This window comes from Oryx dammah, unplaced genomic scaffold (assembly GCF_014754425.2).
Source record: "Oryx dammah isolate SB20612 unplaced genomic scaffold, SCBI_Odam_1.1 HiC_scaffold_17, whole genome shotgun sequence".
Taxonomy (NCBI): domain Eukaryota; kingdom Metazoa; phylum Chordata; class Mammalia; order Artiodactyla; family Bovidae; genus Oryx; species Oryx dammah.
In genome coordinates, this window is record NW_024070201.1 from 55,428,839 (window position 1) to 55,573,017 (window position 144,179).

The 144,179-nt window shown below is 39.7% G+C and overlaps 1 protein-coding gene across 4 annotated transcripts; it reads left to right on the plus strand.

Annotated features, from left to right (window-relative positions):
• Positions 1–22,261: 22,261 nt before the first annotated feature.
• Positions 22,262–91,918, plus strand: BBOX1 (gamma-butyrobetaine hydroxylase 1). 4 transcript variants are annotated; one of them, XM_040258902.1, is made up of 8 exons: positions 22,262–22,615; positions 29,753–30,009; positions 31,578–31,692; positions 53,583–53,781; positions 73,175–73,280; positions 79,816–80,012; positions 89,497–89,663; positions 91,376–91,918. In XM_040258902.1, the coding sequence occupies exons 2-8, from the start codon at positions 29,791–29,793 to the stop codon at positions 91,534–91,536; spliced, it is 1,164 nt and encodes a 387-aa protein (XP_040114836.1). In that variant the 5' UTR covers positions 22,262–22,615; positions 29,753–29,790; the 3' UTR covers positions 91,537–91,918. The 4 variants fall into 4 exon arrangements, with proteins under 4 accessions (XP_040114836.1, XP_040114833.1, XP_040114834.1 ...); XM_040258899.1 differs by having other exon boundaries at positions 29,756–30,009; XM_040258900.1 differs by lacking the exon at positions 22,262–22,615 and having other exon boundaries at positions 29,441–30,009.
• The last annotated feature ends 52,261 nt before the right edge of the window (positions 91,919–144,179 follow it).

Sequence of the window (144,179 nt, forward strand, 5' to 3'; positions counted from 1 at the left end):
TTCAAATTAGCTCTTACAGTTTATCATGGCCTAGATGAGTTGCTTTGTGTGCTTGGCTTACCAGAGTGGGCGCCAGCTCCTCCAATACCAATAATTTGCCACTTGGCAATTCCTACCATCCCTTTTCAGTCTTGATGGCCTCTTCTGCTTTGGCTAGTTGGTTTTGGGCTTCAGTGTATTTCAGAGAGTCTAGCAATGGCACCTCACTCCAGTACTCTTGCCTGGAAAATCCCATGGACAGAGGAGCCTCGTAGGCTGCAGTCCATGGGGTCGCTAGGAGTAGGACACGACTGAGCAACTTCGCTTTCACTTTTCACTTTCATGCATTGGAGAAGGAAATGGCAACCCACTCCAGTGTTCTTGCCTGGAGAATCCCAGGGACGGGGGAGCCTGGTGGGCTGCCATCTCTGGGGTCGCACAGAGTTGGACATGACTGAAGCAACTTAGCAGCAGCAGCAGCAGCAGCGTTAGCTCAGGTAGCTCCGCCAATATGAGAGCTTTAATAGGGGCTTCAGTGGTCACCCCCAAGCCCTCGTCTGCTTGTTTAGCAGTCTTATCTGCCAGTCTGTTCCCTGAGCCCAGGGGGTATCCTCTTTTTGACGTCCTCAGCAGTGTATGACTGCAACCCTTTCTGGTTCCCAGGCAGCATCTAATAGGGTCTTAATTTCTTCCTTATTTTTAATATCTTTTTCACTAGCTGTCAAAGGCCTCTCTCCTTATACAGAGCCCTGTAGTGTGGCAAAAGCATGCCTGGAGTCTGTGTAAATGTTTGTCTTCTTACCTTTTGACAGCTGGAGGGCCTGGGTTAGAGCCTATAGTTCGGCCTGTTGAGCAGACCAGTGTGATGGCAGAGAGCTAGCCTCCGCAATGGTTTCTTCCGTGACCACTGCGTATCCCGACAATCACTGTCCTTGTTTCACCAGGCTGGTGCCATTGGTGTTCACGACCAAATTTGGGTCCGGGATTGGCTGGTCTCTCGAGTCAGGTCTGCTGGCATATTTCCTTGCAATCATGTGAGGGCCCACCTTCTCCCACAAGAAAGAGAGTGGCCAGATTTAGGGCCTGACAAGGCTCAGCAGTAACATGGGGTTCTCACATAACAGTCCCTGGTATTGAGTAATCCGGGATGTCGACAGCCATTTATGGGGGTCCCCTCGCAGGAGAGTGTTGACCTCATTCAGGACTTTTACGAAAAAATCTTGGCCCAAAGTCAGCTTGGTTGCCTCCTGGACCAATAAGGCAACTGCAGCAACTGCCCATAAGCATCCCAGCCACCCAGCGGCAACACTGTCCAGCTGATTAGAGATAAGTCACTAGTCTATCCCACGTCCCCATAGTCTGGGACTACAGTCCCATAGCTACTTTGTCCTTTTCAATCACATAAAGAGTAAACAGCTAAGCAAGGTCTGGCAGGCCCAAGGCGGGTGCTGACATAATTGTACCAGGTTTGAGTTCTATTACCAGTGGGACTTGTTTTGCTAACCTGTGGGGGAGGGTAGGGAGGGAGGTTGTCTTCGGCCCAGACCTCAGGGAATTGTTGAGTTAACTCTCTCTCTTGACTGTTTAATCCATCTGGTTTCCTTGCCGGGAGATTGTGCAACCTCCATTCATCTTGAGGGGTTACTGAGAGGAAGAGTAAATAGGTGGTTGAGCCCACTTGAATAGTAGGTCTTCCGTGGGGAGGAAAGGTCACTTGTGCTCCCAATTTAGACAGCAAATCCTGACAAAGGTACTGGGCATTCAGAGATGTACAAAAATTCATAAATACATCTGGATGAGAAGGGAATGTGGGATTTTAGGAGTTAGTTTCAAGGGAACAAAAGACACGTAATATACTTCTCAAGTGCAAATTTGTCCACAATTGCACACATTGGACCAGGTTTTTTAGGACAGTTCAGTGTAGTATATATTTTCTTCCAGCCACACTCTAAATTCATCTTCCACAGTATATTTTCAAATTCTAAATCTGTTTTCCCACACATATGTTTAAGTCTTTTGTTAAGGTATCCAAACAGTCTGGAGAGTACTTCATTTGTTAAACAACAAATCAGAAAATAGAACTATCAATTACTTTGTCTAAGTATGCTGGCTTGAAGGAAAAGGTTTATGCAGGCATGCACTCACAAGACAATAGCAAGGCAAGTCCCCTGGGATCCCCCTGGGTCTCCTAGAATTTAGCCAAAAGATAAGAAACATATTCCATCTTTGAGATCACTTGCCTGGAGACTTCAAGAAACCCCCTAATTTCAAGGTAGATACGTAGGATTCAGATCCACAGTACAGAGTTAATCTGGGAACCACTGGAAAATCTTAGAGAGGTATATTTATCAGTTTATGTCCTCAGATCCACAGGTACCATTTACTTAGTCCCATTTTCAGCTGTGTGTTCACCTGAACCACCATCAGTGTGTTACACATCTTTCGAAATGCAAAACATTTAATTACAAACAGCCATTTGTAATATGCCTGTTTGACCTAACTGCACCCAAGGTTATAGACAGTCTTGTGTCTTGTGTTCAACAGAAGGAATGCAATGGTTTGCATAGCTAAAACCAAATCTGTAATACATATCACTGAATCTTGGGGGCGGGATACAAATTAAGAATCCCAGGAAGTAGGGTTGTCCTTGGAAAGAAATATTTCTATAAAACTCTGTCTCCCAAGACTCCTCAGTTTTTCCCTCTTGTTTCTTTCACTCTCATTCAAGAGCAGATGCTGCTCCTTGCCTCTCCTCTTCTGCCCTAAATGATTCCTGCCCATCTGCTTAACCTCGCTCCTTGCATTCTCTGCCTGATCAAGCGCATCTGCAGCGGCCTGGTTTTTCCTCAAGGGCACCACAATGACCCCTCTCTCAAACCATTTTGCTTTGCCCTTCTCCCTGCCTGAAACATTTTTTATATTCTCTCCCATTCTTCTGTTCTCTCTGCCAGTAATGTTTTTCATCCTCCCCCAAAGGCTGGCTGTCTCATCATTCTTGTCTCAGCTTGAGCATTTTCTGCAGAATTTTTTTTTAATAAAAGCTTTCCCTGACCAGCACAACTAATATGGTTTCACACAAATTTCTCTCCACGCTATTTCCCTCTTTAGTAAATTTTTTACAGCACTTACCACTAACTGAAATCATCTCACTAATTTATTTCCTTCTTGTCTGTGTTCCACAATAATAGCTCCCTGAGGAGCATCTCAAAGTGTTTATAGCGGGCTCTTAAACATGCTTGTTGAATAAGGGAGTAAATGATTATTGCAGTTGCTTTTGGTCTCTTCATTGCTACAAAGTGAGGGAAGGGAGCTCTGATTTTGAAATCAGAACTGCATTTCAATTCCAGCCTTGCTAATTACCTGCTGAATAAACTTGGACAAGTTACCAACCTTCTTTCTCTGAGCTCCAATTTCCTCACCTATAAAGTAAGAATAATAGTATCTACCTCATTCGGTTTTGTGAAGATGGAACAAAATAGAACAGAAAACAATGATTAAAGTGTCTGCTCCATAAGAAATTCTCAGTAAACATTAGTGACAAAGTAATGCTTCTCTGAAAGGACATTTGCATTTGCGAAGGTCTCAGGAAGAGGCTAAATTTTAATGAAGAGATGCTTGCCTTGCAATCAGTGGAATACCTGTTACTGGTGTAGATTCTTTTGGCCAAAAAGAGATCATATTAAGAAAGAAAGTTAACTAGCACCCTGCATATCATAGTTTGAAGACAACATTTCCAATGGAGAAGGCAAGACCTCTTTTAAAGGATGAGCAAGAAAGGAGCTTAGATATTGGTGAGGAGAAAGTCTTACTCAGCAGCATCTCCTGGGTGGATTTATCTTAAGTATTGGCCCTGGAGACACAGAAAATGTCAGTCTCTCAGTGTTGATAACACCAAGGGATACTGCCTTGCAAGGTCCACACTGATGCATGTAAATTAGAAGCTGCTGCTGCTGCTAAGTCACTTCAGTCATGTCCAACTCTGTGCGACCCCAGAGACGGCAGCCCACCAGGCTCCCTCGTCCCTGGGATTCTCCAGGCAAGAACACTGGAGTGGGTTGTCATTTCCTTCTCCAATGCATGAAAGTGAAAAGGGAAAGTGAAGTCTCTCAGTCATGCCTGACTCTTAGCAACTCCATGGACTGCAACCCACCAGGCTCCTCCGTCCATGGGATTTTCCAGGCAAGAGTAATGGAGTGGGGTGCCATTGCCTTCTCCAAAACTAGAAGCTAATTTGTTGAATTAGAACAAGAACTCTTAACTTTGAAATGGCAACTATTCATATTAGCCTAAGCTGTCCATTTTCTCTTTCTATGAAAAAAAAAATGTGGAAGACAAATTTCAATATAAAAATGGCTTGACGGCCAAGGAGAACTATCTGTGGGTCTCAAATATTTTTGGTTATATTCTATCCGACACTAAGGCATCCATCTTCACTGCCAAATCCTTGTGTGGTCTTAGAGGGGTGTTGGCAGCTTTCTTCTTCTAATTCCTATGTTTCAATATTTCCTCACCTTCCAACTGAGCCTTTCCTTAGATATCTTGATATCATTTATCCTGCAACTAGGGGCTTCCCTGGTAGCTCAGATGGTAAAGAATCTGCCTACAATGCAGGACACCCAGGTTCGATCCCTGGATCAGAAATAACCCCTGGAGAAGGGAATGGCAACCCAGTCCAATATTCTTGCCTGGAGAATTCCATGGACAGAGGAGCCTGGCGGGTTACAGTCTATGGCGGCCACAAAGAGTCAGACACAACTGAGTGACTAACACACACACACACACACATCCTACAACTGCTTGGGTCTTACTAATTCAGACAGGTGAGAGCTGGAAGAACTGTTTCAGGCACTCAGTTCCATGCCAGTTTCCTAGAATGAATTTCCTATAATTACATTCTCAAAACATTTTATTGTTAAGGACTTATTATGCCTTAGTATATTTTATGTTTGCTATCTGTGTCTATGAGTTCACACATCTGAAAATTGTCAGTGACTGTAGGAGTAATAAGGATTTCCAGACATTCAGACAGTTCAAAAATACCTCCAGTTTCATCCTCCCAATAACATGAATGGATTGCAGTTATCTGCCTCCTTGAAAGAATGTATGATGATTGACTTGCTTAACTAATGAAATGAGCAGGGATGATTTGTGACACTTACAGATGGGAGTCTTTAATTTCCAGGCATAATTAGCAATGTTTACTCTGTCACAGCATCTGGTGATATGCGAGGCAGTAGAGACTTCATCAGTATAAATCCCCAAGTTCAGTTTTGATTCTCAAATTCATTGAGCAGATCCCACTGCCCACAAAAAATGGACATGTCATATGTGTAAGAAATGCCCCTCAGTTGCTTTAAGCCATTTAGCTTTTGCAGTTATTTATTTATGCACCATAATTCAATCAATCCTCACTAATACTGAAATGAAAATCTCTAGAGTGGACATGTAGATGATATCACCTGGTTTTTCTTTCCTTTGAAAATATTCCAGATTCACCATCTATAAAATAAGATTTAAAATCAGAAGATGTCTAAGGTTCTTCCCAATTTCAATTATACTTGTACATTTACTGATGATTTTCCTGAGCCCTGTCTTTAGGTTCATGGGCATATGGATCAATCTGCATTTCTGTTCAGCCATTTGTTCAGAAGAGTTTTCAACACTTTGTGATCAGATCCTAGGTTACCCCTTTTTGGAGATCTTTTAGAGAAAGAACTGTGGGTTTTTGATAGTACAAAGGAAGATTCTCAGACACGAATTTTGCTATTAACAAGTGATTTCTTAGAATGTTGAATGTATAGAAACAGAGCTCTCTCAACTTTTTCATAGAAATTGAGAGGTAAAACAATGTTATTCGTGACATTGTGAAAAGAAAACATGGCTAAAAAAAAGAAAAGAAAGAAAAATTACACCTAAAAAAAAGAAATAAAACATAGCTAATGGTGAAAAAAATATTGAAGAGAGAACAAATGGCTCATTGAGAACACGGGAGCAAAACTGAAATATTTTGGGAGGAAGAAAACACCCTCATGAAAAGTAAAATATCTGCTAATTGGAATGACTGAGAAAAAACAATGCTTTAACTAAGTATATCAATAACCAGTCAATGGACTATGCTCACCAGTAACAACTCTCTCAGCAGAAATGATTACTAATCATTAAGCTTTATTCAATTAGCCAAGCAAATGAGAGGGAGAATGCCACTGCTGAATCGTTTACACTTTCTTATTGTTTGTGTTCATCTTTAATTCCTCACTGAGGATAACATATACAATGACTAAATCTTAGCTGTTAATTCAAAGTCCTTTTTCTTTTCACTACCCCAGTTTACAAAATACAGCTGAGAGCGAAGTAAAAGCATAAAACACAGACTTTCCTCCCTGAGGCTCAGATAACAGACTTGTAGCCAAATGGAATTTTACCAGACTTTCTAAAATGAGTAACATTGTGTGAGCACTGTTCCCTTGGGAACTGTATGAAAATGAGATGTCTTATCACAAAGGACTCTCCAAGAAAAATCCTCAAAGAAATGGGCAATTGTATTGATCTAGAGACAACTATAGAAAATTACAAACACCTAAGAACGGCTTAAACTAAAAAACTTGAATTTTTCCAAATATGATAATAAAAAGATATGAAAATTTATTGAAAGTCTATTACTCATTCTTTCAATGCCATTTATGGATTGTATCTAGGGTGCCAAGAACCATGTTCAATGTTTTCACATGAATTGTGTCATTTGGTCAAGAATTCTATAAAGTACAGATGAATTTATAGATAAATGGTTTATCTAAAGTCATGTAACCAAAAAGCCTCTTATCCAAGAGATGTTTATTAAGGTTTTCTGCATGCCAGCACTATTTTATGCACTAGGGTGCATCATAAATGTTTGAGGGGGAGGGTCCAAGAATGGGAATACAAATTGAGGATCCTATACCATATGGCTAAAGATTTAAAATATAAATGTTACCTAACACAAGTTTGTATGCCCGATGCACAGTGAGGCTAAAAAAGCCCAAAGTCAGAGTCTGGAGCAGAGAAAGTTTTATTGTAGGACCATTCAAGAAGACCAGGTGGTTCGTGCCTTATAAAATCCTGAACTTCTCAAAGGGTTTCAGCAAAGTGCTTTTAAAGGCAAGGTGAGAACGGAGGCACAGTTTGTTGTTGCAAACTTCTTGGTGTCACAATCCTTTGTTCTTGCAGCTGTTCATGTAGGTCGGGTCTGATGTTCCTATAAAACTCCAACAAAACAAATGCTGTTTTCCGTTCTGCAACTTTTTGCTCTATATGAATGGACACTTAATTATCATAAACCCAAGAGTAGTCTATTTGGTATATGTCAGGTTATAAGCAACATTCTTTTACAAAAGGTGCAAAACCAACATGACTAAGCACAGGCCACAAAGCACAAGGGTTAAAGTCAAAGGAACACATCTAATATGAAATCAGATTTCTTCTTTCCTATTACATAAATAATATCGTGCTTGATCCAGCTGTTAACAGCTCAGGAGAGCCAATGGTATGCATTTCTTTCCAAATTCACTTTCAGTAATGTTGCATTGGCAATTTGAATTTGGCCATGATTGGATCATCTCAGTTCAGTTCAGTTCAGTTGCTCAGTCGTGTCCAACTCTTTGTGACCCCATGAACCACAGCATGCCAGGCCTCCCTGTCCATCAACAAATGCTGGAATACACCCAAACCCATGTCCATTGAGTCAGTGATGCCATCCAACTATCTCATCCTCTGTCGTCCCCTTCTCCTCCTGCCCTTAATCTTTCCCAGCATCCGGGTCTTTTCCAATGAGTCAGTTCTTCGCATCAGGTGGCCAAAGTATTGGAGTTTCAGCTTTGGCATCAGTCAGGACTGATTTTCTTTTGGATGGACAGGTTGGATTTTCTTGCTGTCCAAGGGATTCTCAAGAGTCTTCTCCAACATCACAATTCAAAAGCATCAATTCTTCAGCACTCAGTTTTCTTTATAGTCCAACTCTCACATCCATACATGACTACTGGAAAAACCATAGCCTTGACTAGACAGACCTTGGTTGGCAAAGTAATGACTCTGCTTTTTAATATGCTGTCTAGGTTGGTCATAACTTTCTTTCCAAGGTATAAGCACCTTTTAATTTCAAGGCTGCAATCACCATCTGCAGTGATTTTGGAGCCCCAAAAAATAAAGTTTGACACTGTTTCCACTCTCTCCCCATTAATATGGCATGAAGTGATGGGACTGGATGACATGACCATAGTTTTCTGAATGTTGAGCTTTAAGCCAACTTTTTCACTCTCCTCTTTTACTTTCATCAAGAGGCTCTTTAGTTCTTCTTCACTTTCTGCCATAAGGGTGGTGTCATCTGTGTATCTGAGGTTATTGATATTTCTCCTGGCAATCTTGATTCCAGCTTGTGCTTCATCCAGCCTAGCGTTTCTCATAATGTACTCTGTACTCTTGCTAGGTGACAATATACAGCCTTGACATATTCCTTTTCCTATTTGGAACCAGTCTGTTGGTCCATGTCCAGTTCTAACTGTTGCTTCCTAACCTGAATACAGGTTTCTTAAGAGGAAAGTTAGGTGGTCTGGTATTCCCATCTCTTTCAGAATTTTCTATAGTTTATTGTGATCCACACAGTCAAAGGCTTTGGTATAGTCAATAAAGCAGAAACAGATGTTTTTCTGGAACTCTCTTGCATTCTCGATGATCCAGCAGATGTTGGCAATTTGATCTCTGGTTCCTCTGCCTTTTCTAAATCCAGCTTGAACATCTGGAAGTTCACGGTTCACATCTTGCTGAAGCCTGGCTTGGAGAATTTTGAACATTATTTTACTAGCATGTGAGACGAGTGCAATTGTGTGGTAGTTTGAGCATTCTTTGGCATTGTCTTTCTTTGGGATTGGAATGAAAACTGACCTTTTCCAGTCCTGTGGCCACTGCTGAGTTTTCCAAATTTGCTCACATATTGAATGCAGCACTTTCACAGCATCATCTTTCAGGATTTGAAATAGCTCAACTGGAATTCCATCACCTCCACTAGCTTTGCTCATAGTGATGCTTTCTAAGGCCCACTTGACTTCACATTCCAGGATGTCTGGCTCTAGGTGAGTGATCACACCATTGTGATTATCTGGGTCATGAAGATCTTTTTTGTACAGTTCTTCTGCATATTCTTGCCACCTCTTTTTAATATCTTCTGCTTCTGTTAGTCGTGGCCACCGCACTTCTGCGAGCATCTACACCATGGTGAATAGAAAACACTATAGATTGGGTCATTGTAATTTTTGTTGTTTCCAGAGAGCCTCTTGCCAAACTTTGTCCAGCTCACCACTGCTTACGACAAACTAACAGCTGAATAAAGTATGTTCTATTCCCCAACCTTGAATAATAACCTTTAAAATAAGCTAGGAGGCCAAGTTTGAATTTAAAATTCCCAGATTCCTTTTCTTCTGCACCATATCTTGACTGGGAAGGGAGAGTCAGTCTTGGACTCTAGTCTCCAGTTTGCAGCTTGAGCCCATGGCTCCATCCACTTCTTAATCATCTCATGTTTCATCCTTCTCTGGGAGAAAGATCATGTGGACACACTCCAGAAAACACATGTGAGCTTCTTTATACACCACACACAGATGTATAGCTGCCTAGGACCAACACTCAGGCCTAGGGTTTTATACCAAGGGAATTGTACAACCTCAGTGGCCTTGGGGTAGAGAAGAGAACAGTTATAGATCCTAGTAGCAGACACAAGTCTTTGCAGATCTTAAATGTCAGGTTCTGGGATCATATGGCATCATTTAGAATGGAGATGGCACAGGCTTTGGGTGGATCTCCTAGTTCCATACTAAATCACCTATGGGGAGTGATACAAATGGAATGGGGCCAGAATTGTTGCTCAGTCAATCAGTCATGTCTGACTCTGCGACAGCATGGACTGCAGCATGCCAGGCTTCCCCGTCCTTCACCATCTCCTGGAGCTTGCTGAAACTCATGTCCATTGAGTTGGTGATGCCATCCAGTCATTTCATCCTCTGCTGACCCTGTCTCCTCCTGCCTTCTATCTTTTCCAGAATCAGCATCTTTACCAATGAGTTGGCTCTTCACATCAGGTGGCTAAAGTATTGGAACGTCAACTTTAGCATCAGTCCTTCCAATGAGTATTCAGGGGTGATTCCCTCAGGATTGACTGATTGATCTCCTTACTGTGCAAGGGACTCTCAAGAGTCTTCTCCAACACCACAGTTACAAAAGCATCAATTCTTTGGTGCTCACCCTTCTTTATGGTCTAACCCTCACTTCCATACATGACTACTGGAAAAACCATAGCTTTGACTAGACAGACGTTTGTTGGCAAAGTAATGCCTCTGCTTTTTAGTATGCTACCTAGGTTTGTCATAGCTTCTTTTCCAAGGAGCAAGCATCTTTTAATTTCATGGCTATAGTCACTGTCCACAGTGATTTTGGAGCCCAAGAAAATAAAGTCTGTTACCATTTCCATTTTTTCCCCATTTATTTGCCATGAAGTGATGGAACTGGACACCATGATCTTCTTTTTTTTTTTAAAATGTTGAGTTTTAAACCAGGTTTTTCACTCTGCTCTTTCACTTTCATCAAGAGGCTGTTTAGTTACTCTTCACTTTCTGCCATAAGGGTGGTGTCATCTGCATATCTGAGGTTATTTATATTTCTCCTGGCAATCTTAATTCCAGCTTGTGCTTCATCCAGCCTGGCATTTCTCATGATGTACTCTGCATATAAGTTAAATAAACAGGGTGACAATATTTGGCCTTGATGTACTCCTTTCCCAATTTGGAACCAGTCCGTTGTTCCCTGTCCAGTTCTAACTGCTGTTTCTTGACCTTAATACAGATTTCTCAGAAGGCAGGTCAGGTGGTCTGGTATTCCCATCTCTTTAAGCATTTTCCATAGTTTTTTGTGACCCACACAGTCAAAAGCTTTAGCATAGTCAATGAAACAGAAGTAGATGCTTTTCTGGAATTCTCTTGCTTTTTCTATGATCCAGTGGATGTTGGCAATTTGAGCTCTGGTTCCTCTGCCTTTTCTGAATCCAGCTTGAACATCTGGAATTTGTTGGTTTACATACTGTTGAAGCCTAGCTTAGAGGGTTTGGGGCATTACCTTGCTAACATGGGAAAGGGCACAGTATAGAAGCCTTTACTGTTTGTTCTAAGACTGATACTAAATATAGAATTCCCAAAGCCCTGGTGGAACTTGTGTTTCACAAGAGAATATATAATAGTTTAAATATCAAATATTTAAAGCAAATTATTTTCAAGATCAAATTGGTTATATTATCACCACTCTCTAAGATTAATAGTGATATTTACCATCATAAGATTAAGCATGACTTATTTATTTGGAAATTACTTAGTTCTTGGAGAATAAGTGATTAAAAATTCAGAGCTGAGTTATTGATTTCAGCTTGCAAAATGATTACCAATATTTATTTTTCATCACAGTATTTGTTACGATGGCTGAGGACAGACTCAGAACAGCTTCCTACTCCATAAGTGTGTTCCTTCTACTTACCTGACTGAGTCCTTTTGTAGATTCTGGCTGGGCTTGCTCCTTGTTCACAGGTGTCTTGATCCTAGGTAATGAAAGCACTTTTGTTATTTGCCTGAGAATTAGAAACTTGTGGACACACAGAGCTGGTTGTTCAATGTTTACCAGCATACCACTGGGTTATACATATATGTAGTAGATCAGTGCAGACTAAAGATAAAATATTGTTAACAGCAATTACTTTTGGGAAAAAGAATTCAAAAGAACGAGAAGGAAGGCTTTTTATTATATTTCCATATTTTTCTAAGTAATATGAAGGCAATGGGATTATGAGCCATTTTGGTTTTCTTCTTTATAGAGAAGTATGTATATAGCCTTTTAATATCATTATATTTTGTTTTTTTAAAACCTTTATGAAATGACTAGAATTTAAATAAAAAGAATAAACTGTGTAGGATGTATCCTGTACAGATCCTGATATTTTTTTTCCTTAAACAAAATTGGAAATTATATAAGCAGCAGAATCTTCCGACAGGTACTAGATTTCACTGAAGCTAAATGGTCCTGCCACTTACAAAATTTTCTTAAGCCCAAGTCACCCCCCACCTCCAGCATCACCAGATGCTAAAAATGAGACAAGCGTGTTGCCACAAAAGTCTCCAGGCTCCAAGGCTTCCTCCTTTGGAAACACCACCCATCTTCATATCTTTGAGTTAGATCTTGCTCAATCTCATCAAATCTGACAACATCATAGAAGTCTTTCATGTAACCCAGATCATCCTCCATTCATGCAAGCTCACTGAAAGGAAAGAATTGTTCATTATATTTCTGTTTAGAATAAAAACTGAGTTTCAATATGTTTTTAATGTTTAACTCATTGACTTAAGTTCAATAATCTGTACTTAACAGGGAATTAACTTTTAAAACAAAATAAACTTTTCTTCAGTCTAAAGCTTAAAAAACACATGGGCAAAATGAAAACATTTCTGTCTCTGATACTGACGTCACCTCTTGCAAGTTTTGTGACCTTCTGTTGTTCATGAACTCTTCAGCCTCATTTTTTCCATCTGAAACCCATAATACTAGTACTGTTTGCTACTTCCTGGAGAGTACACTGAGAGACCAAATACAAAAGCCAATTAAGGCTATGCAGGGTTAACACTGACAGGAGAGAGCCCTCAGGGAACCACTGGTATTTATTTCACTCTTAAAGAGGCTTCTCACAGTCAAGAATAGAATTTATTACTCTGTTATTTGTTTTCAATGTAGGAATTAATTCTTTATGTGCAGGTTTTTAAACTTTAAGCATTAACATGTTTGTTTATTATTGTTTTCTTTCCTTTTTACTCTTCTATTAGAACCCATGTTCATGCAGCGTATTTTTTTAAACTACGTTCTGAGAGCTAAAACGGAATTCACGTAATTTATTCCAACAACTGTTAACTAAAGCACAAAGTGTGAAATAAAAGTTAGTGGAGTGTATTTCTATTATGTCCTCTAAATGTTTGTTTTTTATATAAATTTATTTATTTTAATTGGAGGATAATTACTTTACAATATTGTATTGGTTTTGCCATACATTGAAATGAATCCACCACGGGTGTACACATGTTCCACATCCTAACCCCCCTCCCACCTCCCTCCCCATATCATCCCTCTGTGTCATCCCAGTGCACCAGCCCCGAGCATCCTGTAACATGCGTCGAACCTGGACTGGCAATTCATTTCACATATGATAATATACATGTTTCAATGCCATTCTCCCAAATCATCCCACCTTCGCCCTCTCCCTCAGAGTCCGAAAGACTATTCTATACATCTGTGTCTCTTTTGCTGTCTCACATACAGGGTTATTGTTACCATCTTTCTAAATTCTATATATATGCATTAGTATGCCGTATTGGTGTTTTTCTTTCTGGCTTACTTCACTCTATATAATAGGCTCCAGTTTCATCCACCTCATTAGAACTGATTCAAATGTATTCTTTTTAATGGCTGAATAATACTCCATTGTGTATATGTACCACAGCTTTCTTATCCATTCATCTGCTGTTGGACATCTAGGTTGCTTCCATGTCCTGGCTATTATAAACAGTGCTGCGATGAACATTGGGGTACACGTGTCTCTTTCAATTCTGGTTTCCTTGGTGTGTATGCCCAGCAGTGGGATTACTGAGTCATATGGCAGTTCTATTTCCAGTTTTTTAAGGAATTTCCACACTATTCTCCATAGTGGCTGTACCAGTTTGCATTCCCACCAACAGTGTAAGAGGGTTCCCTTTTCTCCACACCCTCTCCAGCATTTATTGCTTGTAGACTTTTGGATAGCAGCCATTCTGACTGGCATGAAATACCTCATTGTGGTATTGATTTGCATTTCTCTGATAATGAGTGACATTGAGCATCTTTTCATGCGTTTGTTAGCCATTCATATGTCTTCTTTGGATAAATCTCTGTTTAGTTCTTTGGCTCATTTTTTGATTGGGTCATTTATTTTTCTGGAATTGAGCTGCAGGAGTTGCTTGTATATTTTTGAGATTAATTCTTTATCAGTTGCTTCATTTGCTATTATTTTCTCCCATTCTGAAAGCTGTCTTTTCACTGTGCTTATAGTTTCCTTTGTTGTGCAGAAGCTTTTAATTTTAATTAGGTCCCATTTGTTTATTTTGCTTTTATTTCCAATATTCTGGGAGGTGAGTCATAGAGGATCCTGCTGTGATTTATGTCAGAGAGTGTTTTGCCTACGTTTTCCTCTAGGAGTTTTATAGTTTCTGGTCCTACGTTTAGATCTTTAATCCATTTTGAGTTTTTTTTTTGGTATGGTGTTAGAAAGTGTTCTAGTTTCATTCTTTTACAAGTGGTTGACCAGTTTTACCAGCACCACTTGTTAAAGAGATTGTCTTTAATCCATTGTATATTCTTGCCTCCTTTGTCAAAGATAAGTTGTCCATGGATGTGTGGATTTATCTCTGGGCTTTCTATTTTGTTCCATTGATCTACATTTCTGTCTTTGTGCCAGTACCATACTGTCTTGATGACTGTGGCTTTGTAGTAGAGCCTGAAGTCAGGCAGATTGATTCCTCTAGTTCCATTCTTCTTTCTCAAGATTGCTTTGGCTATTCGAGGTTTTTTGTATTTCCATACAAATTGTAAAATTAATATTCTAGCTCTCTGAAAAATACCGTTGGTAGCTTGATAGGGATTGCATTGAATCTATAAATTGCTTTCGGTAGTATACTCATTTTCACTATATTGATTCTTCAGATCCATGAGCATGGTATATTTCTCCATCTCTTAGTGTCCTCTTTGATTTCTTTCACCAGTGTTTTATAGTTTTCTGTATATAGGTCTTTTGTTTCTTTAGGTAGATATATTCCTAAATATTTTATTCTTTTCATTGCAATGGTGAATGGAATTGTTTCCTTAATTTCTCTTTCTATTTTCTCATTATTAGTGTATAGGAATGCAAGGGATTTCTGTGTGTTGATTTTATATCCTGCAACTTTACTACATTCATTGACTAGCTCTAGTAATTTTCTGGTAGAGTCTTTAGGGTTTTCTATGTAGAGGATCATGTCATCTGCAAACAGTGAGAGTTTTACTTCTTCTTTTCCAATTTGGATTCCTTTTATTTCTTTTTCTGCTCTGATTGCTGATTGCTGTGGCTAAAATTTCCAAAACTATGTGAATAATAGTGGTGAGAGTGGGCACCCTTGTCTTGTTCCTGACTTTAGGGGAAATGCTTTCAATTTTTCACCATTGAGGATAATGTTTGCTGTGGGTTTGTCATATATAGCTTTTATTATGTTGAGGTATGTTCCTTCTATTCCTGCTTTCTGGAGGGTTTTTATCATAAATGGATGTTGAATTTTGTCAAAGGCTTTCTCTGCATCTATTGAGATAATCATATGGCTTTTATTTTTCAATTTGTTAATGTGGTGTATTACATTGATTGATTTGTGGATATTGAAGAATCTTTGCATCCCTGGGATAAAGCCCACTTGGTCATGATCTTTTTAATGTGTTGTTGGATTCCCTTTGCTAGAATTTTGTTAAGAATTTTTGCATCTATGTTCATCAGTGATATTGGCCTGTAGTTTTCTTTTTTTGTGGCATCTTTGTCAGGTTTTGGTATTAAGGTGATGGTGGCCTCAGAATGAGTTTGGAAGTTTACCTTCCTCTGCAATTTTCTGAAAGAGTTTGAGTAGAATAAGTGTTAGCTCTTCTCTAAATTTTTGGTAGAATTCAGCTGTGAAGCCATCTGGTGCTGGGCTCTTTTTTGCTGGAAGATTTCTGATTACAGTTTCAATTTCCATGCTTGTGATGGGTCTGTTAAGATTTTTCTATTTCATCCTGGTTCAGTTTTGGAAAGTTGTACTTTTCTAAGAATTTGTCCATTTCTTCCAAGTTGTCCATTTTATTGGCATATAATTGCTGATAGTAGTCTCTTATGATCCTTGGTATTTCTGTGTTGTCTGTTGTGATTTCTCCATTTTCATTTCTAATTTTATTGATTTGATTTTTCTCCCTTTGTTTCTTGATGAGTCTGGCTAATAGTTTGTCGATTTTATTTATCCTTTCAAAGAACCAGCTTTTGGCTTTGTTGATTTTTGCTATGGTCTCTTTTGTTTCTTTTGCATTTATTTCTGCCCTAATTTTTAAGATTTCTTTCCTTCTGCTAGCCCTGGGGTTCTTCATTTCTTCCTTTTCCAGTTGCTTTAGGTGTAGAGTTAGGTTATTTATTTGACTTTTTGTTTGTTTCTTGAGATAGGCCTGTATTGCTATGAACCTTCCCTTTAGCACTGCTTTTACCATGCCCCACAGGTTTTGGGTTGTTGTGTGTTAATTTTCATTCATTTATGCATATTTTTATTTCTTTTTTTAATTTCTTTTGTGATTTGTTGGTTATTCAGCAGCGTGTTGTTCGGCCTCCATATGTTGGAATTTTTAATAGTTTTTCTCCTGTAATTGAAATCTAATCTTACTGCATTGTGGTCAGAAAATATGCTTGGAATGATTTCAATTTTTTTGAATTTACCAAGGCTAGATTTATGGCCCAGGATATGATCTATCCTGGAGAAGGTTCCATGTGCGCTTGAGAAAAAGGTGAAATTCATTGTTTGGGGGCGAAATGTCCTATAGATATCAATTAGGTCTAACTGGTCTATTGTATCATTTAAAGTTTGTGTTTCCTTAATTTTCTGTTTAGTTGATCTATCCATAGGTGTGAGTGGGGTATGAAAGTCTCCCACTATTACTGTGTTATTGTTAATTTCCTCTTACATAGTTGTTAGCATTTGTCTTACATATTGCAATGCTCCTATGTTGCGTGCATATGTATTTATAATTGTTATATCTTCTTCTTGGATATATCCTTTGATCATTATGTAGTGGCCTTCTTTGTCTCTTTTCACACCCTTTGTTTTAAAGTTTATTTTATCTGATATGAGTATTGCTACTCCTGCTTTCTTTTGGTCTCTATTTGCGTGGAATATCTTTTTCCAGCCCTTCACTTTCAGTCTGTATGTGTCCCTTGTTTTGAGGTGGGTCTCTTTTAGACAACATATATAGGGGTCTTGTTTTTGTATCCATTCAGCCAGTCTTTGTCTTTTGGTTGGGGCATTCAACCCATTTACATTTAAGGTAATTATTGATAAGTATGATCCCATTACCATTTACTTTATTGTTTTGGGTTTGAGTTTATACACCCTTTCTGTGTTTGCTGTCTAGAGAAGATCCTTTAGCATTTGTTGGAGAGCTGGTTTGGTGGTGCTGAATTCTTTCAGCTTTTGCTTGTCTGTAAAGCTTTTGATTTCTCTTTCATATTTGAATGAGATCCTTGCTGGGTACAGTAATATGGGCTGTAGGTTATTTTCTTTCATCACTTTAGGTATGTCCTGTCATTCCCTCCTGGCCTGAAGAGTTTCTATTGAAAGATCAGCTGTTATCTTTATGGGAGTCCCCTTGGGTGTTATTTGTTGTTTTTCCCTTGCTGCTTTTAATATTTGTTCTTTGTGTTTGATCTTTGTTAATTTGATTAATATGTGTTTTGGGGTGTTTTGCCTTGGGTTTATCCTATTTGGGACTCTCTGGGCTTCTTGGACTTGGGTGATTATTTCCTTCCCCATTTTAGGGAAGTTTTCAATTATTATCTCTTCAAGTATTTTCTCATAGTCTTTCTTTTTGTCTTCTTCTTCTGGGACTCCTATGATTCGAATGTTGGGGTGTTTAACATTGTCCCAGAGGTCTCTGAGATTGTCCTCATTTCTTTTAATTTATTTTCCTTTTTTCCTCTCTGTTTCATTTATTTCTACCATTCTATCTTCTACCTCACTTATCCTATCTTCTGCCTCTGTTATTCTACTGTTGGTTCCCTCCAGAGTGTATTTTATCTCATTTATTGCATTATTCATTATATATTGACTCTTTTTTATTTCTTCTAGGTTCTTGTTAAACCTTTCTTGGATCTTCTCAATCCTTGTCTCCAGGCTATTTACCTGTAACTCCATTTTGTTTTCAAGATTTTGGATCATTTTCACTATCATTATTCAGAATTCTTTATCAGGTAGATTCCCTATCTCTTCCTCTTTTGTTTGGTTTGGTGGGCATTTATCCTGTTCCTTTACCTGCTGGGTATTTCTCTGCATCTTCATCTTGTTTATATTGCTGTGTTCAGGGTGGCCTTTCTGTATTTTGGCAGTTTGTGGAGTTCTCTTTATTTTGGAGGTTCCTCACTGTGGTTGGGGTTGGACAGGTGGCTTGTCAAGGTTTCCTGGTTAGGGAAGCTTGTGTTGGTGTTCTGGTGGGTGGAGCTGGATTTCTTGTCTCTGGAGTGCAATGAAGTGTCCAGTAATGAGTTATGAGATGTCAACGGGTTTGGAGTGACTTTGGGCAGCCTGTATATTGAAGCTCAGGGCTATGTTCCTGTGTTGCTGGAGAATTTGCATGATATGTCTTGCTCTGGAATTTGTTGGCCCTTGAGTGGTGCTTGGTTTCAATGTAAGTATGGAGGCGTTTGATGAGCTCCTGTCGATTAATGTTCCCTGGAGTCAGGAGTTCTCTGGTGTTCTCAGGATTTGGACTGAAGCCTCCTGCCTCTGGTTTTTAGTCTTATTCTTACAGTAGCCTCAAGACTTCTCCATCTGTCACTTCCAAGGTGGTTCCCTCTGTTTTAGCTTCTGTTTGCTGGTCTCTTCAGTGTTTAATTTCCACCCTGACACAAGGGGGCAATGGTGGACACTCTTTTAGGCTCACTTGTTCAGTCATGTTGTGAGGAGGGAGGAACACTGCAAACAAATAACACTGGCGTGTGCTCACAGTGTCTCAGCCACATTGGATTTGCCCCCACTCACAGCACGTGTGCTTTCCCTGTCTATGCTGCTTAGGCTCTAGGTTGCTCTGCCAGGAACTGTCTGAGGCCAGCCCTGGGTTGTATGCACTTCCCAGGTCTAAGCTGCACAGATTCAGGTACTTGGGTACTCCAAAAAGGCACAGACTTGGTTGGGCCTGCGTTTTGTGCCCTTCCCAGGTCTGAGCAGCTCAGGTGACCAGGTGTTTGGCAAGCACAGTCGCTGCAACTTATCGCCTCCCCCGTCCCTCCCACTCGGTTTTCTGGGTGTACAACTGGTGCACCTTCTCAGGCGGATGTTGACCATCCAGAATTCCAAGAAGTCTTGGGTAGCAAGGAAGCTTGCTTGCAGTTTGACAGATGATGCCTCTCTGGGGCTGCGATTGCCTCCTTCTGGCTCTGGCTGCCCTTGACTGCCTATCTCCTGCAGGGGATGACCCAGTCCGCAGCTGGCTAGCTCTAGTCAGCCCTTTGTTCTGTGAGAGGGCCTGGCAGTGTCTTCAGTTCAGTTCAGTTCAGTTCAGTTCAGTCATTCAGTCATGTCCAACTCCTTGAGACCCCGTGAATCACAGCACACAAGGCCTCCCTGTCCATCACCAACTCCCAGCGTTCACCCAAACTCATGTCCATCGAGTTGGTGATGCCATCTAGCCATCTCATTCTCTGTCGTCCCCTTCTCCTCCTGCCCCCAATCCCTCCCAACATCAGGGTCTTTTCAAATGAGTCAACTCTTCACATCAGGTGGCCAAAGTATTGGATTTTCAGCTTCAGCATCGGTCCTTCCAATGAACATTCAGGACTGATCTTCAGAATGGACTGGTTGGATCTCCTTGCAGTCCAAGGGACTCTCAAGAGTCTTCTCCAACACCACAGTTCAAAAGCATCAATTTTTCGGTGCTCAGCTTTCTTCACAGTCCAACTCTCACATCCATACATGACCACTGGAAAAACCATAGCCTTGACTAGACAGACCTTTGTTGGCAAAGTAATATCTCTGCTTTTCTATATGCTATCTAGGTTGCTCATAACTTTCCTTCCAAGGAGTAAGTGTCTTTTAATTTCATGGCTGCACTCACCATCTGCAGTGATTTTGGAGCCCCCCAAAATAAAGTCTGACACTGTTTCCACTGTTTCCCCATCTATTTGCCATGAAGTAATGGGAAAAGATGCCATGCTCTTCATTTTATGAATGTTGAGCTTTAAGCCAACCTTTTCACTCTCCTCTTTCACTTTCATCAAGAGGCTTTTTAGTTCTTCTTCACTTTCTGCCATCATGGTGGTATCATCTGCACATCTGAGGTAACTGATACTTCTCCTGGCAATCTTGATTCCAGCTTGTGCTTCTTCCAGCCCAGCGTTTCTCATGATGTACTCTGCATATAAGTTACATAAGCAGGGTGACAAGATACAGCCTTGACGTACTCCTTTTCCTATTTGGAACTAGTCTGTTGTTCCATGTCCAGTTCTAACTGTTGCTTCCTTACCTGCATACAGGTTTCTCAAGAGGCGGGTCAGGTGGTCTGGTATGCCCATCTCTTTCAGAATTTTCCACAGTTTATTGTGGTCCACACAGTCAAAGGCTTTGGCATAGTCAATAAAGCAGAAATAGATGTTTTTCTGAAACTCTCTTTCTTTCATGTAGCTATAGTCAGTCCTTTGTTCTGTGAGCAGGCCTGGCCATGTCTTAGGTTAGGGCTTTTCGAGGGGGAGCTATCCCACAGTCTGGTTTGCTATCTCAAGTTAGTTCCCTAAGATTACCCTTGAGGCATTCAGGCCTGGTCCTTACTCTAAGCAATGCAGCCTGTGCCTCTCTGCCCAGCCCCTGCTTGCTAGTGGCAGATGTGGGCATCTGTGCTGCTTCTTCGCTGGGGAGTTACTGCTGGGCACATAATCTGTGGGTTTTAATTATTTATTTATTTTTCCTCCCAGTTATTTTGCACTCTGAGGTTCCAAGGCTCACCACAGACTCACCAGTGAGAGTGTTTCCTGGTGTTTGGAAACCTCTCCTTTTTAAGACTCCCTTCCCAGGATGGAGCTCTGTCCCTACCTCTTTTGTATCTCTTTTTATTTTTTATATTTTTTTCCTACCTCCTTTTGAAGATAATGGCCTGCTTTTCTGGGTGCCTGATGTCCTCTGCCAGCATTCAGAAGTTGTTTTGTGGAATTTACTCAGCATTCAAATGTTCTTTTGATGAATTTGTGTGGGAGAAAGTGGTCTCCCTGCCCTATTCCTCTGCCATCTTAGGACCGCCTCCTAAATGTTTAAAGTATAATTAACTAATTGCTTCTGGCATGCTTATCACCTCAGTCACTGTGGCCTTAAAGTGCTGGCAACATTGATGAGTGCCCCCCACGTCCACACACCCTACTCCCATACATGGGAAACAAAACCTGCCTTATTTTCACTGGATGCTAGACGTCAGTCATTTGATCTGGAGACCTGGGAGAGCGAAGGAAGGGACCACAAATGACATGGTTTAAACTTTACTGTGAAAGAGCCCACAGGGCATCTTTAATGGAAGGGACATTGCAGTTCTGGAAGGAAGAGTTGTCCTGAGCAAAAAACCAAAGAGGAGACCACAGAGAGTGGATCTGCATTCTCTCTCCCTCTCTGTGTCTCTAGTTAGCTCTGTATTTCCTGCCTCTCTGAGTCTCTCAGGTGTGGATGTCCTTCGGGCAAGAATCAACAAGTTGTGGGCTGAGGCTGTTTGGGTGCCTTCCTGGGAAGGGTGGTGTTTGCTGGGAGGACGGCAGAGGGCATGTGTCTCTTTCCTGGACTTTACTTGCCACCTGCAGACTTGCTTTTAATGGAATCTGGGCCCCTGTTAAGAACTAGAACTTGAGACTTGCCCACTAGCCCTCCCTTTGCACTGTTTAGACCCATCTGAATGCCCAGCAGCCAGGCTCTGGGTCCCTGGCAGGCTGCTTATCCTGGCCTTTCCCTTTTGTTGCCCTAAGGGCTGTGTGTTGAGAGTCAAGTCACTGGGCAACCAGGTGCCTTCAGAAAAGCCCCACACTCTCTGGCCACTGCAGTTCACATCAGCCAAAGCTGCAGAGGAAGGAGGGCATCAGGCTCAGGGAGACCCATTCCAACCTTTCTACCAGCCCCCCAAAACTAGTCAGGCTCCCTCCAAAGAGACTCATAGGAAGATTCTATGGACACAGAGATACCATCTCCTCTCTGCTCAGGTGAGGAGCTGGTAGCCCCTCCCTAATTAAACATACATCTCAAAAATTTTTTCTCCAAGTGAGTGTTGCAACAATAAAGCTGTTGCGTGAACAGGTGGGACAAGAGTAAAGGAGCTCCTGCACTTGCTGCTGCCAGCTCGGTGGCAGGAGATAAAACGGGTGAGAACCTGAGAACTGCCCTCCATGTATCAGAAAGATTCTAACAAAGGCAATGTAAGTTGCACTGAGTCCTGGGGTTTCGTGGCTTCGGGAACTAGTAGGAGTTAAAAGATTTTCTCTTTCTAACTGCTTCTCCTCTAGGCCATAAAACCTCTTTACTTTTTTTTTTTTTTTTCCACCTCCAATCTCCCCTCAGGAGTTGCTACACCTTCAGATTGGGACATCCATCCTTCCTCATTTGCAAGCCTCAGCTGTGTCTGGGGGCAGGGCAGCAGTGGGAGCTGCCAGGAGCAGAAAGAAAGGCTTACAAGTCAGAGCACTACAGGGACACTGGAGGCAGATCCAACTGGGTGGTGACAGGCACTGAAGGTTCCCTGTGCAAAGGACATTGAATAGTAAAGCCTACATTTTCCTGCCTTGGTAAGTTTTGCATGGTTTGGGGCCTAATGCACATCTGAAAACAGGTATGGTTGAATTCAACTTTTTCTTATTTGGAAGAGCTTCTGGATCCAGGTCTATGGATTAGGGGTCGGGGGAGGGGGCATCCAATTGGAAATCCAGTCACATGAGTCTCACAACCATGTGGGCTGAGATGAGGATGGTCCATCAGGCATTTGCAATAGGCTTGATTTTGGAATGCAGTGGGTTTGATTGCTTCTTGGCAGCTTCCCTTCCCAATTATGTTTGGCTTAGTCTAGTAGTCAAATTACTTTGCAGTCCCTAAGCAGATCCAGAAAGCATTCAGAGGGGACAGAGGGGATACTGTCTAAAAAGTAGACTGGGTGATGGGGAGAGGGATGGTTCTGGCTGGAATCTGAAAATGTTCACTGACCAATCCACAGTCCAGCCCAAAGGAAATGACTGCATATTATATGATGGCCCTTTGTTAAGCTCCCAAACTGAATGTAGCATGGTTTTTTAGAATACTGGTCAATTAAGGCTATTGTATCCCTCTTCAATTATTTTGCTTCCTGAATATAGCTCAAGGGGAAGTATGATGGAAATTTTGAAATGCTTTTCTTTGCAAACAAAGGATTTCTCATAATGAATACATATTCTGATTCAAAGATTTAGAGACTTTCTTAAAATCTAGACCCAGCACTGTATAGACCAGTACTCTGCTTTACCTTGATAAACAAATGCATTGATAATTTGTTTCAATCTGAATGTAATAATGCCACCAGATTGAAGCTAAATTTTTCCTTTTTCTAGTTTAGGAAGAAAGTATTTGCATAAAACGTGATACTTTAAACAAGTGAGCAGGCAGAAGGGTAAACATAGTCAAGAGAACAGACCGGTTTTACTAAGGGTTTCATAGAATTCATTATTCCCCTGAGAGTACACTCATGAATTATTAAGTAACTGAGCCAGTTATTAAATCAAGTTAGCAAAAAAAGCAACAACTTCTAAAAGTTCAAACGACTTAGGTAGCAAAAGTAATGAGTAGAGTATGTATATACTCAACCATATTAAGGTTCATGTACTACAAATGTGGTCTGGTCAACCTCTACCTCACCAAGTGGAAATGAATTGAGTTTTATGACTTAAAGGTTGATATATAAAAGAATAATAATATTTTAAGCCTTTATGGTGTAATGTCTGGAAAACTTCTTCCTGTCCTCTCCTTTCAATGATGAAATGTCGGATGGTGAGGTCAACCAACAACCAACAATCTTGAGAGTTAGCTGCTATTTTAAAAGTACGTTTTTGCTAAATTGAAGTTATTGCCTGGAAAATTATTTGACCATAGATTCTCCATGAGGTAGTCAAGTGTAGTGGCCATGATTTCTGTTTCCTCTGCCTTCAAGTCAGTTTCTTTACCTCTTAAATCTCCAATCATCTGTAAAAGGGAATGATGGCAGGGATCTCACAATGTTTTCCAGAGGATTACATAAGGTTTATTCAATTGAAAGCATCAGTAGAGCAGCTACCACATAAAAAAGTGCTGAATACATGGTTTAGTACATACATCTCATATACTTACCCATGCAATTTGCCTGTTTCTTGCATTTTGATTTTTTCTTTTTTCTTTTTTGATCCTAAACCTAAAACCAGGAGGTCAAACACAGAAAATCCTGTTCTGTCACAGCAGGCCTGATGACTTACCTGAGGAAGAGGAAAAAGACATTAACAGATTCTGACATTTGATAACATGAGTCCTCTCTATCTAGTCTTCCATTACACAAAAACAGTTGAAAAATGACAGTTTTTATTTTGAAGGGTGAGTAATCTAGTAGATGAATCAGCCTTCTCTGGTGTATATTATTAACCTCCATCAATTTTAATTTTATATATAGTAACTATGCAGTGTATTTGTCAATTTCTTGAGAATCCTTTCTAAAACCTATTATTCAAATTAGTTGCAATTAGCATTTGAGGAGTTTTTGCTCTCCCTTGGATTAGAACTAGAAGGTGTTCACTTTTATATGTGTACAGTAGATTGGCCAATCCAGGTTTGGGGCAACCTCTGCCACCAGGCAGCAGTGTGTGCTTGGACAAATTACACCCAGCATTTCTGAGCTTCCATTTTCCTTGCTATCAGATGAAGACACTCAACCCAATGATAGCATAGATTTTTCTTTCAGACTTCAGTTCTAAGTTTATTTTATTCCCAAGACCAACACATAAAATGACTTTCAGAGCTATTTTCTTGATTTTCCAAGCAGCTGGGAAATTTTGAGTTTGTAAAACTTTAAAGAAGGTAAAAACTACACCCATGACTGAAGTAAGATAATCTCTAAAACAATTTATTGAGCAAAACAAGAGTCCCAAACAAAGGTCCATAACTCTGAAGGGGGAAAATATGGTGAGTTAGCAAGTAAAATGACAATGCATACAGAAATATCAAGTAATGGGATGAAATGAAAAGAAATCTGTCCCATTAGATAGTAAGCCCCCCTGACATCAATCTGAAGTCTGTTTCTCAGGACGTGAATATGACTTCCTCCCACCAAACTCAAGTGATATTTCATGAATTAAATCATAATTGTGAATAATAAGAAGCAAAATAGGTATAAAATAAATATTTTCATTTTATAGTACCATTTTAATTCAGCAAAAATGTCTCACTGAGAAATATATATATTTATAAATAAAAATATATTTATATATTTATATTTATATTTATAAATAAATAAATATATATATTTAGAGAGAGAGAGGAGAGCTTGCCATGGCACTGAGCTCTAAGGTCCCTAGAAGGAGAGCGTGAGTTCTTAGTCATTCAGTCGTGTCTGACTTTTTGCAACCTCAGGGACAGTAGCCTGCCTGTCTCCTCTGTCCATGGAATTTTCCAGGCAAGAATACTAGAATGGGTTGCCATTTCCTTCTCTAGGTTATCCTCCTGACCCAGGGATCCAACCTGGGTCTCCCTCATTTTGGGCAGATTCTTTACCATCTGAGCCTCCAGAGAAGCCTATATATATATATAGCTATGAGCATCAAATGTTTTGGTTTTTCTTTTTTCTTCAGAGAAACACAACAGCTTATCAAATAACTAAATGGTCGTTATGCTTCAACACAGCTCAGGGTGTTTTCTTTTTAATATTTATTTATTAATTGAAGGATAATTGCTTTACAGAATTATGTTGGTTTCTGCCAAACATTAAAATGAATCAGCCATAAGAACACAGCTCAGTTTTAACAAGTCAAATTGAAAATAGATTTTAACAAGCCACACACACGTACAAGCCTATACATTACAGGAGAAAATTTGTTTTCAAGTACAATGTCCATTGATTTTTGTTTTGTTTTGTTTTCCATTTCATCCCATTTATCCCAATAAAGCTTTAAATAAATCCCTCCCCTCCTTTTGTTTGGATTACCATTCACATTTGTCATAAAGTTCGGAAAGAGATTGTGAAGCATAGAAATAACCTGTCAAGTTCCTTCACAGATACCAAAACAATTTAATTTTAGCAACACCCAGGTCTTTCCAGTTCTGCCACTCTCTCACAGCTGCCTCAGGCAGCCTCCATCAGCCACCCTCTTGATGTGGCCTCCTCTCTCAAGATAACCTTCCCAGAACATCCATTTGGCCAAGAGAAGGGGGGTGGGGAAGAGTCTGTGTACACGTCTGTATTCAGCTGCTCAGTTGTGTCCAACTCTTTACAACACGCTGGACTGTAGGCCACCAGGCTCCTCTGTCCATGGAATTTTACAGGCAAGAATACTGGAGTGGGTTGTCATTTCCTCCTCCAGGAGATCTTTCCAACCCAGGGGTCGAACCTGAGTCTCTTGTGTCTCCTGCGTTGGCAGGCAGATTCTTTACCACTAGTGCCAACTGTCAAACCCTGTACCCCTAATACTTGAAAATGTACTTTCCCTCTCCAGTTCAAACTTGCTAGGTAGAAAAAGGGGAAAAAAAAAAAAGATTAAAAAAAAAAAAGAGGGAGAGAAAGAAAAAAGGTCAGGTTAGAATGGAACAAGTGTTTGTTGGTATAGCCATATCTGTAGATGTGATCACTTCAACAGTTAGTGGGACTTGGCACAGAGCCATGGGTGAGTACAGAACAGTGTTTATTATGGGAGAAGATGCACCCTTCAAACAATGTATCTATTAAGAATTAATGTGTGAAATTTCAAGTTTTATGAACATCCTTTCAAACAAAACATTTTCAAGCTCATTAGTGGTGGTTTAGTTGCTCAGACGTGTTCAACTCTTTGCAATCCCATGGATTACAGCCTGCCAGGCTTCTCTGTCCATGAGATTCTCCAGGCAAAGATACTGGAGTGGGTTGCTATTTCCTCCCCCAGGGGATCTTCCCAACTCAGGAATCAAAAACCCAGGTCTCCTGCATTGCAGGCAGATTCTTTACCAAATGAACTACAGGGAAGCCCTTCAAGCTTATTAATCAGCACTTTCTTGACAATGAGTTAAGTTTCAAATATATACCACTACACATGAAAGTTTGATGATTAAAAATTAATAAGAAGGATTTTTTCCCCTTAACTGTCTTACTTCTTAGGAGATCTTAAGATGACATCACCTGTATTCTGCTATTTCCCAGCCTCTTTCTCCTGCTGCTTACCTGGGTAATTGCTGTAGATATTTCACTGGACAGTGATGATTCCAGTTAATCTGGGATAATATAACCAGATCCTTAAATCATACTGGAAACTTAAGGAGAAAAAGAATAAATGTAGTCAATTTTTCTCTAGCTTACAGGTTGGCAAATGTATATATATATATATATATATATTTTTTTTTTTTTAAGGGAAGATAGTATATTTTCAGCTTTATATACTTTCCCTGTTTCATGTTTGTGCTTAATTTTTTCATACCTTTTGAGAATATAAAAAGTATTCTTTCCTCATGGACTGTATAAAAACATCTGACCCACAGGCAGCTGCCTGTCCTTGATCAATTTATGTAAGTTATGATTTTACTACAGTAAGTACAATCTTACTTAAATACAGAAAAGAGTCTTCTTTTTCCTCCTCATGTGTCAAGCTGAAGTTTTCATTCCAATATTAAATGTCTTCTATGTGCCTACTGCACTAGAGGATACAAAGATCACTTGGAAGTTCCAGACTTGAAAATAAAGAAGATAATTATGAAAGTAAAAAAAAAATAATAAGGAAGGCTGGGCATAAGTGACATTGATAGCTGTCTGAGAGGCCTCGGGATGGCCTGTTTAAAGAAGATATCTATATGAGCAAGTCTTAAAGGATGTGAGCAACGCTGCTGAATGCATGTTGATTCCATCTTATTTTCCATCTTCACTAATTAAACATTGATTTCTGCAGAGCAAGCATGTAACTAGTAAACAGTTATATTTCCCATCTTCCCTTGTAGCTAAAGTTGGATTGTGATATAATTCTGGCCAATGAAATATATCTGGAAGTTGCTAGATGGGGAAGAGTTGAAAATAAGGTAGACTTAAGTGCCACGTGATATTTTTCCTTTTTCCTCCCTGGAATGTAGATGTGGTATTGGTGATGGAGCAGTCATTTTGCAAACATGATGCAACAAGCAGAAGGATAAAATCTCTGAGTAGCCTGGGCTCCCCATGATTCTGTGAAATCACATTACCAGTAATGGACAGTCATGTTGGGACTTCTTTTTATACAAGAAAAACAAACTCTTTACTTATTTAAGCTTCTATTTGCCAGATCACCAGGATACAGATAGCTGGCTCATGAAAAGAAAAGTTTGTGAAAAGTCATCTGTTGAGGTCCTTTAATGGACCGGAACCTGGTGGTCCAAAGTCAAAGATAAAACAGTAGAAGAGAGAGAGAAAGAGGCTGATATTCCTTGGTTTACACAGAAAACCAATAAAGCCCTTTGACACAGGCCTTGCATTGCTCACGAAGGCACCCGGCACCCTTTCGAGGTGGGTGAAGGCAGAGTGCACCTTCTCAGGAGGGTCTTAGAAGCCTGGGCAGGAGAACGAACACGACGGGTCTCTGCGCTCCAAAGAATTAGCCTGAGAGAGAGAGAGAGAGAGAGAAAGCAAGACAAGGGGACCAAAGCTCTAATGGAGCAAAGGTGTTTTCATCAACATTGTGTGGGCATTTATACTGTCTTGCTGCTGCTGCTGCTAAGTCGCATCAGTCGTGTCCAACTCTGTACGACCCCGTAGACAGCAACCCACCAGGCTCCTCTGTCCCTGGGATTCTCCAGGCAAGAACACTGGAGTGGGTTGCCATTTCCTTCTCCAATGCATGAAAGTGAAAAGTGAAAGTGAAGTCGCTCAGTCGTGTCCAACTCTTAGCAACACCATGGACTGCAGCCCACCAGGCTCCTCCGTCCATGGGGTTCTCCAGGCAAGAATGGAATGGGTTGCCATTGAGGTAGTTATTCTCAGCAAGGATAAAGATTAAAATTCCAGACTTACAAAACATAGGTGATCCATATTAAAGAGAGAGAGAGTTGTAAACAATCACTTTTACCATATGGTTCATAAAAAGGAAAAGGGTACTTATCACTGTATTGAAAAACTAAAGAAGGAAATGCCTGGATTTCCTAGCCCTGGGAGAGGCTTGCCTCTCCTCTTAATTCCTGAATATTCAGGAATTAATAAGGAACAGAGGATTCCTGACAGATCCAAAACAGCACACAGGAAGCCTCCTGTTAAATGCTTCCTGACAGTCATCCCTAGCAATGGGGGCAGAATGAGTCTAGCAACTGAGATTTGAAAGTTCCTGATTTGGCTGGATCCAGCAAATTTGGGCATCTGTTAAAATAACACAGGTGTGACAGTTACACTTTCAATTTGTGGGGTATTTTTCTCCCTTAAAAAAAAATTCCAGAACTTTTATGCAAGCTTAAAAGTGACTGTGTCATTGGTTCTGAACTTATTTTTTTTAAGTGCTATGAGAAAACAAGGAATTCTTTCTGTCTGGATCATGACAGAGCATTTGTCTTGTTTACTTTTAGTTACTGTGTTTCTGTTTACAGCTTGTGAAATACTCTCATCAGAACAAAGGTCCCGGCACTGATAAGTGAAACCACAAACCCAAGCAAATAGCAGAAGCCAGAGTCCATTTGAACTGTTAGAAGTCAAGTTCAGGCCTGATCCTCCTGAGAGTCCTTTTAACACTGATTTGTCATAGCAGGTAGCTGACAAGGTTTACCCCCAAGGACCAGAAACATGGGCTGCGTCATCGAAAAGGCAGAAGTGCTGGATGGAGCTCACTTGATGCGAATCATCTGGCAGGATGGTACAGACTCCATCTACCCAGCTGTGTGGCTCCGGGACAACTGCCAGTGTTCCGACTGCTACCTTGATTCGGCAAAAGCACGGAAACTTCTGATCGAAGCTCTTGATGTGTACATTGGGATCAAAGATTTGATGTTTGACAGGAAAAAGGTAACTATCTCCAAATTATCTCTCCCTGCTCTCTCAACTTGAATAAAAGGTCTAGACTCAAATAATTCAAATAATGAATTATATTGTACTTAATGTATGTTTATATTAAATATCAGAGTCAGAAATGTGCTCAATTAGTCATGTCTTGGCAACCCCATGGACTATAGCCCACCAGGCTCCTCTGTCCATGGAATTTTCCAGGCAAGAATACTGGAGTAGGTTGCCATTTCCTACTCCAGGGTTCAGAAGGAAATGGCAATCCACTCCAGCACTATTGCCTGGAAAATCCCATGGACAGAGGAGCTTGGTAGGCTACAGTCCAAGGGGTCGCAAAGGGTCAGACACGACTGAGCGACTTCACTACTACTGCTACTACGCCAGGGTATCTTCCCAACCCAGGGATCAAATCCACATCTCTTGTGTCTCCTGCATTGGCAGGCAGATTCTTTAACACTGAGCCATGTATAAAAAAACAAGATTGCATAGTGCTTGGTGCCAAGTCAGCATGCTCACTAAGTGAAAGCTTCTGCTATTATTATTACCATTTTTATTACTACTGCTATTATCTTTAATAAAATATACAAAGTTCCTCATTATTCCTTCAGTGAGTGGCAGCCTTGAAGGTACAATCAAACTATTTCTCTAATATAAGGCATGCTCCCTACCTCAGTTTACTCATCTAGAAATGAAGGATACTAACAAGATTTGTTCCTAGAGATGATGTGAAGATTGAGTGAGATAATATGGGTAAAATGTTAGCATGTGGCTGGCATACAGTGAGCACTCAAAAACTTGCATTGATTACTATTTTTAGTCAAATTCGTGAGTAGATGTAAAAGACTTCGTATGGGATTCCTGACAGCTCAGCTCTCAGAACCACAAAGCAGACATAGCCCTAGCCTGTTTCTCTTCCAAATTTGCTAAGATGGTTATCAGAAAAGGAAGTGTGACCAGCAAGGTCATTCACCCCCACCTGTCTTCATCTTGAATCAAGGACTTTACAGCCAGAGTTCACTGCTTGCTGTGGGATTTTAATCATGTTATTTCCTCTTACTTGCCTCACCTGAAAATGTGAATATCAGTTATAGCTCCTCCCACAAGTTGTATGAGGACTAAGTGAGTTATGCTTATAGTGCTCCTTGTACAGTATGCCCTCAAAATGGTGCTATTCCTCCTATAATTATCTACCTCATTATCATCGTTACTATTCCTGATATTCTTGGCAGGAATCTTAATTGATCTCTGACCTCAAGTCATCACAGAAAGTTCAGGGACCACGGGTTTTAAGAATATAAAACAAGAACTTCAGATCTAGCCAGGTTTTGTTTCTTGTGTATTGAAGGGGTTTCAGACCTCAGCTGTATCTCCTTGGTGTTCAGTTTCTTCCTTTGCCAAAAGTTTATTCTATGCTTTTGAGTATATAAGTTAAAAAACAGAAGGAAAAAAAGCAAGAGCTAATTTGATTCTCCGATGACCTTAAATAACTTTCAGAAACAGCAATAACAGAGAACCAAAGTACATAAAAGCATGATATATGTTTATGTGATATTTGCTTTCTGTGTTATAAGGTTCATATCATGTGGCCAAATGACCATTACAGTGAATATGGAGCTGATTGGCTGAAGAAAAGATGCTTTTCACAGCAGGCCAGAGAAAGACTCCAGAAAGAATTGTTTTTGCCAGGTAACTTTGCTTCGGTTTTCAGATTTTAACCTTTAAACCTCATATGGTAAAAAATTTGCTCAGAAGCAAATTAAAGCCCTTGTACCCTGGTTAAAATATTATTGTAATTTATGTGGAATGTTTAATGATTTACCACACAGATCATGCAAGTAGAGATGGAAAGAAACATAGAGCAGTTCTAGACATTCTAGAACTTGGAATTTTCCACCTCAAAAGAAAAGAAATTTAGCATATTTGTATACTTGTCATCTAACACGAAAGCTTTCACTCCACAAATACTCCGTAAGTGTCCCTGCAAAGAAGCAGGATGAATCAAAGGCACACTTGTTCCTTAACAGTTTTATCTGAGGCCAGAAAAACACAAGATCAACAAGGCTGATATTTCTAAACTGGCATCCACACATAAAATTATGTGATCCGTGAACCTCATGAAATAGTATACCCAGCATTGAATGTGCATGTGAGTGTGTGTGTCAGGCTTGTGCCCAGCAAATTGCTTGGGGAGAGTTTATATGCGTCTCAAGGGAATCTGTGACCACAGAAATATTCAGAAAATCTCCACTAGACAGATTCAGTCAAAAAGGAAGACTTCATTCTTAAAAAAAAAAAAAAAAAGCCTTCCTTTCAGTCTTTTTTCTTTTTTATTGAAATATAGTTGATTTAAAAGATGTGTTAATTTCTGCTGTACAGCAAAGTGATTCAGTTATACATATAAATACACTTTTATTATATTCTTTTCCATTATTGTTTATCACAGGATGTTGATATAGTTCCCTGCGCTATACAATAGGCCCTTTTGCTTATCCATTCTACATATAATAGTTTGAATTTGTTAACCGCAAACTCCTACTCCATCGTTCCTCCAATCCCCTCTCCCTTTTAGCAACTATGAATCTGTTCTCTATGAAGAAGGTTTTAATCTTGACCTGAGATACAAAATAAGTACTTAATAAGATAGAAAGTTATTTTTTAAATACAACTTTTCAGAGATATACAATAATACAACTCAATCAGAAGTGCTGGGGAGAAGTGGGAAGTATTAATACTTTGTGCATGCTCAGGCATGCCCATCTTTTTGCAATCCCATGGGCTGTAGCCCACCAGGCTCCTCTGTCCCTGTGATTATCCCAGCAAGAATACTGGAGTGGGTTGCCATTTCTTGCTCCAGGGGATCTTCTTGAGCCAGGGATTGAACCCGCGTCTCCTGAGGCTCCTGCATTGGCAGGTGGATTCTTTACCACTGAGTCACCTGGGAAGCCATTACAACTTTATTCTCTGTGTATTTTGAAGATTTGTGTCATAAGATGATGTGGTCAAAGGCAATTTTCAGAACATGCTGATCCTTATGTATTTACTAGAATCTTGACCTGCACAAATACACTAACAAGGTAAGTTTCCTTGAACATTCTTTTCCACCGTTAACCAGATATATTGGACCACTGTCCCTTTGAGCAACTGATCGGCCTTATTGGATTTTGCAACACTTCTCTTCTTGGGATTCTGGGTCATATGCCAAGACACAGATTTTTACCTTACTGCTTTCAAATCTGAAATTCTCAAACTTGTATGGTGACTCTGCATGGTTTTCAGTGCTAGACTTACAACAGTGTCCTAGGTATGGAGATATTACTAATTTGCCCACTTGAACCCTACAGCTTCACCCTGACCCATGATTATCGATAGGGTGTGATGTGGTCCCCTTCCTGTTCAAGGATAGGTCTCCATCCCTTAATCTTACCCTTCTGACAACTGACAAAGTTTTGCTCTAGTGCTTTCTGTCTAAACCATCAGAAACCCCTTTTCCTCTTTATCTAGTCAAGCTAACTGGTGGAATCCAGATGGATATCCAAGGAAAGATGCTTTTCCTGCCTTCCCCCACTGAGTTCATGGCTAGATTCTTCAAAGAGTCTCCAATTACATAACTGAATGGAAACTGTCTGGGTCAAATAGCAATATCACAAGTATATTATTTTTTTATTATTTATTTTAGATTTCTTCTGGTACTCAAAATATTTTTCCTTAACTCTGCCTTAATTTTGTAATCCCATTGGATTTTACTTTCATTTCCTTCAAGTTCTTTTGATGATCTCAGGGAATAGAAGCCAACTTTCTATTATTACATCTTAAGCTTTTAAGCATTGTAAAAGTATACGGTCACCCCCTCCATTAATATTTCTTGACAAGCGCAGTTTTATAGCTTGCATTTCTCAGTACTATCAGGCAGTAGCAGGATGGAAATGACACTACTTTCAGTTCAACAGTGGAAAAAACAGGTCACACGGACAGGCCACAATCAGAAATAATATAAGGAGAACTGGCTGTTATTTAGACAATGGAAACTATTTTAATGGTTTAAAACAAGATCAGATTTTTAAAATATATTCTCAAGCTGTGTGGTTGGTAGGTAAAAGGAGAAATTAATGGACCATTTTTGAAATATTGCTTCTGTGTCTTTTTGCCTGTAGAATTTGGCACCTTATTTCCCTGCCATTGCATATTTTCAAACATTCATACTCAGAACAAGTAAACAGACTCAGTTACATTTGTGAAAGAACTTTGCTTTTAGTCCTCAGTGGCAGTGTTTCGTCTGTTGCTCTTTCCTTAGAGTGAAGAAAGATTTTTAAAATCTGGTGTCAAGATGCAGATTACTTTTTCTTGATTTTCCCTTGGCATTAGATGTTGCACTCAGAAATGGAAAGACCATCCACCAGAAAAAGCTCTTGTCATGGGACAGTCACAGCTGGGAAACATGGATAACAATCATTCTCTCATACATTTCTATTCAATTGCACCTATCTCGTGCTGAAAACTGTAAGGAAATACCAAGTTTTAAAAAGACGTATTGCAGGACAGCAATAGAGACTTTGGCCACCCGACGCGAAGAGCTGACTCATTAGAAAAGACCCTGATGCTGAGAAACACTGAAGGCAGAAAGACAAAGTAATGACAGAGGATGAGATGGCTGGATGGCATCACCAACTCAATGGACATGAGTTTGAGTAATCTCTGGGAGATGGTGAAGGACTGGGAAGCCTGGGGTGCTGCAGTCCATGGGGTCACAAAAGAGTCAAACACAACTGAGAAACTGAACAACAGTAGAGACGCAGACATAAAGAATGGACTTGTGGACTCAGTGGGGAAGTAGAGAGTGGGATGAATTGCAAGAATAGCATTGATACAGATACACTGCTGCTGCTGCTGCTAAGTCGCTTCGGTCGTGACCGACTCTGTGCAACCCCATAGATGGCAGCCCACCAGGCTCCCCTGTCTCTGGGATTCTCCAGGCAAGAACACTGGATTGGGTTGCCATTTCATTCTCCAATGCATGAAAGTGAAAAGTGAAAGTGAAGTCGTAAAATAGATAGCTAGTGGGAAGCTGCTGGATAGCCCAGGGAGCTCAACTAGGTGCTCTGTGATGACCTAGAGTGTTGGGAGGGAGGCCCAAGAGGGAGAGGGTATATATATGTATATATATATATATATATATATATATATATACTTATAGCTGATTCACACTGTTGTACAGGAGAAACTAGTTCAATATTATAAAGCAATTATATGCCAATTAAAAATTTTTTTAGAAAAACATGGATTCTGCCCTGGAGGATTTATCCCACCTAGGAGGGGACATCAGCCATGGAAACAAATAAGTATAGCACATTATTTTTAGTACATGAAGACGTGCATAGAAGATTTATTAGAACGCAGAAGGACTCTGAAGAGATAAGAAAATGTGACTCAAATAAGACCTACTACTTGAACTGGGTTTTGAAGAATCCATTTGTTAGACAAAGATAGAAAGTAAGTAAATGATCAACAGAGAAAAGAGCAAAGACGTATAATAGAGCAGGGTAGGTTTAGGAAACTGCAATTAGTTTAATATGGATAAAGTTACAATTGTTAGGCAACTAAGAAGGAAGTGGCTTAAGTGCCCTAGTAAGAGGCTCAATCCTAAACCCTAAGGCAAGGAAGTTTGCTTAGCACCAAGGTCAAGTATTTTTCCTTCTGTTAGTTTTTCAGGCTGATTCTCTTCTTATAAGGCCAGAGAAATGATTGTTTATAAATTTAAGAAGATGGCTTTATCTAGTTTTTTTTAGGATGCATTTTACATATTCATTTTTTAGGATGCGTTTACATTTAGGATGATTCTTACCAAACACATATAATTTCTCAAGTGCTTATGAGATTGTTAATGTCTCCTTAGCTTCCTTTTGTTCTTAATGCATTTTACCCTTCCCTCTTCCAGTGTACCCCTTTGGTTCTTGGTTTGTTTTTATCTTATTAAAGAGGGTGAAGAGATCAGATCTTGATGTAGAAAAATCTTGGTTATGGTCATCTGGGCTGGATGGATTGGTGTGGGGAATGCTCAGGAGCAGGGTAACCATAGCATGATCTAGAAATCATCCTGTAAGAAATATTAAGAACTTAAACTAGGGAAGTAGCAGAGAGCACAGGGATAGTATTTGTACTCAAGAAAAATAGATATTAACCTGGAGGACAGGAGGTTCTGGCCCTCTAATCTTTACCCATTTAAAACCAAGCCTAGCATGTGTGAATGTTTCCAAATAGATGGACGTAATTTGACAATTTTAATAAAACATTGGAAATATGAAGAATTTTTCTGAAATTGCTTTTTAGCTTTCATGAGAAATTAGCATAATTATACAGTCATTTTTGGTGACTAACTTTAAGATGCAAAATTCCCAAAATAAAACTGATAGGACTAAAATAGAAAAGAATCAGTGCACAATGTGATCTTTTGTATATGAACCTAAACATCTGTTCTTTTTATTAACACGTGGTGGCAGAATGAATGCTTGTTTTCCTAGCTATCTCCTTGAATTGGTACTGAAATGTTTGTGTATTACTCTCTGACATCAGTAATATTTGTTATCGCAAACTGAGATTTAAAAGGTGTTAATTTGAAGAAAATCTTTATTCCATAGAAGCAATCTGCTCAGTTTTGTCAGCAATCCAGAAACTAAGTACACAGTACAGTCAGAAAAGAATATTTCCCTTCATTTCCATATGTCCCTCTTCTATCAGAGCAAGCCTTCACCTATGTACTTTATCAGATTACAACCCTTCGGTCCATAGCTATGACTCCCTTCTTTGTTTCAAAAGGAATATGCCACAAAAGGAACTGAAAACTCTCAAGTAGCTATAAGGGCTCTCTAAGATCTCTGTGGTGATTTTACATATGGTTAAAAAGAAAAACAACAACACACAGAGCTCCCCTTTCTAATAGAGGGCCAAATGCGTCCTTGAAGATGAAGATTTTCATTACAGTGCAAAGAATAGTGTTTGTTTGGTACACAGCCTATTTTTATAGAAATTTGCCCAAAAAGCAAAAGTTATTATCTTTTTCAAAAAATGAGCAAGTAATGTACACAACAAATATGCCCAATTCCCACATAATAGTTTACCCATATCCCTAAACATTGCCCCATCCTTCATCCATTCTTAAACCCCCAGAGGTGGGAATTAGCTGGGCAAATCGGGGATGGAGTGAAGGTATCTGTTTCACTTATTACTTGGTGATTATAAAAAGGACTGGGAGGTTTTTTTTCCCCAAGCTATCTTAGAATGTTCCAACTGTATGAACTACCAGTCAGAATGGCTTCAGAAGAGCTCTGTTAAAACAGATGCATCAGAGCAATCAAGCCACTATGTCACATTGCCAAATATATTGCCTTCCCAAGAAAGACCTAAGAAAAGTCACTCAGGCCCATACTCTGATGCACAGATGGGAGAATGGCCCAAAGTCTTCGTATGTTTAGAAAGAAAGTCTCTATTTTGCCAGCCATATGTGAAATGAACCTATCAAGTTTCAGAGAAATGTGTTTGGGGCTTTGATGAAATGAATACAGATATCTTAAATGCTTATAAGTTTACAAATGCATATTTTGCTGCCCTTTTTCTCTGTGCCATAGTAATTTCTTTCAATATGTCCTGTTCTTTTCTGAATCACATATCATTTGTTATCACACTCAGTTTCTGCATTGCACTTGATAAACGAGGGCATAATATCTGAAGGGTCTAACACCCTTGTGGACTGTAAGTTAGTGAGTCCAAGATGGGAGATTCACAGTCTGAGAAGCACCCTGCGATGTTATGTAGCCAACAGAAGCCCCCAGGCTGGAGGTTGTTTCCACAGGCATCTGCCTAGCTTGGGGTTCTACTTGTAAACTCTAGGTCAGATCCTTTTTCTTTTATGTTTTTTTCATCTCCACCATACTTCCAGCTAGAAAACACATAATCATATACTCAGAGATATGTATTAGAGTATTAAAGATAAAGTCTGTTTTGAAGCTGGACACATTACAGAAATACAGGGTGGGGGAAGTCCTGTGTACTACATCTATTACTTTTTTAAAAATTTTTAGGTAAGAAACATTAATTATATATTTTAAAATCATTTTTATTATTTAACAACTTTATAAATTAAACTATCATATCATCATCCAATGTTAGTGTAAAATAGGACTTTGAAAAGCTCGTGTCTTCAAAAAGTTGATATCTTTAAAAGCCTTGAAAAAGTTTGAGGATATTTTTGAGAATCTAAAGTAAATCTATTTTGAGGAAGAATTATTATAGTCTATTCCCTTTTCATAATTTTTCAGTATACCTACCACATCAAAAGTTAAGGAAAATATACTAATTTCTTTATTCTTGGAAAAGTAATTATCTAGAGTTACACCAAAGTAAATTTATTTCTTTTATTTCCCTTCTCTTTCAAATAGGGAAAAAGTAAAGTGGGCTTTCTCCAATGAGTGAAAAACTTCCATTTCTCACAAATAAGACTTACTTTTTCCTGCAGCATGGGAAAAAGTTTTGTAACGCTGGCAATTGGATGGCAAATTTAGAATTTATAAATCAAGAAAATTCCAAAGTGTGGCAATTTCAAGTAAAGTTGGATTGCTTTGTATGCTGGCTTCACTTTTACCAAACCTACATATAGGCACATAATTTATAAATTTAACGTCATTTCTGTTAGTGCCTACACACTAGGAGATTCACCAACTGAAAAGAAAAAAAAAAAGGACAACTGATTCTGATTAAAAAACTATCACTTCTCACTTCTGGTTCTACTTTGTTCTTCAAGATGGCAGAACATAGTGCAACAAAGATAGTTTGGAGTAGTAGATATCATCATCATACTTAAATTTCTTAGATTTCAGTTCTGAACTTTCAATATGTCCATGGAAAAAAATTAGTTTTAATTTCTTCTTAAATTTTTCTATCCCCATAAGGAAAAAAAAAAAGATTTTTGAAAAGACTTTTGGTGTTGCTGTTCACCCATTCTGTTGATTTGCCTACTTTCTAGCTGAGCAAATTAGATAAATAGTTTTTAGTCTCTATTCCATTCAACGATTTCTCTAACTTTAACATTTTGCTCAGAATTCTGTATTTTTCCCAATCTGTAACTTTGCTTTGAATCAAAAGAACAGTACAACACTGATTTAAAAGTACTCTAGAACCTAAGTCTTGCTAGATCTGTGACCTTGAGCAATTTTCTTAACCTTTCTTGTTCCCAAATCTTTATCTGCACAATGGAGATGGGACCTACTTACAGCCTTGAATAGCACCATACTGAGTGAAAAACGATGTCTCACTTTACGTATGACCTCACTTCATCTTCAGAAGGTTCCCTTGAAAGCAGTTGTAAATATTGATAACTATAGAGAACAGCCTTGAGAGCTTCTTGACCTTCTTAAATAGTATATCAATTTACAGGAAAAGAAAAAAAAAAAGTACAATCCTATTTTCTTCATCAGCTATCAAGCTTCCATGTTCATTGCCTGTTTGCCCAGAAAAGATGGACATTCAAAAGGCTATAGGTGAAAAAGATTGTATAAGTTGTCCGTCAAAGCCTTTTGTTATCTCATACTTGAGTTACTGGAATAACATGGCCTCTGTCTTCACCCCCAGCTTGCACAACCCTGCAGGGTTATCCTCCGGATGCCCATAATTATCTTCCCTCCCCCAGCCCTGGTGATTCTCTGCAGCACAATACAGTCCAAAGTCTTCCCTGGGACTTTCTAATCATCCCGCAATCTAGAGCCCCATCCACAAGCATGTGGATTCTTACTTTTGTCCAAATTCTGCTTGTTTCCCCAGTCACTTACTCTATTCTTCTGCCTGGCTGAACTTCACCTCTCCATCCTGCAAGATCCAGCTCACATCCAGTGGACCCTTTTACCAACAGTTCCACCCTAGATTTATAATTATCCCTGGGACAAACTGGCTCAGTGATAAAGAACCCACCTGCCAATGCAGAAGATGTGCGTTCATTCCTCGGGTTGGGAAGATCCCCTGAAGAAAGAAATGCCAACCTACTCCACTATTCTTGCCTGGAGAATCCCAAAGACAGAGGAGCCTGGTGGGCTACCATCTATGGGGTCACAGAAGAGTCAGATAAGACTTAGCCACTAAACAACAGCAACAAAGTCAAACTACAAAATATGGACCAGAAAGTGAGCAAGTCCAGAACATGGACATAATTTCACTGGTAACACTAAAATGCAAGGCTGTGGCATAACAATGGAAGCTATACATTTTTCCAAAAGAATTTTGTTAGAATTTGTTAGGAAAGGAAGTGAAAGAGGGTGGTGTGCCAAGAACATGCTTCCCCTGTAAAACAGCACAGTGTTACAAAAGGAGAACAGCTTTGGAATCAGCAAAGGGGCTTTGACTTTCTGCTCTGTGAACCTGACGTGTCATAAATTATCTGACTCTCACTTTTTCCAAATGTAAAAGAGGCAATGCCTCTCAGCTGTGGGATGTGAAGAATAAGTGGAAAAAAGTAAGTGCTGTGCTTAGCTCAGTGCCTGGCACACTGTGGCTACTCAGATCCTGTTAGGTCCTTTCCCTCCCCTTATCCTTCTACATAAAGAGCCATGGACATAGCAGAGGTATAATAAAGAACATCTGAGCAAGGATAAAAGGAGAGAGTGAGATAGCATCATGATCATGCCTTATGCATGAGTTCCCCTTACTTGAAGAATAATCATATTATAATCCTGGTTAAACCCTTGAGAGTGACTCAGAAGTGAATTGTTGCCATGAAAAGAATTTTACTCATTCAGACATTGATTTTAAGTCTGGGCTAAACTTTTTCTACCTGACAGATAGTTTTCTTTAAATAAAACTAAGGAAGGCAGTGAAAAGACTGGTCAACTTTGACCCTAATTCCAATCAGGTCTGTAAAAATGTTTGCTGAAGCTAGGATGATCAGCAAACTTGGGGAAAAGTGATGTGTTATCTACTGCTTAGTTAAGTATCATTAGAGATGAAGACACTCAGCAGATATATTTCATGTACAAACCTCAATACTTGGATTAAAAAAATATATTCCAGACCCAAATTAGATACAGTCTCATGACCATATGAAAACAGATAATATTAATAAAGAAGATAGGGGGAAGGTATCTGAAGAGAACCACATATTCATAAAGGAGGAAGCAGAGTGTCTAAGCTCTAACTTCAAAAGGGCGTGTTGGAAGTGTCTGGGCTTCCCCAGTGGCACCAGTGGTAAAGAACCTGCCTGCCAGTGAAGAAGACATAAAAGATGTGGGTTCAGTCCCTGGGTCAGGAAGATGCCCTGGAACAGAAAATGGGAACCCACTCCAGAATTCATGCCTGGAAAATTCCATGGACAGAGAAGCCTGGTGGATTACGGTCCATGGGGTTGCAAAGAGTTGGACATGACTGAGCATGCATGCACACAGGAACAGAAGTATCTAGCCCAAAATAAACTGATCAATCATAATCATGATGGACAACCAAAAGGGGGATTTATAAAGTGATTTACTTGGAGAAATAAGAAAAAAGGAGGAAGATCAGAGGAAAGGTGAATTATCTGATGGGAGTAGATGGTCTTAGATAATCCTGCTTCACAGTCTTTCCTGACGGATGGCAACTCCATCTGACAGGCAGTGGGGTCAACCACTACTATTTGATATAGTTTTGTAAGTCCTAGGCACAGTGTCAGAGAAGAAAAAGAAATAAAAGAAATCCAGATTGGAAAAGAAGAAGTAAAATTCTCACTGTTTGCAGATGACATGATCCTCTTCCTAGAAAATCCTAAAGACACCACCAGAAATTTACTAGAGCTAATCAATGAACATAGTAAAGTTGTAGGATATAAAATTAATGCACAGAAACCTCTTGCATTCCTATATGCTAACAGTGAGAAAACAGAAAGATAAATTAAGGAAAAATCTCATTCACCATTGCAATGAAAAGAATAAAATACTCAGAAATAAATTTACCTAAAGAAACTAAAGACCTATATATATATAAAACTATAAAACACCGATGAAAGAAAGGTGACACAAACAGATGGAGAAATACACCATGTTTGTGGATTGGAAGAATCAATATAGTGAAAATGAGTATACTACCCAAAGTAATCTATAGTGAAAGTGAAGTTGCTTAGTCATGTCCAACCCTTAGAGACCCCATGGACTGCAGCCTACCAGGCTCCTGTGTCCATGGGATTCTCCAGGCAAGAGTACTGGAGTGGGCTGCCATTGCCTTCTTCATAATTCAATGCAATTCCTATCAAGCTACCAATGGTATTTTTCACAGAACTAGAACAAATAACTTCATAATTTATATGGAAACACACACAAAAAAAAACCTCAAATAGCCAAAGAGATCTTCAGAAAGAAGAATGGAACTGGAGGAATCAATCTGCCTGACTTCAGAATATACTACAAAGCTACAATCATCAAGACAGTATGGTACCAGCACAAGGACAGAAATATAGATCAATGGAACAAAATAGAAAGCCCAGAGATAAATCCACACACCTATGGACATCTTATCTTTGACAATTGAGGCAAAAATATACAATGGAGAAAACACAATTTCTTTAACAAGTGGTGCTGGGAAAACTGGTCAACTACCTGCAAAAGAATGAAACAAGAACACTTTATAACACCATACACAAAAATAAACTCAAAATGGATTAAAGATCTAAATGTAAGACCAGAAACTATAAAACTCTTAGAGGAAAACAGAGGCAAAACACTCTCTGACGTAAATCACAGCAAGATCCTCTATGACCCACCTTTTATTTAATGGAAATAAAAACAAAAATAAACAAATGGGACACAATTAAACTTAAAAGCTTTTGCACAAGGAAGAAAACTATAAGCCAGGTGAAAAGGCAGCCTTCAAAATGGGAGAAAATAATGACAAATGAAACAACTGACAAAGAATCAGTCTCCAAAATATACAAGCAGCTCATGTAGCTTAATACCAGAAAAATAAATGACCCAATCAAAAAGTGGGTCAAAGAACTAAACAGACATTTCTCCAAAGAAGAGATACAAATGGCTAACAAACACATGAAAAGATGCTCAACATCACTCATTAGCAGAGAAATGCAAATCAAAACCACAGTGAGGTGCCATCTTACACCAGTCAGGATGGCAGCCATCAAAAAGTCTACAAACAATAAATGCTGGAGAGGGTGTGCAGAAAAGGGAACCCTCTTACACTGTTGGTGGAAATGTAAACTAGTACGCTGTTCCATGGAGAACAGTGTGGAGACTCCTTAAAAACTGTAAATAGAACTGCTGTATGACCTAGCAATCCCACTGCTGGGCATACACACTGAGGAAACCAGAATTAAAAGAGTCACACGTACCCCAGTGTTCATTGCAGCACTGTTTACAATAGCCAGGGCATGGAAGCAGCCTGGATGTCCATCGGCTGATGAATGGATAAGAACGTTGTGGTACATATACACGATGCAGTATTACCAGCTGTAAAAAAGAATGCATTTGAGTCACTTCTAATGAGGTGGATAAAACTGGAGCCTATTATACAGAGTGAAGTAAGTCAGAAAGAGAAACACCAATACAGTATATTAAGGCATATATGTGGAATTTAGAAAAATGGTAATGACAAACCTATATGCAAGAGAGCAAAAGAGACACAGATGTAAAGAACAGACTTTTGGACTATGTGGGAGAAGGTGAGGGTGGGATGATTTGAGAGAATAGCATTGAAATATGTATATTACCATATGTAAAACAGATGACCAGTGCAAGTTCAATGAACAAAGCAGTACACTCGAAGTCAGTGCTCTGCTCTGGGGCAGCCCAGAGGGATACACCCATGGCTGATTCATGTTGATGTATGGCAAAAATCACCACAATATTGTAAAGTAATTAGCTTCCAATTAAAATAAATTAATAAAAATCTAGGCTTTTCATTATCTCTTATACCACGCACCCAAGGTGCCAAGAAAATCTCCTAGCTCTATTGCCAAAACAAACCAGAATCCATCAACATCTCACTATCTCCTACGCCAACGCTCCATCTGAATTACCAACATATGTATGCTCTTTCTCCCTTCTTTCCCCCTACTCCTTTGCCAACCTTCCTTCTTCATATTTTTAAGCATTGCTAGGCACTAAGCTCAGTGCTTAATATGTATTGCTGTGTTTAATCCTAGCAACAACTTTACAAAGGCAACATTATAACCTTTTTACGCCTGCGTGAGGAAAATGAGGTTGATAAAACTAAGTAGTCCAAAACAAAAGAGCTGAACAAGTGATGGAGCCAAGATTTTACTGAAGAGCATCTGCTTTATTAAATTCCTTTGTCATCCTCCTCCTCTTCTACGTGCTTCTAGCAATCTGTGCCAGCTTCTGTTTCCATGCTGGGCTTCCCTGGTGGCTCAATGGTAAAGAACCCACCTACAATGCAGAGACGCGATTTCAATCCCTGGGTGAGAAAGAGCCCCTGGAGGAGAGCATGGCAACGCACCCCAGTATTCTTGACTGGAGAATCCCACGGACAGAGGAGCCTGATGGGCTACAGTCCATAAGGTCGCAAAGAGTCAGACACAACTAAAGCACCTAAGGACTCACACATGCTCTTTCTGTGCCATTGCCATTATTGCACTCAAGGGTCAATGTCTGTGGATTTGACTGTCTGCCCCACTAGAAAATTGGAATCAGGAGAAAAAACTAATATTAATAACAGGTACCATTTTTCGAATATCTTCCATGCATTATAAAATTGTACCAGGAACTGTTCTCCGCGCTGGGGATACAGTGATGAACAAAACAGAAAAAGATTCTGTCCTTAAGGAATTTGCATTTTGGTAGAGAATGAGATCACAAAATTTACAAACTTATTTATACTACATCAAGAGACGATAAGGACACAGATACAGGCAGGGTGTTCGATGTGGTGATGGGGGTGAATGGAAGTCTCTTCTGAGTCCTTCTAATTTTTACTGAAACAGGAAGCAAAGCTGTCAGCTAAGCATGAGTAGAAGGAGGAAGTGTGGGAAGACTGAGGATAGAGAACATGATAAACAGTCAGCTAGGGGAGTATGAGATAGAGTTAACTATAGATTAAGTACGCAATAAAATCCATCATCATGGTATGTTTTCGTCCAGCCACATTCAACTGCTCTGGTTCAAGTGCAGTTAGGTGCACTATGTCAAGTTCTTTCAAGACAGCATCTCATTTAAATTTCCCCACAATCCAGCAGATTATTTCCACCCTGTATTTTCAGTAAAGAAATTGAACTGAGAGAATATATCCCTTTCTGAAGGTCACGCAGACAGAAAGTGTCAGAATTCCACCTCGAATCCAGATCTGTCGCCCTCAAACCTTTGACACAAAGTCCCTATCAAATTGGACCTGCATCTCATTTCTACTTAAGTACTTAGTACATTCTCAGTGAACTAGCTCCGGAAATGAGGACTTGGCTGAGGGGCAATTCTTACATGTTTTGGCTGACTGAAGAGTTTTAAGCTGAGTCAACAGACTTGAGACTGCCAAAACAAGGTTCATTAGATTTAGGCTGCATGAATAAAAATGTAGTAGCGAGCCCAAAATGTGTAGGTATAGCCAGAGTACACCTGTAGGAGTATGTCTGATTTGAGACACCCAGGCTGGTATAGAGCATCAGCAAACTTGAAAGCATCAACTTGAAAGCAGAGAGGATGGTAGGGAGCCATATGGAGCTTGGGAGCCATAAAATGTGAAAAATATGGGTGAGAAAGGGGCTATTTATTTAGCCTTGGAAAGAAAAACTCCGTTCAGTAACTGTCTTTATACCTTCTCCAAGACTTCCATATTCTGTGTGATTCTGGAGCACTGAGTTAGCGCCTCAAAGAAGGTGATAGAGGCAGACATGACTCCGTGTAAGGAAGAAGACTGTGTCATTTGGAGCCGACTAGAAGCAGAGTAGGTTGCTCCATAGGGAGATGTGTGCTGTGCAATGAAAAGCCATCAAGAGGGTGTTCTACAACCTTTTCAAGGACGTCACAGGGGATACTTAAAATAATGGCAGAGGGTAAAATTGAATTTTAGGTTTCCACTGCCAACTCAAAGGAAGTCTGAGCTAATAATCTTCCTTCTTGATATCCTTCAGTGCTTGTTATCCTTCAACAAGTTTTTTCTGAATATCCGGAGTTCAGTTCTTCATGTAGTATCCCAGCTCTGACTTACCATCAGCTGTGTGGTGTTGCTTCACTTACCTAAGATACTGATGCCCTGTCTCGTCTGTAAAATGGGAACAGTACTAGAACCCCTATTATGGGGTTGTTGTAAGGATTACATGCGTCACTCCATGTAAAGTGCTTAAAAGTACCTAGTAAGTGTGTTAGCTTCTGTTTTTGTAAATGTTTTTTACACTGTCCTTTAGTGCTCTTTCATAATTTCCAGTGTTTTTGTTTTTTCCAACTGGATGGTCACTCTTGTCATAGGGTTGCTGCTGCTGTGCTGCTAAGTCGCTTCAGTCATGTCCGACTCTGTGCCACCCCATAGATGGCAGCCCACCAGGCTCCCCCGTCCCTGGGACTCTCCAGGCAAGAACACTGGAGTGGGTTGCCATTTCCTTCTCCAATGCATGAAAGTGAAAATTGAAAATAAAGCCGCTCAGTCGTGTCCAGCTCCTAGCGACCCCATGGACTGCAGCCTACAAGGCCCCTCTGTCCATGGGATTTTCCAGGCAAGAGTACTGAAGTGGGGTGCCATTGCCTTCTCCTGGCATAGGGCTGAACGTATATAATATACCAGGTACCTAATAATCCAAAACAAAAATGAATTTCTCTTCTTTCAAGCAACTTATAAACTTGTTTATACATTCTTAAGGAGACTTTTCAAGTTTGGTGAGATTATCACCTACAGGAAAGGTTTTATGGATTTCTCTATCTTTTAAAATGCTAAACGGTGCTCAGTACCGTCTTCTTTTGGGTTGCTGCCAATTTCCATTCATCATTAGGAAATAAGCAAATATTTTATTTAGGATACAGAACATAGTAGTTTTCTGAAAATCTATTGAATGCCAGCCCTGCGCTGTGTACCAGGAGGAGAAAGAGTTAGGGGCAACAGCCAGGAGGAAATAAAGATAAATGACAGGATCCCTAAAGTTTGCAAGGACCTTGCAGTCTACTGAGAGAGAGAAAGATGAGGACCCACCTAACCCACCCTTGCTTACTTTTATACTTCATCTGTGACACCCACGTCTGTCTAGTGCATCCTAGCCTCAGTGACTTTGAGTTCCTCCAATAAGCTAAGAGATCACCCCTCTTCCTATTGTCTTTCCTATTTGGACACTTTCTCTGCCCTTTGCATGACTGACTTCTCTCACCCCTCAGGATGCAGCTTAAATAGCATCTTTTCAGTTAGACCTTTCTTATCTGCCATGTCTAAATAGGGTCTCCATCCCACTTCCAATGATTTTTTGTCAATATACCCTATTTGTTATGCTCATAGCACTTGCTACAATGTTTAGTTTTATGTATTTATTGCTTTGCTTCCTTATTTATTCACCTTTTCCCTCCCAAGGGCAGCGATTACATTTATTTTTATTCACTAACACGTTCTCTTTCACATAGCCAAGGCTTTCAACAAACACATACAGAGTAAATGAAAGATCCTTTCAGCACAGTGTGGTGAGCACTGGGACTGAGGTGTGTATGGTGCTAGGCACCACAGAAGACAGCCATCCTAGCCCAGTCTTGCCGATCCCAAAGGAGGGCATCGCAGAGGCTGTCACGGCCGCATCAGTGCTCCTCAGCGCTCTTCTCATACATGCCAACAGCTTCCTATCCCAAGCCTGCCATGCTTCTGGAGGGTCCTCTTGCCTAAGGGAGCCTATTTGGCCAACACACAGGGAAGGCCAGGAGACCCAGGAATGAATCCCCAGAAACAGCTCTCAACCAATAAGCGGTGGGTGTCGATAGCCTGTGCATCTCAGCTTCCTTGGCTCTGGGTAGGATAACTCTGAATCTGAAGTATAGTTTACAGCATTGCCATGAAGTCCAGCAGTGCTGAGTCCTGGCTGCAAAACCCTAATCTGTTCACCTGAAACTATCACAAAACTGTTATTTGGCTATACTCAAATATAAAATAAAAAGTTTTTTTTCAAAAACCCATCCAGAGGCCTGCTTCCCTGTCTTACTTCCCCACCTCCTATTGGTGCCTCCTTAGTAAATTGTTTATTTGCTCAGTCATGTCTGACTGTTTGCAACCCCATGTATTGAAGAATGCCAGGCTTCTCTATCCTTCACCATCTCCCAGAGGTTGCTCAAACTCATGTCCATTGAGTTCATGATGCCATCCAACCATCTCATCCTCTGTTGCCCCTTTTCCTCTAGCCCTCAATTTTTCCCAGCATCAGGGTCTTTTCTAATGAGTCAGCTCTTTGCATCAGGTGGCCAAAGTATTGGAGCTTCAGCATCAGTCCTTCCAATGAATATTCAGGACTGATTTCCTTTAGGATTGACTGGCTTGATCTCCTTGCTGTCCAAGAGACTCTCAAGAATCTTCTCCAACACCACAGTTCAAAAGCATTAGTTCTTTGGCACTTCATGGTCCAACTCTCACCTTAGTAAGTTGCTTGCATTCAAATCCTCATCTTAGGGTCAGCTTCTGGAAGATTTCAATCTAAAAGGGGACAAATGACCAAGATCTTGAAAGGCAGGTTGAGTTACTAGACAAGAGACAAGGATGCCCTTTCCAAAAAGGGCAGCAAGTCCTTGGTGCAGAAAAGAGAATTAAAGCCCTATTTCCACTCAGGGGCCTTTCCCCTCCTGGGGGTCAGATTTGGTTTATGGCTGAGGCCCTGCAAGATATCTACAGGAAAAGATAGTAAGCCATCAGCTGATCCTTAGCACATGAGATGAGCTGTTTCAGACAGTTGTTTCAGGCACAGTTCTATACAGGTGAACAGAAGGTCCTAAATTCATAAAATAACACACTGTAACCCTGCACACTGCATTCATGAATCTTCAACTGAAGAGCTTCTTTGTGTCTTTTTCTTTTTTGAAAAACAAGTCAGGATTCAGGAATGTGAGGTTTAACCCTGAAAAGCAAGCCTTATACAAATGGTTCCTTGAAAGCCAGCATGTAGCCTGTGCATAAATTTTATGATGTGTGAAGCACATGTTCAAGGAAGTATTTATTAGTAAGGCCATAAGTTAAATTAGAAAGCGTGGTTCATGCCTTAAAAATTCCGTCATTTTCCACACTGTTTATGTATCCAGACCCAAGTGTGAAATTTAAGTTTGCTTTCAATGTATTCGCCTGACAAATGATTTCTTCTAGGCCAATGTGTTTTCATATGGTCCCCGGTGGTGGGTTTTTGTGGTTGGGGGAGATTGGGAAAATGTTTCTAAATTAACTTTTCAGCGTCAGAGTTTCTGTTCAGATATCATCAGGTCTACACATAGATCATAGAATGATCCTATTGGTTGGATTTATTAAGATGAAGTTTATTTCTCCTGGAAAACTAGAGTATTTTATATTGAGGATGTTATGATGAATTTGGAAACTGGTTAGTCACAGTGCTGTCCCTGAAAATTACACTTGCCATTACCGAGTCTATCAGTGGCTCATATTAGGACACAGATTCTATGATGGGCTGTGGCCCTTGGTCACTGATTTTTGCAAAGTGGCTGCCTAGGCCCACCAAAATAGGAGCTATAGTTGGAGAACTATAAACTCTGTAGAACTTGAAAGGTACTGTGACCAACCCCTGATAGTAAAATCCTATGAATGTGAAATTATTTATAGTACAGATTGATGCTTATATTAACAGCCTTGCTTTATCTTTAGTTTTTATGTGAATATGGTTAGCTTTCCACATGTAAAGAGTAACATATTTATTGAAAGAATATAATTCATTTTCTATGAGTTAGATAAGAATATTGGCTATTGCGTTTGTATGTCCATGTGTGTTTGACAGCATGTGTGTGTTACTCTATAACAGGAAAATGACTCATGTAGAAACAAAAATTCATTAAAATATGCTATCAATATATTTCAATGTATATAGTGTGTACCCTAAGCAGTCCTTCTTGAATCCACAAAGTTTTCAAAATACAAAAGTTTTTAAAACATTTACATCTTGTGAAAGTGTTTTTTCCATCTCTATTTATTATATTTCCTTGTTACATAGTCACCAAACTCTCTGGAAAGTGATAATGGTCTTAAGTAAAACCACTGGCATGGATCACTGACTTATACTGGCATATATTTTTTAAAAAGAAGCTAGCTGATTTTTAAGCCTTGGTTCATTTCACAAAAGCAGTGAATAGCAATGCTGTTGTAGAGTTGTGCCATGAAACCTAGTTGTAAAGTTTTTTCTGCATTGAAAGTCCTGACTGGGAGCCAAGGTTTATCTTTAAACACTCATGCTTGAACATGTCCAGATGAAGTGTTTCTAATTGTAACTTGCCCTGCTTTACTTTTCATCCAAAAAGTAGATTTTCCGTGTAAAGGATAGAGTAAGCTGTGAACATTCAGACATAGGACTTAAAAATACATGTGACAACAGTATTTCAAGGCATCAAATGTTTATTTTCTGTGTATTTGCTAAAATTACAGACTTTGGAATTAGTCACCTGAATTTGCTTAACTAACTCTGCAAATCATTAGCTGCGAGACTCAGCTCTCTGTTCCCTTCTCTGTAGCATGGGAATACTAAAACCATTATAGCATTCCTATAAACCGTATGATGTATATTTATTATGGATTTTCAAAAAATAATGCATGGAGAGCACCTTGGACTGCAGCTAACTCTAGAAAGTATTCAGCAAATATCAATTGTTATATTATGTATTTTCTTAGTTTGCTATGCACTATTCACTATTCCAGACTCCATGCATAAACTCATTGCATAGTTAACATATGACCTTCAAGGCAAATATTAGTGTGGTTATTTTATAAATTAAGAGATGGAAGATCAGAGGAAAGACAAAGAAACAAGCTGGTAAGAGGCAATATGATGACTCAAGTCTCTTTCGCTCTATGTCCTTTATTCTATTCATGTGCTATTTCATATAGTATCAATTACATGTGGCTATTTAAATTAAAGGTTTTTTGTGTGTGCTCAGTTGTGTCCGACTCTCTGCTAGCCCATGGACTGTAGCCCACCAGTCTCCTCTGTCCATAGAATTTTCCAGGCAAGAATACTGGAGTGGGTTGAGATTTCCTACTCTAGGAGATCTTCCCAACCCAGGCACCAGACCCATGTCCTTTGTGTCTCCTGCACTGGCAGGTGGATACTTTACCACTGTGCCACCTAGGAAGCCCAAATCAAAGTTTAAGTCAGTTTAAATTAAATAAAAACTCAGTCTCTAGGTTCCACTATCCATATGCCAGCTCTCAATATCCACATATTGTTAGCAGCTACAGTACTGGATGGTACAGATAGAAAATAGTTCCAGCATCTCAGAAAGTTCTGCTTGACAATGCTGCAGTCTGGACCTTACTATCTCTCCAGGCTGGTTTTCTCTCAATAGGACATGAGATTTTTGTTTTAAATATTACAACAAGGCTCATCAATAAATCACTTAACCCTTTGTAATAAAGACATCACACATTGCTGTAGATGACCATGTAGACCACAGCTAATCCATCTAGCCGTCTATACAGGAATGAAAAATTTGCTCTTAGCCAGATTATTACAGTGCCCAAGATCTGAGAACTCCTCAGCCATAGTTTGGATGATCTTTCTATCCAATAATAAGAACCCATAGTGATGGGATACCCTAAAGCCAATATGAAAATCTCATCTACCTCTAATACTCTATGGACTTACAGTTTTCATTTGGAGCTCAATAAGCTTAAAGTTGTTTTCAATATTTTTTAAGATTCTAGATGTAGTCCACTTAGGTGTAAGGTTTGGAAAGAGGTGATAGTGATTTATCATTTTTGTCTTTAACACTGATATTTTGCCCAGGAAATTTTTCCCATTATGGGAAGCCAAATGACTTTTCTATCTAGGTAGCCAATAAGCAGTATTTATGACATTTATCACCTTCTTTTCACAGACCTTTATGATGGGTATCAAATACTACAATCTGGAGACTGTAAATGCAAAGGGCAAATAGGAGTGGCAAAGCAAAAAACCATAAAATCCAATATTCAAAAGTCAAGCAGATCTCCTCTTTGAATAGAAGCTCTTTCATATAAATCCAACTCTTGTTAGAGAGCAGAGTGGTACAGCTCAAGCATGCTGGGCCCATAAAAACCAGCTTTGTTTGATTTTAGCAGAAATACCTGAGGCATGAGGGACAGACATGGGGAACTTCACGTGTTTAAAAGAATCACTGGCATCATAGAAGGAGCATTAATAAGGGATCAGAAGATCTGTCATCTCCACAGTATCTTGAATGTACTTCAACTATAGCATCCAACAAATTGTGTGATTTTGTTTAGTTTGTCACCTATGAGTCTGTCTAATCCATACTGTTGCAGGTGGCTTATCTTCACTATTTTACTGCTTTTATTTATTTTTTATCAATTTTTGTTATATTTGCTTTACAACATATTGTGTTTTAATGGTCAGCGTCCACGTCCAAGTCTTCCATAAGCCACAAGTTCCTAAAGACTTCCTGCCTATCACAATGTCTCTCAATACAGTAAAATATTAGGCTTATTGAGGGCTTCCCTGGTGGCTAAGTCGGTAAAGAATCCCCCCGCAAAGCAGGAGACCCAGGTTCAGTCCCTGGGTCAGGAAGATCCCTTTGAGAAGGAAATGGCAACCTACTCTAGTATTCTTGCCTGAGAAATCCCATGGACAGAAGAGCTTGGTGGGCTATAGTCCATGGGGTTACAGAGTTAGATACAACTTAGCAACTAAACCACTACCACCAAACACCACCATCAGGCTTATTGAAAAAACAAACCAACAAAAAATTATTGAGTAGCTAATCGAATCAAGAAAGACCAATAATGTGTTTTACACCCTCCACCCCCCAAAAAAATTATGATTATATTCCGAGTCATTCTAATCTCATTATTACCACTTTAGCCAGCCTGCTCTGGAAAAACAACATGGCCCATCTTTTCCTCCCCATGGACAGTTTTTGCTGACTCCCATGAACAAGTTGACCCCAGAAAAAGCTTCTTATCAGTTGAAATAAGAGAAAGGAAGGGCAGTTCCTACCATGGCAAACACCCCTTTCCCCAACCTCCAGAGATAGGCATGGGCTGTTCTAACACATCATTCTCATTTTCTCTCTATTTGGAATTGAGTAATTTAACTTGGCTGTTAAAAATGCACAGTATTTCAAGGCTATTTCTAAGCAATGTCCAGACAGAGAAGCCCTAAGGACATATGTATCAAGAACCATCCACAAGCTAAACATTCTCTTGACAAAGTGCTATGATGAATACCAGTCATGGGTCTTGCACAGTGGCAGGCAGAAAGCCTGAGTACACTGGCCTGGCTCCAAGGAAGAAGAGCTGGTAATTTGGGTATTTCTAATATGATTGAACTTTAGTCCGTTCCATGATAGATCAAAGGTCAACTTCAATGAACTAGTTCCTTCTCTGAAGTTCTCATTGTATGTTAAAAACAGTGTTTTTAACACTGGTTTCTCCTTTTTCATAATTCACAGAGTGTCAGTACTGGGGCTCAGAGTTCCAGCTGCCTACTCTGGATTTTGAAGATGTTTTAAAAGATGATGAGCATGCATACAGGTGGCTCTCCAGCCTCAAGAAGGTTGGCATCGTGCGACTCACAGGAGCAGCTGACAAACGAGGAGAAGTTTTAAAACTCGGGAAAAGGATTGGTTTCCTTTATCTCACATTTTACGGGTGAGTTACCAAATAGTTGGTATTGCCATGACAGAGAGAGTTAGATATATTTCTCAGGCAGGGGACTCTTTTGGTTGATGATATAAAAGTGTCTACACTGTTTTGAACAGGAAGTAAAATGAGAGTCTAAAAAGTGGGATTTCCCTGAGCATGACTGGAACGACATCAGACACCAAAGATAGGATAGTTAAAGGTGGAGGATTCTTTTGCTAAGGCCACCACAACAGAATATCACAGATTGGGTGGCTTCAACAGCTGAAGTTTATTTCCTCCCAGTTCTGAAGGCTGAAGTCCAAGATCAAGGTCGTGGCGGCTATGGGCTTCCCAGGTGATGCAATGGTAAAAAGTCTACCTCCAGTGTAGGAGTTGCAGGAGATTTGGGTTTGATCCCTGGGTTGGGAAGGTCCCCTGGAGGAGGAAATGGCAACCCACTCCAGTATTCTTGCCTGGGAAATCCCATGGACAGAGGAGCCTAATGGGCTACACTCCACAGGGTCACAAAGAGTCAGACACAACTGAGTGGCTGAGCACACACTTACATTGGCAGGTGTGATTCTTGGTGAACGCTCTCCTCCTGACTTGCGGTTGGCCACTTTCTCACTGTATCTTCATATGGCCTTTCCTCTAGATATCTGCACTCTTGGTATCTCTTCCTTTATAAGGACATTAGTCCTATTGGACTAGGGCTCCACCCTTGAGATTTCATTTAACCTGGAGTTCCCTGTCAGTCCAGTGATTAGGACTTCACGTTCTCACTTCAGAGGGCCTGGACTCAATCCCTGGTCCAAAAATATATATATATATATACATTTCATTTAACCTTAATCACCTACTTAAAGGCTCTTACTCCAAATATAGTCACATTGAAGGTTAGCACTTCATCATATGAATTTGAGGAGGACATTATTCAGTCCATAACACGTGAGCTAGAAGACTATTTTTGCAACATGTTTTAAAAATATTCAGCTTTACAAAAGTGAAAGTTGATTAAGTTTTACCTCACAAAAGTTGGTGCAAAATTAAGCTGGGCCCTGAAGTGAAACCAGCCAGCAGATGTGTTAGATAAAACTAAGGAGCAGAAAATTAAGTCTATACACTTTAGCAAGTAACAGGAAATATTACAATTGATTTTAACTTTGGAACAAAAGGCCGTTTGCATAAGAACTGCCTGGAAGGTAACATTAATTATGGATAATAAAACACTAAAAACGGGAAACACTTATCTGGAAATGGGGGCATTCATTAGGGTAAGCCTGTCATTTGAGATGAATACACTTATTCCAGTGCTCAGAGTAGAGGGCACTAAAAGTGAAAAGGACCTTCAAAAGGCAAAGGTCGCAGGCTGGTAGCACACAGGCAGTATTCAGATGTGTTTTGTTTGGCCCACATAATGTTGAAAGAAAATGAAATTAGTCATCTCCCATCAAAAACTGGGAGAGTTTACATTAAATATGGGTCTGACTTTTCTTGAAAAATCAAATATAGCAACAACTGAGCTTAACCCCCTGCTTGCCAAGAACCTGCAGGATATATATATATATATATATACAAGGCTGAATCCTGAAGTGAGCACATTCTTACACTCCAGTTTTACACATTCTGTCCCCACTCCTGCCTCAGACCTGCAAGGCCTTGCCAGTCTTTGACTTTGCCCTAGGTCAGCTAACTGAGGGCAAGACCTCATCTGCAGGTAATCAGAAGTTCAAAAATCTCCAGTCAGACTTCTCTGGTGGTACGGGGATGAGAATCTGCCTGCCAATGCAGGGGACGCTTTTTTTGATCCCTGGCCCGGGAAGATCCCACATGCCATGAAGTAACTTAGCCCACGTGCCACAACTACTGAGCCTGCACTCTAGAACCCAGGAACTGAAACTATGGAGCCGCGTGCCTCATCTGCTGAAGCCTGTGTGCCCTAGGGCCCGTGCTCCACAACAGGAGAAGAAACCCCTGTGAGAAACTCACGCATCACAACAAACAGGAGCCCCCGCTCACTGTAACTACAGAAAAACAAGTGAACAGCAGTGAAAACCCAGAGCAGCCAAAAATAAAACAAATTTAAAAGTTTAAAAAATATTCAGTCCCCAGTGATTTGAACATGTTTATTCATGGCAGAAGACTATCACGTTTAAGCTTGAATTACCTAGTCTCCATTCCCACCCCTGGAAGTTACTTTTACTATCAGCAAATTTGTTGTACAAAATTTTTATCTACTCTACATCTGCAAGAATTGAAACTGACTTTAGAGATAACTAACCAGGCATTGGAAAAGACTCTGATGCTGGGAGGGATTGGGGGCAGGAGGAGAAGGGGATGACAGAGGATGGGATGGCTGGATGGCATCACCGACTCGATGGACATGAGTTTGGGTGAACTCTGGGAGTTGGTGATGGACAGGGAGGCCTGGTGTGCTGCGATTCATGGGGTCCCAAACAGTCGGACACGACTGAGTGACTGAACTGAACTGAACCAGGCCTGACCCTGCTTCTGAGATCAGATGAGATCGGGTGCATTCAGATGGTAAAGAGTCTGCCTGCAGTGTGAAAGACCTAAGTTCTATCCCTGGGTTGGGAACATCCCCTAGAGAAGGAAATATTCTTGCCTGGAATTGCACTCCAGTATTCTTACCTGGAAAATCCCATGGATGGCAGAGCCTGGCAGGCTACAGTCCATTGGGTCACAAAGAGTCAGACACAACAGAGTGACTTCACTTTAGAGGTTAACAGCAGTTAAAACAGACAAAGGAGAAAGAGTCTTGAAATTATTAACAGCTTCGACTGTATTATTTGTGCTTTATTTTTCACAACTTTTTGAAATAGATGTTATCTCTGAGTTCCTTTTGGAAGCTGGGGCCCAGAGAATTAAACTATTCCTGCAAGGTCCTACAGATAGTAAATAAGGAGCCAAAGCTAGAATCTGGGTCTGTTCAAGCACTGGGCTTCCTAATCTACCTCACTAGCAATAAAAATACGAAGGAAGAACATGGAATAGATGCTTTCAGGCACTGGAGGTAAACAGACCACTTCAAAACCAATCTTTTCTATGTTGTTTTACTTCATTTTTACTGGCTGACACCAGACTTTTGCACTGATGCCAACACATTTCATAATTTCATTACAGTGGCCAAATTGGGGGGCTCTGTTACGCTTGCCTAACTCCCTCCCCCATCCATCACACTAAGGGTCAGATTCGTGGTCCTGATTTACGGCTTGGGTTTTGTTTTGTTTGTCAAAGTCTTAATAACTCAGCCACTGATCTCATATTGAGCAATTTACTGGAATAAATACTAAAGGTTTGTTGTCCAAACAAATCAGACTTCCTACTACTATTCCACTTCCTTTGTCCAAGATCTTTGCATCTGACTAAATTGTGTGTATGCAAGGTCGTGTCCGACTCCATGCGAGTCCCCTGTAGACTGTAGACTGCCAGGCTTCTCTGTCCATGGAATTCTCCAGGCAAGAATATTGGAGTGGGTTGCTGCGCCCTCCTCCAGGGGATATTCCCAACCTAGGGATTGAACCTGCGTCTATTATATCCCCTGCATTGGCAGGCAGGTTTTTTACCACTAGCGCCACCTGGGACGCCCTGACCAAATAGGTTGCCTACTAAATCTCACCTTCAGCACATTTCTTCCCTAAGTCTCTCCAACTATACCACACTCCAGGACATGCCTTTCTTTCTACTTTACTTCTTCCACTAAAGATAACCAAAATCTCTTCTTTGTTGTTGTTTTTTATTTTTGGTAATTTCTAATCCCCAACTTCAAGAACTTACAGAAAACAGTTTTGCTGTTGCTGCTATTGTTCTTGTAGCTTAGATTTTGTTTGCTTATTTGCTTTTGGAGGGGGTTGTCAACAGAATGAGAAAACTAATGTTTTCCCCAAAGTTATTTGCCTTTTCTATATTTAAGTTAGGGTAACATGAGATTTTTAAAAAGAAGAGACATTTAGGACAATGTTTCTCAACCTAGGCTGCACAGTGGAATAGACAATTTAAAAAAAACAAACATCTGAGTCCCATCTCCAGAGATTTTTTTTTAAAAAAACAAGACTTGATTTGGCCTGGGTAGCAGGAATTTTAAAACACAGCAGGTGATACTCATTTGCATCAAAGGTCTTAAGCCTCTGGTTGAGAGGAAGGGCAGTTCAAGAGAAGGCAGGTCTCAGTTGATATAGAGCTTGGGTTCTTTACAACCTCTGAATTCTCACAATTATGTAACTAAACAGAACTTGTCATGTTCCTCTTGGTACTGTGGTAATGCCTGGACATGACTTAACTTTATAACATAATCAGTAGCTGCCTTATACAGCGTCTCTCCCTTTCATATCTTTATTTCTCTACTGGCCTTACTCTTGTTTGAAAAATAACTGGCTGGTGAGTGAATGGAAAGAATAAATGAAGGCAATAAATAATGGAGACGAGGCACTGCCAAAAGTATGACAGGGACAGAGAAAGGAAAATGGGGAATGTTCAAGGTAAACTTTGCTTTCTGGGTAGATTTTTCAAGGAGCCTCGTTTCTACTCTTACTCACATGCCAAAAACAATAATAGCTTGCTACTTCACACTTGCTTGCCTTGGGAAACTAATACCCACCTAGTACTTTTCCTTTCAAATAGGGTTACTAGTTCAGAAAATTTGAATTGCATGGGTCTAAACTGAGAATTATAGTATCTGATTTGGGGTTCTGACTGTCATTTCTATTCTTATATGATTGGCTGGATAAATAAAAACAGTAGATTCCAGAACTTTGTGTAGTCTTAGGATATAGCAGGCAAGGAATAAATATTTATTGAATAAATTCTCACTAGGTTTAAAAGGACTGTAAAACAGTAGATGAATTCAATAATTGTTAGAGGATTTCATAATTATAAAATTATATTCCCCTGAATCAAATGGCACCAGCTTTGAGGGTAAGGCTTACATCATGTTCCCCGTGTGTATTTTCTCAGATACTTGTCATTTTTTTAACCGTGCATCACCTAGATGACATTTTTTCATGCAACCGTGTGAAATGCTCAGTAACCTTCCTTCCTTAATGATGAAATCTTTCCTGGGAGAAAAGAATAAGATTTGGTAAAGAAACTCCCATTGTCAGTTTTGTCAAATATATACACATGTGGAGCAGTATGTACAAAGATAACATTTTCAGGAGGATTTAAACCTTTGACTTGGGGCAACATAGTTTTCACCAAGTTAAGGTCAGAAACCTCATCCCATGTTCCTGACCCCCACCCCAAAGGAATAAAAATAGCTTTCTGGATCTTTTCTTTATTGAAGAAATTATATGAATTTTATGACATAATTTAACCCAATGGGAAATAGTTATTGTAAATTACATTCCACTGCCACTGTCAAGGTAGAATAAAGCATTCAAGGAAGCATCCCATAGAGTAAATCTGAAAATAAGTATAATCAATGAAAGAGAATGTCTTGGTTGGTGGTATTGTCCTACACACCCATGCAACAATTGAATGCCATGTACAAAACACCACACCAGCATTTTGTTCTGAGCCAGATTTGGGTTTCTACTTATGCAGAATTATCTTTGGTGATTCTTGTATGTGGTGCTGGTGGTTTAGTCTCTCAGTCATGCCTAACTGTTACGATCCCACAGACTGACTGTAGCCTTGCCCGCCTCCTCTGTCCATGGGATCCCCCAGGCAAGAATACTGGAGTGGGTTGACATTTCCTTCTCCAGTTCTTGTATGTGGATGAATGTAAATAGTTGAGTTGACTTCATCTAGATAATGCAGAACAATAAGTGAAAGTCGCTCAGTCGTGTCTGACTCTTTGTGACCCCATGGACTATAGAGTCCATATAATTCTCCAGGCCAGAGTACTGGAGTGGTAGCTTTTCCCTTCTCCAGGAGATCTTTCCAACCCAGGGATTGAACCCAGGTCTCCCACACTGCAGGCGAATTCTTTACCAGCTGAGCCACAAGGGAAGCACATAGAACAATACATATCCCATAAAACCAAGGAACTATCAAGGAGTCCTCGACTTTGGGCATTACACATGAGGGAACAAGACAGGCAATATATGCCAACAGTAGTTAAAAGGTAGCACAGAGCTAAAGGATGGTGCTCTCCTGGTCTTCTGAAAGCATGGTGATGATGGGGTGATATTCAGCTATTAATACGCCAACTGGAGAGAAGGAAGCCAGGGCTCCTCAAACTTGCACAGGCTACCAGTGTATAAATAGGTGTGATATTAATACATACACATTTAATTACAATGGTATAATTGCGTACAGCTCCTTCTCCCCACCACAAGCTACCTCAACATATATGCAAACCATTTTATCCACCAAAGAAGCTGACAAGGGAACGACTACAGCCACGGTTCTTTGCTCACTTTGCTAGGATTGCTTTCCCACCTTCACGCTTCACCTTCTTTCTGGCACGCACCTCCCTCACTTTTCTATCTCTCTGCCTTAATCCTGTCTACAAACAACCTGTCCCAAGTCCTCCTCTGTTTTGGGCTCCTTTTCGGTCTTTTGTGCCCTTCTTGCTTGGCCTACTCATTTTTCTCTTCCTCTATTCTAACCACCACTCACACTACATTTTCCCTTGCTCTAGCAGCCTCTGCAACTCTAGAGGAGAGAACCCCTTTCCCAGTCTCAGCTCTACCAGCCCCTCACTCTCAATCCTGGGCATTAGAAGAGAACAAAATACTAATAAGTACTTTACTCCACTTTCTAGGAGCCAGGTTTGCATTCTGAATGGCTTATCCAGAAAAGAGAGTTGAAAAGTCTCCTCTCTCCCATATATTCATATCATCTAGTTAGGCATTTTTCTGTTTCCTGTAAGAGATTCCATTTTTATGGATAATGCATATAATGTGGAAAAAAATGAACTATTCTGTTGTAAAATATCACTACTGTTTGAAGGACTGTAGTAATGTTTGCTGGTCATTGTCTTTTGAAACTATAAAATATATGACAACACTGAGAAGTTCAGATGGTCTTCCCTAAAAAGACAAAAACATAACCTGAGAGTTCCTTCTCTAATGAGTTGGACAACTAATGTGTGTGTGTGTGTGACAGAGATGGGATAGGGGAGGAGGATTCAACATCATATTTTTTAAAGCGTTTACCATTAGCCTCATGTATTAACTAGTTATCTTGCTGTTACTACTAACCAGGACAACCTTTGACAATAAGTTTATCTCATTGCCATTGCTACTGTCATATTGAACTTTTTGCAGGTAGGAATGGTGGCCTGATCAGGCCACCACCTTTCTTTAGAACTAGCTTGGTGCCTCACACACATTTGTCTCTCAGGAAATGTTAATGAAAGGGAATATAAGCTATGATGTTAAGGAATTCCATTTGATCGAGACATCAAAAATACTTTTTTAGCATTATCGACATTTATCAGTCCTCAGTTAGAAAATTAACCTCATGAACAACTCACTAGAAAGTCAAGCAGAAGAAAACACAAATTTCAACCTTAGCTATCAAGATTCCTTTCTAGATCAGAGCCCAGAAGTTCAGTTCTTTCTTCTTTCCAAGAATGTTTTATTTTCTAGCACAAGCAAGATGCAATAACACATGCAACAAGGATTAGACTAATAAGAATAATAATACATTTTTCTGGAACAGTAACATCAGGAGTAAAATAAATATGGTAAGAAAGAAATTTAAAAAAAAAAGAAATTGATGGATTTTGGTGGTAGCCAAATTTTATCTTGTGGAGACAAGCATGAAAGTGAAATAAATATTGAGTAAAACTTATAAGGTCACAAACTGTAGTGGAAAAATATAAATATTTTGAAACACTTCATTTCAAAAAGTTCAGGAAAGAATTAAGGACTAAACACCCCAGACCATCTGTATTGCCTTACTGCCCCGAGAGCTGCCCACAGGACCAATAAGGAAACAGAGCTTAATCATGGCTTCACCACTGCCTATTTGTAGGTGAGAAGTTGGTCTAAACTTCTCATGTAATTTCCCAGAGTTCTGTCATTCTCTTTAGTGAGGATTTGTTTCTCTTTTCTAAGGGAGTGTTTTAATACCTATCAGGCTCTTCAAGGCCTTTGGATGAAAAGTTGCTGGAAAAAATGTAAAATGCTACTATTACTGCTGATATTTGCATCTGCATGAGTGCCTTGCATGCAGACTTCATCAGATGAATCAAAAAATATCAAACAGCAAATGTTTCTGTTGGGCTGTTTGTCAAATACACCAGCCAGGCCAGTTAAGAATTAGCAATACTGAAATGGCCTCTGGGGAAAACAAGTATATCTCCCATCCAGCATCCACTGGATTTCTGCTACCATTTCTGTAAGCCAGCCCAGCAGCATTTCACACATTAACTTGTTTTAGAGATTGAGGATGTATGAGTGAAAATATGATTATTCTTTGGCATCTGGCCCCTTAGAAATTACTCCTACTATTAGTACTCCCTCCAAATCTGACTTTGAAACAGCTACGTGCTTGATGTACATGTTACTAGAAAACATTTCTAAAGTGTGGGGACTGAGCAGGGAAAGGAAAAACAAGTTTACCCATTTTGCTGAATTTTCTAGCCAAGCAATTGCTTCAGAAAACCACACAGCCCTTCTTGAATAAAAATGGCTTCTGAGTTAGAAAAGACCAACCTAGAAGCAATTCAGACTTGAGAAGAAAACAAAGAAAACTTGTCTGAGTTCTGAATTGAGTTGTAATTTCATCCTACTTTGTGAAAAATTTGCACTGAGAATTCTTAGTGAGTTGTTTTAAATTTAGCACAGTATTTGAGGATGGGAGGGAGGGTATTTAAAATGTGTACTCTTCTGAGTATTAGGGTTTCCTAAGCAGGATAGCATGCTAAGTTGTTTCAGCCATTGTGAATCCCAGTTTATGTTATCAGCCAAGAGGCAGTCCCTGGAGTTCCTTCTGTAATATTAGGTTTTGCAGTTAATGCCAACAAAACCACTTGAGTATGAGGTCATCTCATGAATGAAAGGAAAAATAATTTCTCTGTCTCATGCTCCTCTAGAAATCACTTGAGGAAATTTATAAGCTACCCTAATAAAGCAGTTGCTTCTCCACAAGCCCTCTGATCCCCGTTACCTCCTTGGTAATACTCTATGATGTCAAGACTGGCAGCTGCTGTTACTGGCATGCAAGAAAATAATTTTCCATTAAGCACTTTTTATGTGCTAAGTATTGAACTCCACACTTTACATCATAATCTTGAATCTTGACAATTCTGATAAGTATCATTATCCGCATTTTAAAGGTAAACTGAAGCAGAACAATCAGTTGCTAACTCAGGTTTACTTGACTCAGCAGTCTGCAATCTTGCCTGTACACCATGCTACTATGGGTGGTTTGTTGTTATTAACATTTTCTCATAGTTCCTAGTGCCATAATAATCATTGACTATCAAATGTGGCTTCTACTCATATTGCAAGCCCAGAGGCAGGAAAGCAATTTGACAGGCCTATGTGGAAAAGTCCTCAAACTAAACCATAATGACAGCATCAGAATTTTCATTCCTTCCCTTCTTCTCTATTAAGCTCAAATTATAGCCAACTGTTTATGCAAAGGGAAAATGACAACTGACAAAGAATCAGATAACTTGTTATAAGAAAAGATGAAGTTTATATTTTAATCTTTCATATTATTAATTAAACTATCATCCAGTTCTTGCTCTGGTTAAATAAATTAAGCAGTTTTCCATCCCCCCAACACCCCAAAAAACCATTAAATATGCTTAATGTGGAATTCTCATAGATTTTTTTTTTGCAGTGGATGGTATTCTAGGTTTTTTCATAATGAAGGCCTTTTGAACTTTGAAGCAAATTGCTGTAAATGTTTATGTTTTTAAAGGTAGTTGTCGTCTTCCTATCATTTATGTGTGTTCAGTCCTCAGTCATGTCCGATTCTTCATGACCCCATGGACTGCAGCCTGTCAGGCTCCTCTGTCCATGGGCTTTTTTTCAGGCAAGAGTACTGGAGTAGGTTACCATTGCCTTCTCCGCTTAAATACCATCCAGGTCAGGTCGAGACAGCCACTCTACAACCCACCCACAAGTCCTAACCAATCACAAACCTTCCTTTTCTCCCCTCATGTAATAGCTCCCTTGAATTTTAAGGTATTCACTACCATATTCACTTACATATTTTTCTGGTTTAAAGTATGATCACCCCAGTGTGACTCCCTTATCACTAAAGTTTGGTTTCCCAACTTTTTACTTTTCTGATACTTTTTTCCTTACCTAACAATTGATTCTTTTTGTAAATATAAGTTTGTTCATCAGCACCAGTGCTACATCAATGTATTTCTATTCACTTTAGTTGCCTGAAACCCATTCTCTTGTAAATTTCTCTGGAAGAACTCATGGGAACAATATTCTCTGAATTCTTGCATGTTGAAAGCAGCTTAAGAACTTTATACTTGAAAATCAGCTTGGCTAAATATAAAATTCTTGGCTTATAGCATCTCTAATATGTCCGTATGATTTTATTAGTAATTTCTTTTCCTTATAAGTAATTTGGTATTTCTACCTAGATCCCCTCAGAAGATTTTTTTTTCAAGATTACTGATTTTACAGACTATGTCTTGGTGTTGGTTGCTCTGAGGCAACTTTTTCAGAGAGTGTTTCACGATCTTTCAATGCAAAGTGTCAAATATAACTTTTTTAATTTTAAGAATTTTTTAAATTGTAGTTTTTAGAACTTGCTGTTTTGGGTTTCTTCTTTTGAAGACATCTATTATGAATATATTAAATCTTCTTTGTCTATCCTCTTAATTTGTTACTTTCTCTCCAGTACTTCTTATCTCTTCCCTCTTTTTGACATTTAAATTCTTCTCCTCTAGCTATCTAAAGGCATTATTTGTTATGCTTATCTGATCTTGCATTTCTTCTAATTTAACCTTCCTTTTTAAAAAATTTTTTAATTTTTTTCTTTTCTGTGTATATCACCCCATTTTTAGTTTCTAATTCTTATGTAAGTTATTCTTTCATGTAGTGTATCAGAGATTTCTGGATTCATTAGAAGTAACTATATGTAGAAAACAAATTAGAAATAGGGATAATTATAATATTTTATGCTCATTGTTTGGGGTCATATCCTTCTGGTACATATTGTCTATGGGTGTGCTGTTTTGATTTATTCTTGCTCTTTATAAAATAAATATGAAACTAAAACTTAATCATTTCTATGTTGCTCATTTTTATAAAAAAATTGTTTTCTTAACTGTTAAAAGGATATATGATTCAGAAACATTTTGTAATTTATGGTTTTATGTCAGATATCACAGTGATGTCTGATAATATTCTTTTTCTCCTTTCCCCAGTCCTTCTCCTTTGCTTTCATCCAGATCTTTTTCATTTGTCCCTGTAATATTCAATTTAGGGTCTTTTTCTAGGAAGGGAGCTTTATCATGGAAGAGAGTTTGGTAAGTTTTTAGAGTTTATGGGGCCCACACTATTCCAACTCCTTACCATAGACCTCTTGTATTCAGCCATACTGAAATGTGAAAAACCTCTCCCAGACTTAATTGTCATTCTCAAATTGCCCCACTGCACTTGCCAGTGAATATGTTTGTGATTTGGGAATTTTCCAGATCCATCAGATATCTAGAACCTTCTTTCTGCTTCCTCCTACACAATTGCTGATACCATGTATTATGGCTTTGGAGGGTCCATCTCTATACCCTAATAGAATGAGATTTTTTTGTAAGACTTTGCAGGGCTATAAGAGAATCAGAAATGTGAAGGGAAGCCAAGAACAGCCATGGAGGAAATCCTCTTGGTCCAGCCCACTTGACATCCTCTCTCATCCTCTGATAGACCGTATTCTCTCCCTCCACTGGGCCTTCTCATAAGCTATTTTTTTCTGGCTGTGATGACCCTTATCAGTTCAGTTCAGTTCAGTTGCTCAGTCATGTCCGACTCTTTGCAACCCCATAAACTGCAGCACGTCAGGCCTCCCTGTCCATCACCAACTCTCAGAGTTTACTCAAACTCATCCATTGAGTCAGTGATGCCATCCAACCATCTCATCCTCTGTCATCCCCTTCTCCTCTTGCCTTCAGTCTTTCCCAGCATCAGGGTCTTTTCAAATGAGTCAGCTCTTCACATCAGGTAGCCAAAGTGTTGGAGTTTCAGCTTCAACATCAGTCCTTCCCGTGAACATTCAGGACTTATTTACTTTAGGATGGACTGTTTGGATCTCCTTGCCGTCCAAGGGACTCTCAAGAGTCTTCTCCAACACTACAGTTCAAAAGCATCAATTCTTTGGTGCTCAGCTTTCTTTAGAGTCCAACTCTCACATCCATACATGACTACTGGAAAAACCATAGCCTTGATGAGATGGGCCTTTGTTGGCAAAGTAATGTCTCTGCTTTTTAATATGCTGTCTAGGTTGGTCATAACTTTCCTTCCAAGGAGTAAACATCTTTCAATTTCATGGCTGCAGTCACCATCCACAGTGATTTTGGAGCTCCAAAAAATAAAGTCTGACACTGTTTCCACTGTTTCTCCATCTATTTGCTGTGAAGTAATGGGGCCGGATACCATGATCTTTGTTTTTTGAATGTTGAGCTTTAAGCCAACATTTTCACTCTCCTCTTTCACTTTCATCAAGAGGCTCTTTAGTTCCTCTTTACATTCTGCCATAAAGGTGGTGTCATCTGCATATCTGAGGTTATTGATATTTCTCCTGGAAGTCTTGATTCCAGCTTGTGCTTCATCCAGCCCAGCATTTCTCATGATGTACTCTACATAGAAGTTAAATAAGCAGGGTGACAATATACAGCCTTGACATACTCCTTTTCCTATTTAGAACCAGTCTGTTGGTCCATGTCCAGTTCTAACTGTTGCTTCCTGACCTGCATACAGATTTCTCAAGAGGCTGGTCAGGTGGTCTGGTATGCCCATCTCTTTCAGAATTTTCCACAGTTTATTGTGATCCACACAGTCGAAGGCTTTGGCATAGTCAATAAAGCAGACATAGATGTTTTCCTGGAACTCTCTTGCTTTTTCCATGATCCAGCAGATGTTGGCAATTTGACCTCTGGTTCCTCTGCCTTTTCTAAAACCAGCTTGAACATCAGGAATTTCATGGTTCACATATTGCTGAAGCCTGGCTTGGAGAATTTTGAGCATTACTTTACTAGCATATGAGATGAGTGCAATTGTGTGGTAGTGTGAGCATTCTTTGGCATTGCCTTTCTTAGGGATTGGAATGAAAACTGACCTTTTCCAGTCCTGTGGCCACTGCTGAGTTTTCCAGATTTGCTGGCATATTGAGTGCAGCACTTTCACAGCATCATCTTCCAGGATTTGAAATAGCTCCACTGGAATTCCATCACCTCCACTAGCTTTGTTCATAGATGACCCTTATGCTTCTAGGTAAATCCTATCCAATCTTCATGTCTCTACTTGATGGTCATTTCTTTACTTTCATAACATCTTGTAAGTTAACTTTGGAAGATAAATCACACTAACTTGTCTTCCCCATAGACTATCAGTTTCATGAGGTGCAAGTACCATGTCTATTCAATTCTACATCCTCAGTTCCTGGCCACTAGTATGTGCCTAATAAATAGTACTGGAAACATAAGTAACTAGAGGTCTAAAGAGTGCCTGCATCCGGGAAGTCACATGTGGAAATTTCACAAATATAGTTAGAAATAATAGGCAATAGGATATTCCTTTGGATGGTTAACTATACAACTTTTTAGTTTATTTTACTTAGAAGAACATTTTCCATGTTAAAATTTAAAAACAAAAACAAGACATGACCATTATATTTTTGACCCAATGGGATATATAATGATGTTTCAAAAAGGGCATTCTTTCTTAATCTGACCAGAAGAACTTGCAGTATCAGAGGTTGTGGCTGCTAGGGACAATAAATCTAGGTGGCAGGTTTAGAACATCCTTTCATATAAGTACTACTTCAAAAAAGAAAAAGATTATAAATGAATTCAGCTAGATTTTCCAAGTATGAGCCACTAACCAAAAGAGTATAAATTCATCACCAAGGGTATAAAGAAAAAAAATCTATCAAAAGCAAAATGTCAGCATTCCATACATATTGAAGGATTCAAATTCATCACAAAACACTATTAATATCATTAAATACCATAGTATCTATGAATGGTCATTTAAATTAGGGTAAATCTAGTAAATTAGCACTCAAACCAATTCCATGAAATACTGTCTTAAAATCATGATTTTAGTGTACAAAAGCTTTTAACAAACTCTTGAATAGATGAAAAATATAAGGGAAAGTTCTAATTATTAATAAATGTTTAGAATGACATGAACAGCTCAGTGAAAATACATAGGTTTATTTAATGTAGCCTTTGGCAAAAACTTACCCAGTGGCTCAGATGGTAAAGTGTCTGTCTACAATGCGGGAGACCTGGGTTCCCTCCCTGGTTCGGGAAGATCCCCTGGAGAAGGAAATGGCAATCCACTCCAGTACTATTGCCTGGAAAATCCCATGGACAGAGGAGCTTGGCAGGCTACAGTCCATGGGGTCGCAAAGAGTCGGACACGACTGAGCGACTTCACTTTCACTTTGGCAAAAACAGTATTATTCGTGCAGTGACAATTACCTGCCCCAGGGCAATGCCAAGCGAGTCTATACCACTGGATCTAGATGCTACACTGAGCCTGCTTCCCCAGCGTTGGAACAATCTGGTCCTCCACTTCTGTTACATCCTAACTCCTGATAATCTCCTTCAGTTGTTGCCTTGCTTAGATCCGAAGAATGTGTCACTAATGAAAGGTGCATTTGTAAGTACACCCTAATCTCACTAAGGCCCACGAGTGGGCTTTTAAAAAATGCTTTTTACATAGGCCAGTGGATCATGTTTGCATTTATTTCTGCTGTGTTTTATTGGAGATTTGGATTTGAGAAGGATAAGTGAAAGCTTAGAGTCATAGACAATCAGCAGCAGCCTTCCTGGCGTGATTCATTTCTATAAGGAGGTTGAAAGGTAGATCAAATGACATTTCTAAGATTTTTCCAGACTTATGCTATAACTATTAAGAGAATGTTTTATGCTTGGAACTGGCAAACTCCTTTCCTGGGATTTATCATTATGTGTGAGTGTAGACTTTTAGGCTATGCATCCCATACCGTGCCTAAGACACTTAAGGGCTAAAAAATGTTTATTATCCCCTGCCAGTTAGCTCAGAGGGCTGGAGAAGTGCTCTGAAGAGGCCAAGTCACAAGCCTCATCTCTGTGGAAGCCAGTTAGTGTCAAAGAGAAGATCTGTTCCCTGGCTGAAGTTCACACCTTGGATCTCAGCCAGCTCTGGCCACAGAAAAACTCTGTTCCTCTACCCTTGATCATAGGAGCAATCAGGAAAGAGAATGTAGATGGATCAATGCAAAACCATCATCACTCTAGGGGAGAAAATCTAAAAAAAGTCATTTCCTCCTGACAGTGTCAACAGCATCATCTTCTTAGACCTTATGTCTTCTAAAACTTGATACAATTACTTTTTTTGTATCCTTAAATCCCTTACTACATGTTGGTTATTCTTGGAGTGCTCATGTTGACAATAGCCTGAATCTGTATTATATATGGGCCACGGAATGACATGAACTTCATAGAGAACATGTATTTCTTGGCTATAGTCATGACGATATAATGGATTGCCTGACTCATACTTGAAATGAGCAGCAGCAGGCTATATATACCCTTTTCTCCTTTCACTAGGTCTCTTTCCAGTTCATGGCCACATGTAGATGACTCTTTAATCTTTAATGAAAGATACACCAGGCTTTCCACCCTAAATTTAAATGAGAAAAAAAAAAAAGACTAAAATAGCTAATTTCATCCTCAATCTCAGAGAATGGGGAAGGAGCCCAACCTTTTCATTTCACATTTCCTTGTCTCAAATACCTCTCAGAAATTCACATTCTCCTTCCTTTATTTAATTCAGGCCTCTATGAAAAATTTCAGCTCTTTCTAGAGTGCTTCCCAAACCATCATTTCTACCATGACGTTCTTCTGGCCCCATTCTTTGTCTCCTTAACTTGCTTTATTTTCTTTATAGCACTTATCTCTACCTGATATTAGATTTGGTAATTACTTGTTTGTCCTTTTTGTTCCCAACTATATTTCTAATGCTAAAACAATACCTGGAATCAAATAGATTTGCTCAATATATAGTTATTGAAAATGATTTGATGACTATAAACATAACTGCTTTCCTGGTAGCTCAGCTGGTAAAGAACCCACCTGCAATGCAGGAGACCTGGGTTCAGTCCCTGGGTTGGGAATATCCCCTGGAAAAGGGAACAGTTACCCACTCCAGTATTCTGGCCTAGAGAATTCCATGGACAGTATAATCCATGGGGTCGCAAAGAGTCGGACAAGATTAATCAACTTCACTCACTCACTCATGAATATAATATAATAGGTGGACATTGTAACAACAATAAAATGGCATGTGTATATAGTGACCAACTTTGGTTTATTTTGAGACACAGCTTCCTTCTAATTACCCATTGTTTCCATCTTCCAAGGAGAAGTTGCTCAACATCATTAGCCATAAGGATATTACAAAGCAAAACCATGAGCTACCACTTCATACCCTAAGATAGTTATAATAATTTAACCAAAAAAAAACCCAAAAACAGAAAACAAGTACAGTGAGGATGTGGAGACACTGGAACGATCACACGGTGCTGGTGACAATGTAGAATGGTTCAGCTGCTGTGGAAAACAGTTTGGTGGAAGAACTGTATAAAAAAGATCTTCACGACCCAGATAATCTCAATAGTGTGATCACTCACCTAGAGCCAGACATCCTGGAATGTGAAGTCAAGTGGGCCTTAGGAAAGCATCATTAAGAACAAAGCTAGTGGAGGTGATGGAATTCCAGTGGAGCTATTTCAAATCCTGAAAGATGATGCTGTGGAAGTGCTGCACTCAGTAGGCCAGCAAATTTGGAAAATTCAACAGTGGCCACAGGACTGGAAAAGGTCAGTTTCCATTCCAATCTCAAAGAAAGGCAATGCCAAAGAATGCTCAAACTACCACACAATTGCACTCATATTACATGCCAGTAAAGTAATGCTCAAAATTATCCAAGCCAGGCTTCAGAAGTAAATAAACAGTGAACTTGCAGATGTTCAAGATGGTTTTAAAAAAGGCAGAGGAACCACAGATTAAATTGCCAACATCCGCTGGATCATGGAAAAAGCAAGAGAGTTCCAGGAAAATATCTATTTCTGCTTTATTGACTATGCCAAAGCCTTTGACTGTGTGGATCACAATACACTGTGGAAAATTCTGAAAGAGATGAGCATACCAGACCACCTGACCCGCCTCTTGAGAAACCTGCATGCAGGTCAGGAAGCAACAGTTAGAACTGGACATGGACCAACAGACTGGTTCCAAATAGGAAAAGGAGTACGTCAAGGCTGTATACTGTCACCCTGCTTATTTAATTTATATGCAGAGTACATCATGAGAAACGCCAGGTGCAGGAAGCACAAGCTGGAATCAGGATTGCCAGGAGAAATATCAATCACCTCAGACATGCAGATGACACCACCCTTATAGCAGAAAGTGAAGAGGAACTAAAAAGCCTCTTGATGAAAGTGAAAGAAGAGAGTGAAAAAGTTGGCTTAAAGCTCAATATTCAGAAAACTAAGATCATGGCATCTGGTCCCATCACTTCATGGCAAATAGGTGGGGAAACATTGGAAATAGTGTTAGACTTTATTTTTGGGGACTCCAAAATCATTGCAGATGGTGATTGCAGCCATGAAACTGAAAGACGTTTACTCCTTGGAAGGAAAGTTATGACCAACCTAGATAGCATATTCAAAAGCAGAGACATTACTTTGCCAACAAAGGCCCATCTAGTCAAGGCTATGGTTTTTCCAGTGGTCATGTATGAACGTGAGAGTTGGACTGTAAAGAAAGATGAGCACCAAAAAATTGATGCTTTTGAACTGTGGTGTTGGAGAAGACTCTTGAGAGTCCCTTGGACTGCAAGGAGATCCAATCAGTCCATCCTAAAGGAGATCAGTCCTGGGTATTCATTAGAAGGACTGATGTTGAAGCTGAAACTCCAATACTTTGGCCACCTGATGCAAAGAGTTGACTCATTTGAAAATACCCTGATTCTGAGAAGGATTGGGGACAGGAGAAGGGGACGACAGAGGATGAGATGGCTGGATGGCATTACCAACTCGATGGACATGAGTTTGGGTAAATTCCGGGGGTTGGTGATGGACAGGGAGGCCTGGCGTGCTGTGGTTCATGGCGTGGCAAAGAGTTGAACACGACTGAGCAACTGAACTGAACTAGACAGAAACTTAAAAATAGAAGTATGATATAACCCCATAATTCTACTCCTTCATATCACCCCTCCACAAATTAAGAATAGTTATTCAAATAAATGCATGTACATGAAAATCCACATATTCATACCAGGATTATTCACAGTAACCAAAGAGCAGACACACCACAAATGTCAATCAAATAATGAATGAATAAACACATTGTGATATAACCATACAACAGAACATTATTCAAGCATAAAAAAGAATGAAGTGCTGTTACCTGCTACAACATAGATGAATCTCAAAAATATTATGTTAAGTGAAAGAAACCAGGCACATGAGTCACATGTATGATTCTATTTATATTAAATATACAAAAGTACTTAAATCCATAGAGATAGAAAGCAGGTGGGCATTTGCCAGAGACTAAGAGGACAAAGTGGAAAGAAACTGCATAATGGGTGGTAGGTTTTAGTTTGGAGTGATGGAAATGTTTTGAAACTATATAAGCAGAGGCATTTGTTACCAGCATTGCAAATGTTCTAATGGCACTGAATGTCAATGAAGTTTTCATTTTAAAATGGCCATTTCATATTCTGTAAGTTTTGCCTCAATAATTCATTTTTTAAATGCATTAAGCTATTAAAAATGTAACCTACAATCCCATATGCGTGCCCAGTCACTCAGTCATGTCCAGCTCTTTGTGACCCCATGGACTGTAGCCCGCCAGGCTCCTCTGTCCTTGGAATTTTCCAGACAAGAATACTGGAGAGGGTTGTCATTGCCTCCTCCAGGGGCTCTTCCCGACCCAAGGATCAAACCCGTGTCTCCTGTGTCTCCTGCATTTGGCAGGAGGACTTTTTACCACTGAGCCACATACGTGGGAAGCCCACAGTCTCATATACACCTCTTTATAAACTCTGTACTCTTTTTTTTGGAAAGAAGTGAAGTGAGAAGCTGATTCTGAGAAGGCTACTTTGGACAAAGAAAGGTCAGACTCTTTTCCTGGCTCACAGTCATTATGGTAATTATTTCATAAGATGAAGTTTCCATTTCTCCCGGGTCTCAAGTTCATTCTAACACATTTCCTCTGGCTTAGTGACAGACTGTTTAAACATATGTTTCTTGTATTTTACAGACATACTTGGCAAGTGCAAGACAAAATCGATGCAAACAATGTGGCTTACACAACTGGGAAGCTGAGCTTTCACACTGATTATCCAGCCCTCCATCATCCACCTGGGGTAAGGTGAGCCTCAACATGTTTTCCACAAGGCAGGCCAAGGACCAGTATTCTCCTGTATTTTGAGCCTAAAAGATTGTATGTTTCACTAGCTAATTTGTCTTAATGTAGATCTTTCTCCAAACACAATCTAAAGTCACAAAAATCTCTGTACCTAAATCTTGAACAGCCTCACATTCACAAGGGATAGAAGATTTCCATGTTTTGTTTTTTTTTTTTAACATTTCTTCATTTCTCCCTGGAAATAACTACTGGCACTTACTGCTTTGCCAAGACATTTTACCAAAGCAGTATATCTTGAGGTCTTTTTGAACATTTAACATTCCTTGGAGAGTTGAAAGAGAAAATAAAACCAGGGAACACAGTGTAGAGTTTTTCCCACAAAGTCACATGGCCACCATTCCTATCAGTTAACTATTGCAGTAAACAACAACAACAAATGAACAAACAAAACCACTCCATAACTTCCCAGCTTAAAAGCACAGCCACTGACTGATGGTTTTACAGTTTCGGCTATATTCAGCTATGTAGTTCTGCTGCTGCTGAGTCTGCAAGGGACTGGTTGACCTAGGTGGTGGCTGAGATGACTTGTCCCTGCCCCATCTGATCTATCATCTCCCCACACACCAACACCCCCACCCGCGCCCCAGCTGGCCCAGGCTTATGCCTGCTACATAGCAGGTAGCAGGGTCTCCAGAGAGCATGCTGAAACATACAAGGCCTCTTGAGATCCAGGCTAGCAATCAGCACAGTGTCATCTCTGCCATGTTTTCATACTTTTTTGGTCAAAGGTTTTAGCCCAGACTCAAGGGGTGAGGAAGTAGAGGACACCTTTTGCAGGAGAAGCTGCAAATACATACCACAAAGGGGTATGAATGCAAGAAGCAGAATAACTTTGGTTGTTTTGGGAAACCGTCTACTCTCCCATCTATCCGATTCTTCATCAAGGAGGGAGATGTTCACCATGGAGCACAAATCCTCCAGATTTTCTGGAAGCCTCCCCATCTACTACCTTGTTACAACATTACCATTTTACTAAACAGCTGCATTTTCACAAAAGCATCATTTTGCTAAACCAAGAAATAAATGGTCAGAAAACTATCTTTGAAAAGAGATTTTGTTCCTTTTTTTTTGAGCTAAATGCAACTAAATGATATAACCCCACAGAAATTTGTATCTTCAAACATAAATGAAAGTGGAAATTTGGGATAATTCTCTAGCTAACGAAGGTGAAATAGGGGAAAATCAAAATCCATCTGTGTTTTTCATCATATTAACTGGACACACTTCTCCATGCCTTTGTTACCCATTGTCGTCATCAGTATTAACTAAGCTAGTCTAGTATTTTACTTCACCTGTTTCAAATTACTTTGTTGATTGTAAAATACCACATGATTTCTTTGAACTAAATGCAACAGTGAAATGACCCTCGATAGTCACCTTTTCAGGAAGGGGTTGAGAGGAAGACACACAATGTGATTTGTTTTAAATGTGGCCCAGAAATTTTCTAAAACCCTGGGAGTTAAAAGCCAAACTAATCATCTCAGTTCATTTGCCGAAGACAAGTTGGAGAAGTCAAAGGGAATAAAGTTCTTAAAATTAGACTAGAAAACTAGATTCTATTTGAAATTTTAAATTACCTGATTTTTTATGAATTTATGTTTTGTTTCAGGGTTAAAATTGAAAGCCTACAGAAAAGTGATCAAATGACTTCATAAACATTCCTGAAGTATAAAGTTTGACATTTTCATAGTATTTTATATTACACTTTCTGTATTTTATATTCTTTCAAAGCATTTTTAATTATATTGCTTTATTTGATGCCTCTTAGCATTCCTTCAAGGTAAATAGAAGCAATCATGTCTTTTTATGTTAAATGAAGGTGCCCAGCATGGTTAAATACTTTTCAAGGTAATAGGGAACTTGAACTTGAAACAGGACCTCCATCAGAATTTTTTAACACATCATTGGGATCATGAGTTGGACTTTCTAATTACCATAATTTCTGTAACATGCTGACTATTTATAGACATTGTCATACATTACAAATACATGAAATACAGGAATTGAACCTTTTACTTCCATGTTATTTCAAAACTTAGCCCAGTACCTTAGGTGTAATAGAGACTTATTAAATATGCTAAAAAGAAGTTTAAAATGCCACAAAGTTGTACCAATCTCTACCAGCAAGTGAAAGGTCCAAATCTAAATAAACTGATAGATTTTTAAATAAAAAAATGATTCCTGAAATGTCTGCTGCTGCTGCTGCTGCTAAGTCACTTCAGTTGTGTCCGACTCTGTGCAACCCCATAGACGGCAGCCAACCAGGTTCCCCCGTCCCTGGAATTCTCCAGGCAAGAACACCGGAGTGGGTTGCCATTTCCTTCTCCAATGCATGAAAGTGAAAAGTGAAAGTGAAGTCACTCAGTTGGGTCCTGAAATGTCTAGATTCTAGTAAAATAGTAATTGAAATTCAGGTACCTGCTTGTGCTATTAAGTTTCCACTTTGGAATTATTCAAAGGTTTTTGAACCTAAGTTTGAGCTCTTTTATAGCAAATAAAATAAACCAATATTCTTTTCAGTACAGATGAAATGATCTGGATAATGAGTTACCTGTTGAGAGTTCAGTTTGATCAATTTCAATGACATGGGGCAGGATAAGGAGACATATCTTTAATGAAACACAGATGTTGTTTCATTCACTGTCTCTGGGCCAAAAGTCACGTGCTGCCATAAAGCAACATTTAAAAAGAAAATATTTTTGGTTCTGAATGACTTACATGACATCAAATTGGGTTTTATACACACCAGGCATATATTTACCTTTTAAATGTGCAAAGAAAGTGTTTTCTGGGTCCATCGTCTTTTCTGTTTCATAGGATTGCATTAAAATGTACATATACAAAAGAAGATTATTAGTTGGCCTAGCCATATGTAAAAGACATCAGCTGACCTTTGTTTCAAAGATTTATATTTGAAATATTCTGTGACTTCATTATGGCAGAGTCTAAAAAGGATTTGAAGAACACAGATTCTACCACAGACCAAGTTATGTTATTGTTTCACCTTCTTGGAGTTTGAGAGACTTGAGGTTGATATTTCCATTTCATCTTCTTTTTAATCATACTGCTTCACCCCTCATTGCCTTGGCAATGAGTCGATTTTCTACAATAACTTGGCCAGTTTATGCACATATTTTCAAGCTCAAAAAGAAGACATCAATTTAAGGATGAGCAATTATTCATTTAGGTCAGTTCTCTCATAATAGCAGAAAATGAGGTGTCATCAATCTAAAAATGGAAGTTTAAGTTTACAAAACACAATGCACACACCACACAATACTGAATCAGCAACAGTGCTATAAAGGGACTTCTCCCTTCACAGGAAAGGAACTTGCTGTCTGAGGATTTAAAGCACAAAGGCCAAGGTCTGAACACTAGTTTTGCCATATATTAGCAGAGTTCTTACCAGCTGGCCAGTTTTTATACCTGAGTCCTAGTTTCTGCCTCTACAGAATGGAGATGAAATTATCAAATTCTAAGGACTGTTGTTTAAAAGACACTCCTTGGAAGAAAAGTTTTGACCAACCTAGATAGCATATTCAAAAGCAGAGACATTACTTTGCTGACTAAGGTCCATCTAGTCAAGGCTATGGTTTTTCCTGTGGTCATGTATGGATGTGAGAGTTGAACTGTGAAGAAAGCTAAGTGCCAAAGAATTGATGCTTTTGAACTGTGGTGTTGGAGAAGACTCTTGAGAGTCCCTTGGACTGCAAGGAGATCCAACCAGTCCATTCTGAAGGAGATCAACCCTGGGATTTGTTTGGAAGGAATGATGCTAAAGCTGAAGCTCCAGTACTTTGGCCACCTCATGCGAAGAGTTGACTCATTGGAAAAGACTCTGATGCTGGGAGGGATTGGGGGCAGGAGGAGAAGAGGACGACAGAGGATGAGATGGCTGGATGGCATCACTGACTCCATGGACGTGAGTCTGAGTGAACTCCGGGAGTTGGTGATGGACAGGGAGGCCTGGCGTGCTGCAATTCATGGGGTTGCAAAGAGTCGGACACGACTGAGCAACTGAACTGAACTGAAGGACTGTTGTAAGGAACAAATAAATATGCACTTGTTGTTCAGTCACTCCACTGTGTGACTCTTTGGGACCCCAGGGACTGCAACATGCCAGGCTTCCCTGGCCTTCACTGTCTCTCAGAGTTTGCTCAAACTCATGTCCATTGAGTCAATGTTGCCATCCAACCATCTCATCCTCTGTCTCCTCCTTCTCCCCCAGCCCAACACCATAATTGAAGACCACATGTATATTATATTTTAAACAGAACTTTTGTATGGTTTTGGAAGGAGGCAGGATTTCTCACAGCCACACATTGGCTGACACATTTCTCACTGACACATTTGGTTTGTCTGAACACACATTCATTGTATATCTGTTACGGATGAGGCACTCTGTAGGAGTCAAAGGAGAGTGGGGAATATTGTTTCTGCCCTCCAGGAGCTCACAGTTCACAAAGAGATAAACCAGAGGAGACTCTGTTCCAAAACAGCAGAATCAGCACCAGGGCAAGAGCTTCCTGAACAAACACAGATACCAAATGCTGCCTGATCATGCAGAACGGGGGCTGTTCAGAGAAGAAGTGAACTAGTTTCTGAAGTTCTGAGATCAGTCAGGCACAGATTAGGGGCAGGCATTCCAGGCAGAGGGAGTGGCTTGCTGGCAAACGGAGAGTAAAAAAGATAGAATATTCTTCTTTGGGGGAAAAAAACCTGTAAACATTCATCATGTTCTATAATAATCTACATGGGGAAAGAATCTGAAAAAGAATGTATATATGTATATATGTATATGTGTAACTGAGTCAGTTAGCTGTACACCTGAAATTAACACAACATTGTAAAATCAACTATACTCCAATATAAAATAAAAATTTAATTTAAAAAGTTAAAATTTTAGAAAAGGATTTTTATTTTAGGTCTGCACTATCCAATATAGTAGACACTAGTCATCCAGGATTAAGTTGTAATTTAAACAAATTAAGATTAAATAAAGTTTAAAGTTAAGTTTCTCAGACAAACTAACCACATTTCATGTGCACAATACACATACAGGACTAGAGATGACTACATTGGGCTCGTGGAAGAACATTTCCATCATCACAGAAAGTTCTAATGGGCAGCACTTGCCCTCGCAATCTTCAGAGTTAGCCAAGCTAAATGATATTTTCCCACTTATACTGGTATCCCCCTAGTCTGTGTATTTGATCATATTTGCCTCTTCCTTTGTATAAAAGTTGTCAGACATTGGTTTTTATTTTTATTTCATGCAGAAGGAAGTTTTCACAGCTGAAGAGTGTTAGTTTCTTTATGCATAAAATCACAGTCTAAATTTAGGTATTCAAAATCACCCACCCATGCTGACTTACTAAAAGGAATCACATAACCAAGGAAAATAACTCCATTCAAAAGAATATTGTTTAAAATATTTAAACATTTAGCTTTCCAAAGTGAAATCATGCATTTTTCTCTAAATCTTAGTAAAAGTAACTAACACTTACCATCCTTTTGGTTTCTCATTCCCACTATTTTGGGGGCTTATTCATCCTCATAGCCTCATCCTACCTCATTCCTTTATCATTATACTTGAACTACCCCCTTGTGACTTGGGCTTCCCTTGTGGCTCAGCTGGTAAAGTATCCGCCTGCAATGCAGGAGACCTGGGTTTGATCCCTGGGTTGGGAAGATCCCCTGGAGAAGGAAAAGGCTACTAACTCTAGTATTCTGGCCTGGGAGAATTCCATGGACTATACAGTCCATGGAGTCGCAAAGAGTTGGACACAACTGAGTGACTTTCACTTTCACTGCATTAGATTCTCAAGTAGTTACTCTCTTACAAGTTTCTCCCTTAAAAAATTGTATCCCTTATTAACACCACTGGACTAATAATTTTCAACTCAGTCTTGACTACACTATTTCCATATTCAAAAGCCTTTAACAATTCCTCTCTGTGCACAAGAAAGTCCAATCTTTCATCTGACATTCAAGACTTCCCCTGATTAGATCCCAAATTACCTTTCCAAGTGGATTACTATTTCCAGTTGTAACCCTCTACTGAAGCCAGACATTTTGAGACCCAGTGAAGTGTGTGGTTTTGCACACCCATCAACACTGCCAAGTGATTTGCTCTCGCTGTTCTAGTCTATGTATCCAAAATCTTATCCCTTCGACTTTACCCAAATTAAATTCCACTTCTCCTGTAAAGCCAACAGTAAGTGTTCACTCCCTACTGCTCTTATGATCTGTGCCTTTTGTTTACAAACAGTATTTGATTGCATCCTTGTCTTAAACTGTAACACTATTTGAACAGTAAACTTTTGATTTCAAGCAACTTTTTCCCCAACCTCTTTCTCTGTTGACACAAGTGATAGATATTAAAGTATATTACCTTTATGAATCTTTCTGTAAAGCTGTCAAAAATGTAGGTGCATACCACTTTAAAACATGGTTTTCTGTTCTATTTCTAGGTTCAGCTTCTGCATTGCATAAAGCAAACTGTCACTGGGGGTGAGTCAGAAATTGTAGATGGATTCAATGTATGCCAAAAGCTCAAGGAAAAAAATCCTCGAGCATTCCAGATTCTGTCCTCCACCTTTGTGGACTTTACAGACATTGGAGTGGATTACTGTGATTTCTCTGTACAATCCAAACACAAAATTATAGAGTAAGTACTGTTTCTAAGTTTCTCATCTCAATAAAACAGTTGACAGCAAAAGCTTCATTAACCTAAAGCTGAAACAGAAAAATCCAATACCCTTCTGAGCTTTACTTTATATTAACTGTTTAGCCCAGTTCTCGAATGAAAGAGGAAAAAAAGAACCCTGTCACCATTAAAAAAAATATATGAAACTCCATGAAATCTCTGTTCTTAATCAATTTAAGTAACTAAGACTTCATGTATTCTTCATTTTTAAACTATAAATTCTGCATAGTTATAATCAGTGTGATTGTGATTGTACTAATCAGGACCCTTTCAGAACTGAAAAACTATAACTCAAACTCTGATAGTCTAGCAGTTGAAAAGTATCATCTGATATTGACCTTTTATTTTTTCCTTTACCTCTTAGCCAACACATCCAAAAATGAAGTGTTGGCTTTATTTTTAAAAACAATTAGTAGAAACTCCAAATTTTCATTGTCCTTAGAGCTGGTAATGACAGCACACAGAAAATACTTATTTTCCAATAGCTACAGCAAAGATGTAGACTCGCTGCCCAGAATGTGTTTAAATCTATCCTGGAAGAATCACCATGGCCAGGAAGTCAGAGAATTCTAATTGGTTGTCCCTGGATCACACGTTCATCTCCAAAGAAAGGTCAGCCTCAACTGAACCACAAGGGCAGAGAAAGAAACAATAACATCTCCCCAGACTGATGCCAAAAAATCATATGTTCCCTACACAGAACTTTTTATGTTCTTTTTTTGTTTAGCATTATTTCATAAGAGAGTATCTACAAAGGCCACGCATGTATCCTTTTACTTGAGAATTATCTTACATTGTTTTTCTAGGACATATTTGATTTAATCTGACCTTAATGAATTTTGAGGTGTTTCAATTTTACAGTTAAGTTTGTATTCTTCTTTTAGGAGAAATAACCAAATAATATGAAATAAACTCATTTAATAAATAATCACATTCCCGATATACTAACTCAGCTTTCTTAAATACACACGTGATCATCATTTATTCATTCAACAAATATTTACTGAGGCCATTCACTCTTGTTGGTGCATGGGATACATTGGTAAACAAAACACTTTCCTGTCCTCATGAAGCTTACTTACTAATGGGGGAGTGGAGAATTAGAAATTTTTAAAATAAATGAGGAAATTGAAATGAATGTTAAGATATTTTAAGTGCTTAAGAAACAAGGAAACTTCAGGCAGGTTAGGGGAGTCTAAGAGCCGAAGACTTAGGGAGGATGAAATTTGTATCATTAAACAGTGTTTCAGTTGAACTCCAATACTTTGGCCACCTGCTGCGAAGAGCTGACTCATTTGAAAAGATCCTGATGCTGGGAAAGATTGAGGGCAGGAGGAGAAGGGGATAACAGAGGATGAGACGGTTGGATGGCATCACCGACTCAGTGGACATGAGTTTGGGTAAACTCAGGGAGTTGGTGATGGACAGGGAAGCCTGGTGTGCTGTGGTCCATGGGGTCGCAAAGAGCTGGACATGACTGAGTGACTGAACTGAACTGAACTGAAACAGTGTTTCAAGGACAAGCTTTATCGAGTAGGTGATATTTGAGCAAAACTTAAGAGTAAGGGAGTTTGTCCAGAACATAAGCAGTTCCCAGAAACAGCTAGAGCAAGGATCCTAGGATGACCCTAAGAAGATGCTTCGTGTGGTCAAGGAACCACAAGAAGCCACTCTGTGGGGCAGAGTGTTAAGAGAGGAGGCCAGACGGTTTTCAGTTTATATAAAGCTGTGTTAACCATCATAAGAACACTGGCTTTCACTCTTAGTGAAAGATTTTGACCAAAACAGAGACATCTATATTGATATAAACTTATTTACATTTTTAGTGGATCACCCTGGCTGCTGTGCTCAATATAGTGTAGGAGAACAATGGCAGGAATAAGAAGTCCAGCTAAGGAGCTCCTATGGGACTGCAGGTCAGAGCCGAGGGTACCTCGAACATAAGTGGTCCTGGTGGTGACAGCAGCAGTGTGGAGAAGAGTCCTCTTTGGGATATATTTTTCCATATTTAATCAGCATATTTCCGTGAAATATTGGATGAAAGATCTGAGAGGAAGACAGACTTAAAAAAATAAATCCCAGTCCAAAGTAACATTATCTAAGAGGTCAATCATTGAGAATGGAAAAGGAAGGAATAACTCTCAAGATTCCTAGGTTTAACATGAGAGTTTTAAATATTTAAAAGGCCATTACAAATTATCATTTTGTTGTGACACAATATGATTACAGAGTCTGCAAGGCTAGTGAATAGAGGCAAAAAAAAAAAAAAAACTTGGCTATTGAGTGAAGTTAACCAAATAGTCATCATCTGAATCATAATTTGGCTTTGTTATTTTTTTTGTAGTGAAATTCCAGAATTTGGTCATTATCAAGGTCTCAGAAATATCCCTAGAGAATATCAAGTTTTAACCTTAATTCACTTAAAATGTGTTTTTAACAACAGGAGATGAAACAGAGTTTTCAGTTAATCAAGGGTTTCAGTACCCTGATTGTTCAGGTTAATTTTCCTAGTGGTTAAATCTTTTCACTCTTTTGAGTTGCTTATTTCCTATTTAATACAAAAAGATCTTGGAGGCTGCTGAGAAAGTTAAGTGTCATGCAGTACAATAAAATATAAAGAAAGAAACTAGGACAAAAATAATAATGGTGATAAAAAAATAATAATATTGGTAGATTAAGCTATGGCAGTGCAACCTAGTGGTTACAAATCCAGTCACATGAACACGACTCCTTCTCTTGTTATCTGTGTGCTGTTGGTCAAATGACTTATGCTTGCTAAGCCACAAAAAGGAATAATTGTCAGTAAAAAGAAAAAGAAGGAGTAATATGAATACCTGTGCTGGGCTGTGCTTAGTCACTCAGTGGTGTCTGACTCTTCGCTAGGCTCCTCTATCTATGGGGATTCTCTAGGCGAGAATACTGGAGTGGGTTGTCATGCCCTCCTCCAGGGGATCTTCCCAACCCAGGGACTGAACCCAGGACTCCTACATTGCAGGTGGATTCTTTACCACCTGAGCCACCAGGGAAGCCCAAGAATACTGGAGTGGGTAGTCTATCCTTCTCCAGGGAAACTTCCTGACCCAGGAATCGAACCAGGGTCTCCTGCACTGCAGGTGGATTCTTTTCCAGCTAAGCTACCTAGGAAGCCAGAGTTAATACCTACCACATAACAATTGCAGTGGGAATTATAGAGAAAATATACAGACAGTGCTGTCACAATGCCTGACTCAGAAAGAGCAGAATAAATTTTAGCTAGCTATCATTTTCATAATCCAATCTATTTACTGGTGATAGATTTTAATTTCAGCTCTGAGTTTCTAATGACCAAAGCAAGACAAGAAAATAATGAATTTGCAAGATGCTCTTAAGATATAAAATTTTCTTACATAAAACGTGATGTGGTAGGCAAGACCATAGTAATAGTCTCACAACACATTCATATCATATCTCTCTCAATGAGAAATAATATTTTAACTAATGAAGAGAATCTACTGCACCACACTTTAATTGTAGGAGATGATTCCCCAGTCTTCACCGGGCTCTTTTATGGGCATCACTGATGAGGTTTTGCATTTGCTAGTTTGCAGTCAAGATGTTGCTGATTTATGTTTAAATGCTTGTCCTGCATGCATAGCTAGTATATAGATGGTTATTCCCCATCTTTGGGGTTTTCACCCTTTCTCAGCATATAGAAAGATGTCCTCTTCATTAAAGGGGACTGAAATGCAAAAGTAGGAAGTCAAGAGCTACCTGGACTAACAGGCAAATTTGGCCTTGGAGTACAAACGAAGTAGGTCAAAGGCTAAGAGAGTTTTGCCAAGAGAACGCACTGGTCATAGCAAACACCTTCTTCCAACAACACAAGAGAAGACTCGACACATGGACATAACCAGATGGTCAATACCAAAATCAGATTTATCATATTCTTTGCAGCCAAAGATGGAGAAGCTCTATATAGTCAGTAAAAACAAGACCAGGAGCTGACTGTGGCTCAGATCATAAGCTCCTTATTGCCAAATTCAGACTTAAATTGAAGAAAGTAGGGAAAACCACTAGACCATTCAGGTATGACCTAAATCAAATTCCTTACAATTATACAGTGGAAGTAACAAATAGATTCAAGGGATTAGATCTGATAGACAGAGTGCCTGAAGAACTATGGAATGGATGAAGATTCAAGACATTGTACAGGGGGCAAGGATCAAGACGATTCCCAAGAAAAAGAAATGCACAAAGGCAAAATAGTTGTCTGAGTAGGCCTTACAAATAGCTGAGATAAGAAGAGAAGCTAAAGGCAAAGGAGAAAAGAAAAGATATACCCATTTGAATGCAGAGTTCCAAAGAATAGCAAGGAGAGATAAGAAAGCCTTCCTCAGTGATCAACAAAGAAATAGAGGAAAACAATAGAATGGGAAAGACTAGAGATCTCTTCAAGAAAATTAGAGATACCAAGGGAACATTTCATGCAAAGAAGGGCACAATAAAGGGCAGAAATGGTATGGACCTAACAGGAACAGAAGATATTAAAAAGAGTTAGCAAGAACACACAGAACTATACAAAAAAGATCTTCATGATCCAGATAACCACAAAGGTGTGATCACTCACCTAGAGCTGGACATCCTGGAACAAAAGGCAAGTGCGACTTAGGAAGCATCACTATGAACAAAGCTAGTGGAGACGATGGAATTTCAGTTGAGCTATATCAAATCCTAAAAGATGATGCTGTGAAAGTGCTGCACTCAATATACCAGCAAATTTGGAAAACTCAGCAGTGGCCACAGGACTGGAAAAGGTCAGTTTTCATCCCAGTCCCAAAGAAAGGTAATGCCAAAGAATGTTCAAACTACCACACAATTGCACTCATCTCACATGTTAGCAAAGTAATGCTCAAAATTCTTCAAGCCATGCTTCAACAGTATGTGAACCATAAACTTCCAGATGTTCAAGCTAGACTTAGAAAAGGCAGAGGAACCAGAGATCAAATTGCCAACATCCACTGGATCATCAAAAAAACAAGAGTTCCAGAAACACATCTACTTTTGCTTTATTGACTATTCCAAAACCTTTGACTGTGTGGATCACAACCAACTGTGGAAAATTCTGAAAGAGATGGGCATACCAGACCACCTGACCTGCCTCTTGAGAAACCTGTATGCAGGTCAAAAAGCAATAATTAGAACTGGACATTGAACAGCAGACTGGTTCCAATCAGGAAAGGAGTATGTCAAGGCTGTATATTGTCACCCTGCTTATTTAACTTATATGCAGAGTACATCATGAGAAACGCTGGGCTGAAGGAAGCACAAGCTGGAATCAAGATTGCCGGGAGAAATAATAACTGCAGATACGCAGATGACGCCACCCTTATGGCAGAAAGCAAAGAACTAAAGGGCCTCTTGATGAAAGTGAAAGAGGAGAGTGAAAATGTTGGCTTAAAACTCAACATTCAGAAAACTAAGATCATGGCATCCAGTCTCATCACTTTATGGCAAATAGGTGGGGAAACAATGGAAACAGTGAAAGACTTTATTTCTGGGGCTCCAAAATCACTGTAGATGGTGACTGCAGCCATGAAATTAAAAGACGCCTGCTTCTTGGAAGAAAAGCTATGACCAATCTAGACGGCATGTTAAAAAGCAGAGACATTACTTTGCCAGTAAAGATCCGTCTAGTCATGGCTCTGGTTTTTCCAGTAGTCACTTACAGATGTGAGAATTGGACTATAAACCAATACAGAATTGTAAAGTAAAATAAAAAATAAATAAACAAATAAATTTTAAAAAAATAAAATAAAATAAAATTTAAATAAGTAGTAAACCAAAAAAAAAAAGAAAGAAAGCTGAGCACCAAAGAATTGATGCTTTTGAACTGTGGTGTTGCCAAAGGCTCTTGAGAGTCCCTTGGACTGCAAGGAGATCCAACCAGTCTATCCTAAAGGAAATCAGTCCTGAATATTCACTGGAAGGACTGATGTTGAAGCTGAAACTCCAATATTTTGCCACTTGATGCAAAGAACCGGTTCATTGGAAAAGCCCTGATGCTGGGAAAGATTGAAGGCAGGAGGAGAAGGGGACGACAGAGGATGAGATGGTTGGATGGCATCACCGATGCAATGGACATGAATTTGGGTAAGCTCTGGGAGTTGGTGATGAACAGGGAGGCCTGGTGTGCTGCAGTCCATGGGGTTGCAAAGAGTTGGACATGAATGAGTGATTGAACTGAACTGAACAGCATATAATCCTGCATCAAGACTTTCTTTTCATCCTCTTTTTACATACAGTATATCCTGCTTGCTAAGGTCCAATTTTGCATTTTATGTTGATCCTCATGATGCCAAGCACATATCTCCTCTAACATCCTTCCATCCTCAGAATAACATCTTCTCTGCATCTCACAACTAAATTTACTTTCTATTTCCCCCTCAGATCATTTCTTAGAATGTTAAAAAACATTGTGACTTATTTTCTCATATAGAAAGTAAACACCAGGTTAAAAGAAACAGAGAGTGTACTACACAGGGGGAGAGAGAGGAATTGATTATTTTTGCCCACATGTATGAACTCTTAGGGGCTTACTCAGGTGGCGCTATTAGTAAAGACTCCACCTGCCGATGCAGGCAACACAGGAGATGTGAGTTTGATCCCTGTGTCGCCAAGATCCCCTGGAGGAGGAAATGGTGACCCACTCCAGTACTTTTGGTGGAAGAATCCCAAGGACAGAGGAGCCTGGCAGGCTATAATCCATGGGGTCGCAAAGAGTCGGACACAACTGAGCAGGTGAGCAAAAGATGAACTCTTAGAAATGAAAGCTTAATACAATGTACCATGAAATACACCATTCTGATTTTATTGAGTAGCCCACGGTACATTGTATTAGTGGGAAAAGAAACAAATAAGCAGAGTGGCTGGGATGGAAGAGTCCCAAGGGAAGTTTCAGAGATGTAACATCCTAGTCAGTGACACGCAGGCTGACGCAAAGGCTGTCAGTGTTGTGCGCTTAGCTGCTCAGTCATGGCCGATTCTTTGCGACCTCCCGGACTGTAGCCCGCCAGGCTCCTCTGTCCATGGGGATTCTCCAGGCAAGAACACTGGAGTGGGTTGCCATGCCCTCCTCCAGGGGATCTTCCCAACCCAGGGATCGAACCCGGGTCTCCCATATTGCAGGCAGATTCTTTGCCATCTGAGCCACCAGGGAAGTCCGTCATTGTTATATGCACAGAAAATAATGCAAGGAGAGAGGAAGGGGTGTGTGTCAGGAGGAATTAGGCTAGAATCTTAAAGATAAAGTGAAAAGGCAAAATGTCCTCAGAAACTGTGAAAGGAGTCTGAAACCAGCAGTATGAACACATCAATCGAAAGGTCTCAAGCTCTACGCTTTGTATCACTCAAACCTGAAGATCCACAGTCTCTTCTGCTGACTGACCTCTTCCTTCATTCTTTGTTCATGAAGCTACAAACTGCAGGCTATAGAGCCCCCTTTATCTAAGTGGTAAAGTTGGGGCAGCAGGGAAGAGCACGTCACTGCCTATTCAGTCATATTTGTATTTTTATCAATATATATAAATTCAAGTTATAAGAGCCTTTTTTGAAAACCTGGTTCTTTCGTATACTTTCTTTCCTTATATGGGTTTAACAGGTAGTTTTCAGTCACTACTCAATTAGCAAAGAGTTGCTGTTAATGACTATTTCTAAGAGTTTATCATTCAGTTCAGTTCAGTTGCTCAGTCATGTCCAATTCTTTGTGACCCGATGGACTACAGCACACCAGGCTTCCCTGTCCATCACCAACTCCTGGAGCTTGCTCATACTCATGTCCATTGAATCAGTGGTGCCATCCAACCATCTCATCCTCTGTCGTCCCCTTCTCCTCCTGCCTTCAATCTTTCCTAGCACCAGGGTCTTTTCAAATGAGTCAGTTCTTCGAATCAGGTGACCAAAGTACTGGAGCTTCAGCTTCAACATCAGTCCTCCCGATGAATATTCGGGATTGATTTCCATTAGGATTGACTGGTTTGATCTCCTTGCTGTCCAAGGGACTCTCAAGAGTCTTCTCCAACACCACAGTTCAAAAGCATCAATTCTTTGGCTCTCAGCTTTCTTTATGGTCCATCTCTCATATCCATACATGACTACTGGAAAAAGACTACATAGCTTTGACTAGACAGAGCTTTTATTATTATACTTGCCATTGGCTCACAGGATTGACTATTAATCTGAGATACAAAGTGTGGGGACCAGGTAGCCATACTTTGTATACCACTGGTTCTCTCTGTGTGAGGAGCCAGCCAAGTGTAATCTAGACCCCAAATCAGTGTCACCAAGCCCTGGAACATGTACCAGAGTGTGTTTCATTTGACCCAGCTATTGGCTCACATTACCACCTCCTAAGCTGACCAAGGAGTAATTCTTGGCACTTCATCACCATCCTTGACCACCTTCAGTTTTTCTCTATCTGTCCTCTTTCTACCTAGAGAAAAGATAAAGTTGGTTGCTATTTTAGAACTGGCTAAAAGTCCATCTTCCTAATAAGCTAAAAAAGTTTTTTCTTCCTTTGTCTCTGTGTCTAAACAATGCTCATACCTTCCTAATTATAACCAACAAACTTAAATTTAGAAATGTTATTTCTTACATTAAAAACAGTATTATGTTATATTGTCATGATCATGATTTACATTCTAAGAAATACTATAGAGATCACAATATTAGAATCTCTCAAGGTACTCAGAAGACCTTGGTACTCTCCAAAGGTACTAAAAAATATACAAAGTTACATATGCAACAAATATTTATTAACTGCTTATTATGCCCAGGTTCTATGTAAGTGCTGGGAATGCAACATTAAGTGAAATACAGTATCAGTCTTCTCAAAGCCTATACACTAAGATAGTTAACATAGATGGAAAGATCCAAAGAATGTACTTCCAGCTAGACTCTACTTTCTCTGTGCCTTGGTTTCCCCATCTACAAGTTAGGGATTGAATTAAAACAGATTATTTCAAGCTTTAAAAAAAAAAAGCAAGTCTTTCTTCCCAATAATGCTCCAATAAAATCATACTTAAAACCCCAATAGTTAAAACATGTAAGTTGACTGATCTATGAATTATAACATAGAAATGTTTTAATATGTAAAAGCTGCTCTTTTTCAAAGAATGAATTAATTTTCCTAACAAAAATTTTAACTTAAATTTCTCAGAAACATTTATTTTGAAGTAATTTGAACCATTCTGGCATTTTGGTAGTAAGATTTCCAAAAACACTTGCCAAATGAATAAATGAAAAACCAATGAATACTTTGTATCACAGATAACCTTAATATTTTCTGTACATATGTTTGGATTCTTTAATACTACATTTCAGAAACATCAGCCAAGATGAAATGACCCTTACAAATGTAAATAGATACTTCATGGCTTCTATATTTTAACTTCTTCTCTTTGAAAAACAGATTAGACGATAAAGATCAAGTGGTTCGTATCAACTTCAATAATGCAACTAGAGACACGATATTTGATGTACCTGTCGAGAGAGTTCAGCCTTTCTATGCTGCTCTGAAGGAGTTTGTTGACCTCATGAACTGTAAAGATTTCAAGTTCACTTTCAAGATGAATCCAGGTCAGTGAACACACCTCCTCAAACAACTGAAAGAATGGGTTTTCTTCAATCTCAAGCATTGAGAGCAGTTTTTCTCAGACAAGGCATGTGGAACAGTTTACAACAGAGTCTTGGTGTATGGCCAGCTTGCTTAAATAGCAGACTTCTGGCTCTTACCCTGGCTCTAAATTGACTTTAAAATACTCATTCTTAAATAAGCTCCTAGATAATCCTTAAACACATCAAAATTTAATAACCTCTAACCTAAAGAATAAATATTGAAAGACAAGCTAAATAAAATCTCATATCTGATATGAAGACTGATGACATATTCTATTCTGATAGCCAATCAATACAAACTGAAGCTTATACTTAATTCTTCTAACTTGGTAAACAGATAAAATTATCCCCATGACTCTCACTCTAAAGTTCATGAGTCATATTTACTCACTGCACTTATCTGATCTGGCAGGCATATTGCTACCTGAAACAAAGTCGTACTGAAATATTGCAGCCACTTGGATAAAGAAGCAGAAAGCATTGTGGGTTCTCTGGATCATCTCTACTTAATAAAGTGACATGAAACTCAAGGATGTTGATATCTAAAATAAAAGGCCTAATTTCTCCCTCCTGTTGACTGGGCCAAGTAGAAGATACTTTTCTCCTGTGCTTTTTTTTTTTAAATTGATCTTTGGATCTAGTAAAGTACTACTAGAATCTTCATAAATTCACTGTTATGCAGTCAACACCACGTGGATTTTTAAGAGCAGTAACATGTAAAATGGAAATGCAATGGGAGAAAAATACCCAAAAAACAGGAGTTAGAATTCAAGCTTCACCATTTAATGGCAGAAACCTTCTGACAAGTGCTTCAGCTTCTCAGAGCTTCAGTTTTCTATATATGAAAAGATGAGATAATACTCTTCCTTCAAGATTTTTATGAGGCTTAGAAATAACATACATAAATACTAAGAACATAAGACAAACCAAGAATATCACTATCCTTATAATTATCTAAGGCTGTTAAACTAGAAATAAGCATTGCTTAAGTCAGAAAGAGAAAGACAAATGTCATATGATATCACTTGCATGCAGAATCCAAAATATGGCACAAATTAACCTGTGTATGAAACAGAGAGAGACTGTCTGACACAGAGAACAACTTGTAGTTGCCAAGGTCGGGGGAAGCTGGGGTGGGATTTGGGGGTTAGCAGACGCAAACTATTATATATAGAATATATAAACAAAAATGTCCTACTCTATAGCACAGGGAATTTTTCTATATCCTGTGATGAACCATAATGGAAAAAAAAAAAACAAATGTATGTATATATATAACTGAATCACTTTTCTGTATAGCAGAAATTAACATAACATTGTAAATCAACTATATTTCAATTTAAAGAAAATACTTCTGACCAGGAGGTAAGTAACAATCAGGAAGAATAATTCATAAGTTTTGCATGGAGATAATAGTTTAAGTAAGAATTATAAAAGTGTCTACAGGGGCCTGACAGTCTATGTACTTGAGATGTCAAAAGGCTTAAAGCAATCAGCATCTAGTGATCTGATTTGTATGAAAAAGTGAGTATGTAATTTTATGTAAAGAAGTAAACATATTGTTTCTTGATGTGAACCACATGGCAGGGCTATTTTTGCATTTCACATTTTCTAGTTCAGCAAATCATTTACACATAAGATTATATTCAGACTGTAAAAATTCTTTTGTCTAGGTGATGTGATTACCTTTGATAACTGGCGCTTACTTCATGGCCGACGAAGCTACAAAGCCGGAACTGAGATAACCCGCCATCTAGAAGGCGCTTATGCTGATTGGGATGTGGTCATGTCAAGGCTACGTATCTTAAGGCAGAGTGTCCAGAGTAGAGACTGACTCTCCTGTTGCTAACTTCAGTAAGATTCCAATGAGTGTATTTTATAAGATATGACAAGGTTATTTGTCTTCACAGACCATGAGCCATATCAGTTATGTATTAATCTCTTTAACACTGAACATGTCATCTTTCTCACAAGAGTTCTCTTTTCTTTCTAATCATATACAATGCTGACTTTTTAGATGTTGTAGCCATGTTCTCACTTTTTCAAATAAAGCATCTCTTCTGTTCAGATGCATGTATGATCTAATTTCTTTTGCCCATCTGTGAGAGTCTCCAGAATGCCTTCAAATCATTTTGTGCTAAACCAAATTCTCTCTTCAAATAAGGCTTCTTTTGAGTAAAGCTTTGTTTCAAATAAAGTTTGTGTTTCAAATAAAACTTGTCTCAAAACATGTTTCTGCTCTGTTGCCTATAGGGTCTTGTTTTTCATGACTGCATATAACTGTCTTTAGCATGCTTGGGAATGCTAGTTTCCCAAGCATAGCATATTGGGATCATGTTTTCAAAGATCTCTTTGTTTACTTTCATTACCGAATTCTGTGACCCAAATTTCCAGCCCTCACCAACCTGGTGAGCTAAGCTTTTCTTATAATACCTAAATTATGACATCAAACCCAAGAATATGTCAAATTAAAAGAAAATATAGTCCCCTGCCCTTACAAAGTTTCTCTTGCCCCAAATAAATACTCCTAAGGACTGCCAGGATAGCATACCCCTGTCTATTATCTGTTCCCTTCACTATCTGCCTTCAGCTAAGAACTAGTAAAGGTAGAACCAAGATGCAACACTCATAAATGAGCATGACATCTGCTCACCTGTGGACAGCTTTACCTGCTGGTCTTGGCTTCTTCTATAGCCACTGCCTTGTCCCCAGTGGTGGGACACAGGTGTCACCACCAGCCATGAAAGCTGTTGTGCCTGTTGAGTATGCCTACTGTGCCCAGTCCTTATCCATAGCTCCTGAAAAACGGAGTCTTGGCATTTCCATTTGCTAAAATCCTGGTAGTATATAGATTTCTAATCTATACGCTTGGGGCCCTAATCAAGCCTCTTACTCTGAAAGTCTTAATCATTGCCACTGCTGCACAGCTCTACCTGTTGGTTTATAACTGAATGAAAATATTACTTCCATCCATGAGTTTCACACTCACACTGTGCCAATGGCACTGAGAATCTGGATGAACAGTGCCTGAGGCCCATGTCAGCACACCCCTCTGTTTTCTGAATTCTGGAATTAAGTCCACATCACCAGCCCAGTCTCCTCTTTCCCTTGTAATGCTGGCCCTTTCTGGGGTGTTCATTGCCCTTTCCCAGTCATCTGGTCTTGATGGGGCTACGATGGTACACCACATATGTTTGATTTTTCCAAACTCCAAATGGAGTGGGCCGGGTTCTCAATGCCATCTCTTCTAAGAAGCTCCTAGAATGAAAATAGGTAAGTTCAATAGGGGCATGGCTCAGACTGACGGGGCAGCTAATACCTAAAAACAAATGCTTAATCAATACCTAAAAACAAATACATTTCTTGAGTAACCCTAGGTCCATCCACTTACAAAACCTAAACGCCAGGCACGGGCAACACTAAGGTGACTTGTCTTGCTTTTATTCATTTGACAGATACTTAATCACATACCAGGTATATGTCGGACACACTGCTAGACTAAAGACATAGAAGGACTTGCGATGTACCTACTTATGGTCTGGGAGGGGAACAGATAAGGGTGTAGATGATGATGTGTTATATTAACAGAATGGTGTATAGGAAGGCATCCAAGATTGGAGAGGTTAATGAAAGCTTCAGTCTGAGTTTAATGAGGGTTAACAGTAGTTTTCCTGGCAAAGACAGGAAAATTACTTTCCAGCTCAAAAGGTAGAAGAGGCACAGAGAATTGCAAGTGATCACAGTGCATGTGCTGATTTACAAGGAAAAAAAGAGCAGAGCATAGGAATGGTGTAAATCCTGGGTTTGGATGCCTAAGTTCAAAGAGTAATAATAATAATCAGTTAACTAGGTGTCTTTGAACAAACAACTTCTTCCCTTAAGCCTCAGATTTCTATATATAAATGAGACTAAGAATAGTTATCTCGTTAAATTTACATGCGGATTAAGTAAAAGTTCACGGAGAGCAGAATTTTCTCAAAATTCTCAGATGATTAGAGTCATGTTTGTGTGTGTGCTGTAATACTACTTCCCAGTCTCATTCTGTGAAGGCTACGATCCGATGGATCTGGGCTAAGAACCAAGAACTGTATCTTTAGCAAAGATCCCAGGTGATAGACATCATCAGAGAAGTTTAGAAAATATAAATGTAAAGCATTCAGCATGGTTCCTAAGTGAGGGTAAGTACTCAATAAATGGTAACTATTGTTAGTTATAATAACAGAGGTTATAGAGGGAGAGAATAGACAAGGATGAGACAACATATGTGATGCCAGAGACAGAGATAAGGACCAGGTCATGAAACATCAAAATGAATGTTGCAACAAAGAGTTGACATTTTATCTTGAAAGCAATGAGGAGCCACTTAAAGTTTTGTGTTTTTTTTTTTTTAACAATAGAGTTCCTTGGTCAGATATTCATTTTTAAAGATCTATCTGGCTACACTGTAGAGGAAATTGTAAATGAGCAAGGCTAGAAGTTATAAATCTTCTTATGAGGTTATAAATCTGCTTACTGTAGGAAGCTGGATGAGAGATTAAGAAGGACTGAATTAGAATGCTGGGAGAGGAAATGGAGAGATACTTAGGAGGCTAAATCTAGAGAACCTGATGCTTCTCTGCAAGTAAAGAATGAAGGAGATGTTCATTCTCCCTGCCGGGTTTCTAGTTAAGAAAAATGAGTTAACTGTGATTCCATGCTTAAGGAGAGAAGCCACAAAAGCAGAAGCAAGTTTGTGAGCAAGACAATGAACACAGTTTTGAACAGACTGAACTTGGATTTACCTTGAGCTGATCTACTTGGCCATTGGCTCTATATATACATACAGCTCAGGACAGAGACCTGGATTGGAGGTCTGCATTTGGAAAGTATCTGAAAGTGGATGAAATTACTACTTGCTTTCCTGGAGACCTTTAGTGATTGTGACCAAAATTACAAGCTTCATGGTATGATGATAAACAAATGATATTGGCCTAGTTTGTGGAATTAGTTACACCTTGAACATAAAGAATCAGTAGTGGCTTATATTCAAAATCAGCTAGACCATGTACATATTGTATTTTATCACTAGAAGATGGCATTCCAAACCAGCATCCTGCAGACTGGCTGTTTCCTTCTCTGATGAAAAATTATTTCTGCCCTGGAAAGAAGGGACAGAGGATTGGATGCTATTGCAACAATTTCTGAAGTGTTATATAGGACATGACATATTATGGGCTATAGCATCTGGTGCCGATGGAAGATGACTAGATTTCCTGGATATAATAGTCTAAAGATTTGACTTTCCTCCAAACTCATAATAGATCTGATGTAACTTGGATTAGAATTTACCCCCATTTGGCAGTGCGGACTCTTACGGTCTGTTCTATTTCTCTGATTTGACTTGTAGAGTATTAGTGTCTTGGCTGGTTAATCGGAATAACTCCACAGGTCACCAGAATGACATGTCACAAGATATCTTCGTTGGTCTTTATTTCTCCCCCTAATGGACCATTAAAAGGTGAATAAATGAGTTTCATTAGTGGGAATTTATGCAAAAACAGGAAATCCATGGAAAAGCTGATGGACACTGAGGGTAATTTCTCTGTCCAGGACTTTAAATTAAGGAAGAGGAGAGACTTTGTGAATAAAAATACCCTTTTGTGTTGTTAAATATGATTTTGAGAATAGATTTGAACCCAAAGTTCTTGCAACGAAAGTTTGATTCATTTGGATGTAATGGCTTATAACATACCTCTGTGTCTCAGCATGTATTTCCTCACTGTCTGGACCACTCTTCCCTACCAACTTCTATGCTTGCAAAATTTATCTTCTTTCTTCAAAATTTAGTATAAGTTTTATCTCTCTTGTGACTCCTTCCCTGACTCTCCCAGTCAGACTGAAAAACTCTTTCCCCTGGCTCCCATTGAGCTTTACATAAATGTTTGTTTTCCTGTTCCTCAGCCACTAAGTCGTGTCCAACTCTTTGCAGCTCCATGGACTGCAGAACACCAGGCTTCCCTGTCCTTCACTGTCTCCCAGAGTTTGCTCAAACTCATGTCCATTGAGTTGGTGATGCCATCCAACCATCTCATCTTCTGTCATCCCCTTCTCCTCCTGCCTTCAATCTTTCCAATGAGTCGGCTCTTCCCATCGGATGGCCAAAGTACTGGAGCTTCAGCATCAGTCCTTACAATGGATATTCAGGGTTTATTTCCTTTAGAATGGCCTGGTTTGATTGCCTTGCAGTCCAAGAGATTCTCAAGAGTCTTCTTCAACACCACAGTTCAAAAGCATCAATTCTTTGGCACTAAGCCTTCTTTATGGTTCAACTCTCACATCCGTACATGACTACTGAAAAAACTACAGCTCCGACTATACGCATATTGAGTGCAGCACTTTCACAGCATCATCTTTCAGGATTTGAAATAGCTCAACTGGAATGCCATCACCTCCACTAGCTTTGTTCGTAGTGATGCTTTCTAAGGCCCACTTGACTTCACATTCCAGGATGTCTGGCTCTAGGTGAGTGATCATACAGTCGTGCTTATCCGGGTCATGAAGATCTTTTTTGTACAGTTCTTCTGTGTATTTTTGCCACCTCTTCTTAATATCCTCCGCTTCTGTTAGGTCCATACCATTTTTGTCCTTTATTGAGCTCATCTTTGCATGAAATGTTCCCTTGGTATCTCTAATTTTCTTGAAGAGATCTCTAGTCTTTCCCATTCTGTTGTTTGCCTCTACTTCTTTGTGTCGATTGCTAAGAAAGGCTTTCTTATCTCCTTGCTATTCTCTGGAACTCTGCATTCAGATGCTTATATTTTGCCTTTTCTCCTTTGCTTTTTGCTTCTCTTCTTTTCACAGCTATTTGTAAGGCCTCCTCAGACAGCCATTTTGCTTTTTTGCATTTCTTTTCCATGGGGATGGTCTTGATCCCTATCTCCTGTACAATGTCACAAACCTCTGTCTTTAGTTCATTAGGCACTCTATCAGATCTAGGCCTTTAAATCTATTTCTCACTTCCACTGTATAATCATAAGGTATGTGATTTAGGTCATACCTGAATGGTCTAACAGTTTTCCCTACTTTCTTCAATTTAAATCTAAATTTGGCAATAAAGAGTTCATGATCTGAGCCACAGTCAGCTCCCAGTCTTGCTTTTGCTGACTGTATAGAGCTTCTCCATCTTTGACTGCAAAGAATATAATAAATCTGATTTCAGTGTTGACCATCTGGTGATGTCAACTCTTGTGTTGTTGGAAGAGAGTGTTTGCTATGACCAATGCGTTCTCTTGGCAAAACTCTATTAGCCTTTGCCCTGCTTCATTCTGTACTCCAAGGCCAAATTTGCCTGTTGCCCCATGTAGCCTCTTGACGAAAGTGAAAGAGAAGAGTGAAAAAGTTGGCTTAAATCTCAACATTCAGAAAACGAAGATCATGGCATCTGGTCCCATCACTTCATGGCAAATAGATGGGGAAACAGTGGAAAGAGTGACAGACTTTAATTTTCTTGGGCTCAAAAATCACTGCAGATGGTGATTGTAGCCATGAAATTAAAAGATGCTTGCTCCTTGGAAGGAAAGTTATGACCAACCTAGACAGCATATTCAAAAGCAGAGACATTACTTTGCCAACAAAGGTCTGTCTAGTCAAGTCTATGGTTTTTCCAGTGGTCATGTATGGATGTGAGAGTTGGACTGTGAAGAAGGCTGAGCGCTGAAGAATGGATGCTTTTGAACTGTGGTGTTGGAGAAGACTCTTGAGAATCCCTTGTACTGCAAGGAGATCCAACCAGTCCATCCTAAAGGAGATCAGTCCTGGGTGTTCATTGGAAGGACTGATGCTGAAGCTGAAACTCCAATACTTTGGCCACCTCATGAGAAGAGTTGACTCATTGGAAGAGACCCTGATGCTGGGAGGGACTGGGGACAGGAGGAGAAGGGGACGACAGAGGATGAGATGGTTGGATGGCATCACTAACTCGATGGACATGAGTTTGGGTAAACTCGGAAAGTTGGTGATGGACAGGGAGGCCTGGCATGCTGCGATTCATGGGGTCTCAGAGTTGGACATGACTAAGCTACTGAACTGAACTCTCGTCTTTGTCCACAGTGATTTTTGAGCCCAAGAAATTTAAATTTGTCACTGTTTCTATTGTTTCCCCATCTATTTGCCATGAAATGATGGGACTGGATGCCATGAACTTAAGTTTTTTGAATGTTGAACTATAAGCCAGTTTTTTCACTCTCAAAAAGGCAAAAAGACAAAACATGTCCACTGGAGAAGGGAATGGCAAACCACTTCAGTATTCTTGCCTTGAGAACCCCATGAACAGTATAGATGTTTGTATATTCATCTATTTATTCTAGTAATATTCATGAGTACCTACTACCTGCAAGACACTATTCAGGGCACTGGTAATACAGTGGTGAACAAGACAGACACAAGGGTCTTCATAGAGCTAATTGTCTAATGGTAATACCAGGCATTGATCAAGTAATCACAGAAGTAAATGACTACAAATTGTGATAAATGTTCTATATGAAAGGTCTAAGAAGCTACAAAAGCATGAAGTAAGAGAACAGAATATGAGGGGAGTGGTGTTCAGCCTTCCCTGAGGAATTGACTTTTGAGCCGTTTGATGAAGAATGATATACAATAATAGTTTTGACTTCAATCAACAGAAACTCCTAGCCTATCAATAAAGACATGTTTTATCTCACAAAACTTTCAGTCCCAGAATGAGGCAGGCTCCCCACGTCACATTTCCTCTGTCCCACTCCTCTGTAGCTCTCTTGCTTCTGCTTTACTTCATGTGTGTGTGTCTGCTTCAAGCTGCTAAAATGGCTACAAGAGTTCCAGGCATCATATTCAGACATGACTATGTGGAAGGGAAGAAAAATTCTGACATTTCCTGCATCTGTTCTTGGAAGCAAAGAAACCATTCCTAGAACCCATCCTCCAAGCTTTCTCTCATGTCTTCTCAATCACAATTCTGTTGCATAAACTCTCTTAAACTAATTTTTGACAAAAGAAAATGGAATTTCCATGTTTAACTTCAGTGAGTCAGGATCTGCCCTCTGGCTGGGAAGTAGTCTCCATCACTGGTGCACACATTGTGTGGAGAAGAGCAAATAACTAAAACATCATGATGACAATGAAATTAGTTGACATGTTGGCAACCATCAGCATCTTCTCTGGTCTCTCTCTAGAGAGACTTATCTAGGTGAAGGGGAAAAGCAGGCAAGGAAAGCATACCAGGCAGAGCAAAAAGAGTAAGGGCTCTGACATGGAAAGTAAGGTGGTACCTTTGAAGAAAGAGATGAAGGCCATGAGTCTAGAAGCTGAGTAGCCAACCAACAGTGTCCAATAAATTACAAACTCTATAGACAGAGATATTTTCATCTGTGTATCCCCAGTATATCAGTATCTGTGAAATAAATGAGTGAAGCTAGGGCATATGAGTACTTTCCACTTTACAACTTTGATGAAACTACATCACTTCCCCAGAATCTCAGTCATCTAGAAAAACCTCAGGTTTTATGCCAGGCAAGACCTCATGTATTTTCTGTCTTGCACTTGTATAACACATGGTATCTATGCATTTATCCAATTTTAGCATCAAAAGCTTTTTCATTTCCTTCCAGGATCAGTCCATTCACCAGCAGAGAACTTCTAGTTTCCAGATCAGCATGTAAGGAACTTCAAAGTCCTTGCTCCATCCTAACAAGTAAAAGCTGAACAAACTGAAAAACCAGTAACACTCCCTAGATCTGTCAAACAAATGAGGTCACAGGGCAAACTACTGCCCCAAAACTCTAGAGACAAACAAGCAAATACAGAGAATCACAACTTATCAGAGCAGAAACTTCCACAGGACCAGTGCCAGGGAAGGAAAACCTATTTTATAATTGACAAGTACATTGGTCTTTATACATTCAGAAAACTAAGATCATGACATCTGGTCCCATCACTTCATGGGAAATAGATGGGGAAACAATGAGAGACTTTATTTGGAGGAGCTCCAACTCTTTGCAAACCCATGGACTACAGCAAGCCAGGCTTCCATATTCATCACCAACTCCTAGAGCTTACTCAAACTAATGTCCATCAAGTCAGTGATGCTATCCAAGCATATCATCTTCTATCGTCCCCTTCTCCTCCTGCCTTCAATCTTTCCCAGCATCAGGGTCTTTTCCAATGAGTCAGTTCTTCGCGTCAGGTGGCCAAAGTATTGGAGTTTCAGCTTCAGCATCAATCCTTCCAGTGAATATTCAGGACTGACTTCCTTTAGGATGGACTGGTTGGATCTCCTTGCAGTCCAAAGGACTCTCAAGAGTCTTCTCCAATACCAGTTCAAAAGCATCAATTCTTTGGTGCTCAGCTTTCTTTATAGTCTAACTCTCACATCCATACATGATTATTGGAAAAACCATAGCTTTGACTAGATGGACCTTTGTTGGCATAGTAATGTCTCTGCTTTCTAATAAGCTGTCTAGGTTGGTCGTAGGTTTTCTTCCAAGGAGCAAGCATCTTTTAATTTCATGGCTGCAGTCGCCATCTGCCGTGATTTTGGATCCCCCAAAATAAAGTCTTTCACTCTTTCCATTGTTTCCCCGTCTATCTGCCAGGAAGTGATGGGACCAAATTTCATTATCTTAGTTTTCTGAATGTTGAGCTTTAAGCCAACTTTTTCACTCTCCTCTTTCACTTGCATCAAGAGACTCTAGTTCCTCTTCACTTTCTGCCACAAGGGTAGTGTCATCTGCATATCTGAGGTTATTGATATTTCTCCTGGCAATCTTGATTCCAATTCGTGCTTCATCCAGCCTGGCATCTCGCATGATGTAGTCTGCATATTAGTTAAATAACCAGGGTGAAAATATTCAGCCTTGACATACTCCTTTCCCAATTTGGAACCAGTCTGCTGTTCCATGTCCTGTTCTAACTGTTCCTTCTTGACTTACATACAGATTTTTCAAGAGTCAGTTCAGGTGGTCTGGTATTCCCACCTCATGAAGAATTTTCCACGGTTGGTTGTGATCCACACAGTCAAAGGCTTTGGCATAGTCAATAAAAGAGATGTTTTTCTGGAACTCTCTTGCTTTCCCAATGATCCAACAGATTTTGGCAATTTGATCTCTGGATTCTCTGCCTTTTCTATATCCAGCTTGAACATATGGAAGTTCATGGTTCACACAGTGTTGAAGCCCAGCTTGGAGAATTTTGAGCATTATTTTGCTAGCGTGTGAGATGAGTGCAATTGTGTGGTAGTTTGAACATTGTTTGGCATTGCTTTTCTTTGGGATTAGAATGAAAACTGACCTTTTCCAGTCCTGTGGCCACTGCTGAGTTTTCCAGATTTGCTGGCATATTGAGTGCAGCACTTTCACAGCATCATCTTTCAGGATTTGAAAGAGCTCAACTGGAATTCCATCACCTCTACTAGCTTTGTTCATAATGATGCTTTCTAAGGCCCACTTAACTTCACATTCCAGGATGTCTGGCTCTAGGTGAGTGATCACACCATGGTGATTATCTGGGTCATGAAGATCTTTTTCGTACAGTTCTTCTGTGTATTCTTGCCACCTCTTAATATCTTCTGCTTCTGTTAGGTTGTACACCTTAAACTTACACAATGTTACATGTCACTTACATCTTAATAAAGTTGAAAAAAATGATACACAAAGCATTCTGTGAATAGATTTGGAAGTTTATACCTGCTAAAACTACTATTTTTTATAATTCCAATCTAGTTTTAATGAGTTGAAAAAAGAAACAGATGGAACTAGCAAATGCTATTAAGGAAAATATTTCTTGCTTAAATACTGTATACTTAATATAAACATTTAATTAAATATTTGAGTAGCATTAAATGCCATAGTTTGTCTTATAATCACTCAAGAATGATTTTTCAGAACTGTCTCCTCAAGTGTAAACATTTTTTTTCCTCTCAGAAATAATGAAATAACCATTTGCTGATACTCCAGTAAGTACTTAGATTTATAAAGCAAAAAATGCTCTTAAATAGCATTTAATTAACTGCTTCCCCAAGTATGGTAACAATAATATTAAAGTAGATTTGATTATTTTAGAGCTTCTGGAATAGACTTTTTAATTTTTGTTATATATTTTATACTTATGACTTTCTAATTATAGTGGTAATTGGGCTTCTGTTTATGATAATGATATAAAGTTCCTTTTCCTAATTAAACTTAATAACCATTAGAAGAAAGCTATTTCTAATAGCATATGTAACACTCTTTTCAAGGTGATACTTCACTGACTGAAGTCGGGAAAATTCTGATCATCTTATTAACAAGCAAATAGAATGCAAGAGGAGAAATCACTTTCCATGATCATACAAAGTGAGTGACAGACCCAGAGTTCAAACATGAATTTTGGTTTCCCATTCAGGTCTCTTAAGATTTTAATTTCATATAGAACTAGGTTAGCTCCTTGCTGCTTCCAGTTATCCTACCAATGGCTTTACTCTCCTTTTTCTGTGAAGTTATCCCAGAATTGATTCAGAGACAAAAGTGAAAGAATGCAAAGGTCATTTGAGGGTCTAATAGACATGAGTGCTAAAGTTCTCAAATCATGGAGCATGTAAAAATCACTGGGAAGCTTGTTTAGAATGCTGACTCCCAATACACGCCCATTTGGATTCAGTAGGCCCAGGTCTTGGAGTGTTGATATTTGACAAACATCCCAGGGAACTGGTGGTAGGTGGTCCATGGATCCTACTTTAAGCAACAGTGTTTGGATCACGTGGTCCAGAAGAAGTGTTGCAATCTTACTAAAGAGGCATCTGGGACTTTTGATAGTCAGACAGCATCTGCACTTGTTTCACTCTCCTCACTCAATGATTTCCTTTATTTTCCTCTGGTACACCAGTAGCAAAAAAGTATCACAGAGAGGGTCTCCTTACCCTCTCTATATTAGCAGAGGTCAGCAACTACTACTGTCTGTCAGTCCCAAGAAGCCTCAGCCTCTTGTCTACTATACATTGTCCTTATAAGCTGAACATTTCCTTGGAAACATTTACCACAGCTGTAATACAAGGGTTTTCTCCATAACTAATTATTCAGTTTTTTCCCTGGAAATTGTTACTCTCATAAAACACAGTATACATGGGACCCAGGTGACACAAGCAAAGTATCACTTTGGGATACAAACTTTTTTCTTTTGAAAATAATCCAAATTTCACACTCAGTAGATAGAAGAGAGGAAAATTTTCCTTTCCTTTTATTTTGTGGAGAAAGTGGCATTTCCAAAAGTCATCCTGTGATGTGGCTGAAGGATACTGGCTATAAAAGTCAAATTGCTGAAATCAATATAATGAGAAATCATTTACAACGAGTGCAAAAGGGGTGTTTTTGGCTTATTTATATATGATGTAAGTAGTGGCACTGAGCTAAGCTTTGCATTTCCTGGAAAGCATACAGAAAATATCACTGTCAATGATGCTTGATGAGCTCAAATATTGCTATGGTTTTTCTCCAAGAAATACTAATGTGCTGACCCAGCTGCTTCATGTTCACTGTATATTTTAAAAATATAAATCACAAGATTTCTCTTTTAATACATTTATGCAAAATTACAGATCTTACCACCTGAGTTTTTCTAGGTTAAGTCAATATAGAGAAACTTATTTCTTGAAAAGGAATTAGATGTGAGGAAGTAGGGTACAGAAGATGAAATTCATATAGATATGTGGTTTTATTTTAAGACATAAATCAAGCATTTCCTTTTTAAGATGCTTGGGCAAAATCGCAGTCCTAGTTGCTTACAGAGTTAAGACATACATAGAGACTTAATTCTTGGACCAGTGATGGGTCAAGGCCAGATGGGAAACAGGATGCAATGAATATAAATGTGCACATGCAAAGAAACCTTATTTAGTGGTTTCTGTTTATCTTCCATACAATTTGCTTTCAAATTTTAGGCAGTGTCTTTGAAATGTGGGGTTCAATCAGCATTAAAATAAAACCCTTGTGAAAGTTGGCATTTAACGATTCCTGGAAAGTTCTGCACTCTTTCTCGGATACAGCTGAAGCATTGGTGATGTATCCTCTTTAACAAAAGTAAAGGAATAACTGATCTCAAGTTTGAAGAAGCCTTCCTGTGACATCATCACCGAGGTGATCCCCACTGGGATTATCTGCTGAAGAAACTGAACCAGAATCCAACTGGCAAACCTCTTAAATAAGACAATCTAAGATACCACCTTCTTTTCCTTAGCAGCAACCATGAATAATGTAGCCCTTTAAATTAACTTTGAAAAACAATGTAGTATTTAAAAAGAAAGACAGAAAAAGGTACAATTTGCCTATCAACAGGTCAACCAAACCAGATGACCCGGGCTCAGCAAAAGCTAATTATTATTGGCGAATTTTATTTTTTGTTTGTTTGTTTGTTCAATATAAATTTATTTATTTTAATTGGAGGTTAATTCCTTTACAATATTGTATTGGTTTTGCCATACATCAACATGAATTTTATTTTTAATATTTTGGCATATAAAAATATGATTCAGCAAGTATTTCTAAATTAAAATAGGGAGCCACAGTCAACATTAGTGACTCTGGATATGAGACTCATCTTTGATGATAAGACTGTCTGGAGAATAAAGTCAGCTAAGTCACAAATAAGAAAAGAGCTCAACAACAAAGCTACTTTATTTATTACATCATTGGTACTGAAATAGCCAAACAGACCAGTGAAATGGAATAGAGAATTCAAAAATAAAACCTACTATGTGAAAGAATTTATTGTATGATAAAATGACAGCTCAATTCTGAAATAAAAGGATGAATATCTTAAGTGATGATTAAAACAACTGACTATTTTTCTGGAAAAATAAAAATAGAGACCTCCCTATCCTAATCTTACACCATCCACAAACATAAATTACAGGTGGACAGATGGATACACGACCTTCATTTTTTAAAAAGAATAAAATATTGAAAATAAACCTAAGAAATGGCACGTACAATCTGCATTGAAAACCCAGATGGTATAAAGCAAAAATGATAGCCACTTGACTATGTTGAAAAGTTTTTGCAAGTTTTTTGTCTGAATAGAAAACCAGCAAGGGTTGGTGCTGCCTCCCTGCCAAGTGTTAAACCGGATAAAACCATAAACATAAAAAGGAAATATGGATTCCCAGGCTCATCAAGAAAATGTGAGAAACCCTGCAGAGCGATGACTGTCTTGGCCGGGTTGTAGAAGACGCAGATCAGTGCAGCCTGGGGCCAAAGATGGTCTGAAAAGCAGTGAGAAGAAAAACTGGAGAAAATCTTTAAAGTTCTCTTCTTGTTCTCAGGCTTGTTACTTTGAGAAAATCATGGCCTGTCCCTTCAACACCCAAATCTGCAGCAATAACAGAGCCACAGGCAAAATTTAAATGGGGTCTGGGTTTCAATAGTAATGTTAGATCAATGTTATTTGATTCTAATAGATGCCTCATAGTTCTACGGGAGAGGGTCCTTGAAGCATTTAAGAGTAAGAAGGCATTTTATCTTCAAACTATCCTCCAATGTTTGAGAAATGATAATACAAAATTAAAAATTAGATACATATAGGAAAATGAAAAGGTAAATATAGTAAAATGTTAACTTTTGGAGTATCTGAGTTAAGATGACATAGATATTCTTTTTACTATTCTTGTAACTGTTCAGTAAGTTTGAAAGAAAGGAAAGAAGGAAGGAATCTTTTGAAATGAAGATTATCTACTGATAATCTTTTACATTCATATAATTCATATTCCCAAATAATATCTCACTGGATACTCATAATGACTCTATGTGTAGCTAAAGGAAAGAAGGAAGGAATCTTTGAAATGTAGATAATACTTGCCTTGCAGATTTAAACAACATATGTAAAATGCTGGGCTTTTCTGAGAGCTCAGTTGATAAAGAATTCACCAGCAATGTGGGAGACCTGGGTTCAGTCCCTGGGTCAGGAAGATCCCCTGGAGAAGGGAAAGGCTACCCACTCCACTATTCTGGCCTGGAGAATCCCACGGGCTCTCAAAGAGTCAGACTCGACTGAGTGACTTTCACTTTCATGTAAAGTGCTTAGTGGTTTGACTAGAATCTAGAAGATGCTCATTGCTGTTATACAGCCTGAAGCTCTCATAATGTACCTATGCAACGGTTCTAATGAACTTTTGAATAAGTTTCTGACATATTTTTACTTTTCTTTAACTTAAAAGGAGATTGTAACATGCAAGTATATTTGAGTTCTAGAGTTTAAGACCGTAAAACTGTGTACTCACCTTTCCCCCAAGTGTTTTAATGAATAGATGTGTAGCTAAAATTAATGCTCCCATTTTACAGATAGGATTTAACAATAGGAACCAAAAAACCCTTAAATGATTATATATAATAAATGGTGGGAGCAATCCTGTGTTAGTGACTTTAGCATGTTTTCTTCTACCTTGTTGGCCAAAGCGTTTGTTTGTGTTTTTCCATGACATCTGAAGGAAAAACCTGAACGAATTCACTGGCCAACCCAATTCTTAGAATCAATGTTACCACATTGCTCAGAATGACAGAATCTTATGTAACACAAATAAATTAGTTCCTCTCAGATGAGTAAAATATGTCCAAAACAAGACTGGCAGTACCAACTAGAGAAAGCCATTTAAAAGGAAACTAGAATATATAGGTATAAATAAATCTAGTAATAAACATGAAAGATTTAGATAGCTTTAAAAGACCCGAACACTGTAGACATGCCATGGTGCTAGATGTAAAAGTTTAATATTATAAAAATGTCAGTTTTGTTCCAATCAATAAATTCATAATAAAATGAAATTAGAGCCATAATTCCAACTGGATCATTTATAAACTGTGACAAGTTAATTCTAAAATTCATGTACAGATAAAATGTTAAAGAATAGCCAAGAACACTGAAAACAGAGTAAGGGAAGGAAAGGGGGCTTCTTCCCTATCAGATGTCAAAGTAAACTGCATCGCAGTAACAAAAACCTCAGTACCGGCACAGGAATAGAAGACGCTTTCATGGTATAAGAGCTCAGAAACATACTCATAATTTTACTTTTGATAAAAGTGGCATTTCATATCAATGGGGAAAAGATGGTCTTTCAGTAAACAGCATTTAAAAACTACTGGCCATCCATTTTGAAAGAATTAAATTTAGATATCTTCACCCTCTCAATCTTATTTTATATATAAAATCAATTCCAGATTGATTATAGAGTTAAGATAAATATACAAAATATGAACATATAATAAGAACAGGAGAATATTTCATAACCATGGAGGGGTAAAGACCTTCCTGGACAAGACACAAAAACCTGGAAGATAAAGGAAAGATTCAGTTCAGTTCAGTCACTCATTCGTGTCCGACTCTTTGTGAACCCATGGACTGCAGCACGCCCGGCTTCCCTGTCCATCACCAACTCCTGGAGCTTATTCAAACTCATGTCCTTCGAGTCGATGATGCCATCAAACAATCTCATCCTCTCTCATCCCCTTCTCCTCCCACCTTCAATCTTTCCCAGCTTCAGAGTCTTTTCCAATGAGTCAGTTTTTCATATCAGGTGGCCAAAGTATTAGAGTTTCTGCTTCAGCATCAGTCCTTCCAATGAATATACAGGACTGATTTCCTTTAGCATGGGCTGGTTGGATCTCCTTGCAGTCCAAGGAACTCTCAAGAATCTTCAACATTACAGTTCAGAAGCATCAAATAAATCTTCGGCGCTCAGCTTTCTTTATAGTTCAACTCTCACATCCATACATGACTAGTGGAAAAACAATAACTTTGACTAGATGAACTTTTGTTGGCAAAGTAATGTCTCTGCTTTTTAATATGCTGTCTAGGTTGGTCATAGGTTTTCTTCCAAGGAGCAAGTGTCTTTTAATTCCATTGCTGCAGTCACCATCTGCAGTGATTTTGGAGCCCCCAAAATAGTCTCTCATTGTTTCCATTGTTTCCCCATCTATCTGCCATGAAGTGATGGGACAAAATGCCATGATCTTAGTTTTCTGAATGTTGAGCTTTAAGCCAACTTTTTCACTCTCCACTTTCACTTTCATCAAGACTCTTTAGTTCCTCTTCACTTTCTGCCATAAGGGTGGTATCATCTGCATATCTGAGGTTATTGATATTTCTGCAGGCAATCTTGATTCCAGTTTGTGCTTCATCCAGCCTGGCATCTCGCATAATGTACTTTGTGTATTAGTTAAATAACCAGGGTGACAATATTCAGCCTTGAATACTCCTTTCCCAATTTGGAACCAGTCTGTTTTTCTATGTCCTGTTCTAACTGTTCCTTCTTGACCTCTGTACAGATTTCTCAAGAGGCAGGTCAGGTGGTCTGGTATTCCCACCTCTTGAAGAATTTTCCACAGTTGGTTGTGATCCACACAGTCAAAGCCTTTGGCATAGTCAATAAAGCAGAAGTAGATGTTTTTCTGGAACTCTCTTGCTTTTTTGATGATCCAACAGATGTTGGCAATTTGATCTCTGGATCCTCTGCCTTTTCTAAATCCAGCTTAAACATCTGAACTTCATGGTTCATGTACTATTGAAGCCTGGCTTGGAGAATTTTGAGCATTACTTTGCTAGTGCATGAGATGAGTGCAATTGTGCAGTAGTTTGAACACTCTTTGGCATTGCCTTTCTTAGGGATTGGAATGAAAACTGACCTTTTCCAGTCCTGTGGCCACTGCTGAGTTTTCCAGATTTGCTAGCATATTGAGTGCAGCACTTTCACAGTGTCATCTTTCAGGATTTGAAATAGCTCCACTGGAATTCCATCACCTCCACTAGCTTTATTCATAGTGATGCTTCCTAAGGCCCACTTGACTTCACATTCCAGGAGGTCTGGTTCTAAGTGAGTGATCACACCATCATGATTCTCTGGGTCATGAAGATATTTTTTATATAGTTATTGGACCTCTGAAAATTTTTAAAATTCTATATAAGAAACACTGTCATACACAAAGACATGGCAGATTGATAGAAAATATTTGCAAAATATTTAACAAATGATATAGGGAAATTATAACAAAGTACAAATCATTTTTTAAAAACAATAAATAAATTGTAAAAAAGACACAAGCAGCTCAGAGAAGAAAAAATATGATTGGCATATGCATACAAAGATACTCTATCTCGCTAGTATTTGGGAAACTGGAAATTAGAACAACAATGAGATATTGTGTCTGTCAGACTGGAAGAATTCTTTTGTGAATAGTGACATCAAATGATGAGTCAGAAGTGAGGAAATGGATATTCTTACCCAGAGGAGTCAGAAAAACAAGGCTGTTGAGATGGGAGAGGACAAGCAGAAGTTCTAGATGAGGAAAGATGGATAAAAACTACCACGCTTCCTTTCCTGAAGCAAGGCCAAAATGAAATAGGGAGGAAGCCTCAACTCTAAATCGAAGCCAGATTTGTGTATTATTACTTGCAATTTAGCATGGTAATTAGTGCACTATTATATTTTGTGATTTGAAGTGACTAGAGAAGGGACAAGACCTAAACGTGTTCTCCTCCAGCTCAGGGGAAGAACTATCTCCTAAGATAAGGCTCAGAAGGGTCACTGGGAATAAAATAACATTGCTGTATAATCAGATCTATGAGCTCTGCTTAGCAACCATTGTATGCATATATATAAACAATATATGTATTACGTGTGTATAGGTGTATGAATATATACACAGACTAAAAAGATACATCTAAATTGTTGCCAGAGGTTTCCTCTGGAGAAGTGGAAAAGTGAGAATTCTCATAATTGGCATCTTTTTCAATGGTAGTTCTTAAGCAGTTATTCCTAAATAGCAGTAGCTTAATTCTGTGGCATTATGAATTGAAGGAAGGATGGAAGAATGATTCTGAGACTAACAAAACTAAACCTTATTCAGAAAACAAAGAAAGATTTTGTCCTTCAGTCAGTCCTAATTCATGCCCTTGTCATTTCTCACCTGAACTACTGGCTTCAGTCAGAACTTGACTCCGTTCTCTACCCTGGTTTCTTATTGGCTGTGTGATCTTGAGCAAGTTTACTCAGGTTTTCTGAACCTAAATTTCCTCACTTATGAAACAAGGTTAAGATTGTAACATTTAACTCTAGAGGTTATTGTGAAGATTAGACATTATGCAAAAAAAACAAGTGAAATTAGGTTTGAAAACTAGCCCAGCATTTCAATCTTTATGATTGATACAACTATTTAAAAAACTGAATACTTATAATAGTACAAATACATAATACTTATATTAATATACTATACTTAATGCTCAGTATATGAAAGCTACTGATACTATATGAAATTCCTAACTAATATCCTTTTCTCTAACCTTATCACCCACTAGTTCCATTGTGACAAAATCACCTTCCCAAAATAACAGTTAAGTCCCAACTCCCTATTTTTAAATTATCTGTTGATTCTTTATTACATCTAAATGAAGTCCCAAATCTTGAATGAACAACCAAGCCACATTTTCAACTTCTTAGCCTACCACTTATGAATCCTATCCTCTCCCTGTAACAATTTCATCTCCCAAATATGTGCTTTTGAGTCTTTCCTTTCTACTTATCTTCTAAGGCTCAGCTTGGACATACCTTCTCCAGTAAGTTCTCCCAATTCTTTTCCTTTTGTGGGAGATAGTCCTTCTCCATTGCTCTTCTGTATAACCTTGTGTTAAAATCTATTTCTTTGCATTATATTTACCTCATATATGTAACCTTCCTTACTTGGTGGGGCTACACAAAGTGAGAGAAACTAACATAACCTGAGTACCTCTAATGTGAAAAGCACTGCCTAGCATTCCACATTATATTTTTTTGATTATTCCTTGACAGGAAAAGAAATAAATGCTAAATATCTTGCCCAACTGGATGACTAAGGTGGAGAACCACTATAGAAACTCAGTCTTTCTACTCTAAAGTCCATATTTCAATGCCTAAACTTTGTACCTCTTGGTGTTCCCAGAACCTGCTATGTGATTTAGTAAATAAAGGTCCATCTAGTCAAGGCTATGGTTTTTCCTGTGGTCATGTATGGATGTGAGAGTTGGACTGTGAAGAAAGCTGAGCTCCAAAGAATTGATACTTTTGAACTGTGGTGTTGGAGAAGACTCTTGAGAGTCCCTTGGACTGCAAGGAGATACAACCAGTCCATTCTGAAGGAGATCAGCCCTGGGATTTCTTTGGAGAGAATGATGCTGAAGCTGAAACTACAGTACTTTGGCCACCTCATGTGAAGAGTTGACTCATTGGAAAAGACTCTGATGCTGGGAGGGATTGGGGGCAGGAGGAGAAGGGGACGACCGAGGATGAGATGGCTGGATGGCATCACTGACTCGATGGACGTGAGTCTGAGTGAACTCCGGGAGTTGGTGCTGGACGGGGAGGCTTGGCATGCTGCAGTTCATGGGGTCGCAAAGAGTCAGACACGACTGAGCCACTGAACTAAACTGAACTGAACTGAGGGGGAAAAAAAATGTTAATGTAGTCAAAATGGAGGGAAGAGCCATTTTTTGTGATGGAATAAGTCCCTAACAAAATAATTCTCCAACAGATGACCATAAGCACTGGGGAAAAGATAGGAGGAAAACAGGAAATCTACCTGAGGTGTCTGCAGCATAAACAAAACAGAAAAATTGGGAAGGGATATCAAAATTTGGGATAAGGGACCAGAGTAGGATGAGTTTTTCCATTTTTACTCCTTTGGGCTGTCACAAGCTACAGTCATGACATGATGCAGATGACTAACCCCCTGATAGGAAGCCCTCCCGCCTGTTCATTTGAGGACCTGAGAAAATGAGGAACAACTTCAGATGGGAGAAATCTAAAGAGTGTGTGAGTTTTGTCCTGCCCAACTCTTTGTGACCCTTTGGACGGTAGCCTTCCAGGCTCCTCTGTCCATGGGACTTTTCAGGCAAGACTATTCGAGTAGATTACCATTTTCCTCCTCCAGGGGATCTTCCTAGACAAGTCACAGTCATCAGAAAGTGAGGAGCAACTTCAGATGGGAGAAATCTAAAGAAGAGCATGTGAGCTTCTTACTGCCCAACTCTTTGTGATCCTTTGGACTGTAGCCTGCCAGGCTCCTCTGTCCATGGAATTTTTCAGACAAGAGTATTGAGTAGGTTGCCATTTTCCTCCTCCAGGGGATCTTCCTGACTCAGGGATCAAACCCACATCTCATGTGCCTCCTGTGTCTCCTGCATTGCAGGCTGATTCTTTACTCACGAATTATGGGTAAGAAATCCAAATCATATATGCTGCTGCTGCTGCTGGATACACTCAAATAACTCATCTGAAACTAACAGAACTAATTTGAGATTTTAACTTCCACCAGTTACACAGACTTTCCAGTCTGAGTTTAACTAAATTAGTTGCATACTAGAACAAAAATTATCAACACTCTTTGGAGGTCTAAAACAGTGTGCTGAGTCCTGACATGTGAATCCATAATGTTCAGATACAACCCAAAGTTACTCAAAATATGAGGAATCAGGAAATTATGAGCCATTTTGAAAGCAAAAGATAAACACCAAAGTCAACCCAGGTTGGAGTGAGGGGCAATCAGATGAAGGCAACCAAAAAGTTACAAACTTCCAATTATAAGATAAATAAATACTAGGGACCTAATGTACAACAAAATAAATACAATTAACACTGCCATAGATTATATATGAAAGTTGTTAAGAAAGTAAATCCTAAGAGTTCTCATCACAAGAAAAAAATTTTTTTCTATTTTTTTAACACCTACACAAGATGATGAGTTTTCACTAAATTTATTGCAGTAATCATTTAAGAGAAAAATATAATACACAAAGAGAAATAAAAATGCAAATAACCATGAATGTCTTATCAAAAATTATGGGGACCAAAAAACAGTAGAACAATATTTTTAAATTGCTGAAATAAAACTGACAATCTAGAATTCTATGTCCAATGAATATATTCAAGGATGAAAGCGAAAACAACCACTTTTTTTTATAAAATTAAGAGAATTGATTGCTGGCAAATCTACACTATAAGAAGTACTATTAAAACAATAACTTCTTCAGACTAAACAGATTTGATTGCACGGGAATACACGGTTCTTTTAGAATGAGCAAAAAAACATCCAATAGCGAAAAGAAAATGAGTAAATTAAAATCCAAGTTTTCTTTCTTAAAGTTTTTAAAATACAAATAAATATTTAAAGCAAATATTGTCATGATACCTAATTTCACATGTCAACTTAATGGAGCTATAAGATATGAGGTAACTGGTAAGAGTATTTCTGGGTGAGTCTATGAAGGTATTTCTGGAAGAAGACTTTTAGAGTAGTGGAAGTTTTCTGAACGATACTATAGTGGGTGATACATATTATGTTTGTCAAAACACACAGAATGTACAACGCCAAGTTCAGTTCAGTGGTTCAGTTATGTCCAACACTTTAGAACCCCACGGACTGCAGCACACCAGGCTCCCCTGTCCATCACCAACTCCCAGAACTTGCTCACACTCATGTCTATCAAGTCAGTGATGCCAACCAACCATTTCATCCTCTGCCATCCCCTTCACCTCCTGCCTTCAATCTTTCCCAGCATCAGGGGCTTTTCCAATGAGTCAGTTCTTCACATCAGGTGGCCAAAGTATTCAGCTTCAGCATCAGGCCTTCCAATGAATACTCAGGACTGATTTCCTTTAGGATTGATTGGTTTGATCTCCTTGCAGTCCAAGAGACTCTCATGAGTCTTCTCCAAAACCACAGTCAAAAGCATCAATTCTTCAGCACTCAGCTTTCTTTATGGTCCAACTCTCATATCCATACATGACTACTGGAAAACCATAGCTTTGAGTAGACGGACCTTTATCGGCAAATAATGTTTCTGCTTTTTAATATGCTGTGTAGGTTGGTCATAGCTTTTCTTCCAAGGAGAAAGCAACTTTTAATTTCATGGCTGCAGTCACCATCTGCAGTGATTTTTGAGCCCAATAAAATAAAGTCTGACACTCTTTATATTGTTTCCCCATCTATTTGCCATGAAGTGATGGGACCAGATGCCATGATAGAGTGAACTGTAATGTAAACTACAGACTTTGGGTGACAATGATGAGTCTATGTTGGTTCATCAGTGATCACAAATGCACGCTTTGGCTGTTCATGTGTAAGCACATGGAGTGTACAGGAATGAGCTGTCCTTTCCACTCCATTGTGCTGTGAACTTAGAACTCTATAAAATGTCTACTAATTTAAAAAACAATAAATAGACATAAACTCTCTCTCTCAAAGCACATTTACATGTTCAATACATCTGTCTTCTTTTGGCTGTGGGACTAATGGAAAGACAAAAAAAACAGCAGGTTCTAGCATTGTTAAATTCTCAGGATTTTGCTTTTTAATATTTCATTTAAAGAGGTCCTAACTTTGATCCAACCACTTAAATGAAAAAGAATCTGGACTGAATCAGAAGCTAAATTTTATTTGGAAAAGTTTTGAACAGTTTCCATCGTCAGATTCTTTATAAATTCATCCCTTAAGTACTCCCTGATTTTCTATTTTGGAAATTCTAAGCAGAGAAGGGTGTGTAGGCTACTGTATGGTCATCAGTGCTCATCAAGGAAGAATGAAGATGAGGATGAAGAGGACGACAGAATGGGAAGGAAAGGCAGGAGAAAAAGGAGGAAAATGTAGTTTTAAGTATTCTTTTTGTAAGTTTACCTTCTGTTTCTATAACTAGTTATAATTTGATAGCCTAAAAATAATCATTTTAACATTGTCACATCCTGTCTTTATGGAAGAGGACTTTTTCATGATATTGGGGTTTAGAAAAAACATAGGCCAAATTTCAATTTTGCCAATACCTTTTCTGTGTTGTCTTGTCAGGAAATCTCTGTAGAATCACAGCAAATGAAACCAGCATGTGTTATATTTAATAGGGCTTATAAAACTTATTTTGAAGGAAAAAAATTAAGAAAACATAACTCAACAGAATCAGAACGGAAAGGTTTTTTTTTTTTTTCTTTTTTCTTTTATCTTAAATGCTACCTAAGAACTATCTGGACTTAATACAGAGGAGAAAGAGATTAGAGTAGAGGGCTCCAAATTTAATAAAATCTACCCAAAAAAGTGAGAAGTGCTGGCAGGCTAGCAAAAAGAGACTTAGTCAATAGTTATGTACCCATGGAGTGCAAGAAGATCCAACCAGTCGATCCTAAAGGAAATCAGTCCTGAGTATTCATTGGAAGGACTGATGTTGAAGCTGGAACTCCCAATACTTTGGCCACCTGAGGCAAAGAACTGGCTCATTGGAAAAGACCCTGATGCTGGGAAAGATTGAAGGCAGGAGGTTTGACCAATGAAGTTCAGCTGCCCAGTCTAGCATCCAGTACCCCTAAGGACTGAGAATGCTTTTATTTTCAATAAACTTGTTTGATACTAAGAAGTTTACACCCACCCCTCAGTGCCCTTCTTACTAAGCAGCCAGAGGCCTAAGCTTCTGAAAATTCACAGAAAATGGAGCGGCAAGCTGGCTCTAAAGCAGCTAGCTCCATCACTCATCATTTAATGAAGATACCAGGCAGTGCCCGCCTTCAGCTCCCACCAAAATAATGGTGAGGACCAGGAGCTGAAAAACACACATCTTCAGTATGGATGGTTCTCCAGGACACTGTGCCACCTGCTGAAATGGCATGGGATGAACCCTCTGCTCTGATGGTCAGGTAAATAAAAGCCCCTCAAAGGTGCCATGTGTTAATCCCCTGAGTCTGTGAATGTGTTACCTTACTTGGCAAAGAGGACTTTGCAAGTGTCATTAAATGAAAAATTTTGAGATGGGGAGATTACCCTGGATGATCCAAGTGGGCCCTATCTAATCATTAAAGGTCTTTGTAAGAAAGGCCAGAGGGTTAAAGTAGAGAGCAGAGGTAGGAGACAGAAAAGGGAAGGGGGTGAAAGGTCTGGAGGGAGGTTTGAAGATGGAGAATGGAGCCAGGCACCAAGAAATACAGGAAGTCCCTAGAAGCTAGAAAAAGCAAGGAAGTTATTCTCTCCTGGTACCTCCAGAAGAAACTTACCGCTCCCTGCCCAACACCCTGACTTTAGCCCATGACTCATTTCAGACTTCTGACTTCTAGACCTGTAAAAGTCCATGGAATTCTCCAGGCCAGAATATTGGAGTGGGTAGCCATTCCCTTCTCCAGGAGATCCTCCCTACCCAGGAATCGAACTGGGATCTCCTTCATTTTAGGCAGATTCTTTACCAGCTGAGCTACCAGGGAAGCCCCGTAAAGTGACAAATTTGTTTTGCTTTAAGCCACCAAGCCTATGGAAATGTTACAGCAGTAATAGGGAGGAATTCGGTCCCTCTCTCCAGAGATGGTACAACTCTGAAGAAGCCTGCAGGCCCTTTGGGTCTTACCGTTGATGCCCAGACCCACCCCGCCAGCTCTGTGCTTGTGGCCTCTGCTACAGAGGTAGCCATGCAGACACCCAAGTACCAGCAAGAGAGGCTGAGTGGAGCTGGGGCCTGCCCATGATCTTGCTTGGCTCTACATCTTTCTTCCCCCACTGGAAGTGTCTCCATCTGCTCCAGCAAATCCAGCCCAGCCCTAGCTCTGCAGGACTGACCTCGCCTCTGTATCAGCCTTGACTCATCCCAAGCCAGCAGGGCTTTCTGTGTCCTTAATGGGAAACCCTTGTTCTGGGACCCATCTCAGCTGTGCAGCTCAGCAAACCTGCTTGTGTCAATTTCTGAATTTCAGGTACAAGGAAGAGGGTAATCTAGGAAGGTGCTGAGAGTAGGATCTTTAATTGGATAGGCCTTGTAACCAAATGGTGTGGCTGGGAAAGGTTCCCTATGCCTCCACCTCTCCACCCTCATCATTGGAATTACACCTCTTTCTTTGCCGTAGGCCTTAGTTCACACATTTGTAGAAAGGTGATTGGACTAGATGGTTTTTCTTAGGAACCACACCTATGTGCTCAGTCACTCAGTTGAGTCCGACTCTGCAACCCCATGAGCTGTAGGAAACATCTACCAACCACACCCTAAATCTGTGACCTATATGGTTAATTAGGAATCCTAAGGAAAGGGTTTGCTTCATAGATTTAAGCTGCATTCTGGCATTCAGCTTGCAGCCCTGGGGGCCCTCTGCCCAAGAGTTCTTTCCACGGAGTTTTTGAGGCCCCTAGAATTTACTGGTCTGACTTAGCCAATAAGGCCAAGATTGTTTTCACATGGCAGGGTTAGACAAAGCACTCTGTCCTGCCAAGCCCACATCCAATCTTAAATCGATTTCATTTTTATCAACCTAAATCTATCCTTACTTCCATTCTCTGCTCAGCTTGATTTATTCTTTGAATCTTTTATTCCTTTCATTTTAACTCTTTACTGTACTTTCACTGTCCTTGATCTATTTTTTTTAAATTATTACTTATTACTGCTTTATCTTGGTTCTTTTAAGGACCTTATCATTATTCAATTTTGTTTTATCCTATCTGTTTTCATTGTAAATTGCATTCTTTTTTATTTCCTAGTCAATTTATTCTGTGTTTTACCCTTTCTGGTTATCTAAGTGATATAACTGGGGCTTCCCTGGTGGCTCAGGTGGTGAAGAACCCACTCCAGTACTCAGGCCTGGAAAATGCTATGGACAGAGGAGCCTGGCTTGCTATAGCCTATGGGGTCTCAAAGAGCTGAACACGATTTAGCGACTAAAGGCACACACAAAAGTGGTATACTTGAAAAACATAAGACTAACATCTGCAGTAATAGCCCAATGTCCAGGCAAGAAAAGTGGAATATCTTCTCCTCCGGGACCAACCAATCTGTTGGTGGGTAATTTCTGAGATATTAGTAAGAATTACTAGCTTCCTGCTCTCAAGGTGAAAAATTAAAATAAAGTAAAATACAGAGTCTGTCTAAGAACTAGGAATTTAAATCCCCTTCCTATGGAGATTCTATGTCCACAAGTGGTTAGAATTAAGGGGACTGTGAGATGAGAAGCTTCGGCCTTCCCCTGTGGATAATGTTCCGGAGCTCAGAGTCAGCCAAGGACACTTCTGAGCCTAATCACCACAGAGGCTTTCTTGGGGAAAGTGAGTCTGATTATTTTTAATACTTATTGATTATTCAACAAATTGGCCTCATCACATTACTGGATCTATAAAATAGATTAATTTTTAAACTATATTTAAGTTCATTTCAAAAACAGCATTCACCTGTGTACATTAAACAATTGTTTGCTTCTTTAAACTGATAATATGAACCTTAAAAAACTGAACAGGATATTCTTGGAATATGCATGTGGGCCTAATCCTGGTGACATGAAATATGCTACTGAACATTTTGTTTTACATGATTTTACTTTGAATTTTTTCAGAATATTGTCTGAAAACTTCAAAGTAGTATTTTAAGGTTAATAAATTGATAATGGCTTTAACTGACTCTTCCAGTAGGTCATTATATATTTAATTTAAAAATACTTTTCTACAAGTTCTGAGGTTCCTTGAAAACTCAGAGCAAAATCTGCCAAATAGAGGACATTACATTTTATTTTTTATCAAATTTATAAAAATTCATCTCAGATGTGCCCAAGGATACTTTATTTTTGCTTCTGTATTTGATAAATATTTTATTATAAGGCAATCATTATCAAAAAACTTGTCTGATTCTTTTGACTGTATCTGGAGAAGTAAATGGCAACCCACTCCACTACTCTTGCCTGGAGAATCCCATGGACAGAGGAGCCTGGTAGAGCCTGGTTTGAATGTATCACCAAATTTAGATCCTACAGAATTATAGGTCTTCTTGTTTTAAGTCCATTCTGGAACAGAATATGCTGCTAAGTCGCTTCAGTCGTGTCCAACTCTGTACGACCCCATGGACAGCAGCCCACCAGCCTCCCTCGTCCCTGGGATTCTCCAGGCAAGAACACTGGAGTGGGTTGCCATTTCCTTCTCCAATCCATGAAAGTGAAAAGTGAAAGTGAAGACACTCAGTCGTGTCTGACTCTTAGTGACCCCATGAACTGCAGCCTACCAGGCTCCTCCATCCATGGGATTTTCCAGGCAAGAGTACTGGAGTGGGCTGCCATTGCCTTCTCCAGAATATAAACATACCCAATTAAATTGAGAAGCTCCTTCAAAGATTCATCCCAAAGTCAAGATATTCCCAAGCACCATTCAGTTTCTCCTGTGGTTTTGGCTTTTATTTGGACACTTAGTCCTTGACAGACTCTGATTTCTCATTTCTGTCTTCCCAGTACCAGCGCTGTAAGATTGCCAGCATCTGTGCTTCTTCCTTCATGTATGTGCATGCTAACTCACTTCAGTTGGGTCCGACTCTTTGCAACCATATGGACTGTAGCCTGTCAGGCTGCTCTATCCATGGGATTCTCCAGGCAAGAATATTGGAGTGGGTTGCCATGCCCTCCTCCAAGGGATCTTCCCCACCCAGGGATTGAACCCAAGTCTCTTAATGTCTCTTGTGTTGGCAAGCGGGTACTTTACCATTAGTACCACCTGGGAAGACCCTCTCACCTCACACCCACCCCCTTAGGTGCACATTTCTCTCGCCTTCTCTACCTCTCTACCTGGCCACTTAGAAATCAGAGAAGACCTCCAGGGGCAAGACAATTTAGAATGCTAAATTAGGGGAATCCTTAAGCATGGGATTCCCTGCTCTCTATCGTCTTGACTCTTTGAGTCCTAACTACCTTAGTAACAATCTGATCCCTTACAACAGAGTTTTAAAACATTTTCCATGCTTTCTAATATTTTTCTGTAGGAAGTTTGGTTTGTTGTAAGTGAACCCAACATACTCCGAGAAACATACCTAGACCTGGGATGAACACATGCATTTTTTATAGTGTTTTTTTTTTTTTCAAATTGGAATTTTTATTTTGATGGTTTCTAGCTTTTTTAAGACAATTTCGTGTATTTATTTATGACCATGCCGTATAAGCACCTCAGTTCCCTGACCAGGGATCAAACCTGCCCTCCCTGCATTGGAATCTTAACCACTGGACCACCAGGGAAGTTCCCAAAGCATGCATTTTTGATCAACAGGGATTGAAGATAAGGGAAGTGCTGAAACACAGATGTGGAGACAGGAAAGCACATGGTACTCAGCCTAATGCCTAGAGGAAAACAGGTTCTACTCCTGCTTAGGTATATGAGTCGGAGCACGAAGATGTCTAGAGCCCCAGGACAGCACAAGGCTTGTCCAAGAAACAGTGAGACTTTTTCAAACAGAAAAGCAAGATTCTTGAAAAAGAGAAGAATCTTTTCAATGTCAGCCGGCACTTGGCTAGGAGCAGTCCCTCAACTAGTTCTCACAACAACTCCGATTATCATTCTCCTACACAATGAGAAACGTGAAATTAAAATGATAAAACTGCTTGCCTAGATCACACAGCTAGGAAGCAGTATAATGGGAGTGAGGTCTAACACTCTCTCCATGACCTCAAAACTGCTCATCTTTAGGAAGGCAACAAGAATTCCCTGTTCTAAAAACAAGAAGGTCTGATTGTGCCCTCTTTATCCTATAAGTATTACCGAATACCAAACATGGGTCAGGGGTTAAGGAAGAGAAAAAGAAGGTGATCTGGTACAGAACTCATGGAAACACCAACATGTTGGGGCATGCAGGGAGCCACAAGCATTTCTAGAACATCAAGTCCTCAGGGAGACTAAATTCAGAGGCAAACTCAGCAGACAGATGGAAAAGCCAGAAAACGAACCCTATCACAGGTTCTTTGTCCTCCAGGAGTTTGCAACGCCTACATAGCAGAGCAATCATTTATTTCCTTATCACTCCGTGGGGGTAGGGGAGGAGGGAAGGTATCTAAAGAAGAAAAACAAAAGAACAAATTAACCCTAAGAGTTTACAGAGATAGACCTCTGTACAGAGATATAGGACCCACAGAGCCAAAAATGTTTACTATCAGATCTTTACAAAAGCTTTGGGTGGCAGCTCAGGTAGGGTATGCATCTTCCCCATGGCTCCAGTTCCTCTTGTCAGCCTTCTCTGGCTCCAGATTCTGACTGGTGATTCCAGCCCCTGGGCTCAGGTATCACCTTCTCTCTTTGTCCCTCCCAGCCTGGGGACAGTAATGACTTCTTGCTATTGCTCATCTCTGGGTTGCCTTACTGTCCTCATAGGCTTCATAGCTCTTTCATCACTTGTGTATCTAATGAGTCCTATCTGTCTTTTGTGATCCCATGGGCTGTAATCTGCCAGGATCCTCTCTCCATGGGATTTCCCAGGCAAGAATACTGGAGTGGGTTGCCATTTCCTTCTCCAGGAGATCTTCCAGAGCCAGAGATTGAAGCTGTGTCTCCTGCATTGCAGGAAGATTCTCATACCTCTGAGCTACAGGGAAAGTCCATATAACCAATTACCTGCATTGAGTTTCCTATGTTTTAAATACTCAGAGTGGCTTAAGTTATTCTGGTAGATCCTGCTGGAATTATCTCTCCTCTAGTTGGCTGGGATGGTAGGACACTTGTTACCCTTTTCCCAGTCTTGGACAGCAGGTGAGGCAAACATACAATTGACAACCTTGTCCCTTGCTGCTGACTTGCAGGAAGTGATGAAATAAAGGGAAACTTGGGTCCTCCCTGGTGGTCCAGTGGCTAAGGGCCCATAGTCCCAATGCAGCAGGCCTGGGCTGGATCCCTGGTCAAGGAACTAGATCGCACATGCTGGAACTAAGACCCAGTACAGCCAAATAGGTAAATAAATAATTAAAAAAAAAAAAGATGGGGGAGACTAAACAGTAGCATGGACCTTACCTGAGTATTGAGGACATTGTAAAGAAATGTCTTCAGCCCTCAATAGTCTTTCAGCCATTGTGACAGTGGTCAGCCCAGCAAGGAAGGATTCAGAAGCCACTCAGTATAATATTTCCTAAGACTAACATTAGTGTAACCAAATTCTCCACCAGGCTAAGTGAGAAAACAAATCATTCTTTGTCAAGGGCAAAGTTGTCACTTTCTAACACACAAAAGGGAAACAGACAGACCCTGTGAACTCAGTTCACTCATAAATCTCAAGTGTGAAGCTTTTCGTTGGCAAAAAAGTCAAATATTTGTGAATTTATAGTTCATTAAATCGATCTGTAGTATGTTTAAATTCATGGAGTTTTATTTGCAGAATAAATGCACACTTGCTTCTTGCAATAAAAATTAAGTCCATCCTGAGTTCCTTAGCTATGATGTAATCGGTATCAGTCAGAAAAACTCAACTAGCTACCTTCAGATTTATCTGAGTTTATTTACTGCCTTGCTTGCACTCAAAAATCCCATATTGAGAGAATTACCTGTGTTTGCGAGGTTTCCTTTCAAAGAACAAAAGCACTTCAAAGGCAGCAATTACAGCTAATAAAATGGAGAATAAAAGACAAAACTGGCCATTTTGACATTCAAAGGAAAGAAACACAGAAAAAAGTAAACATTTCTATGGTTGTCTAAGAGTGATGAACCATGTGGCACCAAGCAACCCATATTGGGAGCAATTTCTGAGTAAGAAAAGAGAGACGTACTAAAACAGATTGAGAGGAAGTGTGTTCCACAACAAAACAAGATCACAGGGCCCTTTGGGTAGACAGGGGCTTCATAGGATGCCCTCAACTCAAGTTTTCATCTAGAAGAGGAAGCTTGCAGACTGCAGTGCCTGGGCCTTACAGTGTGTTCTTTAGGCAGGACCTCCATCTAGTGGTTTGACCTGAAAATTATTCCCTAGCCTTAATCACACACACACACACACAAATTCTCTTGTACAAACTTTGAAAATAGAAAAATAGATTTTCCTCTTGTTGCCTGGCAGGGTTCCCCATGAACCCACCAAACATTGTCCCTCAGTCTCTAAGGACAGAACTTTTCTTAACCTCTGGATTTTGTCATACACTTATCCGTTTGTGGCAATTTCATCCAGTTTACCTCTGGGCACACACAAGAAAAGTGATTTCTAATGACCAAGAGGAACAAAGCTGTGTGAGTGGGTATTGTGTGTGTAGTCTATAGAGTGTGTATATGCGCTGGGTTGGGGTGTTCTGAGGAAGAGCTTGGTTGTGGAACAGAGTGGCCCATGGCAATTGATAAAGGTGGAGATGTAGGATACAGATCAGTAAGAACAACTAAAGAACGAATGAATGGGTAATGACACACGAGAGATGCACAAGTGTGCAGAGGTGGGACAGCATGGAGCCTCACCGGATGGGGAAGCAGAGTGTGGCCAAAATGAGACCAAAATCAGCTGAGACATCGGTGGCTCATAGTCCTGAGCAAGTGACCTCAAGTTGCCAGAGATCCTTGCTCCTGCCAGTATTCTTGCCTGGAGAATCCTATGGAGAGAGGGGCCTGCCAGGCTACAGTCCATGGGGTCAAAAGAGTCAGACACGACATAGCAACTAAACCACCACCATTGTTATCTTTTGGAGATTTCCCCCTGGTGGCTCAGACGATAAAGAATCTACCTGCGATGTGGGAGACCCGGGTTTGATCCCTGGGTCGGGAAGATCCCCTGGAGAAGGGAATGGCAACCCACTCCAGTAGAATTCCATGGAGAGGAGCCTGGCGAGCTACAATCCACGAGGTTGCAAACAGCTGGACATGACTGAACGACTAAGACACTATATACACCGTCAACGGTCCTTACACACCTGCTCCTACCTGTGTGCCTGCGATCATGTCCTCGGCTGAGCTTCTAACATTCTCCATCAGTACATTTTGGAGGTGTTTTGGCCACTTACCTCTCGCAGTTCTAAGTGCTATGAATCTTCTTCTCCCATGTGTATATAATTTGTACACAATTTGATGGTTTAAGGATGCCCCCCAAAAAAAACATCCCAGATCTCTAGGTTCACTATTCTGTAAATAATAGGTCTGTGACAGTGCTTAGCACTGGTGTAGTTTTCCCTGTTCTTCAGTATTTCCTTACTTTCTTTCACCCTTCAATGTTTTCCAGCATCTTCTTCATGCATTCTCACATAACGTTCAACACCACTGAGTCTGTTTTCTCCATCACTGAATCTACCTGTGTTTTACATTATTCATTTGTGTTTTTTCTTTCTATATATGTGCTGCTTTTGTCTGACATTCCTCCTTTAAGCCACACTAAGAGCAGTGGTTTTAAAGGAAAACTACATGCTCATCAAGGGAGAATCAGGAAACACGGCATGAGAAAGTAGATGAATGATAGTGGGTAGGAAGAAGTCATGAGGGTGTGAAAACAAAGGCAGAGAGAGACGCGAAGATACCAGATTTTAAACACCCATCAGGTTTAGGGCAGTGGCTTTCCGCTTTTGTGAGTTTATTGCACATTTTTAAATGTTAGAAATGTTGGCAGCTTAGCTGAGGTGAATATGTGACATAATTTCTTTTCAAAAGTATGACCAAAACAATGTCACTCCACAGACTCTTAAAATGTGATTTTGGCACTCCACCCAAAGAAAGGTGGGTCTATGTCCCCTGCCCTTGAATTTGAGTGGTGTGTGACTCAGAGCCAATTGGATGCCATGATGGTAAAACCAAAGCTAGTTCAGAAAAGGTGAGCACCCTTCTGCCTCATCCACTGAAATGCCTGCAACAGAGGCCTTCATCATTGTGTAAGCAGCCAAACTATTCTGAGGCCACCATTTCATGAGGAAGTCAAACTAGTTCTTGTGAAGAGACCACCTGGAAAAGCCCCGAAACTTACAGAGAAGGAAAGATACAAGGGAGAGAGCCGCCTGAGAGGTTCAGACCCCCGCTTTCAGACCCCTAGTGTTTCAGCTGCAGTTGCCAAATGACTGAAACCAAAGAAAAGACTTCAGAACCTTCCAGAAATACCCAGTGTAGCCTTTCTGCCAAGTCATTAGCCTACAGAAACCAAGAGAGGCAGTGATCATCATTTTAAGCCACTAAGCTCTGGAGTAATTTACTACACAGGAGCAGGAGTTGGAACAGAAGGAAAGACTTAGTACTGAACAAGTCAGGAAGCATTAGAATGCAGTCTCTACTATACAACCACCCTGTCTCACATTGACTACAAAAACATGCTCAGTGTCTTCCACAGATTCCCCTCAGCATGTTCCCTTTTGGAGATGCTTAAGCTCCAGTAAAAACTCTTTCTTGGACACTGGCCTGATATTGTTATCTTATACACTTCCCTACAGGGCCTCCCTCACCAACTAAGTTAGTGTTTCATTTAACAGTCATTAACGTAAACAGCAGAAGTATTTGAATCAACATTTAGTGGCTCACCGAGCTCCCCTTGGTTTCTAATACCATTATTCAATTAAAGAAGCAGGGCTTCTTGGTGGAATAGCCAATTCCAGAGCTGGGGCAGGGGAAATATAAAGTGAGTCTGGAGGAACATGCAGTGCCAGATAATAAACAAGAGCTCAAAATAAAAACAAAACAAACAAACAACAACAAAAAAGGGTGGTGGGGGGAAGAGGCATGTCAAAATTTACAAGTTTGGGATTATCAGATACACAGTGCCATACACACTGCTATCAGATATATTCAGCAAAGATCTCCTGTATAGCACAGGGAACTATACTCTCTATCTTATAATAATACATAAGGGCAAGAGAGTTCCACAAAAGGCAAGAGAATTCCAGAAAAACATCTATTTCTGCTTTATTGACTATGCCAAAGCCTTTGACTGTGTAGATCACAATAAACTGTGGACAATTCTGAGAGAGATGGGAATACCAGACCACCTGACCTGCCTCTTGAGAAATCTGTATGCAGGTCAGGAAGCAATAGTTAGAACTGGACATGGAACAACAGACTGGTTCCAAATAGGAAAAGGAGTGCGTCAAGGCTGTATATTGTCACCCTGCTTATTTAACTTATATGCAGAGTACATCATGAGAAACGCTGGACTGGAAGAAACACAAGCTGGAATCAAGATTGCCAGGAGAAATATCAATAACCTCAGATATGCAGATGACACCACCCTTATGGCAGAAGGTGAAGAGGAACTAAAAAGCCTCTTGATGAAAGTGAAAGAGGAGAGCGAAAAAGTTGGCTTAAAGCTCAACATTCAGAAAACGAAGATCATGGCATCCGGTCCCATCACTTCATGGCAAATAGATGGGGAAACAGTGGAAACAGTGTCAGACTTTATTTTTTGGGGCTCCAAAATCATTGCAGATGGTGATTGCAGCCATGAAATTAAAAGACGCTTACTTCTTGGAAGAAAAGTTATGACCAACCTAGACAGCATATTTAAAAGCAGAGATATTACTTTGCCAACTAAGGTCCGTCTAGTCAAGGCTATGGTTTTTCCTGTGGTCATGTATGGATGTGAGGGTTGGACTGTGAAGAAAGCTGAGCGCTGAAGAATTGATGCTTTTGAACTGTGGTGTTGGAGAAGACTCTTAAGAGTCCCTTGGACTGCAAGGAGATCCAACCAGTCCATTCTAAAGGAGATCAGCCCTGGGATTTGTTTGGAAGGAATGATGCTGAAGCTGAAACTCCAGTACTTTGGCCACCTCATGCGAAGAGTTGACTCATTGGAAAAGACTCTGATGCTGGGAGGGATTGGGGGCAGGAGGAGAAGGGGATGACCGAGGATGAGATGGCTGGATGGCATCACTGACTCGATGGACGTGAGTCTGTGTGGGATGGACAGGGAGGCCTGGCGGGCTGCAATTCATGGGGTCGCAAAGAGTCGGACACAACTGAGTGACTGAACTGAACTGAACTGATAAGGGAAAAGAATCTGAAAAAGAGTATATATATATATATGTGTGTGTGTGTGTGTGTGTGTGTGTAACTGAATCACTCTACTGTACACTTGACACTTGAAACTAACACAACGTTGTAAATTAAAATACTTCCATTTAAAATATTTAAAAAAGAGAGTCAAACTGAAAGAGCTTCTAATAGCCAAAGCTGGAACAATTTCAGCAGAATAACACAGTATTAGATTATGACCCAAAGTATAAAACGTGTTCATGAATCCCCCTCACGTTAATTTGTGTCTCAAATTCATGCATGCTCAGTCGTGTCTGACTCTGTGACCCCATGGACTGTAGACTGCTAGGCTCCTCTGTACTTGGGATTTTCTTGGCAAGAAAACTAGAGTGGGTTGCCATTTCCTCCTCCAGGGGATCTTCCTGACACAGGGAACAAACTGGTGTCTCTTGTGTCTTCTGATCTGAGAGGCAGATTCTTTACTAACTGTGCCCCTTGGGAAGCCACTGCTCAGTGTACCTATGTGTATACATCGTTATGTATATCTGTATGCAATCATACAGATTACAGTTACATCAAAAATTTTAATAACAGCAATTGCTTGCATATATTACTATGTGGCAGGTCCTGTCCTTAAACACTGTGCAAATATGGATCACCTTAATCCTTAGAGCACCCTATTGGGGTAGATATTATTGTTACAGATGAGGAACCCAAGGTTTGTCACATCAATGCACAAACTGAAAAGGATACAATGAGTACAGCACATTGTAGGTACTGGCACCTCAGGCCTGTCCAGCCACTGAAGAGCCAGGGGCACTAGTGTACCCTTTCAAGTCTCACCAAAAGGCTCTGATATAATTTTCTCAATGTCAGCCTAAGATTTAAACCTAACACCAAAATGCAATCTCTCAAGCTCTCTGCCATACAACCAAAATAGTAAATACCAACACTGTGATAATAATTATACTGATATTGTATGAAAATGATACAGTTTTACTAAAATGCAATGTAGTGTCTCAGAAGTTGTATGAAGTCTCTTAAGTCTCTGAGGAAAATGTTGTTATTAACCTGTTAAGTAAAAAGACAGTAAAATATCTGCCGAAGCAAGAGAACCAGAAAACTCACTCAATGGAGAGACTTAGGAAAACTTCTCAAGCAGAACCTGGTTAACCTGAACACTGTGTTCCCAGAATTTTGGCTGAGTTCTGCTTTTAAGAGGGGAAACACAACAGAACACGCTGAATTTTCGTTTCTCTTGAACTAAAACAACAATCACAGCATCCGGAGGTCTTCTGGGTCAGAGCAAAGTCAAGGTCCAGCCTCCAGCCCCTACCACCACATGCATGTTATGTATTAGAACAAAGAATACTAGCTCCCTGGGGCAGAGCAGAGAGCAGGCAGTGGAAGGGGTGGAATACTGGCTACAAAGTACGGGCGAGATATCATCCAGAATCCTTTATTGTTTCTCATAACAACTTTTTTAGAAAAAGTTTTATTAACCCCATTTCACATGTGAACCCGAGGTTCAGAGGGATAAAATAACTTGCCTAAGATCACACAGCTTATAAGAGATGTGGATACTATCTGAATTCAACCAAGACTAGCTCCAAAGACTTTCTCTTTGTAAAACCACAACCAAGAAAGGGTAGTGAAAGATATACAGCAGACCCCTGAGCTTGAGGGAAAGCTAGTTCTAAAGATCGAGCCCCAGAAAGGACCTTGTGCTTCTATGACAAAATGCAGACCCCAAACTCCATGTTTGTAAGAAGGAGTCAATCCACAGCTAGGCAGTGGATGATACATCCTCCTGTTACTGGGTCACCACAGGACAGGCCAGTAATCAAGAAACAAGTTTGGGGCAAGAAATAATGACTTTATTTGGAAAAGTCAGCAAGCCAAGATGATGGGCTCATCCCCACAAAGAAACAGCTTGCCTGAGTTAGAGTTTAGGTTTCTTTTATACTAAAAGAGAAGGGAGCAGTCAAACATCTCCTGGTTCCCATCAGCACCCTAGAGGGGATGTGTTAATTTCTTCCTCTCTGTAGTCATTCACAGGTGGGACTGGTCAGGATGTTTGCTGTGAGCTAAACAAATGCACTTTAGCTTGATGCTCATTACCTGGGAAGCACGGTTCCCAGAGATGGGCCATTATCCATAAATTAAGTTTATAGGAAATATCCTTTTAGTGATTAACTTCTAAAAGCATACAAAAGGTTCTTCCTTATTACATGCCTAGGTGGTGGTGGGTATGAGCACAAAATAGCTAACTGGGAGACACCAGGGAATCTGTCATAGAAAGTTAGATTAGAGAGGTAGGTTTCCTGAACCTGGAGAAGAAGAGAATGAGTTTCATTTGCATGTCCCCTGACTATAACCGTGCTTACTATGGGCAGGATACTTTCCTGCTTTTTCTCATTTCATTCTCATTATGTCCAATTCATAAGAAGACACTGAGATCTGAATTGCTTACCTAACTAACCTAATGTCAGAGAGTCAGTGTCAAGCCAGATACTCTGTTTCCAGAATCCAAGTTCTTAATCACTAGGAAGAAAAAACAAAGTTCAAATACTGAGATTTAACCCATATCATTTAGTCTATTAAAAATATTGTTTTAATGCCATTACAATACTGAATTTTATTTTATTCTAGTAATAAATTTTATTAGTATTGAGTTTTATTACTATAGTTTGAATTTTAGTACAACTATAATACCTGGCTTGTTATTAATACTGTATTATATGTATTATTTTAGTACTGTTATTTTAGTTTTATGGCAATAATTATCATCTTTACAGCTCTAGATTTTATTATTGTCTCCATGTTTTGTGTTTTAGCAATATTTTTTTAATTTTATTGAAGTATAGTTGATTTAAAATAGTGTGTTAATTTCTGCTATACAGCAAAGTGATTCAGTTATACATATTTTTATATTCTTTTTCATATTGTTTTCCATTATGCTTTATCACAGGATATTGAATAATATCCTGTACAGTTCCCTGTGCTGTATGGTAGGACCTTGTTGTTTGCCCATCCTGTGTATAATAGTTTGCATCTGCTAACCCCAAACTCCTACTCCTTCCCTCTCCTGCCTGCCTCTTCCTTGACAGCCACAAGAGTGTTCTCCATATCTCTGAATTTAATAACAGTTATATGGCCTGTCTAGAAATGGAAAATAATGACAATAATGGTATGAAATCTATCTCATGTTTGCTTGTATCAAATGAAGAATGAGTAAATCTAGCACCAGCATCAATGCTGCAATTTGGTTTACCCAACAACACCTGTTCAAAAGCCTTTCCCAAGTGCCTCCCTAAACAATAATTGCAAAAGTGGAAAAAACTACATTTCCCAGAACTCTTTGCAGCTCGGGTACTCATATGACTTAAATAGTCAATGAAGAAATATTGGGTTGGCCAAAAACTTCATTCAGGTTTTTCCCTAAGATCTTATGGGAAAACTGGAACTAACTTTTTTGTCAACCCAAAACATCCACTCAATCTTTAGAAAGCAAAAGTGATACAAGATAGAGGAATATGATGTAGTGGTCACAGTTCATGAGATCAGACCTGAAGCACTTGGTCCTTCCGGGTAGCTATAACTAAAGTTCTGGCACCTCAGGTGATTAAGAGCCAGACATCATTAGCAAAGGAATTTCTTCTAGATGACTTCATATTGCAGCTAGAAGTTTCTCCTTGCTGTGTTCTTCCAGTTGTGTAAACATCAAAACAAATTTCCTGGCCTTCATTTACGTGTAATAAACCTGTTAATGTCCTACAATAAAACCCATTCTTGAAGTGAATTCTGTTTATCTATTTATTTGTCACTAAGAATCTTCATTAATATACAACACTCCACTGACTGATAGACTTTTGAACTTTTGAAGTGGGAAAGGATATTTAGAGATTAATGAATTTGAACTATTTCCTACTGTGAGAGAACTTTTTAGAGTAATCTTGACATTCAGCCTTCTTTTTATCCCTTCTAGGAAAGGAGGATTCACTTTGGCTGCTTGAAATCCTTTGCAGTCCACAGTGCTCTCATTTGGCATGCCCTAAAATGTCTTCTGTAAGAAAGCATTTGTATATACGCATTTAGGGTTATGTGGTTAGATACATTTGGAGAATAAATGCTAAGCTAAATAGTTACATAGCTTATTGCAGAATTTCTCAGAGCCTTTCATATACCAATTTTCATAGATAATCTTCAAGAAGTAGTAAGCTATGCAATTATTTTCCAAACATTTGGTGAAACATTTTTCTTTTGTGATGAATCTCCAAGAATCTCTGTCACACGAGATGACTTTCATGATACTTGCCTTAAATTAGTGGATCACCAGAAGAATAGGAATTTCAACTTCAGAATAGATGAGTGAAGAGGTTTGGAAACCAAAGATCATTCGGCCCCCTAAGATAGCATTGGTCATGTATGGATGTGAGAGTTGGACTGTGAAGAAAGCTGAACGCCGAAGAATTGATGCTTTTGAACTGTGGTGTTGGAGAAGACTCTTGAGAGTCCCTTGGACTGCAAGGAGATCCAACCAGTCCATTCTGAAGGAGATCAGCCCTGGGATTTGTTTGGAGGGAATGATGCTAAAGCTGAAACTCCAGTACTTTGGCCACCTCATGTGAAGAGTTGACTCATTGGAAAAGACTCTGATGCTGGGAGGGATTGGGGGCAGGAGGAGAAGGGGACGACTGAGGATGAGATGGCTAGATGGAATCACTGACTCGATAGATGTGAGTCTGAGTGAACTCCGGGAGTTGGTGATGGACAGGGAGGCCTGGCGGGCTGCGATTCATGGGGTCGCAAAGAGTCGGACACGACTGAGCGACTGAACTGAACTGAAGATAGCATTACAGAAAAGCCACCAACTTCCCAATCTTGAAATCAGTACTTTTTTCCCAAGAGCCCCAACTCAAGAGGAACCCTGCTGTGTGATCTGAGTTGCTGCCTCTCTTCTGGTGCTCCAGGTTATCTACGGATACACTACAGTTCATCCTGACACTTAGTGTTACAAAAACAGTAGAGAGAGTTCCTACACACCCGTCACCCAAGGTTCTCTAATGTTAACTTCCTATACAACCTTAATCCATGACCACAGTTAACTAATTTGGTATAATGCTTATTGACTAAACTACAGACACTATTAAACTTCACCAGTTGATCTACTAATCATTTATTTTCTACCCAAAGATCCTAGCCAAGATCCCACATTATATTTAGCTGTAATTTTCCCTTAGTCTCTTCCCGTGTGTAACAGTTTATCAGCTCTGTCTTTCATGGTCTTGGCACACTTCTGACAAGTACTAGTCAGCTATTTTGTAGGCCAGTTTTCTCATAATTGGATAGAGATTAGGGTCAAACTACTCACCTGATACCTGGCTTCTAAGAGGAAAGTGGGAAGTTACCTGTCCTCTTAAATCCTGCCAAGCATTACATCACTGCATTCTATTGGTCAAAGCAAGGCATAAGTCCCACCCAGATGCAAGGGGAGGCACTGGACACGAGATGCCAACTGACCTACAGCCATGAAAGAAATAGATGGTGGCTGTCTTTGAAGATCATCTATCACAACAGGATTTTGAAAAACATTTTAAAAATCCACTTAGCAAGACACATGAAAGCTGGGAATTTTCCACTGTCACACTGAACATCTTTAATTATATGAAACCTGTTTAAAATAGGGCCAGTAGTAACTGCTCCGTATACTTTACGGGCTGTGGCAGCCATGGAGGAGTGCTAAGATCACCCTTGAAACAGAAAAACGTCACAGAGAAGTACAGTTAGCCAATAGATTCCAGCAGCCTCACTTTGGGCATTTGTGATAGCAATTCATGCCGGGGCCACACCCTCCCCAGGCAGCTTTTAGCCAATGACTGAGTATGGCAGGGAACTAAAGCCAGGCCTTTTCTGCTTGTCACAGGATTTCTCCAAGGAGATCCTCCTCAGCTCACAGATGCATTTTTTTTTCACATCATAACACCCGCCCTCTGAGATTGGATTGCATCTGAAAATCATTCTAGAACAGACAACAGTTGTTAACTAATTGCTTTGGCCTTGCATGCACAAACATGAAAAGCTGCAGTTTCAAAACTGTCAGAATGGGTGTTAGTTTGGAAGAAAATCCCAGAAACAACTGTAGGCCACCCTTTTAACCTCTAGGCACCAAATGCTGTGGGAGGGGATGAATCAGAGGCGCTCAGCAACATTTCCCAAGTAGGAAGCAAAAGACAGCTAATCCCACGGACTCACAAATCCAGCTGAAGAGCCCCGTTCAGAGGGCTTTCAGATCAGCCATGAATTTTTTTTACGAAACATTGTATCACCAAGGCTCTTGAAAGTGAAAGTGAAGTGAAAGTCACTCAGTCGTGTCTGACTCTTTGTGACCCCAGGGACTATACAGTCCGTGGAATTCTCCAGGCCAGAATCTTGGAGTGGGTAGCCTTTCCCTTCTCCAGGGGATCTTCCCAACCCAGAGATCAAAGCCAGGTCTCCCGCATTGCAGGCAGATTCTTTACCAGCTGAGCCGCAAGGGAAGCCCATGGCTCTTGATCATACTGGAAAAGTTCGACATCCATGCCTCTGAATCAAAACGACTTTCAGGAAAATCTAACTCTAACTGTAAGCTTCAAGAATACTGAAAACAAACTATTTCACATATATTTTTATTTGGTTATATTTGATAGAGCACTGTATAGTAACATTTTTATATGTTCTTTCAAACAGCATTAAACATAGTGCTAAAACTTTATGTCGAAGTTTGACTGGCAGTGTTTTTCCCTTCTTAAGGTCTACTGTATTTCATCTAGTTTGAGACACCATTTTTAAGATATAAAATAAGGGCACATCTTAAAAACGAATGGTGTCTCAAAGTAGACAAAATACGGTAGAACCACTTGATTCTCTTGCTTTTTCTTGATTCTCTTACTTTCTTTCTAGAACACTTTTTTCTTTCTTTGCCTAATTACTCTTACCCATCCTCTGAGTTTTGGCTTAGTTACCACTTCCAAGAAGTCTTCCTTAACCCGCCTACCCTTACCCTTAGACCATGTGAGTACCCCTGCTGTGTGTCTCCACAGCGCCCCATACTCCACTCTCATAACTTTCTCATCCTTTACTCTAACGGTCTGTATGCTTTTCTATCTCCTTCACAGGGGGCTTCCCTGGTGGCTCAGATTGTAAAGCGTCTGCCTGCAACGTGGGAGACCTGGGTTCAATCCCTGGGTCGGGAAGATCCCCGAGAGAAAGAAATGGCAACCCACTCCAGTACTCTTGCCTGGAAAACTCCATGGACTGAGGAGCCTGATAGATTACAGTCCATGGGGTCACAAAGAGTCAGATATGACTGAGCAACTTCACTTTATTTTCTTTCTTCCTTTCACAGGCTATAAACTCCTTGAAAACAGGGGACTCCTCTGTCTTGCTCACAGGGTACCCTGCACAGCTGGCACTCAATAAAGATTCATTCAACAAAGAATAAATTATTAAATGAATAAGTGTCTCCATTGCAAGCATATAAATAAGCTCAATCTATTTTGAATGATGAAGCAATAAGAATTCTATCTCACAGATGAAGAAACTGAGGCACAGCAAGTATGAGGCTAGTTAATGAGACCGGCAAAGCTAAAATGTCATAGGGTTCCACACAATAATAGGGATCTCTGACATTTATTGGGTACTTACTGTGTTCCTGGCACAGTTCTGACCTCTGTGTATGTATAATTTCACTTAATTCTCATAGTCACTTGGGGTTAGGTGGATGTTGTTAGTATTCCCACTTTATGAAAAGGGAAATGAGAGTGCAAAGAGGTAAAAATTTCCTAAGAGAATAGTGGCTTCCCTGGTAGCTCAGATGGTAAAGACTCTGCTTACAATGTGGGACACCCGGGTTCGATCCCTGGGTTGGGAAGATCCCCTGGAGAAGGGAATGGCAACCCACTCAAGTATTCTTGCCTGGAGAATCCTATGGACAGAGGAGCCTAGCAGGCTACAGTCCGTAGATTAACAAATGAGTCAGACATGACTTGGTAACTAACACATACAAGAGAGCTAATAATTGGTACAGTTGAGATACAAACCAAGGCAGACTCCCAGAAGTTCTACTCTCAATCACAACATTGGAAACCAGGTAAACTGCATCACAATATTTAGCAATAGTTAATACTATTAGGTACTAGCAGATGGCTTCTTAAGAACCTGGTTTCAAGCTGATCCGGGACAAATTGCTTTATCTCAATGGATATAGATACTAACAAAAACAGAATTAATTCTAGTAGGGTTTAAAAGTCACTTTAATACAAGTTAGGAGCCCTCAATTCTTTATACACAGCCAACTCTTCAAGTGGCTATATAATCCTGGGTGAATCACTTAACTTCTTGGAAACTCAGTTTCTTCTCTAGTTAAAAAAAGGTGGGGTAAAGCAACTGAACCCACAATCCTCTGATGGGGTTCGTCACTTCATCTCAAAACAATTAACAGGTACACCAAGTGGGAGAGATCAGCAGTGGTTATCATCCTATGCCAAATATTGAATTCGAGGATGTAACTTAAACTCCAGTGTTTGTTCTACAAAATTCAAATAATGTTTGGCAAGTTGAAGGGCTCTTGATCCTCTACCTGAAAGCATAGGTTTTCACATTTCAGCCATGGATTTCTATTCCTTTCCTACTATTAACAATGTTTGCATTAGTGGGGAGAGGGAAGCCCAGACTTGTGTTGACAGAGTTCAACTGTTGGGGAAAAGTACATACCTGGAGGGGGAACAGTGTTTAACAAGAAACAAGGCATCAGTCTCCACCTGACTCATTCCGAGCCGGGCCTCCCTCTGCTGTGGCTTTGTTCCAGCACTAGATCAGAGGTTCATGTGGAAACTTGTTGAAGTCAAGCACTATCAAAAACTGCAGCCCAGCTCTGCTGCAGAGGAAAACAAGATTCTAGCCAGATGAGTGTGGGAGCCAAGGCTACTGGGAAGAGCTGGAGATACTTCCTAGGGCTCCAGGGAGAAACAGGCCTGCACTCTTCAGTGTCACAGGACTGCCGAAACTATTTATTTATCCAAACCTTTGGGGAATGCGTTTCCAATAAGCCCAGGAATCCTTCTCCTTTTCTTGACTTGGTAAGAAGTTAAAGGTCATAATAAGTTATTCGCAAGCTTTGCCTTCAAAGCTAGATTCTTATGTCAAGGAATCCAGGATTTTCAGGCTTCATGATTGTACTTTGAGCAAGATAAATACGGGTGAATTTCTCAACTTCTCAAAGGTTTAGTTTCCTTACCTAGCAAATGAAAATAATAATGCCTACAATCTGCAGATTAAATGAGATTAGAAAGTGTCCCTAACATATAGTGTACTTAATAGAGGGAGCTCTTTTATGATTCCTTTCACGAAGGGTATGTGTGTGCTCGCTCACTCAGTCATGTCCGACTCTTTGCCACCCACCTGGCTCCTCTGCCATGGGATTATCCCGTCAAGAATACTGTAGTGGGTTGCCATTTCCTCCTCCAGGGGATCTTCCCAGCTCAAGCACTGAACCTGTGTGTCCTGCATCTCCTGAATTGGTGGGTAGATTCCTTATCACTGAGCCACCTTGGAAACCCTTCATAAAGGGTATCCCAAGATCAAGAGAATGAAAAAAAAAAAAAAAATCAAGATCAAAAGAAAAAAAAATCCCAAGAAAAAAAAAATTTGTTTTTCATTTATTGTCTGCACTGGGTCTTTGTGTATGGACAGACTTTCTCTAGTTGCAGCCAGTGGGGGCTACACTTAGTGTGGGGCACAGGCTTCTCACTGCAGTGGTTTTCCTTGCTGTGGAGCACAGGCTCCAGGGTGCGCAGGCTTCAGTATTTGCAGCACGTGGGCTTAGTTGCCCCACAGCATGTGGAACCTTCCCAGACCAGAGATCGAATCCATGTCCCCTGCACTGGCAGGTGGATTCCTAACTATTGGACCACCAGGGAAGTCATCAATCATTTTTTTTTAATCCTCTAAAACCAACCAAACTTGGGAAAGCAGCCCTTCTACTTAGAGATTTTCTAGAACATCTTTTTTGGTAGTTTACAACAATTCTTCTTCACATAAGTAGAACTGAAAAAAAAAAAAGTTGAGATAAATGTATAGAGAGATAGATAAATTGCATTTCCAATTTGTATTCATTCAACAAACATTTAAAAGCACCAGACTTGAAGTAGGATAATAATTGCTTCCTTTTTAAAGAACTTTTAGCTTACAATGATTTCTCACAAGCATTTATTCATTTGAAATTCCATCATACTTTTTTTAATTGAGTATAGTTGATGTACAGTATTACATAAATTACAGGTATACAATATAGTGATTCACAATTGTTAATGGTTATGTGATTCACAATTGTTAAAGTTTATATTCCATCTATAGTTATTATAAAGTATTGGCTATCTTCTCTGTGTAATATGATATATCTTTGTAGCTTATTTTATACATAATGGTTTGTCCCTTTTAATCCCCTACCTCTAGATATGGCCCCTCCTCCTCTCCTCTCCCCACTGGTAACCATTAATTTATTCTCTATATCTGTGGCTATCTTTTGTTATATTCACTATTTATTGTATGTTTTAGTCCACATATAAGTGAAATCATACAATATTTATCTCTCTCTCTGACTTATGTGGAAAGATACAGCATATTTTTGGATTAGAAGAATTAATATTGTTAAACACTACCCAAGGCAATCTACCATTCAACGCAATCCCCATCAAAACACCAATAGCATTTTTCACAGGTAAAGACATTTACTCATCTATCAGAGGTAAGAGGGAAGTTATAGCAGCCAAGTGAGTGCTAGAAGATCATAGTCTTGAATATCAGATAAACCTCAATTTGAGAATTGGATCTGATACCAGTTCTGTATCCCCTTGAGCAAGTTCCCTTTCTGCACCTCATCTGTGAAATGGGAATAATATGCCTATTTTGTACCGTTATTGTGAGGATCAGATAAAATAATACATAGAAGGTGTGGTTACACACACTGTGTAACAGATAGCTTAGCACACTATCAGTATCATCATGGTCTTTATTATAGTTTTTATTATTGTTCAAGGAGCCAAACTAGCAGAATTAGGACTAAAACTCTTGCTGGTTAAATTCCAGTCCAGTCTTTTCTGCCATACCAATAGTTTTCAAACATTTCAAACATTACCTCTTTAGGAAAACAGTATCGTATATTGCTCATGTGTCTATAACACAGCAGAGGTTGTTAGATTTGGAGGAGGGAAGCTGAAGCGCCTCCTGCCCACCCCTACTTCCCACCACACAGACAGATATCTCTCCACACGTGACGCTGCATTAACTACCAGGTCAGCTACCTGCAGTCACCACTGCCTGAGAGTCACCAGGGACTTGGTCTCAACGAGTTAAGCAGACATGTAGACAGCAGTGCTTCCATTTGCCTTGTCAGGGCCATTTGTCTCTTCTCCTACTTATCTTGCTTTGCTCCTCATTTGCTGTCAATCTCGTGGTCCTTTGATCATCCACCTTTTTCTGATTCATGGGCTCCGTCAACTTGACCACTTCCTAAGTGTTAGCCAGGACTTGAGCCTTCCTGTTTTGTTCTGTCAACTAAAATCTGCTCTCCTGGTTCATGGACTCTCATCCACTTTGCACCCGTCACTGCTTGTAGGAGAGGGAACACTTCCACCCCTCTCCTTCCATCATGCAAGCTTTTGCCATCTCTTCCTAGCTTGCTCCCTAACTTTTCAAGAGAGGAAGAGTTATTCATCTGATTGATCAAAATTCTAGATCATTTTTCACATCACATTTTCTTTGGGGTCAGATTCCTGTGTGCTGAAGATACAGACCCATCTATCCCTTTACCTTCTCCAGGTGACTATAAGTAGACATCCAGGCAGGCCCACTGTGTTTCCATATGCATGCCTAGGCACGCTAGCCTTTCCCTCTATATAATTCAGCAGGTTAGAAAGATCCAGATTCAAGTTTTTGAGACCTGAAGCCCAACTTAGTCTTTAAGCTAAAGTCAGCATTCAGCCTAGAATGTAACAGTGAGGGTTATTGGATACGCACGCATGCAGGTCAGTAACTGACCTGACCAGTTAACTGCTACTCCTGACTATATTTCCTACTGGGAAATCAACTGGGAGAAAAAGTGACTGGTGGGGAAGATCTAAGCCTTCCCATGCCCTGGACAAAAAAACTTTAATAATCCCATCTCAAATCTGAGCACCTGTATGACCTTTCTTCTTTAAGCCTGGCCCCCTTTCTCTGCTCCCAACTGTTCACAGGTTCCTCACCCTACAGTCATTCCCCTGGTAAAACAGAACATGGCAGACACCCCAGTGTGTGCTCCTCAGGCCCTGAACCCAATGTGTCTTTCCCACCACAAATCCATCCTCTACCTGAAGTCTTCCAGTAGCTCAATCAGAATGATGTGTCCCTCCTCTGCTTACATAGCACTTAGCTTTTCATTAAGTTATAGCACTTGCCTCATTCAGCGTCTTGTTCTAAAAGTTACTTATAACAGGTGAGTCTTTCCCTCGAGATTGGAAGCAACACAAAAGCAGGGAGCCTGGTTAATCATTTCTGATACCCCCTCAACTTCTACTCGTGGGCTTTGCAAACTACAGATGCACAATAGTACATTGTGACTTGGAGCCAAATAATGTCCCAATAAATCTGATCAGGAGAATTATATATACAAGAACTTCGAGATATTCAAACTGGTTTTAGAAAAGGCAGAGGAACCAGAGATCAAATTGCCAACATCTGCTGGATCATCGAAAAAGCAAGAGAGTTCCAGAAAACCAACTATTTCTGCTTTATTGACTATGCCAAAGCCTTTGACTGTGTGGATCACAATAAACTGTGGAAAATTCCAAAAGAGATGGGAATACCAGAACATCTGACCTGCCTCTTGAGAAACCTATATGCGGGTCAGGAAGCAACAGTTAGAACTGGACATGGAACAACAGACTGGTTCCAAATAGGAAAAGGAGTACATCAAGGCTGTATATTGTCACCCTGCTTATTTAACTTATATGCAGAGTACATCATGAGAAATGCTGGGCTGGAAGAAGCACAAGCTGGAATCAAGATTGCCAGGAGAAATATCAATAACCTCAGATATGCAGATGACACCACCCTTATGGCAGAAAGTGAAGAACTAAAGGGCCTCTTGATGAAGGTGAAAGTGGAGGGTAAAAAAGTTGGCTTAAAGCTCAACATTCAGAAAACTAAGATCATGGCATCCAGTCATATCACTTCATGACAAATAGATGGGGAAACAGTGGCTAACTTTATTTTTGGGGGCTCCAAAAGCACTGCAGATGGTGACTGCAGCCATGAAATTAAAAGACGCTTCCTCCCTGGAAGGAAAATTATGACCAACCTAGATCGCATATTCAAAAGCAGAGACATTACTTTACCAACAAAGGTCCGTCTAGTCAAGGCTATTGTTTTTCCAGTGGTCATGTATGGATGTGAGAGTTGGACTGTGAAGAAAGCTGAGAGCTGAAGAATGGATGCTTTTGAACTGTGGTGTTGGAGAAGACTCTTAAGAGTCCCTTGGACTGCAAGGAGATCCAACCAGTCCATTCTAAAGGAGATCAGTCCTGGGTGTTCATTGGAAAGACTGATGCTAAAGCTGAAACTCCAATACTTTGGCCACCTCATGCAAAGAGTTGACTCATTGGAAAAGACTCTGATGCTGGGAGGGATTGGGGGCAGGAGGAGAAGGGGATAATAGAGGATGAGATGGCTGGATGGCATCACCGACTCTATGGACATGAGTTTGAGTGAACTCCGGGAGTTGGTGATGGACAGGGAGGCCTGGTGTGCTGCAATTCATGGGGTCGCAAAGAGTTGGACACAACTGAGCAACTGAACTGAACTGAATATATAATTAACATAATAATATATAGAATACATTTGTAGCTTGCAAAGAACAATTATAAATAAAGTGAAAGAAAGTGAAAATTGCTCAGTCATGTCCGACTCTTTGTGACTCCATGGACTATACAGTCCATGGAATTCTCCAGGCCAGAATACTGGAATGGGTAGCCTTTCCCTTCTCCAGGGGATGGTCTCAACCCAGGAATACAACCCTGGTCTCCCACGTTGCAGGCAGATTCTTTACCAGCTGAGTCACAAGGAAAGCCCAAGAATACTGGAGTGTGTAGCCTAGCCCTTCTCCGGCAGATCTTCTCAACCCAGGAACCTAACTGGGGTTTCCTGCATTGCAGGAGGACTGAGCCACCAGCTGAGCCACCAGGGAAGCCCAATTATAAATAGGTAAATACTGAAAGATGCTTATATTTTATATTTATACTTATTGCTTGCTTGCATGCATGCTCAGTCGTGTCCTATTCTTTGTGACCCTATCGACCATAGTCCGCCAGACTCCTCTGTCCATGAAATTCTGCCGTTCCCTTCTCCAGGGGATCTTCCCAACCCAGGGATCAAACCCATGTCTCCTGTGTCTCCTACATTAGCAGGCAGATCCTTTACCGCTAGCACCACCTGAGAAGCCCAAGTCTCCTCCAAGAACTCACGAAAAACGCAAGTGCTGAATGTCTGGAAAATGTGCCCTTTTGTCACAAGGTTGCTACTTTCTCCCGCTTTCACTTTCCTTAAGACTCTGACATCTGATGATGGGTTGGCTCTAAGAATAGAAACTCCAGACAGAAAGGAGCCCAGCCTCTGGGTAGCTCTGGAGAGACTAGGGCATGCTGTTGGTTCCTCTGCCTGAGACCTGCTTTCAAGTTTGGTTGAGGAGGCCCCAGACAATGAGACTATGTTACCACCCTGCTTTTTTTTCACTTGTTGAATGCAGGCAGGTCGACGGAGCCTGCAGCTGACAGCTGTGTTTACAACTTCCCATCACCCTTGTTAATTAATGAATTCTGGGCCTGGTGCTCACCCTGAATAGACGTCTGCAGCATGGGATGGTGGCAAGTCGTCCTTGCAGGAGAGCCACACAACACCTGGGCACTGGTGTTAATCAGGGGCGTTGCAGGGCATGCATGGGTGTGGGTAAAAAGCAGCTGAGACAATGGAACACAAGCCTTATGCATGAAGGCTAAGAATCCTACTACAATTCACAGATGCTCTCAGATTTAGTTGCCACAACTTTGAAGACTCAGACTCCTGGTTTACAAATGCACTGCACATTTCAGATTGCATGCCTTAAAAAGTGTCCCCAAAGATGTGAACTAAAAATTATGACCACTTCCACTGAAATGATCAATTATTCCCTGAATCATAAGATGTATTAATAAATCTTAGCAGAGGGTGTAAAGAAGCAGCTACCAGATCCTACGGTAATTCCAAGGAAGGAAAGGGGTCTGTCTCATGTCCTAAAAAGCCCCACCTCATCATAGACTCCAACTTTGGAAAGCTTTAACATGGAAGCAGGGGAAATTGAACTAGAAAATGGCCTCAGTCTTCAGAATTTTAGTTTCTAGAAAGAAAAATGTCTGTTTGTGGTATTGTAATGACAAGTGATTATATCCTCAAACAAGGCTGCCTCTGTGTGACTAGAGTCAAACAAAAATAGCCTGACAGAACAGACTTGCTATCAAAATATTCATGAAGTTTTAGACAATTACCACGATTAGAAAAACTTCGGTTTTCATATGTAAAGAAAGTATCCCTGTCTTTTAGAATGCAATAGATCTAATAGTTTTTGTGATTATCTAATAGAAAAAATCCTATAATATTAATACCAGATGCCTAATAGAACTCAGAATTTTCCATCCTATTTCTGGCTGTATCACAGCCAGCTGTGTGACCTTTGACTTCCCGCCTCCCCATCTAGTCTTCACTTTCCTTGTCTGCAAAGTGATAGTAACAACACCTGGCTTGGTTCCTGCATTTCCCAGAACTGTCAATCTCTAACTGAGAATGGAGGGGAAACTGATTTGCAAACATGAAGGAGGAATAGGATGATGACAATTATATTCTAGAGCAGACTTCTTTTTTGTTTCTCTGTTGCTGTAATCTTCCTTCCAAGGAACCTTTAGAACTCTGTGTTTCAAAACATTTTTTAAGGTCTGTTCCATTTGGGAATGTTCAGTGGCATGGGGCAGGGATGTTCTTATGGGTTCCATCCAAAAGATAATTTACAAAGACGGTTAAGGAATACTGCCTTTTAAAAATATTATTTTAAAAAGGGGAAAAAATGAAATGTTAGCCTAATAAAGCAAGTATGAAGCAGCATTTATAAAATAGAGCAAACACTGAGTGACAATTTAACTCAAGACATCAGATGGATGTGTCTGGGAAGTAAACTTGGTGTATGGTTTCACACTTGAAAGAACATGGAGCCAAATGCATTGACATATTCCTAGAACAATTTAGACTGTCAACATTGATGTGAGAAATCACGATTTTTCTATGGAGTCACAGAATTTTACTCTACAGTATTTTCATTACAGCTGCAAGATGAAGAAAGGTGTTATCAAAATCCTGTTATGAAAGGCATTATGCTGAGTGAAAGAAGAAAAACTCAAAAAGTTACACGTGCTATGTATGGTTCTGTTCATGTGACATTCTCAAAAAGACACAACTGTAGTGACAGAGACTCGATGAGTGGTCACCGGGGGTTCAGGATGGTGGCAGGTGAGCCTAGAGAGGGATAGCAAGAGAGTTTTGAGGGATGAATGAACTATATGGTATCCTGACTCAGATGGTGGCTTACACATAGCTAAGTCACTTCAGTTTTATCTGACTCTGCAACCCTATGAACAGTAGCCTGCCAGGCTCCTCTGTCCATGGGATTCTCCAGGCAAGACTACTGGAATGGGTTGCATGCCCTCCTCCAGGGGCTCTTCCCAACTCAGGGATTGAAGCCGCATCTCTTATGTCTCCTGCATTGACAGGCAGGCTCCTTACCATCAGTGCTGACTGGAAAGCCCTACAAGTCTGTATCTGTATTAAAACTCACAGAACTATAGACCAAAAATGAGTCAATTTTATTGTATGACTGTTTAATAATAAATTAATGAAAGAAGGAAAGAGGAAAAATAATCACATCACTGAATCATAGGCAGGAGAACACAGTCGTTGGTTTCTGAAATGTCATGGCTGTGTTTGTAAACAAGCTTGACCCCAGAACTTTTCAACATCAGTGGGCACAGAAGTCATTTCAGGCTTTACTTACAATGAAGATGCTCATAAAATGGGTCGGGAATGATATCTGATTTTTTGCATTTCTATAAAGCTCCCAAGTGCACCTGCATATAACACGTCAGAAAGTGTAGGTTTTGTAGAATTTAGTTCATGTGGAGCAATTGTGGCAAATATGTGCTCTCATGCTAACTGCCCACATCCCTTACTCATAATAGAGATCACTAGTCAGCCAAACACACTTTCCTCCTAAGCCTAGATAGGGTCACCAGGTAGAATGCAGTTGAGGGCAGATGATGCTCAATAGGGAAGATTATGTGAGTTAAAACCTACTGGTCACCTTGTCCTACAGTACTGATATAAGTCCCATCCATCAACATTGCAAAGAATCCACTTGGAATACCCACTTTCTCTCTCCGGCCTTAAAGTTCTGGTTCCAAAACTCTGTGTCCTAGACAAATTAGCCATAGTTAATTACAGATGTATCTTTTCTTTCAGCAGATGTAAGAAAACCTATTAACTCCCTTAATATCACATTGCACCTCAGTTTATTCACCTACAAAATAAGAATAATACTGCTATCCCTAAGGTTGTTGCTAGAATTAACAAGAAATTAATGTGGCTTGCTTAGAACAGCACTCTGCCCAGAGTGAGACTCAGTAATGAGTAATCATTATCATAATTCCTCAGGATGCCTAGCATAGTGCCATGTCCA

What these genes read in the sequence shown, in the direction of transcription:
- BBOX1 (XM_040258902.1), top strand. Translation starts at nt 29,791, where the DNA reads ATGGGCTGCGTCATCGAAAAGGCAGAAGTGCTGGATGGAGCTCACTTG. An exon ending in CTTTATCTCACATTTTACGG is followed by an intron (nt 53,782 to 73,174) that starts GTGAGTTACCAA and finishes TGTATTTTACAG; the next exon opens with ACATACTTGGCAAGTGCAAG. An exon ending in TCCAAACACAAAATTATAGA is followed by an intron (nt 80,013 to 89,496) that starts GTAAGTACTGTT and finishes TTTGAAAAACAG; the next exon opens with ATTAGACGATAAAGATCAAG.